This window comes from Rhineura floridana, chromosome 1, assembly GCF_030035675.1.
Source record: "Rhineura floridana isolate rRhiFlo1 chromosome 1, rRhiFlo1.hap2, whole genome shotgun sequence".
In the NCBI taxonomy this organism is placed as follows: Eukaryota; Metazoa; Chordata; class Lepidosauria; order Squamata; family Rhineuridae; genus Rhineura; species Rhineura floridana.
In genome coordinates, this window is record NC_084480.1 from 149,080,066 (window position 1) to 149,222,087 (window position 142,022).

At 44.6% G+C, this 142,022-nt stretch overlaps 5 protein-coding genes, 1 long non-coding RNA gene and 1 other non-coding gene across 12 annotated transcripts; 2 read left to right on the top strand and 5 right to left on the bottom strand.

The window, feature by feature from the left end:
- Positions 1 to 11,264: 11,264 nt before the first annotated feature.
- Positions 11,265 to 37,890, bottom strand: USP5 (ubiquitin specific peptidase 5). 3 transcript variants are annotated; one of them, XM_061636918.1, is made up of 20 exons: positions 37,690 to 37,890; positions 27,023 to 27,148; positions 26,813 to 26,879; positions 26,421 to 26,554; positions 26,067 to 26,212; positions 25,563 to 25,747; positions 23,830 to 23,924; positions 23,242 to 23,435; positions 22,483 to 22,554; positions 20,843 to 20,924; positions 20,603 to 20,728; positions 18,993 to 19,146; positions 18,319 to 18,493; positions 16,341 to 16,429; positions 15,740 to 15,931; positions 14,219 to 14,362; positions 13,944 to 14,089; positions 13,653 to 13,806; positions 12,765 to 12,849; positions 11,265 to 11,873 (listed from the first exon to the last, which is right to left on the bottom strand). In XM_061636918.1, the coding sequence occupies exons 1-20, from the start codon at positions 37,795 to 37,797 to the stop codon at positions 11,780 to 11,782; spliced, it is 2,568 nt and encodes an 855-aa protein (XP_061492902.1). In that variant the 5' UTR covers positions 37,798 to 37,890; the 3' UTR covers positions 11,265 to 11,779. The 3 variants fall into 3 exon arrangements, with proteins under 3 accessions (XP_061492902.1, XP_061492911.1, XP_061492919.1); XM_061636927.1 differs by having other exon boundaries at positions 15,809 to 15,931; positions 37,690 to 37,888; XM_061636935.1 differs by lacking the exon at positions 37,690 to 37,890 and adding an exon at positions 35,547 to 35,639.
- Positions 37,891 to 38,233: 343 nt separating this feature from the next.
- Positions 38,234 to 47,409, top strand: CDCA3 (cell division cycle associated 3). 2 transcript variants are annotated; one of them, XM_061636949.1, is made up of 6 exons: positions 38,234 to 38,442; positions 40,122 to 40,299; positions 40,466 to 40,604; positions 44,477 to 44,746; positions 45,274 to 45,395; positions 46,983 to 47,409. In XM_061636949.1, the coding sequence occupies exons 2-6, from the start codon at positions 40,180 to 40,182 to the stop codon at positions 47,124 to 47,126; spliced, it is 795 nt and encodes a 264-aa protein (XP_061492933.1). In that variant the 5' UTR covers positions 38,234 to 38,442; positions 40,122 to 40,179; the 3' UTR covers positions 47,127 to 47,409. The 2 variants fall into 2 exon arrangements, with proteins under 2 accessions (XP_061492933.1, XP_061492943.1); XM_061636959.1 differs by lacking the exon at positions 38,234 to 38,442 and adding an exon at positions 38,449 to 38,533.
- A 3,292-nt stretch (positions 47,410 to 50,701) lies between these two features.
- LOC133383712 (uncharacterized) lies at positions 50,702 to 58,805 on the top strand. Its single transcript, XR_009762400.1, has 4 exons — positions 50,702 to 50,813; positions 53,245 to 53,354; positions 57,184 to 57,259; positions 57,557 to 58,805. It is a non-coding gene; the product is annotated as an uncharacterized LOC133383712 (long non-coding RNA).
- On the bottom strand, positions 52,377 to 64,401 carry GNB3 (G protein subunit beta 3). The gene is made up of 10 exons (XM_061624841.1): positions 64,354 to 64,401; positions 63,980 to 64,081; positions 62,345 to 62,383; positions 61,723 to 61,829; positions 60,205 to 60,268; positions 59,829 to 59,991; positions 58,927 to 58,993; positions 57,597 to 57,798; positions 57,165 to 57,381; positions 52,377 to 53,347 (listed from the first exon to the last, which is right to left on the bottom strand). The coding sequence occupies exons 2-10, from the start codon at positions 64,034 to 64,036 to the stop codon at positions 53,241 to 53,243; spliced, it is 1,023 nt and encodes a 340-aa protein (XP_061480825.1). The 5' UTR covers positions 64,037 to 64,081; positions 64,354 to 64,401; the 3' UTR covers positions 52,377 to 53,240.
- Positions 64,402 to 77,932: 13,531 nt separating this feature from the next.
- On the bottom strand, positions 77,933 to 78,003 carry TRNAT-UGU (transfer RNA threonine (anticodon UGU)). The gene has a single exon. It is a non-coding gene; the product is annotated as a tRNA-Thr (tRNA).
- A 6,155-nt stretch (positions 78,004 to 84,158) lies between these two features.
- On the bottom strand, positions 84,159 to 108,094 carry P3H3 (prolyl 3-hydroxylase 3). Its single transcript, XM_061637026.1, has 15 exons — positions 107,437 to 108,094; positions 106,237 to 106,389; positions 101,930 to 102,116; positions 100,129 to 100,260; positions 99,861 to 99,994; positions 98,457 to 98,546; positions 97,904 to 97,956; positions 97,604 to 97,662; positions 93,110 to 93,234; positions 92,887 to 92,982; positions 89,958 to 90,108; positions 86,688 to 86,805; positions 85,619 to 85,694; positions 85,066 to 85,206; positions 84,159 to 84,739 (listed from the first exon to the last, which is right to left on the bottom strand). Exons 1-15 carry the CDS (start codon positions 107,914 to 107,916, stop codon positions 84,521 to 84,523), a joined length of 2,214 nt encoding a protein of 737 aa, XP_061493010.1. The 5' UTR covers positions 107,917 to 108,094; the 3' UTR covers positions 84,159 to 84,520.
- Positions 108,095 to 113,772: 5,678 nt separating this feature from the next.
- Positions 113,773 to 133,682, bottom strand: GPR162 (G protein-coupled receptor 162). Of its 3 annotated transcripts, XM_061636990.1 has the most exons (6): positions 133,360 to 133,447; positions 130,212 to 130,431; positions 128,313 to 129,267; positions 120,778 to 120,967; positions 117,838 to 117,989; positions 113,773 to 114,703 (listed from the first exon to the last, which is right to left on the bottom strand). In XM_061636990.1, exons 3-6 carry the CDS (start codon positions 129,222 to 129,224, stop codon positions 114,167 to 114,169), a joined length of 1,791 nt encoding a protein of 596 aa, XP_061492974.1. In that variant the 5' UTR covers positions 129,225 to 129,267; positions 130,212 to 130,431; positions 133,360 to 133,447; the 3' UTR covers positions 113,773 to 114,166. The 3 variants fall into 3 exon arrangements, with proteins under 3 accessions (XP_061492974.1, XP_061492956.1, XP_061492965.1); XM_061636972.1 differs by lacking the exon at positions 130,212 to 130,431 and having other exon boundaries at positions 128,313 to 129,201; positions 133,360 to 133,682; XM_061636981.1 differs by having other exon boundaries at positions 128,313 to 130,431.
- Positions 133,683 to 142,022: the final 8,340 nt, after the last annotated feature.

Here is a 142,022-nt window from a genome sequence, read left to right on the forward strand (position 1 = left end):
TTTTGAGGACATATTTGAAACTGAAACGGTGGCAGTAGCTCGGTGCTGGGTTTGTTTGTTTATTATTTATTTATATGCCGCCCCATAGCCGAAGCTCTCTGGGCGGTTTACAGTAACCCGCCCTTCCTCCCGCAGGAGCCCAGGGCAGCAAACAAAAGCACTAAAAATACTTTAAAACATCATAAAAAGACATTAAAATACATTAAAACAAAACATCTTTAAAAACATTTTTAAAAACTTTCACGACATCTTTTTTAAAAGGTTAATATATATATATTAAAAGGTTTAAAAACATATCAAAAAGCGATTCCAGCACAGACACAGACTGGGATAAGGTTTCAACTTAAAAGGCTTGTTGAAAGAGGAAGGTGTTCAATAGTCGCTGAAAAGATAACTGATGGCGCCTGTCTAATATTTAAGGGGAGGGAATTCCACAGGTTAGGTGCTGTCACACTAAAGGTCCATTTCCTGTGTTGTGCAGAACGGACCTCCTGATAAGATGGTATCTGCAGGAAGCCCTTGTGACGCCCTTCCCTGGCTCTCCCTGTCAGGTTCCTACCTGCTCGTGGTTACTGCCTGTCTCTAGGCACCACCAGGGACTCCACCAGTCCGGACTGTCCTTTTTTATGGTTTCTCTCCCCGCTCTAGCACAGATCTCAACAGATCCCCCTGCTAGGCAGCACCACCAGTCACGTCCTATAACCAGTAGTCCCAGAGACTCTGCCTGAGTCTCTCTATCTGGTTACCTCTGTGACTGAGTGCTAAAGCTGTCCCCAATCCCTTTGTATCAATGCAGATAATCCTGGTTTGCTCTGAATACTTGTGGTGTTATTCTCTTCACCGCTGCCACCATTTGTTTCCCTTCAGCCTTGGTATTTACCTTACCCTCCCTTCTGGTCTGTGAAACCCCAGCCAAGGATCAGGCCTTTGGTAAACCAAATATATTTATTAAATAACAAAGATAACAAGATTTCTTTATAAAGGCACTTAAGCATATGGTTTCATCTATCCCTGAGGTACTGGTCTTAATATTAATCCAAACTCCACACTCTCCTCACATCCACCAACTCTCCACACAATCTCCTCTCTTAAACCCACCAAAACAACCCACTAACATCCACCCAGATTTAACTGTCATCCTTCCATTTATACTCTCCTTCCTTCTCCACCCTCAGCCAATCATCCAGCATTCTACTGCCCATTCACTCCCCCCTCCTCTTTCACTCCACTTACCATGTATCTTCTATTCAAACAGCACTTACCATATATACACTAATACAGGAACATCACAGCCCTCAACTGCAGAGTGCAGTGATTGACTGGGCATATAAAGAATAACATAGTTTCTCATAATAAGACGGGTTCCAATGCCTAGCCGAGGCAAGACTTCGAAAAGACCCCTGAGACACTATTAGTCAGTAGGCAATACTGAACTGGATGGACCAACAGCCTGACTTGGCAGGTAAAATTATGTCCTTAAGGAATGGAGCAAGGATGGATGAGGAATTAGTAATTCTGCAAAATATCTACTCCTCCCCCACTTTTCTTTTACCAAGCAACTCTAGAAGCAACACATGTAGTTAAGGGTACAGATGAGGTCTGACAACTGTTCAAAAAGCTACCATACAAAAGCCTGGGCCACACCAACTTAGAGCTTTGGTAAACCAGTATGGGCTTATTTGAACACTTCCCCCTTTGGCAGCTATAGCCAGCACCCCTTGCCCCCTCCCAAGCTTTCTGGCTTTAATTTGCCCCTTCTTCTACACTAGGGTAATGCACTGCGGCACAATCTTTTCCTGTCTTAACATCCTACATAAACCTGTGGCTTCTGTGCATGGCAGTTTTTGGAACAGGGCCCAGTACGTAAACTGTTTTGTATGTTCACCCAGGGCAGACTTGCCAAAAAACCTGGAATACCGGTAGCCAGCCATCACCCAACTGCTCAACAAATGACAGCACAATTAAGATTAACACACGCTGCCCAAAACTAAATCTCCTCTTGCCCCATGCAGAGTCATGAAAATATTCCATACAGCCTGTTGTTCTAGCTGCACAATAAAATAAATTTCCAGAAGGAAAGCTTTCCTAGATGAGATCAATTACCTCCCTAAACATCCCAATCTCTAACATAAAAACAGGGGAAATGTTGGTCAGTGACGCAGGTTATGAGACTTACAGATAAGGTTTTTAGCAGAGAGAGGGAAACCTGAAGCAGAAGGGTTAAACTGTGAGAACAGAGTTCCAGACAATCAAGGTCAGTCTGGCTAGCTGAGGGTGTGATAAGCTGGGAACTGGCAGGAACTCGAGTGTGGGGGAAGAATTGTCAATGGAGGAAGATGTCTCTAATGTCTTTGCCTAGTAAAGACTCTTACATGAAACTTGCCTGGCCTGTCTTATTCCTGTTCTAAACGGCTCTTGGATCCATACCACGTCTCACCTACACACGCAGTGCGCTACAGGGGTTATGGGCCCAGATTATGAGGCGTTGTAGCGGGTTCGAGAACTGGTGAAGTGGCGTTGTTGCAGAGAGAAACAAAGCGCAAGTGAGAGGCAAGTAAGAGTGAGCAACATGGCTGTAAATCTGTCTTCCGGGATGCCGATGGAGAGACTGAATGCTGTAAATTACTCCAGCTGGAAGTGGAGAATGAAAGCTGTTCTAATTAAAGAGGATTTAAATGATGTCGTGGAAAACCCCCCTCCAGCAGCTCCTTCAGCAGCGTGGCTGAAGAAAGACGAGAAAGCGAAGGCTTTTATTACTCTGGGGCTATCAGATTCACAACTGTTGCTGGTGAGTAATGAGCCGACGGCTAATCAGATGTGGGAAAAGTTAAGAGCTGCACATGTACAGCAAACTGCGGGAAGCAGGCTGTGTTTGGCACGGAAGCTTTATCAGATGCGTTTTACAGATGATGTGACTATGGAAGAGCATTTGGCTGAATTTCGTAGATTAAATGCTGAGCTCCAAGATCGAGGCGTGCATCATAATGATTTGCAGATGGTTTATCTCCTGTTATCTTCATTTGATCAAAAATGGGACATGCTGGTTGCTGGTCTTGAAAGTCAACCAGATGGGACTCTATCTTTGGACTTTGTGGAGCAGAAACTTCAACAAGAGTGGTGTAGGAGACAAGAAAACAAGAAAATGGACTTAAAAGAGGCTGAGACTGTGTCTGTACAACAATGGAATCAAAGAAGCAGGGAAGAGACTAAAACATGTTATTTTTGCGGGTCACGTGGGCATATACAGAGACATTGTTTAAAGAAGAGGAATTACAGAGACTTTGAAAGTCAGAGGGCAAGCGTGAACTTTGTTTCTAAGGAGAGCAATAAACTCATTAACTCTAAGTGGCTTCTTGACAGTGGAGCGTCTAATTGCCTAATCACAGACTCTAGTTTATTTTACACTTCAAAGCCGACGCAGGAGAAGCTTTATCTGGCTGACGGATCAACTCAGAACGCGACAGCAAGAGGAACGCTGAAGATGGGTAATTTGGGAATTTTAACAGATGTATTATTGATTTCTGGTTTAAAATATTACATTCTATCAGTGAGAAAATTGGCTCAAATAGGTTGTAAAGTTACATTTGAAGGGGATAGATGTTTTGTGAGAAAAGATGGTGAAATATGCATGCAAGGGAAATTACAGAACAACATGTTTATAGTTGAATGCAAGATTGATAAAGACATGTGTGCTTGGATAGCAGTAAATAAAGAGAAACATGAGAATTGTGTCCATGAATGGCACAGAAAATTAGCACACGGACATTTTCAAAAGATACAAAACACCCCAAAATATAGTCAAGATTTGCAGTTAACACACTGTGAGCATGTGGATGAGTGTGAGGTATGTTATAAAACAAAAATGACTGTGAAGCCAGTAAATAAGAGCTGTGAAAGCACGACTTCAGAACCCTATCAGCTTATACATGTGGATTTAGCTGGTCCTTTTCAGTGCTCAAAAGGTGGAGCAAGGTTTTATTTAGTGATTGTGGATGATTTTTCCAGATTTACACATGTGTTCTTATTGAAAAAGAAAAGTGATGCAGAAGAGAAATTAAAGGCATTCATACAGAAAACAGAGACACAACATGGGGCTGTTATCAAAAATATCAGATCAGATAGAGGAGGAGAATTTACCAGTAATTCATTTCAAACATATTTGGAAAAGAAGGGAATAACTCATAGTCTCACCGCTCCCTTCAGCCCTTCCTCCAACGGCACGGCAGAAAGGAGGAACCGGTCTTTGCAGGATTCATTGACAGCAATGCTAGCAGATGCAGACATGAATCAATCTTATTGGGGTGAATGTATTCTGTACACTGTTTATATTCAGAACCGCCTAATGCACAGAACAATAGGCATGTCTCCCTATGAGAAACTGACTGGGAGAAAACATAGAACGTTTTGGGGCAAAATGCTGGGTACATGTTGCAGAACACTCAAGAGCACAAGCAGGACGCATTTTGGGATTTCAGAATTCATATTACAGAGTTTGGTTACCTGAGAAACAACAAGTAGTGTTAAGCAGAAACATAAAAGTGATAGATAAACCTTGGAGACACAGCCAAACAGTGATCTTAGAGAGTGAAAACAAACAGGAAGCTGCAGATGTTCCTTTCGGGCAGCAAATTCCATTAAAACCTGCATTAACAGATTTAATTCAGAGTGGCAAACGTACTGTTAAAAGGCTGAGAAGTGAAGACATAACAACACATGATACAGAAATGCCAAGTACAAGTGCTGGTCCAACTAAAGTTGAAAGTGAGGAAGAAATGGAAATAGAAAATGTCAGGAGATCAGAGAGAAAAACGAAAGGTCAACCTCCTCAGAGATTTGCATTTAATGTTACACAACAGAATAATGAAACAGATGAAATTCCAGAGGAATGGGAAAAAGAGGGGCCTATAGATAAAGAAACAATGGATCTAATGTGGAAATATTGTGTTGAAGAATGAAATGTATTGTATCATCAAATAAAAGCAAACTTGAATCTGTGAAACTTGTGTAAATAAAGAATAAAGAGAAACTGAACTGAACTGAAACTGTAAATAGAAACTGTAAGAATCCATGTACTGAAATGTATTTGTAATGAAAAGTTAATGTAGTAGAAATGTAATAATTGTAACTTGATGTTTTGAAATCTGCAAGTCTCAGGTGGGGGCTGTTGGTCAGTGACGCAGGTTATGAGACTTACAGATAAGGTTTTTAGCAGAGAGAGGGAAACCTGAAGCAGAAGGGTTAAACTGTGAGAACAGAGTTCCAGACAATCAAGGTCAGTCTGGCTAGCTGAGGGTGTGATAAGCTGGGAACTGGCAGGAACTCGAGTGTGGGGGAAGAATTGTCAATGGAGGAAGATGTCTCTAATGTCTTTGCCTAGTAAAGACTCTTACATGAAACTTGCCTGGCCTGTCTTATTCCTGTTCTAAACGGCTCTTGGATCCATACCACGTCTCACCTACACACGCAGTGCGCTACAGGAAATGCCTAGTTACATAATAAATCCCCATCTATAAATGAGTTGGCAGATGGCTTGACATTTAGAAATGGATTCAGGTTGCATGTCTGAAGCATTTTGGTGACCAGCCCAAACTGTTTCTCTCTCCTTAATCTGGGTAGTATGGTTTTCTTAAACAAAGTTACTAGTATAACAATCATAAGCAGGGCAGTTCTGGGAAAGCACATTTCTAGGGGCTTATATGTCTGTGAAGCCTAGATGTGTTGCAATGCCTGCTCAAACCTCAGAAGAGTGGCTGGCTACATAAATTTCTCAAGACTGGAAGGTGGTCCTAGTCCTGAATAGTTCAGCACCCCTGGTTTTGCTGGTCAAAAAGATTATGCAAAACAGAACTTGAGAAAACTAAAAAGAATAAACAAGTTTGTTATATTTGCATAACTAATACAGGTTGTTGCAGGTTTTACTGAGAGGGAGTTTAGATTGTGAAGTAAAATTCTGCACAGAGACAGACTACAAACAGTTCTGCTTTTAGGAATTTCATGTACCACTAGCTCCTATAGTATCTGATCTGTGGGGGAAATAACTGATTGTTTTATACATAGGTGCTATTTATAATCACAACAGTGTTAAATTACACAATAGAGAAAATGGATGGAAAGCATCCCCAATTGCTTCTCCCAACCCCGGTTTTGCTGGTCAGACACCCAAACGTAATGCTTCCAACTATTTTAAGACTCGAATAGCTTCTTAATAGTAGCTGCACAATTGGAAATTGCAAAACACTGGTGCTACAATTCTTTCACTGTTCAGAGATGGTGGTCAAAGGTATGGGAGTTGGCTTTGATTGAAAAATTGAGTGAAGCAAATAGATATGGAGAGGTACAAAATCAAATGACAGTTTCACAAACACCTGGTATCCTCTCACAACATTTGCATCCAGACAACAGGAGACTGAAACTGCCAGATGTCTATAAATAATTTTGATATGATCTCCTACTGAAGTGTTGTGGTTTTCATGTATCTGAGTATTGTTACCTAAACTCCACCCACTGTTTTAATGGAGTATTTTCTAAAGTATACTGAGAATTAAGAAGTTTGTATAGTACACTGTTAAGGTGTTTAAATTGTCTTATTTCTGAAGTCAAGAATTTTTTTTTGAAAACTCAATTAAAAGTCATTCAAAAAAGAGATTTTTTGTCCTATCAAACCTCTGCCTTTCAGGCAGAGTGAGTGTCTGTAATACTATATAATCTGTCTTCTGAACCAAAAAAAATTAAGACAATGGAAAGGCACCAGAAAGACTGTAGATGAAGGCCTCCGCGTGCCACTACAGAAACATTACCCCTCATCCCCAGGACAGTCTCTGCTCTGCACTTGTATTGATCCACTGGTAGCTCATGCAACAGAGGGGAACAAGGCCCTGGAAGCGAGACAAGTACTTTAGATACCAGGCCAGCATGACATCAATAGGTAACAAATAGCACCTGCCACAGAAACAATGGATGGCTTTTGCCGCTTCCTCCAAGGATGCTGGAAAAGAACAAGGAGCAGGAAACAGCTGAGGGCATCGTGGGGCCTGCTGGCACTTGACACTTAAATCATTAATATATATCATGAACTGCACATTTTGATCACCAATAGGTTACACTGATGCTTAAAAATGCATATTCTTCCCAGATTTTTCCTGTCATTTTTTCCATATGCTTCCAGGCTAGGGCAATTCATCTATGTTTCTACCTGCTGATCATCTCATTCTCCAACACCACATTTATTTCCAAGATATTTTTTTAAAATGAAGTTTCTACTCTTTGCAACATCAAGCAATATTTCAAGCATCCTTCTGTTCCTGAGTGTCTCCCTATCCATATACTTAAGACTACAATCTTAGGCATGCTTCCTGCAGAGTAATTTCTACTGAATACAGTGGGCCTCTTTCTACTGTGATTGTGTTTGAAAGTAAAATTCATTTGTATAAGCGCAAGGACAAAATGAACAACTGCGACCTGTTGTTCAGTAAAGCTAGCTATGAGACTCACAGACAGGGTTTTTTAGTGAGAGAAGGAAACCTGCAATAAACGGTTTAAGCAGAGCAGAACAGAGCGCCAGGTTTGCCAAGGTCAGCAGCTGGTGGGCAAGTAGATAAGAAGGAACTTGCAGAAGCTCTGGTGTGGGGGAAAGTAGTTTGGAGAGAGAGAACTGTGTTTAGTAATTTTGTCAGTAAAGACTCTTACAAGAAACTTGCCTGGCCTGGCTTATTTACTGTTCTATGCGACACTAGAATTTCTTCTTTGTATGATCTCTATATGCACACACCGACAGGGGTTATGGGCCCAGCTTATCATACAAAGTAAGGGGTTCGAGTGCTGTTGCTGCAGAGAAAAGAAAGTGCGAGAAAGAGGCAGGTAAGAGTGGACAACATGGCTGTAAACCTGTCATCCGGGATGCCGATGGAGAGACTGAATGCTGTAAACTACTCCAGCTGGAAATGGAGAATGAGAGCAGTTCTGATTAAAGAAGATTTGAATGATGTCGTAGAAAACCTCCCTCTGGCAGCTCCTTCAGCAGCGTGGATGAAGAAAGATGAGAAAGCGAAGGCTTTTATTACTCTGGGGCTGTCTGATTCTCAACTGTTGCTGGTGAGTAATGAGCCAACAGCTAATCAAATGTGGGAGAAGCTAAGGGCTGCTCATGTGCAGCAAACCGCAGGGAGCCGGCTGTGTTTAGCACGGAAACTTTATCAGATGCGTTTTACAGATGAAGTGACTATGACAGTGCATCTGACTGAATTTCGTAGATTGTTTGCTGAACTTCAAGAAAGAGGAGTGCATCATAGTGACATTCAGATGGTCTATATACTGTTATCTTCATTTGATCGAAGATGGGATGTAATGGTCTCGAGCTTAGAAACTTTACCAGACGGAACTTTAAATTTGGACTTTGTAGAACAAAAACTTCAACAAGAATGGAATAGGAGACAAGAGAGTAAGAAGACTGAATTAAAAGAGACTGAGGCTGTACAACAACATCAATATCAAAGAAACAGGCAAGAGAATAAAATATGTTATTTTTGTGGGTCCCGAGGACATACACAGAGACATTGTTTAAGTAGGAAGAGACATAACAGGGACTTCGGACGTCAGAGAACAAGCGTGAACTTTATCACTAAGGAGGACAATAAACTAATTAACTCTAAATGGCTGTTAGACAGCGGAGCGTCTAATTTCCTAATCACAGACTCTAGTTTATTTTACACATCAAAGCCAGTGCAGGAGAAGATTTATCTGGCTGACGGATCGACTCAGGATGCAATTGCAAGAGGCACGCTCAGGTTAAGTAATTTGGGAACTATATTGACAGATGTGTTATTAGTTTCTGGTTTAAAATATAACATTCTATCTGTACGAAAACTAGCTCAAATAGGTTGTAAAATTACATTTGAAGGGGATAGATGTTTTGTGAGAAAAGATGATGAAATCTGTATGCAAGGGAAATTACAGAACCAAATGTTTATGGTAGAGAGCAAGCTTGATAAACCCTCGTGTGCCTGGATAGGAGTAAATAAAAACAAACACGAAAACTGCATGCATGAATGGCACAGAAAATTAGGGCACGCACATTTTGAGAAAGTGAAAAATACTCCAAAGCATAGTCAAGATTTGGAACTAACGCATTGTGAGCATGTGGATGAATGTGAGGTATGCTATAAAACAAAAATGACTGTGACTCCTGTAAATAAGAGCTGTGAAAGTACTACCACTAAACCCTATCAGCTCATACATGTGGATTTGGCTGGACCTTTCCAGTGCTCAAAAGGTGGGGCAAGATTCTATTTAGTGATTGTAGATGATTCTTCCAGATTTACACATGTATTCTTATTGAAAAAGAAAAGTGAAGCAGAAGATAAATTAAAGGCATTCATACAGAGGACAGAGACACAATATGGGGTTGTTATCAAAAATATCAAATCAGATCAAGGTGGGGAAGTTACCAGTAATTCATTTAAAACATATTTGGAAAAGAAGGGAATAATACAAAGTCTCACTGCTCCCTTCAGTCCATCCTCCAACGGAACTGCAGAGAGGAGGAACCGGTCACTGCAGGATTCAATGAGAGCCATGCTGGCTGATGCAGATATGAATAACACCTATTGGGGTGAATGTATTCTGTACACTGCTTACATTCAGAACCGCCTTGTGCACAGAGTAATAGGCATGTCTCCATATGAGAAATTGACTGGAAGAAAACCCAGGGTAAAACACATAGAGCGTTTTGGAGCAAAATGCTGGGTGCATGTGTCAAAGCAGAAAAGACATGGTAAATTAGCTTCAAGAGCTCAGGCAGGTCGTATTTTGGGATTTCAGAATTCATATTATAGAATTTGGTTGCCTGAGAAACACAAGTAGTGTTAAGCAGAAGCATAAAGGTAATAGACAAACCTTGGAGAGACAGTCAAACAGTAATACTTGATGGTGCAAGCAAGCAGGAAGCAGCAGATGTTCCTTTTGGGCATCAAATACCATTAAGAACCGCATTGACAGACTTAATTCAAAGTGGCAAACGTACTGTGAAAAGACTGAGGAGTGAAGACATAGCAATGCAAGATAAAGAGGTGCCAGGTACTAGTGCAGGAACAAGTGCAGACACAGGTGCAGGACCAAGTAAAACTGAAAGTGAGGAAGAAATGGAAATAGATACTGTTAGACGGTCAGAAAGAAAAACGAAAGGTAAACCACCTCATAGATTCACATTTAACGTTGCACAAAAGAATGATGAGTCAGATGAATATCCTGTAGAATGGGAAAAAGAAGGGCCAATAGACAAAGAAACAATGGATCTCATGTGGAAATACTGTATTGAAGAATGAAATATAAATGAGTGTTATCAAATAAAAGTGAACAAAAACTCTGTAAAACTTGTATGAATAAAGAACAAAAACTGAAATGTAAATGTAAATAAATGCTGTAAGGAAACATGTACTGAAATGTATTGAAATGACAAGTTAAGATTGTATAAAGGTAACAATGACATGTAGTTTTGTAATCTGTGAGTCTCAGGTGGGGGCTGTTGTTCAGTAAAGCTAGCTATGAGACTCACAGACAGGGTTTTTTAGTGAGAGAAGGAAACCTGCAATAAACGGGTTAAGCAGAGCAGAACAGAGCGCCAGGTTTGCCAAGGTCAGCAGCTGGTGGGCAAGTAGATAAGAAGGAACTTGCAGAAGCTCTGGTGTGGGGGAAAGTAGTTTGGAGAGAGAGAACTGTGTTTAGTAATTTTGTCAGTAAAGACTCTTACAAGAAACTTGCCTGGCCCGGCTTATTTACTGTTCTATGCGACACTAGAATTTCTTCTTTGTATGATCTCTATACGCACACACCGTATAAGTCTCTCTCCTATAATGCTCCTTTAGCATAGCAGGGAGGAAAAATGTCAGCATCAGGAAGACCTAACAGAAGCAGAAGACACAGGCAACTGGATGAGAAGGCAAACAACTCAATGGCCAAAATTTTCCCCATATCATAATGATAGGACAACAAGCCGGCTTGCACTCTTAACTGACTGGCTCACTGAGCAGGTAGAAAAAAAGGCAAAGCTACAAGGGCAAAATCTGAGTAGATTCTGTTGAGTTTCTCCCAGAAGCAGAAGAAAACGTGCTCATTTCCATTAACCCCCCAAAGAACAAGATGCCTCTTGTTACATTAGATCCAGAGCTTAAGACCCGTTTGTGGACCAAGAATATTACCTACTGTGACCAATAAACACAGATCAGCTTGTAACATACAGTGAAAAGCATTAGAAAAATATGAACAGGCCATTGTGGAAGGGGGTACAAGGTTTTTATTTGATCCTTTGTGTTCTGGCATTTAAGGGGCACATGAAAAACAGGTGCTGCTTTATGATCCAGGTTATTTCCTGCACAATTGCCAGAAGGTGGGAGAAGCCCACTCTATATGGTACATAAAGGCAGACATAACCCAAGTGCTCCCTGCTGTCCCCACCCTTTTCTAAATTGTCCAAGAGTGTTATAGTTACATCAAGAAGGGACATATTGTGCATGGATGTCCCTTGGGTGACTGGATCAGTGAGATCTTTTTCCTTCTTTTTTTTACACAGAGGTTCAAATCCACCCCCCACCCCCACCCATCAGTGTCCATCAGAGGGGCACCAGACTCCAGCTTCCATATGGAGGAATTCTGCTTCTGGGGCAGCAGCAGTAGCACGCAGACACATAAGGGTTGAGAGTTGGCACTCTCCTTTGCATTCATCGCTGCCATCCCCCCTCTTCCTGCCATCAGCTGGCTCCTGCTTCACAATCAGCAGGAGAGGGTCCTAACTGGGGATCCGCTGGTAGAAGTAGATGTAGCCAAGATCCTTGGGAGGCTTCTCAGACGCACAGACTTTCTGGTCATTATAGATCACCCATCTGGGGGGGGGGAGGAGGAAGGGAGAAAGGAGTACAAAAGAAGAGCCACAGTGAGAGAGACCACTGCTATGCATGCAGGAATACTGCAGATGAGTGCGGAAGAAACAAGTACAAAATGGCACTAAATTCAGCTTCTTGAATGTATTTCTTTCCATTTTTTGAAAGCAAGTTTCTAGTCTTTATGGTTGAAAAATTATATGCTTGGAAGGGAACAAATAAATCTCTGCTGAAATCTCAGCAGCCAGAGGGTGGGCTGAATAAAATATTCAACATAGCTACTTCCCACCCTACAAATAAAAGTGAAACAAACAACATTTCAGTATGGCACAATTATTCAAAAAATTATGCTGGTTTGCATAATGCACATCATAGAATTTGGATTACCATGGTGCAGAATGTTGTTTATAAAACAGAGTTCACATAGCCCTGCTTATTGCTAGTTCTAATAGCCAACTTGTCCCTCCCCAATGCCAGATCAAGACAATTGCAGCACTACTTCCCTGACTACGAAGTTCAAAGACTTATTCTACTGCAGACCTACGGATTGTAACTGCTGCTAAGTGGCTTCCTCCATGGGCTGATGTAAACAAGTTAGTAACTATAGGGTAGCTTTATATGCACTAGCAGCAAGAAAATTATGGACTACTTTTTTGACGCAAAACAGGATTGATAAAATTATATAAAATAAGTGATATGGGGAACTTTACAATTTTAAGTTTTGTCAACTTGTATTTCTGAAAATTTATGTTTTTAACTTTTTCATGTATTGTCTTGCTCAGTTATAGATTGTAATGGCCACTGGCTATAAACAATAAAAATCCAACTGGCTGCCTTCCTTCAGGATCCTTCCCTGCCCCCCTCCTCTCTTAAAGTACCCGTTCTCCCCCTTACCTGTTCTCCTTCTTGATATGACAAACATAATGGCCACACATAGTGGATGTGCCCATATGGCTGATGAAGGCAAAAAGCTGGTATTCTGAAAAGAGGGAAATAAAGGGTCAAATATGCTTCTTACCCTTTCTGCAGAGATTTCCTTCTTAGCCTTTGGGGAAAGACAGCCCAGATCTAGTTCTATGGCTTTCTGGAAAGAAAAACCATCAGAAGATCTGGTGCACCTGATGACTTATGAGGCAACATGAATTGTACTGGAGAACAGACCAGAGGCAGAAGGGGTGTGTGCATGCACACTCACACACACAACGTGCGACAATCTGAAGCAGGATCCAGTCTGTCTCAAATACCCCCAAGGCTCCCATCTCCTGAAAATAGGTGCCTAAGGACACATGACTAGCTAACAGGCATCCTAAAACCCCTACTGGATCTGGCCATCTAGTTCCCAAGCACAACCATTCAGTTGCTTCCAAGAAATGAAGACAATAACCTTCACTCCATTGTTTGTTGGCCAGCATAGGTGCCCTTCCTAATATGGCTAAAAGCGTTTGATAGATCTAGCCTCCATAGTTTGTCTAATCCCAGTTTTAAAGCCAATGGCTATCATCATATCTTATGGAAGCCAATTCTATAATTACATGATGTGTCATAGGTAAGAATATCATTTGTTCTGCTTATTAATCTATGGTTCCTCCCTGTGGCTCATCTCCGTCCAGCAGGCCACCAAGCTCCAACCTTGAGTGGGGAAATAAATAAATAAATGCTTCAGGCTTGGGGGCACTCTTGGCTCAGACAATTGCAGCACAGAGCGAACAGTTCTTAAGGACTGGGGAACCAAAGCTATTCAACCCTCAAAAGCCAAGACTCCCCCCTGAGTTCCGAACTCACTTCCAGATCCATCACGCACTTTTGGCCCTGCAGGGACAGATTCAGAGATGGATTCTGCTGCTGAACGCCCCTCCGAAATGTCCATGGCAGCTTCAGCATCCAGATCGTCAATATGACTGAAGATCCAGTCCACAGCCCGTTCAAGGCTGTTATTCTGCAGACGAGAGGATAGAAACAGTCAAAGCTAGGAGCCCAACACCTCTTTTTCCAACGGCTACAATTCCAAGCACAACGATACCAGGTGGATATTTATAGAGCAGAACATTCTGATAGCCTTTCACCCCGACCCACCGTAGCTCTTAGTGCTTTCATAGCCTGATCCCGAGAAAAGCCCATGGAGACTATGGTTGCCACGCTATCTTCAGATGGGGGATCTGGACAGGTGATAGTGGAACCTGGCCCACTGGATCCTGGAAGCACCAGAGGATTGGCAAAATCTAGAGAAGAGAGGAACAATGCTGTGAGCCTTTGACATTTTTGCATTCACGATACTGCCACTGTGGCCTAATCCCAACAAGAGGTAGCGCCCAGTGCCCTGAGAATGGGGCTCCACGTTGCTGACATACCTGGATCATCCATGTGTGACATGACCCAATTCATTGCAGCCTCAGCCCCACTGTTTCCAGTGTAATACACAGCTTTGCGGCAAGCATCCGTTGGAAAGCCCATCTCCACTAGTTGAGTAATCACAGACTCGTCCAACATGGGAGCTGCAGTGGAAGGAAAAGGGGTTAGATGTTCTCATAAAGTGGCACTTCTGGCCAAATCACTTGTCCAGCCGTGTCCCCACCTTCCATCCATTCTGCCAGTCCTCCCCTTCACTATGCATCTGCCAAGGCTAATACCATGCCTGCATCCAGGGGTCTCAAAGCACGGAAGTGCCCATTTCTATGGAGGCAACAAGCAGCTGCTGGGAGAGGTACAACCACCTCCCCAATTCTGTGTACATTTCTTATGTGAGTCAAAGACAGGCCAAATCTTCTTCTCATCTATATCATCCTAGCAGGGCTGTACAACTAGTGGCCCTCCAAGTCAAAGTGCAGCCCACTGAACCCATATGGTGGCCCACTAACAGCTCAATCAGCCTCCTGTTTTTGCCATTTCCAAAATGATACAATTCCCACAAGAGCATTTTAGGAACAGGAGACGGGGTTCATCCCACTAGGTAGGTACCACCCTTGACCTACTACAGTTCTTTGAGCTGTCATAATCTGATTTTGAGAGACTATGGTTGCTACACCACCTTCAGCCTGTCCCACTGGATACTGAAGGAACCAGAGGATTTGCAAAGCCTGGAAGGGCTGTCAAGCTCTCAGCAGACTACAATTCATAGCTGGTGGGCTGAGTTCAGTTTGGTGGGTCAAAGTTGTGTAGGTCTTCTGTAAAGGATATGTAACTGTTATATGATATTATTACTGGTTATGCATGGACAAGTGTCCTTTGACAGGGAACCAACTTTGCCAAGGACTTTGGAGGGGTGTTTCTCTGGGACACTTCCCTTGAATAAGGCTATGACCAATCAGTTTTCCTTTTCATCTGTCTGGATCAATCCTTGGAAATAAGTTTGTTCTGCCCGCTAAATCAGTACTAGTTATGCTTTTGGATACTCAAACTGCACATTTCTTGACTTGGAAGGCTCACTGGGACAGCATTTGATGAAGAGGAGGATGGGGGGGGGTTATGCTGTAGCTAGGTTATATTGTGCCAGGCACTGGAATAGTTCTTTGTAACTCTGGCCATAATATTTCACTCCACTGATTTCATCCAAGTCTCCTTAGATGGCACCCAGCTGGGAAAAGTGTGACAACACGTAGTAGTGATTCTCTAGAAACCCACTATACAAGCTTCCACTTTAGGCCCATCACTGAAGCCCCCTTGATTCAACAATGATTCTGGTAAGAACATCCTCAGATGTGATGGAGAGTGGGGAGAGACGGCCAGCAATTCAGGAGAAAAGGTGACAGGAAGACAGTCCAAGTAAGGAAGAGAGAAGGCACTAATACAGGCAACAGGACACAAGGAGAGAGAAGAAAGGGAAGTGAGTCAGTAAGGCTCAAGAAAGAGAGGAAAGGAGAAGAGTCACTAACATGTTGGAGAGGAGAAGTGAGGGGAGCAGAAGGAGTCGTCGTCCTCGTTGCCATAGAAACCCAGGCTACCTTTGGGCTCATCTGGTGTCACCAGTGGGGGTGCTATATCAGGCATCTCCTCCTCCTCAGGCTGCAGGCCTGTCCCCTGAAGCGCAGAGATGTCCAACTCATCTGGCATTTCAATGGAGACATCTGATAAGACAAGCAACACAAGTAGGATGACTAGCAACACATCAGGGATTGCATCCAAAACATGCTAACAGAACAAGAGCACTCAAAGGGGGAGGCTCCCAAGAGCCGCTGTTGTATAGTGGCTAAGAGCATGAACCAGGAAGTTCACCGTCACAAATCTACCAGCTAGCTTTATGCTAGTCATTATTTCACAGCTTTGGCTGCCCCCATTTGCAACTGCAGATAATATTGGCCTACCTCACAAGGAAGTTTTAAGGATTACCAGGCAGCGCTACATAAAATTACTAAGTGTTGTCATTACAATATGGAATCCGGTGTAGCAACAAGAGTCACCATGCTAGAATTAGGGGCAGTCACTCCCAACCCTGATGATCATGACTTCTCAATATCCATGTTTTCTCAATCTTACCAAGTTTTTTTGGCACCCAATCTAGGCCAAAAGTGAACTTCTTGATCTGGATCACTAGATAATCTGGGAAGGATGCAAACCTGGTTGTCCTAAAAAGGAGAGAAAAAGCCAGTGAAGCATCACATTTCAGAAGTTAGTAAGTAAGTAATTTTTTAATTTTGGTCAAAGACCAACAATTTCAAAAGTCAAGAACACCTAAGGGAGAGAAGGAAGACACCTCAGTATAGACTCCAACATGGGGCAGCAGTTGTAAGCTTATGGTTTCTGGCTTTCTCACAAGCTTCCCACCTCCTGCATACTATGATTCAGGGAATACGTGTACTTGCCTAAAGTAGAGGTTATTGCAACAGTAAGAACAGGAAGCTATTTGTATAGCAAATGGCAGGGGTAATATAAAAAAGCAAGATTTAGGTTCTATGGTCTCAGAAAAGTGTCCAGCCTCTAACTTGCATTCTTAAGCAAGGTCTTGGAGTGGGTGGTCTCTTGTCAAATCCAGGCAATTTTGGAGGACATCCATTATTTAGATCCATTACAATCTGGCTGCCAGCCATTATTTGGGTCAGACATTAACTTGCACTGGGAACAGGGGAAGGGCATCCTTATCGGTTCTCCTGGATCTTTCAGTGCTTTCGATACCATCAACCATTATTTCCTACTAGACTGGCTCTCTGGGATAGGACGCGGGGACATGGTATTGCAGTGGCTCTGGGCCTGTTTAGAGGGCAAGGTCCACAGGTTGGTGCTGAATCTTCTGTTCCATCTCATGGCCACTGGCTTTTGGGATGGCTCAAGCTCCCATGCTTTTCAATGTCTATATGAAACTGAAGCAAAGTCAGCCAGAGGTTTGGGCAAAGGCATCATCAGTATGTAAATAACCCACAGCTCAACCTCTTTTCTATCTTTAAATCCCAAGAACATGTTGGAAACTCTGAAACAGGTGCCCAGGGCAGTTTTTGGCGTGAACGAACTATGAGCCTATGATAGCCTATAAGCAAGGACTATCATGCTAGTGAATAGCAGAAGCAGGGCCTTTTCTGCGATGGCCTCACACTTCTGGAATACCCTCCCTAGGGGGATGCATATGACCCCTTCTTTGTTGGTTTTCAGGAAATGCTTAAATATGTTCTTGTTCTGGCCTGTATTTGGATAATTTTCTGGAACGCTTGTTGTAGCAAATATTTGCTGCTGCTGTTATGTTTAAGGTTGATGCTTTGTGCTATTTTAATCATTTTGAATTCTGTTGTAAGCAGCCTTGCAAGGATACGCGCCGACAGGCAGTGTAGAAATCTATAAAAATACATATAGCAGGTAGTCCCAATGAATGACATCACAAAAGAGAACCTTTTTACATGACTAATGTACAGAGCAGTGTAAAATTTTAAGTCTGGAATATTTAAAGAAGAGAATGTTAAAGGCTAAGTCATTTTTTAAAAAGCTGCAGACATATTTACAAGAAACATAGATGATACAAATGCATTATTTGCCAGAGGTAAATTAAGCCACTGACATCATTTGAATTCATCCTGGGCTGGTCCAAGAATTCCATTTCCAAAAATCAACAAAATGAAGCCATGTCTGCCTGCCTGGACTCTCCCATGCCATGCCAGTCTGCTGCAAAAGCCTGGCACCCAGCTAGTGCTCCTCTGCCATACTTATAGCTTTCCCCCCCTAATTAGGCTCCCTGAAACCTTATGTCTTTATGCCTTTGTAAGAATTGTCAATAAAATAGTGACTCTTTTTCTTGTCTGCCTGAAATTTGGTAGGGTCTAGCTCCTCTGGAAGATCACTGGAATGACACGAAAGTTGAATGGCAATATTACAAGTCCACAAAGTTACAGGTAAACAGATAGCCCATTGAAATCAAAGAGAAACAAGAATACAATGAAGCAAATGTGTTATCAACAAGAAGGCTTTTTTCCCCCTTGCACACCCCTCCTTTTCTAGGTAGCTAGCTTGGCCTCCCTGCTACCCCACTCACTTGAGTGCTACAGACTTGGCCTGCAAGGCTGTACTCCAGAAGTCATCTACTTGTTCTGGGGCTCCATAGGCCTCAAGGCAGGAGCTGAAAGGCACCTTGGCACGGACCAGCTCAGGCAGTGGCTGCTTTTCTTCTTCCGCCTGCCGCTTCTTTTCTTCATATTCTAGCAACTCATCTGGAGGAAAAAAACAAAAAGGAGCACTGTGAGAAATAAACTGGGTTGGTTATAGGATATGGGCAAGGCATAATTTTCACTATGATGTTCACTGCAGACAAATTCTGCACCTGTGTTGCCTGCCACGCTGATGGCAATATCTACTCGGGCTAGCCAACAGGAAAAGCTTAGTGTATCATGTACAACCAAGATGCCTGTGCACCCTTCTGACAGGACAGAGATAGGGAGAGACAGAGACCATGAATGGAATTTTAGTTTTGCCAGAATCTCAGAGCAAGGCTCAGCCATTTTTAGAGTGGAGAAAGGGAATTAGCTGCCTGATATCCTCATGTCAAACACAGGAACTTGATAGTCTAACTTTGCTCCAAAGAGGGCCAACGTTCTTGCGCATCCCATTCCCTCACGGTCCGAGCGTTTCCCAGTTCACACACATGACCACAGAAAAAGGGTACAAAAGGGGGGGGGTCCAGTTATTGCCCATGAGAGCCTCCCTCCCCACCTTTGTTCAGTGCTGCCTCCATGGGCACCGGCAGCTGCATGATGTAATCAACGCGCTGGGTGTATTTCACTTTCTCCGTGGCCAAGCACTTGAGCTTCTCCTCCACTAAGAAGCGGAAGACCTCATTTGGGTTCTCAGAGCTCCGGCAGTTCCTCTGGGGAAGGAAAACATTTGAAGAGGAAAAGGGAGCATCAGAGTCAGGGACAACACTGGATGCTGGAGGAACGAATTTAGCAACAAGGACATTTCAAAACAAATAAAAGCTACTCTGCCCACTTCTCCATTTAAAACCTGTACCAAAGGTTTTCAAGCTTCTGGTCTTCAGGGAAGCACTTGTTTTGGCTGTTGAGGAACTATCATTCATTGCAGACGATTTTGGGCCTAGCTAGTGCACTACATATTGGGCCTGGGCTGAGTGCACACTCAACGCTCCTTTGCAGCTGTATATTTCTTGCAAAAGATGAGCAGAGGACAAGCTATCTTTCAGGAAGAAAGACATTCTGCCCTTGTTGATCTTCTGACTGAGGAACCCCAGGGTTCCCTGAAACACTGTCTGGAAACTACTGACCTAAACTATGCCTCCTTTCTAAAGGTTTCATAACTCTAGCCCTGGGGTGAAGAACTGGTTCTGGCAGGCAGGCCAGATTCTTAAATCCTTCTGCCTCACAGACCAACTTTGGCAGGTGGGCAGGGCCACCAACTGCAAATTACCTAATGTCATAATGATGCCAGATGATTGACACCTGTCAAAGTTCAAAGGAGAGCACTGTAACCACCAAGTTAGAGCAACATCCTTTGAAGATGCACTTTCAGTGCCAATCAGCTGATTGGTGTTGGAAATGGACCTTGAAAGAGGATTGCTGTAACCATCAATCAGCTAATCAGCTGTTACTAGGAGTCCCTTTGAAGTATGGGCAAAAAGAAAAATGCTCCAGTTTTTAAACTGGACATTTCCCCCTCTGCAGAGGAAGTGATTTGGGTCCTCCAACAGTGCAACAGAGAAAATGCCCCTTTTTAAAATATGGAGCATTTCCCCCATCTCTTCAGAAGAAGTAATCCAAATGCAAATTGCTTCCTCAAGCCCCATCATCAGCAGTAGGGAGTTCCTCCCAGCAGTGAGTACTGCTGGGAGCCCCATTTACAAAGGAGGAATCAGAAGCTTCCAACTGTTCCTTTGTAGCCGTGTCTGCACCTACTGTCACGTAACGTGTGGGGCAGATGTGCGTGGAATGGCTTCATAGGCTACCCTGGGATCCATGCTGGGCCTAATCAGGCCCATGAGCTGGAGGTGCCCCACCCCTGCTTAGTGATCTACTCTGGAATAAAATACACAGCAGAATGAATGTGCTCTCTTCAGGTCTCCCACCATTCAAATAACTTTTCCTGAAACATTTTGAAAGGAAATCCTAAAGCAGGCACCCTTGCAGATTAATATTCCCAACAATGCCGTCAGCAGCCATGTCTCTCCAGTGCCAGTACTCAGTTAGTGCCCTGCAGTGTTGGCCTTCCATACAACTCCTGGTCACCAGTCCAAGTATCTTCCCACTTTTTCTATTCTGAAGACCAAAATAAAGAACAAACGTAATTTCCCAAGACCCAGGAATTATTACCTCCACCATGTTGATGAAGTGCAGGAAGAACTCCTGAGCATCTTGTTGTCGATTGGTAGAGAATTCTGGATGACCTTTACCAACAAGAGATTTAAACATACGTGGTGCAATGCCATCTTGAATGCCCTGCAAGGAGAGGAGACTGGAGTGAGCATTTGCTTCAATCAAGACAGCCCCATAATTGTTTTAGGAAGTATTTCCTTCCAACCTCAAGGATAACTGGAGGCCTCAGAACCCTACCTTCTGGTCCAGTTGCTGTTCTCCGTCTGAAGGAGCTGGTTTTGAATATTCCCCAGAGAGCAGCCCATGGCCCAGCTTGGCTCTGGAAAAGCAGATATATTTAATCAGCCCCGGGACAGAGAATAAAAATGTGACCTTGCAAGCCTTAACCTTGCAGCCATCCGAAATCTTGATGGGGGTCTCCTAGTTCACATTTTGGCTCTAACAGACTTTGACTAATTTAGGAGCCTCACAATGTCAACAGCTTTCAAGGAATTGTGCAAGTAATACAAAATATATTCTCCCAGCAACAGAGATCTCTGGATTAGTGGCATCCAGCTTTCCCTTTGATTGGAACTGCCCCCCTCCCCCCACTTTGAGTTAAGTTTCTAAGACCTCACAATTCTAAAAAAAAGTATCAGAACCCCAACCACAGCATGTCACTGAAAGTAAAGCTTTTCAAAATGGTCACTGCTCTGGCTCAATGAGTATGCTCTCCCAAACTATGATGGAGGAATGGGCCTGAACTGCAAAGGACAGCCCCACATAATCAAGCCTAGTGGAGTGAACAATGGGAAAAAGTAGAAGGGTCAGGGTGGTCCTGCTGGAGAAAGAGAGACACTGAACCAGCTGGAGGATAGTGGTGGAGGACACATTTAGAGGGGGTTTCAAGCAGGAAGAGAGCAAGGACAGAAGGAGTCGCAGGAAAAGAAAAGATTAAAGAGCAATAATTTTGAACTGGGCCCGGAAACAAACTGGCAACCAATGCAGCTGTTTTAAAACAGGTTATATGAGTTCTAAAGGGAACCAGTCTGCATCTCCGTTAGAATTGCTTTTAATATGTTTTCTTTAATAATATGTTTTTAACTCTTTTTTAAAAAGATTTTTTAAAGCTTTAAAAAAAAATGTTTTAAATGTTTTGTTTTAATGTATTTTAAGGTCTTTTAATGATGTTTCAGAGTGTTTTTAGCGTCTCTGTTTGCCGCCCTGGGTGCCTGCTGGGAGGAAGGGCGGGATATAAATCAAATAATAAATAAATAAATAAATAAAAAGAGGGTTAGAGAAACGGCAGCAAAGTAAAATTATGGAGAATTGGGGTGACCAGTTATCAGAAGAGCCTTCAGGGGTGCAGAAGCAGGAGTGGGTTTACTAGGGAACCTGAAAAAAGCATTAGGTAAGCATTCATGACAAGACATTTCATGTTAAGTCTGCTAATGTACTAGCCAGTGTTGCTTAGCAGTAACCAGTCTTTCCATGGGTACTCTGTTGGATTCAGATATCTGGGCCACACAAAACTCCTTAGCAGCAACCCTGTGCCAGGGCAACCCAGGAACATCTATTCCTTTAGAGCAGGGGTTGACACCCTCCAGCCCAAGGGCCACAAGGGTCTCTCCTAATCTCATGAGGGAGAGGGGAAAATGAAAAGGATGAAGCAATGGAGGGAGGAAGAACAGGGGAAAAAACCTTCTGCAATCAAATGTTGGCAAGAGAGATCCAATTATCACTTGAAAGCCCACTGGGTGGGGAGGGAGGGAGGGAGGGGAGAGAGAGAGAGAGAGTGAGAGAAACCTGCCCAAGAACAGCAAGCAGTCAGGGACAGAGACTGCTCTCCTAAGGGAATGTGACCCTTGACAGAAAGAGTGTTTTGCAACACTACATACACTTGGGTGTTGAAGTCTTGTGTAGGATCTGTGGGAGCACCTTGGAATATTTTGTCTATCTTGTCTACGTACCTAGAAAGCAAAAAAAAAAAAGTTTAGGGAACCAAGACTGCATAATTCAGAAGAGCAGAGCTGGCAAGTGTAGGGCTAGTATCTATTCAGGGTTTGGGGTCCAAACAATCTTAACTTCATTTTGTAAAAATTAAAACAAAAATATACATATCTAGGCCTCAGAGAAGTACAGAAACATCTCTGCTTGGGAGTCTCTCCTGCATGTTTTGACTGGGAATGCCCGCTTAACATACATTCAATGTCACAAATGAAGGATGCAGAGAAGGGGGGTTGCCCCTGAGCACTGGACCTTCCTTCCTCTGGAGGCTCCTGTTTGGCATGTCTTCTAGAAACAGCATGATGTGTCTTTATTCAAATTGGCTTTTGGTGACCAGGGACAACGCAAGGTGGGGTTTAATCAAAGCACTATAGCACAGGTATGTGGTTAATGTAATTCCGAGCACCTCAAGGCAGGGAATAAACTGAACAAAAGACATACAGGTCTGCTTGATTTACGAAGCTTTCGTTCAGGCACACAGTTTATTTTGACTTATTTAGAAGCAGAGAGGGCAAAATTGGGCTTTGCTCCCCACCTCCGAAGGTACTAAGATCGCTATGTTACACAAGACCCGTTTACAGTCTCAGAAGTGGCTTAATAGAATTCCCTGCAGCCCCACAGATAACAGAGGTTTCCTCTGGCTCACTTACTTCCGTTGGAAGTCTGGTATGCTAAACAGCACCTGTACTACTGAGTTGAGATAGCAGCTGTTTCCCAGGTTACGGATGCCTGTGTAGCCAGGGCCATAGAGGGGCTTGAGCTGAACCCCAGACTCCTGGATCAGTTCCCACTCGCCGATCCGCTGGTTCATATCAATCTCTAGCTCTGTCATTGTCTTGTCGGTCTGGGAAGGAAGAGCCACAGAAAATACTCAGGGGGACCTGAGGACTGGTGATCAGAGGGACGTTCACAGAGTAAGTCACAACATGGGCAGCAAGTAATGTCTTTATAAATCTGAAGGCACAAAGAACTCAAGGGCCACCTCCCCACTCTTTCCCTGGCTACTTAGAATTTACCTTCCTAAAAAAGGAAGAACCTAAAACACTGAATGAAAGACAGAAGGAGCATTCTGACTGAAGTCCAGCATTAGGGGTGGGAAATAGGCTCTCTCTACACTTGCTCAAAGGCCTTTGAGTCACTCCAATGGTGATTCCACATCCTATCTCAGTATCGTGCCAACATCTCAATCCAACAGTAGCTATGAAAATCCCAGAGTAAGAAGCAATTGCCCTCCTCACCTTCTGCATTTTCAGCATGTCTATCCCAAAATGAGCCAGGTGTTCAGCCAGGTTGGGATCCAAAACCATGTCGTCCTCATCGTAAGAATAGACATCTGCAGGGGAAAGGAAAGGGGGCAGGGAAGGAGGAACCAACAACGTTTGACCATATGCATCTTGGAGCTGTTCCAACCTATATTAATCCTGCCCTTTACCTCAGGAGTTGGAATGACCATCAGGTGCTTGCAGCTTGAACGCAGCTTGGCCATGCAAAGTAAATTCTATCTGGCCCTGAGCAGGAGTATCATATTTTAATATAGGAGAGAAACTGTGAGCAATTTTTGATTGCATCTTGTGTGTGTGTTTTGTTTTTTGCAGAATTTGTATACGGTACTCTTGGCCCATAACTACTCAAGCCATCTGTGGAATGGGTGGGTTGCATGACAAGATACACGTCTAGCTCCCTGTCAAGAGTAAGGACTACCAACTGGCAGCTGATGGGTCAGACCCAGTTGTTGAAACAATTCGACCTGTCCCCTGGAACTCTTGCCAAAACCAAGGCACAGTCAAAACGTCTTCTTATAGGATATGAGGGCAAAGAGACATGCCTTCCAGATGTGTGAGAGTAAAGCCATGTTACATCTCTCTTTTGCATGCAAGATGTAACCTACCTGAAGGTAGTGTGGGAACCCCATTAACTGTGAAGCAACAATGTTCAACAACAGCAGCTTTATTAAGAGATCAGCCTTAATAGAGGGTAGCAAAATTAATTTCTGATTTCCCTGACCCAAAAATAGATGGCCATTCCTGATAGAGCTAGGTAGGATCTATGATCTATGATACTGTCATGGCCCCGTCAGAGGACTCATCAGACGAGGATGACTCGGGAGTAACAGCAGCAGACCCAGAAGGAGAAACGGAGGAAACTCCTGAGAACCCAGCTCCTTCTCCCCCTCAGCTGCAGAGCACCCCAGACACAGCTGAAGCCCTTCAGCCAGATGCAGACAGTGAACAGGATACTCCCCCCTTACCTGCAGAACGTAGGCAACAGAAGGTCAGGCAGAAGAGGGGCAGGCCTGTCCACTTAAAGCCAAAACGCTGATGGCTCACACCTGCTGACAAGCCTGCTCCTTAAAAGTCAAACCTTGGCTTCAGCTTGTTGCTGACTACAACGTCAGGCGTGACCACTGTGTGTCTTCCTATCCCCTGAACCTTGACTTGGACTGATCTCTCGGCAAACTAGACCCGGACCTTCACTGACGTCTCTTCTGGATTTCTGGCTTGGCACATAAGCTTTGAACGGCCTCTGCCCTTATCTTGCTTCCTCCTTGCTAGCCTGGCAGATTTATAGCCAAGCTGCCGGCTGAGGACTTACGGCCTGGCAATTACCAAGGAATCTCCAGCCCTGCCTGCACCCCCAGTGAAGAGCAGACAGATACATAGCAATCCAGGTGCCCAGGCAAACCTTCCAATCCCAGGAGAACATAACCACATACTAAAATAGCAATGAGCCCTTCAAGATGGTGAGGAGGACAATAGCCAACTCTGACCTAACTCGGAAAGATTGTCCTTGAGCCTAGGCAGCAAAGCCCCTTTCCCGATCCCTATAACTGCAAGTGCTTTAAAGCCAAGCACAAAGGAATGAACCTCTCAGTGGCCACAGAGTCCAGGGCGGGAGACAAAGGATTCCAGCACCTATCTCGTCAGGACAGACGCTGGCTGTGGCTGCAGTCTCAATTAGATGCCTCTCTTACCAGCTCCGTCAGGAGTGATTGTTCCCAACTTCACAGCCAGAGGGTAGCCAGTTTCCCGGTAATGTTCTACTGCATGGTTGTTCCCTCCACTGCCGTCAAAGTAGCGTCGGCCACACAAGATGGAGCCATCGGTCATGTTGAGCCACAGATTCTCACGCATATCACATTTGCTGCACTTCCAGCCACTGGCAGTTAGGTGGGATAAGCAAGGAAACAGTTAGGTGGGATAAGCAACTTTTCTCAGCCACCAGCTTTACCCTACCAGGAATCAGGTATGCACACACACACCCCACAAAACCCCAAGCAATAGCAAGCCTGCCTCCTTCCTAGGGAGCTCACTGGCTTGTCTTGGACCCCCTAAATGAAAGTGAACATGGAAAAGGGGTGCAGATGTCTCAGGTTAACGGTAGAAAGGAAGCAAAAAAGGCGCTCCGCCCTTTCCTCCCGGTAAGCAACTCAACAGGAGAAAGGAGAAAAATGCAGAGAGAATGCAATCAGACTCACCAAGGAGGGATACGGACACCATTCTGGAGCTGCTGGAGGGAGAAGGCATGCCTTGACACACGCCGAACCTCTCCATCCCAAGCTTGCACCTCCTGCTTCCGTGAGGCAGAGTCTGCTGTCAGAATAGCTTCAATTGCACTAGAAATCTGAAAAGCCAAGAGGGGACAGAAAAGGGGTAGGGTTCTAGGGTCTGCTATGCCTTTACTGCCAACACAGACCTGGAGTCACACACAGTTCTGCCAAGGTACCTGCATACTTCCCCACCCTCCAACCCCAGCCCTAGGCCCTCTCCCTGCTCCCAACACAAGCATTCCAGACCACAGTAACTCTCCCCCAGATGGAACAGAAGCCTACCCTGTCCTTGACCATGTCTGGCAGACCCTCCAGTCCATCCCGAGGAATATCCAAGTGCTCTGGCAAAATGACTATTTTGATATGTTCATCATATTCATATTTCTCCTCTGGGATGTCAAACCCGCCTTCCACACCTACCAGAACAGAAACACAACAGCAGCAACTGAGAAACTGTTAAGAGACAACATTATAAAATCTGGGAGTGTAGAAGTCCGAACCAAAGAAAACACCAAATCTCACAACACCAGACCTCTATTTAGAACGTATATGAGCTGAAACAGAACGGGAAATATTTGGATCCAAACTTTCCTGCAAACTTTGCTGCTAGGAAAAACGTAGCTCATCTATGTGCAAAGACTCAGTGTAACAAACGATAAGGGCTAGTTGCTTACCAATAGCTAGACGAGTTGGTTTCTTCCTCGGAGGATCCCCAGCACTGGAGTTGGTATCTTCTTCTTTCTGGAGCAGAGCCAAGAGGGAGGTAGTTAGAAAGCCACCCATTCACAAAAGCCCAAAGACCTGGGCTTTCTTCCTCTGCACGGAAGTTTAAACAGAGAAATCCCACTTTCAGCTCAAGGAGCAAAGCTCATAATCATTCTTACCAATTTGCGTGTCTTCTTAAGATGCAGATAAACTCGCTGACCTGTTTTCTCATAATATTTCACCACATATTGCTTTCCAAAGCCCAGGAATGTGTTCATGCAAATATACAAACCTCCATCAGATTCCTGTGGAATAGAAGAGAAGTCCCGTTCAACAGATATGGGGTTGAGAGAGTTGCTGGGGGTCAGCAGAGCTGTGCTAAATCCATTAAATTGTTTTTTTTAAAAGATGTATTTTTAAATTGTATATGTTTTTAGTTGCTGTAAACCGCCCAGACAGCTTCGGCTATGGGGCGGTATACAAAGTATAATAAAATAAAAAAAATTTAAAACAAAACAAAAAACTAAGATCATGCAAAAGGAAAAAAAAGTTACAATTCTGTAGCCTGAGTAAGTTATCCAACTTTATTCAATTTGCAAATCTCTCATTTTTAATATTTTTTGGAGGGGTTGGATGTCACTGAGAAAGGCAGGGAGCTTTGCCAAGCACCGATGCCTCAGCCATGGAAATTGAACTCAGCCACACTTCCTGGTTTCTAAGATTTCAGGCCGATTGCCCACATGCCTGCAAGCAAGTCTGTCCAAGACTCAGGAAGCAGAGTTCCACACCCAATATTGCATTCTCTTTTTCTGCCCTCTTCAGAATTTGGGTATAAGGGCAGCCCAGATATACAGCCTCCCACCTCTAATACCTAGTCCAGTCTAACAGCCAGAGTTACATAGTCCACACCCATCTGTTGCTGGAGTAGACCAGACTCTGCAGGTAGGGAAGTCAAATGTCTGCATGTGCCTCAGGTTAAAAAAAATCAATCCCTGCAGATTCAAAGTTATCATGTCAGTGAGAAGGTTAGACTGGAACATTCTCTCCAATATTCTAGCTTTGTATATACACTGGTGTTTTTAAGTGGAGCATCATTCAAACACTGGAAATGATCCACACCAGTGGTCCACATCACCTGGAGCTGCTGTGTGTTTTATTTATTTAGCTGAAATTTGTTCTTGCCCTGCTACACCTCTCCTGCACATGGTAGGCCTAGATCCGTCCCCACTGTGTAGTCTACCTCAGTCCAAAGGTTGGTTCACCGATTTCCATGGCCAAGGAGCCTTTTTGTGCAGTGGAGAAACAGGTGCATAAACCCTAACCGTCTACAACATTCAGAAGGTCACACGATCCGGACTTCCGGGAAGGATGACTTCGCTTGTGCCTGCTTTTTGAGACGAGCTCTCGTCTCAGAAGAAGCTTTTTCAGCAAAAATCAGTCAGAACGTTCTTTTTGACTGGTGATGATTTTCTCCCGGGCAGGGAGAAACGCAGAGATTAACCATAAAAGCCTGTTTTTGTTTGGGAGGACTGGATCTCATTAATTTATGAGAGAAAATTCAGCCAGCAATGCCGGAGGACGTCCATCAAGCTCTAACTGATAAAGCGACACATTTATCTTTTCTTTAAAGAAAACGGAATTAAACAAGCAAGCATCCTTCTTTCTATCTTTTTTTTCATTTGGTTTAAATCGTTGCAGCAAAAAAGAGATTTGTCAATGATTCAGCTATAAAGATCTGCTGGGTGAGTTAAAAATTTTCTCTTTTATTCACGAAACTAAGGAGGAAAGAAACTGATAAAGCCTATCTTAGTTTTTATTGCAAAAAGCTGGCCGGGAAGTGCATTCTAAAGATATAAACAGAAGAGGGATTTCTATTTCGAGGAGGGGAAAAAAATTTTTTTTTTGATTTATGAACTTTGGAGCATTACAAGTCTGGGACTATTTTTTTTTGGTCTATTTCATTTTGACGAATCTGCTTGTTTACGACGCCACTAACTCTTTTGAAGCTGGGAACTAAATCTGTTTTGTATTCCTGAACATATAATGAGATAAGGAAGGCTGTACTGTCTACACTGTGACTTCATCAAGCCTGGAATATTAACCCAATTGTGACTGAAATAATTTTTGTTTTTGTGGTTTTAAGAATGGCAATCAGGAAAGTGGCTGAGACCATGGAAGAAATTATGTTTCAGAAAATAATGGATGAGATTGAGATAACGAAACAAACCCTGAGACAGGGAAGACAGGAGATGAAAAATGAATTTAGCAAAATGACGCAGGAGTTTAAAGAAATAGTTGATGAGATTAGAGATGAGAAAAGAAAAATTAAAGGGAAGATACAAGCTCTGGAGATTGGAACAAATGTGAAATTGGAAAAAGATCTGGAGTTTATGGATACTAGAAATAAAGTTTACTGTTTGGAATTCAACGTTATCTCTGAAGAAATTAATGAAGATAATAGAGATAAAGTTATCAATGTCTTGGATAATTTTTTGGACTGGAATGATGTGATGGAGATTGACATAGAAAAAATCTATGGAATTGACTACAGATATGTGACAATGGAAAAATTCTTAAGAGATGAGCCAGTGCATTCTGTAAAAAAGAAGAACAGAGATATGACTTTACAACAATATTTCAGTAACATATTCAGAATTGATGGTAAGAAAATATTTGTGATAAAGGAAATTCCCATCAGACTCTTATTATAAGACTATGGCTATGACAGCGAGATTAATATGGGATACTGATAATGGAAGAATGGATACTGAAATTACTGGACTGAACAGGACTATTGAAGATGGAAGATGGAATTAATATTGATAATGGAAGAATGGCTATTGAAATTATTGGATCAAACTGGTTTGTCGAGATGGATTAATCTATATGTTTATTTGGACTATGGCGATGATAACATTATTATGGGATACTGATAATGGAAGAACGGTTACTGAAATTATTGGACTTAACAGGATTATTGAAGATGGAAGATGGAATTAACATTGATAATGGAAGAATGGCTATTGAAATTATTGGACCTAATAGATTTGAATGAGATGGATTAATCGACATGTTTATTTGGAGAAAAATTGAAAGATATATCTCTCAAGGAACTGAAACCTCTCTTTGACTTTTTGTGGGAAGAATAAAGTAATGTTTATGAGATTTGATGATTAATTAAGATAACTACTGGAGGAAAGTGATTTTATAATATAATTTAGGAGACAGGATTGTTATATATTGTAGACTTATAACTGATCTGCGATAAATCAGAAGTCAACATTTTATTTTATTGTTTAATTATTTTTGTTTTGTTTTGTTTTTTGTCTTTGAAAATTTGAATAAAAATTAATGATAAAAAAAGGTCACATGATCCACATGCACTCAGTTTACCAGATCCATCCCCCTATGTCAAAAAAAAGGGAGACAAGAATGGTCAACCCTACATATTGAGTACTTGTGTCGTGTGCTGCCTGCCCCATAAGTGAATGGGTGAACCAGCCTTTGTGCTTCAAGCAGAATTACAAAGAGACAGGTTACTAATAAGAAACATGGGCTAACATGCATTGCCTAGAAAACCTCAGCTATTGCTTGTGTTCATGTCATTTGTATCCAACGCTTCAGAAGCAGAGATTTCATTTTTTAAAAACATGCTTGTTAGCAGTTAACACCCCCCCCAAATAAGAATATGCAAAACTGAAAAGTCCCTGACCTCAAAGGCCAGCATGGTCTAGGACAGTACCGAATTATCAACAGTAATAGAAAGCATTTCTACTCATAGAATACTGTTTCAGCATGTCATGCCAAGGGAACATTCTGGCTAGTTCTAACAGCTGAACTGTTGGTGATGGGCAGAGCAATCCAACTCATGGGAAGCTGGCGGAAGGGGTGCCGGCGGAGGAAGAACCAGAGGAGGAGCCAAGAGCTGGACTGGAAAGTAAAAGCCAGGTCTCAGGAACACCCCTTCCAGGCAGCACTCTCCATAGACTTCCATTGTAATTATTTTCTTAGACTGACCTTTTTCACAGCGTAACTTTGGTCTAGATCCTAGTATTTTAATTAAACAGTGAAACACTTGAGGTGAGAACCTCAAACTATTAAAGTATTAAGGCCATAAGAAGAGCCTGCTGGATCAGGCCAATGGCCCATCTAATCCAGCATCCTGTTATCGCAATGGCCTACTAGATGCCCATGGGAAGCAGTGCTTGCTAAATTAGAAGAAGGATCTAACTGGTCTAGCCCACTGTATCCAGTAGCAGCCAGCCCCCTGGAAGCTCATAAACTGAAAATGATAAATGGCAGGTGACTATTTCTGTTTCCAGCAATGGGTACTCAAGAGATATACCACTTCTGTTTGTGAAGGTTAGATTAGATTTATTCAGTTCAAGTATCACTTCATACAAAAGGAGTCCAGATGCAATTAACGGGGACACTGTACAATAAAAACTAAACAAATATACTGAAAGCCTTCATCCACTAAACATCACACAGCCTGCCCATGTAAGTATGAACACAAGAACATAACAACCAAACACCAGACTTTATTAGCGCTGTGCACATGCCAAGGAGAAGAAAAACGGCTTTGCCTGGTGCCAGAAGGATGTCAATTTTGGCACCAGGCAAGTATCCCTAGGGAAGGCATTTCACAACTTTTTAATTGTCTTGAACTTGCTACCAGTCAATTTCAAGGCGTGCCACGGAGTTTGTGATACTAGCGAAATATTTATCTGACGCTTTTCTTCAAACCATTTGTAATGTTATAATCCCATATGTTTCCCCTTTAGTTCCCCACTCCCAGAAATGAAGAAGCCCCAAACCTGGAAGCCTTTCTTCATACTAAGGACTCCAACCCCCCGATCTGTTTTTCAGTTATCATTTTTGCAGCCTTTCCAGCCAATAATATTATTTTTGGACAGGGCAATCAGAACCAGACCATTCATATGTAACAAAAAACCAAACCATGGCCTGAGCGTGTTCACAGCAAAAATACCAGCTGCTTCACTCCTCCCCTGGTCTGGCTGCCGCCATGCTGCCTGGAGCTAAGCCATGGTTTGGCTTAGGGGGTTTGTGATTTGTCTCCCCTGGACAAACTACAAGCAGTAAGCCAAGAACAAACCATGGCTACAGCTGGTGATTTGTGTGGATCAAGACAAATCACAAGCCTGGGTTCACACATAATGCTAAGCCAAACCATGGCTTCAAGTTGGGTAGCGCAGCAGCAGGATGACCGGGGGGGGGGGGAGAGAGCAAAGCAGCTATGATTTTTGCAGTGAGTACCCACATGCTCATGAGTTTATGCTTAGCTTAGTGTCACATGCAAACTGGATCCAAGTGTAACCATAGGCATGCTACAGATTCATGTAGTGATTTAATATTTGCTATTTGTAAAAAAAACACCTCATGTAACATGAAAGCTTTTGAGTAAACCTTAAACTATGAAGGCTGCGAAACAAACAGGTCAGTTACTGATCTGTTTTTCTTTCAGCCCCACAAAAGCCCAGCGGAAACAGACACTCTCCCAAGATGAACCAGCCTCCTAGTCATCCTTGCTTCAGGGATCTGCCAGGCAGATAAAGAGCAACAGAGGAGGCAGGAAAGATGGAGCTGATCTTTGGACAAGCAGTCTTCATTGTGCTGTCACAATCGTTCTAAGCCAGTGCTGGAGAGGAAGCTGGCAATCCACTCCCATGTTCTTGCTTTCTGCCTGCTGAGTAATACTTGCCATCTGGCTCCTTATGCAGCCTCGCCCCACCCTCAAGCATCTGACCTGCTGCTAGAAATCACCCTCTTTAGGCAGATACTGTACTGCAAATCTCCCTTCCTCCTGTGGTCTGGTCTGGTTTTACTGCGCACGAAGCAGTTTTCCTCTCAGAGAACCACCAGTTGCCAGGTGCTCTCCCTTCTTATCCCACCTGACTGGGGGTGGGTGGGGGTGTTTGCATCCTCTTTTAAACCAGCCACAGCATATGCTTTTGAGGAAATCCTAAGAAATCCTAATCCGTGGGTGAGGCTGAACCTAGGAAATGACTTCTGTTGCTTAGAAAGTTACATTTACATAGAATTCTTCGCAATTTCTAACAGAAAATTTTAAATTAACTGGATAATTTAGAAAATTAGAACAGTGAACCAGGTAACAGGTGCAGCCTTATAGTCTTAAATCTAACATTCTGTTTCTATTAACTGTTAAATCAGATTAGTCTTTTTATTAGAGGATCTTTGATTCCAAACCAACTTACAGGCAGAACAGTAACATATCGTTTTTAGGAAATTTGGGTGTGAGCGGAAGGTTTTAGTGGGCAACAATAGAAAACAGCATATAATAAGGCATGCAAGTCCTTTCCAGAACAGAGACTAAGATGCTGCTAAACTCAAACATAACACACAATAGCATCAGCTAAAAATCCACATGATTGTTTCTGCAAGAATATAGTTCTTTTTATTTACATAACACAACCAAAATACATGGTGCCTTAAAACAGTGCAGGATGTGTTTACTACTGTTACCTGGACCTATAAAGCCTTACACGGCTTGGGACCACAATACCTGATGGAACGCCTCTCCCGATACGAACCTACCAGTACACTAAGTTCAAGATCAAAGGCCCTCCTCCGGGTGCCTACTCCGAGGGAAGCTCGGAGAATAGCAACAACGGAGAGGGCCTTCTCAGTGGTGGCCCCCAAATTATGGAATGATTTTTCTGACGAGGTGCACCTGGCGCCAACACTGTTGTCTTTTCGGCGCCAGGTCAAGACTTTCCTCTTCTCCCAGGCATTTTAGCATGTGTTCTATATTGTTTTAAATTTTTAAATTGCGTTTTAAATTGTTTTTAAAAGATGTATTTTAAATTGTATTTGTTTTTACCGCCCAGAGAGCTTTGGCTATGAGGCGGTATACAAGTTTGTTTAATTAATTAATTTAATTGGGGATTAGTTGGGGAATGTTGTGTCTGAGCAGGATCGTGCGGGAGGGGGACAGCCTGCTCTCCAGCCAGTTCCCACGAGTAACGCCCTTTCCAAGGAGCCGAGCGCACCACCCCCAGTTGATGCAGAGGACTTGTGGGGGGAAGCTTCAGAGTCAGTGCCAGCTCCTCCTTTACCAAGCAGTACCCAGGAGGATTCCAGTGTGGCACCGCCCCCTGACCTCGAGCCCGTTGCTCGGGAGCAGGTGTCTTCAGATGAGCTGTTGGATGCGCGTCCCCTGTCTCCTCGTTCCCGTCGCCGCGAGAAACGGACAGGGCAAAGACAGGAATTACGAAGGAGTCAGAGATTACGTTCGAAAACATTTCCTATATAAGCCTGCCGCTCCCAGTGGGGGGTCGTTGAGTCAACTTCCTTCACACGCTGCAGAGCATGTCTAGAGTATAGTTAGGGACTCTAGAGAGTTATCGTAGGGTTTCCTATGAAGCGCAATGCCTTTGATGTATCCATTACTCTAATAAAATGAGATTTACTTGCACACACACTCCAGCCTCATTCTTTCGGTTCTGGACGGGACACTTATGGCCTTTCCTAATGAGTATCTGCTAGTCTCCAATGCACATTTGCTGATCTCATTTGTTGTGAGGGATTCATCATGTCTCCCCAGTACTTCTGTTGCAGGAAGGCTGTGTTTTCACAGGGCTCGAAATGCAACACATTGCTGCTAGAAAACTGATATTCTTTCCGCAGCTTATAGAGCCATTTCTGTTTGGAGAGGCCTGGAATATGTGAATATACAAATATCATGAGAACCTGTCAGATAGTGTCTCCAAAACTGCTGATTACTGCAACATAACAGCCCCTGCACCATCCATTGTCAAGTGCCTCACAAATCCCCTCCCTAGCCATTTGTACTGAGGTTTAGGGAAAAAGCGGGATGCTCTCCTATTATTTGGAAGAGATTTATTTTTATTTCATTTCTAGACCGCCCATAGCTAATAGCTCTCTGGGCGGTGTACAAAACGAGATTAAAATACAATATAGAATAAAATCAGTAACAAAGAGCTCCTTTCTTCATAAGAATGTAAGGAGAGTCCTGCTGGATCAGGCCAAGGGTACATCTAGTCCAGCATTCTCTTCTCACAGTGGCCAACCAGATGCCCCTGGGAAGCCCAAAAGCAGGACCTGAGGGCAACAGTACTCTCCCCATCTGCGATTCCCAGCAACTGGTATTAAGCTTCAATATTGCCTCCAATAGTGGAGGTAGAACATAGTCATTTGTACCCCAGCAGTAATGAAATGAGAGCCCATATATCTCCAAACCCCCAATGAGGGTCAGAGGACTTGAGAAGGAGGATGGTGACAAGCAGAAATGGATCCAGGGTGTGGTAAATGCTTTGCTGACTGACGGGGTGCTCCCCACTGTCTCAAAAGAGGTGATAGTAGTGCAACCACTCCCGGGGAAAAAAACCCACTCTGGACCCAGAGGTTTATGTCAACTACTGCCCAATCACCAATATGCCTTTGTTGGGCAAGATGATAAAGAGGGTGGTGGCAACTCAGCTGCAGATAAAACCAGTTATCTTAACCCATTCCAGTCTGGTTCAGGCCTTGTTTTGGGACACAATGAATGGGTGATCTTTGTTGGGAAATGGGCAGTGAGAGAGTGATGCTATTGACTCTTCTGGATCTCTCACTGGCTATTGAAACAGTTGAACACAATATCCTCCTGAACCATCTTTGCGAGTTAGGGGCACCGTTTATGGTAGTTTCTCTCGTACTTACAGAGTCAGTTCCAGAGAGTACTTCTGGGTGACTGTGCCTTGATCTCCACACACTTGAACTGCAGGATATGACTTTGTCCCCAATGCTTTTTCATATCTATATGAAGCCAGTGGGGGCAGAAGTAAGATGATTCTGGACAAGATATCACCAGTACCTTGCTGATGAAAATGGACTGCCTTCTACTCAGCTCTATTTCTCTGTAACATTTGAGTCAGGTGAGGTCACACATGTCCTAAAATGGTGTCTGGATGCAGTTATAGCCTGGATGAGAGCTAATAAACTGCAACTGAATCCTGACAAGATGGAGGTCCTATGAATGGGCAGTTTCCAGGTCTGGGAATTGGACTGCATACTAGTTCTAAATGGGGTTACACTCCTTCTGAACATGCAGATGTGCAGCTCAGGGGTTCTGCTTCATCTATTGCTTTCATAGGGTCGCCATAAGTTGCAGTCGATTTGGAGACACATAACAACAACAAAAGAGGCCTAGGTGACCTCAATGGCTTGGAACACCCATTACCAACTTCTGTTGGTGCATCAACTACAACAGTTCTTGGACAGAGATAGCCTTTGGTGAGCCACACATTGGTAACCTCATGATTTGACTACTGTAATACAATGTATGTGGGGCTATGCTTGTGGCTGGTTCAGATGCTGCAGCTAGCAATGCTTTGAGGTTAGCAAGACACTCCGTTGTACACATATCTTTTAATCAATGTTAAACATCTGCATTGGTTGCCTATTAGCTACTGAACCACGTTCAAGGTTTTGTTATTGATATTGAAAGCCGCAAATAGCTTAGGACCAAGACAGCCAGCAAATTGCAGGACAGACCCAGTTGATCCTTAAGATCTTCCAGGAGACTCTCCAGTAGCTTCACAGCCAGTAGGTTGTCACTAGGTGACAATGTGGAGGTGGGACATCTTGGTGATAGAACCCACCCTTGGAATGCCCTCCTTGGGTAATTCATGAGGAAGACAGTAATGACCTCTAAATACCAAAGTTATGTATTTTCCCAAGCTTTCTTGGACTGTGGACTATTTTTGTTTTGTGCACTGCTTAGTTTTATTTGTGATATACAGTTGCACTTGTTTTTATCTAGCTTTTAGGAAACGTTATTGAACGTTGTAGTATTTTATTATTTTTATGTAAACTGCTTAGATTTTTTTTTATTAAGCAGCATATAGTTGTTTTTAAATAAATAAGCAAGCCAAGCAAACATTTGTGGACCTCTGGCCTTGAAGCTAGAACTCCTGAAGTCTAAGCAAAGCTCAGGACTTTTTTGCATCATCCCAAGGAGAAAGGTGTGGTTGCAGAGGGTGCTCTCCCTCAGCCACAGGCACCAAGCAGCAGACACAAAGGGAGCGACTCCCCATATACACATTAACAGGGATCTGGTGGGGGAGAAGATGACCCAAAATTAAAAGGAAAGCAGCCATCGGATGATGGACAGGGAGGCATCGCAGTGATGCAGCACATGTGCGAGTCGGAACTGAGAGGCCTGAGACGGCCCTCCTGTCCCTCAAAGGACTTTGGGATTCGCAGTCCCCGAGAGCGAGCGCTACTACCAGACACACAGGGGAGAGGGACTTCGCTTCCCAACATGCTCCGCGAGGCAAGCCTCGATAGTTCCAGACACTTCAGTAGCCCGGCGAGGCGCAGCCCCTCATCGCATCCGAGCACGAAAACTACACCACCCGGCATGCTACGCGTCCCTAGACTTATACGGCCGGCCCTGCCCTCGTTACAGCTACTGTGTCGGCCGACACGGGATAGGGAAGTTACCACAGCCAGGAGGACCCACGGCGAGGCACACAGACAAGGGCCTAAGTCAAGGAAAGCGTGACAGATCCCATCTGGCCTGTCCTTTCATAAACCTCCGATGCGACCCCGCAGAACTACAATCCCCAACAAGCCAAGCGGTTTTTTAAAAAGCGTTTGGGCCACTGAACTGGGATTTGTAGTGCTCCTGTGGTTCTTTACCGGTGGGTTCTAAGGGGAAGGTGCACCCTGGGAAGAATACAAATCCCATGGTGCCTTGCGCAGGCTGCGCTACCCTCCCCCTCCCGAAGCCCGGGCGGTCCGAGTCTGCGGCGACAACGGAGTCGCCTCTGGCGCCTGGCTGTCTCACATGGGAGCTTACCGGGGTATCGAAGGAAAAGGCGCACTCATCTTTATGAACTCGGTCCCCGGCTTTTGGCACCCGGATGGACGGCAGTACAGAGAGTAGCGCCTCGCTCAGCTCCGCCATGACAGCTGCTTTTTCCGACTCCGCCCACAGCTAATCCCCACCAATCATAGAACGACATACCCTAGGCTTGACTAGCCAATGAGTGCAGCACAATGACAAGTGAAGGAGTCTAATCCTCAAACCCCTGGGACGCGCGGTACTTTGTTTGGTTCACCCTCCCCGCCTATCTTTCCCCGCCTATTCAGCCGTGTAAGTCTAAACAGACATCCTTCTTACCCAATCAAGGCTCTAGGTGTACGTTCCGACAAATGAAACATTCGATGTTTGTTTTTGACTCCGCCCCAATATTTTTGGACTTAGAAAATGTGCTATTGGGCGATGGGTGTTTGTATTTGCCTAAATTAGCCAATAAGATAGCGACAGTTGTTTGGAGAGGGGCTCCAATTGATTGGCTAAACTCTAAGCCAGTAGTTGACTATATAGCTTTTACTTTCCGGTCAAACAGAAAGAGGATGGGGGAGGGAGAAAACGGGATTCGGTGTTCTCAAATTGACGTAAAATAAGAGGTCTGAGGAATGCTGTGAGTGAGTGAGTGACAGAAACCTGATCCAATCAGAACCACAGTGTAAGGGCTGGTTAGGCTGAAGGCGGGAGATTCAAATTGCAGTCACCCTCCCTTAGTACGAGTGGGGCGTTTGAATGAAGGTAAGTGATGGAGCTCGGTCGGGAGGGAGCGAATACTGGATACCTGGCGAGGAACGAGGCCCTGTGGGGAAGACTGGCATGGATGCTGCAGGTGTCTTCCCAATCTTGCTTCTGCCCTTGATCTTGTGTCTTCTCTCCTGGTTGGAAAGTCTGTGTCTGGGTTGTACCACTTCAGGGTGTAGATGGAGCTCACATGACCGTGAATTTCTCCACACAAATAACAGATTCCTGCACAAAGAAAGCTGGTTTGTAAAGTGAAAGCTAGGCCACGCGCCTTCTTCCTGGCAACTAGCTTTCTGCGGGTAATGCAGGAGATATACACATAACTTTGTATGAAGGAATAGTCATACTCTGAAGTGGTGAGACCCAGGTCTTCCACTTCAGTAAGAACTAGGGCCCCAAAGTGCTGCTATGAGTGATAGTACTATGTTAGCTCTATCTCCATCAAATCCACACTCAGCCATGACCCTTGCTGGGTGACTTTGAGCCAATCACAGTCTCTCAGCCTAATCTACCTCACAGGGTTGTGTTGTGAGAATAAAATGGAGAGAGAGAAGAGACCTCTATGTCACCTTGAGCTCTTTGGATGACCGTTTGGATATAAATGTAGTAATAAATAAACAAATCTCAAGTTGTAGACTGCAGTCCAGTGCACATTTATCTGGGCATAAGTCCTGTTGGATGAACACAGCGAGGCTTACTTCTGAATAATCATACACAGGATTTCCCTGCAAATGTTAGCTTGGACCTTGTGACTTCTGCTAGTCATGTTACCAATTTAGATAAATGGCAAGCACAGAACTTATATGTTGGTCTTGCTGAGCTTCCTTGTTTGTATGAATGTGTGTCCAAGGGAGGAAGGTTATTATGGTATATACTGGCTTCTTTAACTCCCCTATGTCTGCCAAACTTGACCATTTTGCTAGTACAACAGACTAAAATCTGAGTTTAGCCTTTGAAGCCCTGTCAGTATCTTTAATCAAGCTACTGAAATGTCATGAACATTTCTAAGTTTTCTAACTGGTTAGGGTGAAGATGCCAAGAGCTGAAAGGATGATGGACAGCTCATCAAGCTGTATACAGTTAGACAAACGACATTGCTACTACCGTACACTGAAGTTGACTGCAGTTCAGTGCAATAAAAAACACTGCAAAAAACACACCCCGTTATCACTTAGCAAAGAATGAATAGGTTGTTGTATGCAAGGTTTCAAATTGCTTTTCTCCATTGCCTCATGGACCATACCTGGCAGCCAGTGCTGGGATACTTTTATGCATTGGGTAGAACTGTATGGAATCAAAGGACTTTGCACTGGTAGAACTGTTAGTCGGAGTGGCAAGGGAATACTAATATCCTCTTCCATGTTTTTTTTTCTAATTGGTAATCAAGAAACCCCTGAAGGGAGACAGCACTAGGATTGCATTGTGGTTTCTCCTACACGTTCTTAATCTTGCAGTGCTTTAAGGCATCAAGCTCTGCTAAGGTGCATTGTAAGTGATCATAACTACAATGGCAGATCAGAATAGGATAAGTACTAAGTTGAGGGTAAGCTTTGTCCAGCAACAGTGGTGGAGGGGAGGCAGTTCTGTTCTGCGCTTGTTTGGAATACTGTGCTATTGAGTCCTGGTGCCTCTTTTCTTGGCTTGTAAGTCTACATGTAGGCTCATTCTTTCTGCAGAGCTCCTTGTCAGTGGACGAATTGCTTTGAGAAGTTGCTGTGTTTGCTATCTGCTGACATGGGGGCTTCCGAGAGCTCCCCAACAACACCCACCTGCAAGCCTTTGCTTAATAAGCACCTGGCACATGTCAGTGACCCACGATCACCTACAGCTGGGATCTTAAGAACTCCTATAGAGGTACATGGAGATCTCTATGCCTGTCCTTCAAACCAAAATACTTGCCTGTCCCTGTAGTGGTGTGGCTTGGCACTATGTCTCTTTCCTTTTCTCCACCCCATTCCCATTATTCTGTTCTAACTTTGTTCACACAGATTGAGCCATGCTTATATTAATTCTTTCTCAGGTAGAAAGTTCCCCCCAAATGAGTCCCCTGTCTGATCCAAAGGAAGATAATTTGGTAGCCAACAACCAGAGTCTTAGCTGGGACCCTCGCTCCCCAACACCTGGTATCTCACGTACTCCCATGAAAGCTGTGGGGACTGGTAAGTGGGAATTGTTGGAAGTGTGGCAAGAGCAACTCCTGTTTGGTTCTTTTTGCATGCCTAAGGGGAGACAGAGAGGGGGTCCTCCAGCTGGTTAGACTGCCTGTCCTTACCTGTGTTCCTCTGCCTGCCTGCCTTCCACTGTAAACTGCAGGAACATGATAAGGTCTCCTGTGACGAGTTTGCTAAACACTTTGCGGATAAAATCGATTGTATTAAAAGCGATATTCCGTACACTGTGGACACAGGGAGTGAGCCAGAGGTGATCAGTGTTGCTTCGATGGTGTGGGATCGGTTTCAGCCTCTTCCTTCTGAGGAAGTGGACAAGGTGCTTTCAACGTTAAAGCCGACCACCTGCCTACTTGATCCTTGCCCTTCGTGGCTCATCATGAGCTGCAAAGATAGACTGGGAGAAAGAATCAAGCTGATGGTAAATGCATCGCTTGAAGAGGGAGTAATGCCATCAGTGCTCAAGGAGGCGATAATAAAACCAATCTTAAAAAAGCCCTCCTTGAACCCCCAAGATCTGAACAACTTTCGCCCAGTCTCAAATGTGCCATTCTTAAGCAAGGCAGTTGAGAGGGTGGTGGCTAAACAGCTGCAAGCACACTTGGAAGAAACGGATTATCTAGATCCATTTCAATCGGGCTTCAGACCGGGACATGGGACAGAAACAGTCTTGGTCGCCTTGGTAGATGATATGAGAAGGGCGTGGGACAGAGGCGAATGCACCTTCCTTGTCCTTCTCAATCTCTCAGCGGCTTTTGATACTGTTGACCACGGTATCCTCTTGGACCGCCTGTAGAGGTTAGGTATTGGGGGCACTGTATTACAGTGGTTCCATTCCTTCCTCTCTGGGAGGTACCAAAGAGTAGCACTGGAGGAGGAGGTTTCAGATCCCTGGCCCCTCACTTGTGGGGTACCACAGGGATCTATCCTTTCTCCAATGCTTTTTAACATCTATATAAAGCTGCTGACAGCAATCATCAGGAAATTTGGGCTGCAGTGTCATCAGTATGCGGATGACACGCAGCTCTATCTCTCATTTAAATCTTCACCAAGGTTGGCTGTGGAAACCCTGTCCAAATGTCTGGACTTGGTCAGTGGCTGGATGGGAAAGAATAAGCTGAAGCTGAACCCTAACAAAACCGAAGTGCTGTTTGTGGGAGACAAGGGAAGGCTGGGAGATATAGACCTGGTGCTTAACGGGGTATGACTGCCCCTGAAAGATCAGGTTCGTAGCCTGGGGGTCGTTCTTGACTCCCAGCTGTCCATGGAGGCTCAAGTTTCGGCTGTGAGCCGGGCAGTTCTGTATCAACTCCATCTGATACAGAGGCTACGCCCCTACCTTCCCAATCATCTGCTCCCACCGGTGGTACATGCCCTGATCACCACTCGCTTAGTCTACTGTAATGCACTCTACGTGGGGTTACCCTTGAAAACGGTTTGGAAGTTACAGCTGGTACAAAATGCAGCGGCGCGTCTGATTACAGGCGGCCGCCGTAGAGATCACATCACTCCTGTGTTGAAGGAGTTACATTGGTTACCGGTTGTGTACCGAGCCCAATTCAAGGTGTTGGTCTTAACCTTTAAAACCCTATACGGTTGTGGCCCAGCTTATCTGAAGGAGCGCCTCCAGCATCGACAGGGATGCCGCTCAACAAGATCAGCCTCAGAAGACCTTCTCTGGATCCCACCAGTCAAAACAGCTAGACTGGTGAGGACTCGAAAGAGGGCCTTCTCAATTGTGGCCCCCACCCTATGGAATTCTCTCCCAAATGATCTACGCCATGCCCCATCTATAATGAGCTTCCACCGGACCCTGAAGACTTGGTTTTTTAAGAAGGCTTTTGGAACGGGCTAGTTTTACTGTGTTCTTAAACTTTTAACTGTTTTATATACTGTTTTAACGTGTACGTCGCCCAGAGTGGCTGGTCAACCAGCCAGATGGGCGACTAACAAATCTCATAATAAATAAATAAATAAACTGATATACTCAGGGAGCTGACCTCGCTTCCATCCTCTCCTTCCTTCTTTTTGGGCCAGCCAAGGCAGAGCAGACATCTTCCCTTTGTCCCTCTCCCTGAAGCATGAGAGCAATGTCCAAGCCTGGGCATTGTGCCTCTGACTTAGTTAGCTAGAACTAGAGCCTTTCCTATCAAGCATGTTTCTATTAATAAAGTAGTCCTTTCTTATTTTGCTAAGTCTAAAGTCAGAGGGAGGCAATGGTAAACCACCTCTGAATACGCTTACCATGAAAACCCCATTCGTAGGGTTGCCATAAGTCAGAATCGACTTGAAGGCAGTCCACTTCCTCCCAAAGTCTCAGTGATTCAGAGCAAGGGAAAAGCTTGCTTTCTGTCAGGTAAACCACTCGCACTCACTCTGCACAGAACACTCATCTAAGCTCTGCTAATCTTACCAGTATTTCAACAGGGATACAATACCCAATGCTAACTCTGAGGACCACAGTGCAATGAAAAACTAAACCTTTGATTTTCCAGATTTGAAAACTGCATCTGTGCAAAATGATTCCCAGGATCCCTGATGAACTACATTGGTTGCTCTTTCATCTCCTTGAGCCAATGATTTGCTGAGCTGAGTGGACTCAAAATCTTCATCTTGCCAAATGCTCTGATGGGTCTGCTCTTGAATTGCCTCCCTCTGAGTTTTCAAACTTTGCTGACCTCTTCTAAACTTATTCATCCTTCTGGGCCTCCTCCGTCCCCCTGCGCCACCCATTATATTTGCTTGGTTTGTACTCTGCTTTTCCAACCCAGAAGGTTTTCTAGGATAGCTTGCATAAAATACCATTAAATGGATCTGAGGTCACCAACCTTTTTTGGAGCCCATAGGTACATTTGCAAACTAAAGGAACTATTGTGGACACCACACACACATTGCAACCAACCATTCCCACAACCTATTCTATTGACTACAATGTAATTTCAAACCTAACTTAAGCCTAATTTTATCAGGGGGTGGTGGACCCTGCGGGCATCAGGCAAAACCTATACACTTGCAGGTGCCACATTGGCAACCCCTGAAATAGCGGCTACTTGCATTCTCTTGGATAGATAGCATAACTGTACAGTACAGTACCTCCACACCAAAACCTGAATACTTGTTAAGTTGCTACAGTAGTTCCTTTCACTCCATCTTGTTCCCCTGTTAATAGGAGTTGGACAATTAGTTTTCTGGCTCATGCATGCCTCTTATTCCTTCTCATGCAGGCCACCCTGGACTGCAGGTCATCCTACTTTCTCAACAGAGAGGGAGGAGCTAGGTGCAGCAGCTGTGCTTCAAGTGAGCTGCTGAGTGTTGGTGGCACTTTGCTGTGTCTAAGAAGATTCATCCAACTAAACTCTGTGTGTGAGAATCTGTGGTTCAAGGCAAAGGGGTTTATTTAAGTAGAGCTGCTTACCTCCTTCCTATTGGTCATCTATCTCCTGCTGAGCCCACCTGACACCTCCAGGTTTTGCCCTAAGGGGCAGGAGCTCAGCAACTCCTTCCTCCAGCTGCCTGCACCGGAAGAGATTGGGGGAAGAATCCCCAAAATGTTTCCAGCAGCAGGAAATCACTCCTGAAGTCCTCTAACAGACACAATCCTCCTGCATATAACATCCCTGAAAATTCCTGACTGTATTTTGAGATATTATCTTGCAATAGAATGTGGAGATAAAAAAAAACATGTGGTTCTTGCTGGATGTTCATTAAAGAGGCTACTTCTGGTGTGAGGTTTCACATTTATTTATATTCAATTTATGAGTCTTCTAATAAGTATTATGTGGCAAGAAGCACAATAAAATAGGCAACATTAAAACAAGCCATACAACTCAAATCCTCAGCTCTAGGGTTTGCCTACCTTCCAGATACCATAAACTGTCTAGCGAAGCAGCTCAGCGAAGCCTTTGTGTCGGAGAGTGTGGAGGGGGAAGTTCTAGAGGAATCTCACCACCAGAGCCAGAAGTCTGAAGTTGCCTTTGTGGCAGAGGAGGTTCCAAGGGAGAAAGCGGCTTCTGTGGAAGCATCCCTGGAGAGTCCCCAGTGGGCAGAGGAGAGAAATGAGCAGCAGCCCTCCAGCACTTCGGTTGCAGCTGCAACAAGACCAGCTCATGCTGTTGGAGTTCTTCATCCAACAGGTGAGGCTTTGATTGCCCCAAGTAGTGCCTCTTGCCAATTGTTGCTTAGAGAGAAGTGAAGGAAGAAAGAGTTGAGCAAGCTCTGTGTGTAAACGTGTGTTTTTGGGTGCATTTGTAGCGGCATAGGCTGGCGGCTACTGTGAAAGGAGGTATAGGGAAAAACTGGTGCAGACACCCAGTCCTGTTAAACACTGTTTGCCATGCATGCTATTCACAGACCAAGAAATGGAGATCTGGCTTGGCTCTATATTTGTAACAGACTAACTAAGCAGCAGGTGCAAGGCGAGTGATCTGTCTCTGCCAGCTCCCTGGTGGGAGGTCTATGTCCAAGGGGAGGGGAAATGGAGGAACTAAGTGCGGGCTGCAGGTTGACTTGTGAAGTACAATGTGCCCTACCCCTCTGCTTCTGTGTGTCAGACCACATGGGGTGTGTGTGGAGGGGTGCACTGAAGCTCTTGCATCTCCATTTTCAGAGGTGCTGTACATTAAGTTGTGACTGATTTGTGCTCTGCCCTTTTCTTTTCAAGGGAGCAAAACGACGAGGTACAGGGCCAACAGCAAAGCACTGGTGATGTCAGCAAATTCTGGACGTTCTCCCCTTAGCATCTTGCAGGATGACAATTCCCCAAATTCCCTTGCTTCTCATCAGGTGACGTATGGGAAGGGAGTCTCTACAGGTCCACTGACCAGAAAGCTAAGGGCTCCCCCATGCCTCTGCTTTGTTTCTGGGACTCTTAGCATGTTAACCTTTCTGCTTGAAACACTTTCTCTTGGAAAGGTTGCGTAACCAGTTTCACCAGCAGGAGCAGTGCTGATTGCTTGGTGCCCTCCTACCCTTTCCCCCCTTTCATCCCCTTCATCTTCAAGCGTTTAGGTCCACTTTGTTTGCCATCACCTTTCAAAGGACTCTGGAAAGCCATATTTCTAGCTTACACTCTTCAACGGGGGCAGCTCAGTTTTTGGGCTGCTCTTGTAGCCGAAGAGGCTGCATTTGTTACTCTCCTCCTATGGCCTTCCTCTACTCAAGAGCACCGTGTAAGAGTTACTGCTGCCAGAGAGGTGAGGAAGAGAAGGGGAGGCAGAAGTAATGGCAGAGGGTAAAGGCTTCTCCCCATGGTGCTGACTGGCATTCCTGATTCAGTTTGTACTTTTATCCCATAGAAGTGAATGGAGCCAACTTTTTTGTGGGACAGCTGCCAAAGAGAGTGAAATCTGGTCCTGCTTCTGATGGGCAAGGCACAGCCTTTAATATATGAGAACGCTCTCCAAGTGCAGTGGTAGTTTTCTGCCATGCAAGCCGCTGATTACTTCTGTTGGGGAACCTGCCCCCTACTGTCACTGGGGTCAGTTGAGCCATGTGGCTGATTCCCCCCCCCCTTCCAAACAAAGCCTTTTGCTTTCCCCCCAAAACTCAAGTTAGTTCTAAGGTCCAAAATACCAGACCACCACTCCAGCAGCCTAGACCCTGGGACGCTTGGCCTCTTCTGAAAGGAACCAAAGCAGTGGAGTTGGAAACAGCTACAAAGCCAATGGTTGTGTGCCTCTGCACAGATACACTCTGTGTTCTTGACCTTTCCCTCATTGCTTGACATATTTCTGGTAAGAATATTAAAACGTGTAAATGCCTTCCTCCTCATTTGCATCTGGTTGTTCCTGTCCAAGGGCCTCCCAGATTGTGCAGTTGAGTGCTTACTCTGGCCAGATTCAATGCTTTGCCATCTGCCCTGCTCGATGGTAGGTATAATAGAGTGCCCTATCAAGATCGAGTTTGTCCATGCGAAGCATGGGAGGTGGAGACTACTGGACATGTTCTTCTGAACTGTCCTTTTTACCGAGACCTCCGGCACGTTCTTATTACTCCTATCTTACACGAGCTTTCTGTAAAGTCTGAAGCTGACTACCTCCATCTTTTGTTAGCGGATACTAGCCCAATGGTGACACCCAGGGTAGCTAAATTTTGTGCAGCGGCCACCTCCTGCAGACAGAAGACCTTAGATATGAATCAATTATTTTAATTATTGGTTCCTTTTATATATTTTAGTATTGCTAATTTTATACATTTTATGCCTTCGAACGGTTTTATTGTAAGATGTAAATCGTATATTGTGTAATTTGTGTATTGTGTTCATACTATGTTGGCTGGTCCATGACCGAAATAAATTAATTTAGTTCAGTGCAGTTGAGTGCCTTAGTTTTTTCGCATCCCAACATGGCAACTTCTTGTTCTTCTCTTCAGAGTAAGAGACGACCATCGGTGGCAGATAATCAAGGAGAGCGCAAAGAGGGAGTGTTACACTCTGGACGAATCCTCAAAGCAGGCTTCTGTAGCTGGGATTCTCTCAATAAAGAGAACCAGCAGGGTTGTTTGACTGAAAACTAGACTCCTTCAGATGTTCCATGGATTCATGGCTGCTGACAGCTGGGCAGGGGAAGATGTCAAAGGCTCATGGAGTGGGAAGGTATGGTGGGGATTTGGTCTCTGTCCCCCCAGCAGTTCATTCCCTCTTGCTGTTCTGTCCTTGGTAGAGAAGGAGTTGACTTTTATATATTTCTCATCTCTAGTTTCATATTTGCTTTATCATGTACAGATTCTCCTCTATAGTCTTCTTCTGAAATGTCTGTGATTTTTGTCTGTGTGGAAAATAAACTTCACTTTAGATTGAGACAGTGGCTCCTTGTGGTATTTTGCAGGCCTTCAGAAGACTAATGAACTGTGGTGTTGCTTCTTGGAGGTGATGATTTCAAATTCTGGGATCCATAGTCCTTTTGAATAAGGTAATACTGGACTTGGAAGTCCAACGGGAGAAAGGATTTTGTGGGAACAAAGGCTGAAATCCTCCTATGCATGCTTACCTGTGAGCATGCCCCAGTGGTTTGAAGGGGAATTTGCTTCTGTTGGACTACGATCTGGGAGACCACGGTTCGAATCCTCACATAGCCATGAAGCTCACAGGGTGACCTTGGGCCAGTCACTGCCTCTCAGCCTCATGAAAACCCTATTCGTAGGGTCGCCATTAGTCGGAATCGACTTGAAGGCAGTACATTTACATTTATTTAGGGCTGGAAGGGACAGATGGATCGTAATGATGAACCAAGGCACATAGAGGGAGAATGGTTCAGTTCCTTCAGTTAAAAGGATCTTAGATAGCAAGAAATCTGTGCCTGAGGCTTTGGGCCGGCCTTTGCCTATCTAGCGCCATCTAGCTGTTTTGGAGTACAGTTCCCATCAGGGAGCTTGATGGGAGTAGTCCAAAATATCTGGAGGGTACCAGGTTGGTGAAGGCTGCTTTGGGCATCCTGTCAGTCAGCGTAAATAGTTCTGGGCTAAAGTAACTAGCACTCTCAGTCCTGCTATACCCTGTGGGCCTCTTCAGGCAATAGAATAAATAATACTTTTCGGATAGTTATTGTGGGTACCAGCACTTGTGTTATCTGCAATATCTATTGTTGCATCATGTAAGATGATGGAGAAAGTCATGTGAGTTGAGGTAGAGGTAACATTTTTTGTTAAAGAGTAATGCACTTCAGCACATACAGAGTGGGCAAGGAACACACATTCTGCAAAAAAAAAATTAAACTGATTAGTAAAAAACGGAACTTTGTATACAGAAAGGATGCTGCAGTCCCACCCCGCACATTCTTAACTCGCTTCTTGAGACAGTTCTCTCACTCTTGCTGTGAACAAAAGAACTGAAGTAAATTGCTCCTGGCCACAAAGGAACTGGCGGAACAATTTTGCCCTCCCCAATTTGCGCTGTTTTGGTCACTGCTGAGAAGTGTTGATGCCCTCATGTTGTGTAGCTCTTTGCTGTATCAAAGCAAAAATTCAGTCCCAATGCCGAGTCTTCTGTCCTTGGTGCATTTTGCAAAGCAGTGTCCCCCTCTCCTCTGTAGGGTGGAAAGGGGCAACAAGGGGACTCCTTTCCTACAAAGTTCTGAAATGGATGATAATAGCAGTGAAAGTGGGATTCTCTGAGGTAGCATGTGGGCTGTTCACATTCCTAAGAGACTGGGCTGTGAACCAGGAAGTAACCATTCAAATCTCTCCTAGGCCACACACTAAATGGTGACCTCAAGCAAGTCATTATCTCTTAGCTTCAACCCCATCTCATGTCTATCATGACACTGAAATAAAATTGACCAACTGTACATGCTTATAAAGATTGCTTAAATAGTGGCTCAAGTGACAGACTGTGCAAAACTGGAAGGGCGGGGCTGTCTCTCTCCAGCTACAAAAGCAGCAGCTGCTGAAGGGGCCAGAGACCATCTACCTGTGTGAGTTTCTGCAAGACCTGCTCCCTGCATTTCTGGCTGATTTCCACCTGGCCTGGAAGGGCGGGGCCCTGTCTCTCTCCAGCTGCAAAAGCAGCAGCTGCTGAAGGGGCCAGAGACCATCTACCTGTGTGAGTTTCTGCAAGACCTGCTCCCTGCATTTCTGGCTGATTTCCACCTGGCCTGGAAGGGTGGGGCCCTGTCTCTCTCCAGCTGCAAAAGCAGCAGCTGCTGAAGGGGCCAGAGACCATCTACCTGTGTGAGTTTCTGCAAGACCTGCTCCCTGCATTTCTGGCTGATTTCCACCTGGCCTGGAAGGGTGGGGCCCTGTCTCTCTCCAGCTGCAAAAGCAGCAACTGCTGAAGGGGCCAGAGACCATCTATCTGTGTGAGTTTCTGCAAGACCTGCTCCCTGCATTTCTGGCTGATTTCCACCTGGCCTGGAAGGGCGGGGCCCTGTCTCTCTCCAGCTACAAAAGCAGCAGCTGTTGAAGGGGCCAGAGACCATCTACCTGTGTGAGTTTCTGCAAGACCTGCTCCCTGCATTTCTGGCTGATTTCCACCTGGCCTGGAAGGGTGGGGCCCTGTCTCTCTCCAGCTGCAAAAGCAGCAACTGCTGAAGGGGCCAGAGACCATCTACCTGTGTAAGTTTCTGCAAGACCTGCTCCCTGCATTTCTGGCTGATTTCCACCTGGCCTGGAAGGGCGGGGCCCTGTCTCTCTCCAGCTGCAAAAGCAGCAGCTGCTGAAGGGGCCAGAGACCATCTACCTGTGTGAGTTTCTGCAAGACCTGCTCCCTGCATTTCTGGCTGATTTCCACCTGGCCTGGAAGGGCGGGGCCCTGTCTCTCTCCAGCTGCAAAGGCAGCAGCTGCTGAAGGGGCCAGAGACCATCTACCTGTGTGAGTTTCTGCAAGACCTGCTCCCTGCATTTCTGGCTGATTTCCACCTGGCCTGGAAGGGTGGGGCCCTGTCTCTCTCTAGCTACAAAAGCAGCAGCTGCTGAAGGGGCCAGAGACCATCTACCTGTGTGAGTTTCTGCAAGACCTGCTCCCTGCATTTCTGGCTGATTTCCACCTGGCCTGGAAGGGTGGGGCCCTGTCTCTCTCCAGCTGCAAAAGCAGCAGCTGCTGAAGGGGCCAGAGACCATCTACCTGTGTGAGTTTCTGCAAGACCTGCTCCCTGCATTTCTGGCTGATTTCCACCTGGCCTGGAAGGGTGGGGCCCTGTCTCTCTCCAGCTGCAAAAGCAGCAACTGCTGAAGGGGCCAGAGACCATCTATCTGTGTGAGTTTCTGCAAGACCTGCTCCCTGCATTTCTGGCTGATTTCCACCTGGCCTGGAAGGGCGGGGCCCTGTCTCTCTCTAGCTACAAAAGCAGCAGCTGCTGAAGGGGCCAGAGACCATCTACCTGTGTGATTTTCTGCAAGACCTGCTCCCTGCATTTCTGGCTGATTTCCACCTGGCCTGGAAGGGTGGGGCCCTGTCTCTCTCCAGCTGCAAAAGCAGCAGCTGCTGAAGGGGCCAGAGACCATCTACCTGTGTGAGTTTCTGCAAGACCTGCTCCCTGCATTTCTGGCTGATTTCCACCTGGCCTGGAAGGGCGGGGCCCTGTCTCTCTCCAGCTGCAAAAGCAGCAACTGCTGAAGGGGCCAGAGACCATCTACCTGTGTGAGTTTCTGCAAGACCTGCTCCCTGCATTTCTGGCTGATTTCCACCTGGCCTGGAAGGGCGGGGCCCTGTCTCTCTCTAGCTACAAAAGCAGCAGCTGCTGAAGGGGCCAGAGACCATCTACCTGTGTGAGTTTCTGCAAGACCTGCTCCCTGCATTTCTGGCTGATTTCCACCTGGCCTGGAAGGTGGGGCCCTGTCTCTCTCCAGCTACAAAAGCAGCAACTGCTGAAGGGGCCAGAGACCGTGTGTGTGTGTATGTGCGCGTGAACCTGCTGCTCGGGATGTCTATAGACTACTGGGGTTTTGTTTAGTATTATATGTTATATTTTACTCTATGTTATATTTTAGTCTATGTACGCCGCCTAGAGTGGCCGTTAATTCGGCCAGATAGGCGGCCTAGAAATAAAATTTTATTATTATTATTATTGTTAAGGAAACAGCCATATTTTTGGTGTGTGAATTGATAAACCGCTATAGGAAATAAAACAGGCAAACCAACATCTAACTGGTTTGGTGTAATATCTGAATTTATAAATCACTTAATAGCTATTGCTCTGTCTCCAGAGACTGATCCACAATGGAGGAGGAGTGGATTTATGAAGCTGAGAACATTAAACAAGTAGTTTTCTAAATAATGGTTAATGTAAATGGCTTCATATGATACCTGAACAGAGCCAGAGTATGCAAAGTGTTGTGAGCTCTCTAAGGTGCTAATGTATTTATGAACAGTGATGTAAAGCTGAATCCTGATAATCAAGAGCTCTTGGATCATATGACTTTTGGCTACTCTATTATTCAAAAAGTGTTCCATCACTTGAGATCTACATTTATGTATTTTTCTCTTAGAATTCTATACTCCTTCATGGCAAATTATCATTGAGGGGAAAATCAACCACTGACATTCCTTCAGAAACTGGCGAGCGTTATTCTTGAACAATGGCTCCCACTAGTTACTATGCTCTAATTCAGCCTTTCCCAACCAGTGTGCCTCCAGATGTTGTTGGACCACAACTCCCATCAGCCTCAGCCAGCATTGCCAATGGTCAGGAAGATGGGAGTTCTGGAGGCACACTCAGTGGTTGGTTGACTGACTTAGTGGCAGCTTTAAAGACCATTGTTTGAAAAGCCGATTGCTTGCTAATAATCTGTGGCAATCGATTGCTGTTTTATTGGTGGGAGTTCATAACAAGAGAGAGGTATCTGTCAACTGGGAATCACTCTCTAGCTTTTGGAATGTGGGAACTACTACAGGCTAGAGAAGGTGACACTGCCTTCCAACTGAAGGTAGAGCATGTAGAGGAAACAGGAAAAGGTAGTGGGGGGGGCTAGGCAGTTGCCAGTTTGCATGGGAAAGAACAGAGTTCCTAGCTGGATACTCAGGTGTAGCCTTACTTCAGTGTTGCTCCCTGAGAATCTGACGCAGGCTAAGCTGTCTGCTCAAAGGATTATATCTGCCTTTCTATATCAAACAAATATGATGAAGCCACCGTATGTTTCTAGTGCCCCATGATCCAAGGGAAGCAAGTTTATATTACGCCCCCTGTAGCTTCTTGCCAATTGGGGAAGTGAAGAATGCATAGCTGCTCTTAAAATGAACAAGTTCTTTGATGTCTAATAATAATAATAATAATGTTTCAGAATCTCCTGGGCTCCTGGGAATATGCTTTTCCAGCCCCATTTTGTCCCTTGTCAGCCTGACCCAGGGTGTTGGTCTCAAATGATGCAGCTTGAGCCGGTGCTTCTGCTATGTCACTTTTATTTTGCCTGGGCTCTAAAACTCCTATATGGTACAGTTACATTTCAAAGCAGTGGCTAAGGGGAATCTAATGGATGCTGGAGCAGGAAGAGTATACCATACACAATAGGTAAGGAACTGTAGGGTGTTATGACTGCAGGGCTGCATTAAATATTCCCTGGCTCCGGTGCCCAAGAGGGAGGCAGTAAGCCCCCCGTACAAATGCATAGATTAAAGCCATGAGCAAATATACTCTTCGTTCCTTATTTGAGATAAAAGCGAATAAAGATAAGTATAGAACCCTTGGTTTGAAACCTCTTTTCACAGAGGGAGGAGTGATCCTGAGATCGGTTACTGGGGTGATGGTTGTGATAGCTGAGGGCCCCATGGTTTGACAAGCGTGATAAAAGCAGAGAAGGAATTTAAAAAATGGAGGGTAGCAAGGAAAGTGTGTGTGTTCTACTTGTGTGCTTCTGATTTAGGGGACTTAGAAATGGGTTAGGATCCCATACGGGTGTTCTGTAGCTTCAAGTGAAGTGAGCTGGCAGAGTTACTTAAGGGGGGCTGCCTCTCACTGGAGTGTATCCTTGAAGCAGTCGCACTAATGGGGGATCCCTGAGCTTGTGGGGAGGGCAAGAAAGAATGTTGGGGAAATGGGCCGGGTTAGACCTTTTCCCTGAGCTTCTCCTTCAGGTAGGAAAGTGTCATGGATCAATAAGTCTGCCTGAACAAGCAGAAATACCAGTAGTAGTGGTACTCAGTAAATTATATGTCTGGGGAGCATTCCCCACAATCTCCCTCCTCTTTTCGTTTTGTCTTCAGTTCCAGATTTTCAGGAAGCTGTCCCAAGAGCCGGTAGCCACAGCCATACCATCTGCAGTTACTCCCAAGCAGCTCACCCGGTTGTCATGTCCAGACAGGATTCCTGAAGGGTAATGAATGGAAACCCATTATTAGCTCTTTAAAATGCTTGTATCCTGCCTTTTATACCATACTGACTGCGGCAGCTAACACAATTAAAGCATAAAACTCAACATAAACCAAACACATAAATACAGTAGCAGTGACAAAATGAGAAACTTCATAAAGATGGTATCTCAAAAGCTTGACTGAATAAAAATAATTTAGCTTGAAAAGGTAAAAGTAAGTGAAAAGGAACCATCTCTTTAGAGAGGAAATTTTAAAGTCTGGGCATCACTACCACTGTGGAAAAGGTCTGGCCTCTGGTTGCCATTTATCTATCTTCTGATGGCATGGAGACCCACAGCAAGGCTTCCAGTCGGACAGATTGATGTGCAACGAAGTGGCTCTTCATTAATGACTCAACCTACATTTGCTATATTGTAGGGTAGCCAGAGAGAAAAAACCACCAGGCACCTTCCATAGTTCTGTGGAAGAGAGAATTTTAGCAGGTGTATCATAGGCTAGTAGAGTTGGAAGGGGCCCATAAGGCCATAGAGTCCAACGCGGTGCTCAATGCAGAAATACAAGCTGAAGCATGTTCTTTGGACACTTAGCCCACACCAGTACTCCCCCTTTGTTCCATCTACCACAAAGAGGTAACCCCGTTTGTGTTCTCAGGTGATGGGGTTGAGCTGATGCTGTTGACAGGTGTTCTCAATTCCCATCCTCACTTTAGAGGGACTGGAACACAAGCTGAAAATAACATCATTGTGTTTCTATTTCAAGGCACTTTAGAGGGAGAACTTTTGGAGAGAGTGGCGGCATAAGTGGCTTTCCCCATAAGCGTGTTTGTTCTGTTTCACTGACTATGGCTTAGGTGCAGATAAACAGCAAGGCGCGTCGGGCTTTTGACACAGTTGCCCCTGAGCGCCCTCTCCGGCATTGTGGAGCCCGGCTTGCACCTTGGTACACCAGTGAGCTAAGGGCAATGAAACAGGCTAGACGACGGCTACAGCGCAAGTGGCGAAAGACGTGCTGTGAGGCTTTTCGGGCACGAGTAAAACATCATAACCATGCCTACTGTGTGGCAGTGAGGGCGGCAAAGAAGGCCCACTTCTCTGCCTCCATCGCATCCTCAACTACCTGTCCGATAGAGCTTTTCCGTATTGTCAGGAGTCTGTTGACATCAACTCCAGGAAATGGAATTTTAGACCCTTTGGAGGCCCACTGTGAATTGTTTGCAAGGCACTTTGAGGGTAAAGTTGCTCGCCTCCATAGCAGTCTTGATGCCCCCTCCACATCTACTGTAGTCCCCAATGAGGTGTCCAGTGCAACGTCTGCTACAACTTCTTGGGAACGGTTTCAGTTGATGCGACCTGATGACATGGACAAGGTGCTTGCGATGATGCGGCCTGCAACGTGTCCTCTCGATCCTTGCCCTTTTTGGCTTATTAACGCTTGCTGAGGGGGTCTGACCGAGTGGATCCAGGGTGTGGTCAACGCATCATTGCAGGAGGGAGTGGTTCCAGCCGCCTTGAAAGAGATGGTGATCCGACCCTCCTGAAAAAGCCCACCCTGGACCCATTGGTTTGTGACAACTACCACCGGTTGCAAATACCCCCTTTTTAGGGAAGGTGATTAAGAAGGTTGTGGTGCAGCAATTGCAAGTACTCTTGGATGAAACAGATTATCTTGACCTGTTCCAGTCTGGGTTCAGGCCTGGTTATGGGACTGAATCAGCCTTGGTTGCCCTGATGGATGACCCTTATCGGGAGAAGGACAGGGGGAGTGCAACCCTGTTATTCTTACTTGATCTCTCAGCTGCTTTTGATACCATTGACCATGGTATCCTTCTGGGCCGACTTGGTGAGATGGGTATTGGAGGCACTGTTTTACAATGGTTCTGATCCTATCTCCAGGGTCGCTCTCAGAATAGCATTGGGTGACTGTCTTTCAGCCCCCTGGCAGTTGTGCTGTAGGGTGCCACAGGGTACCATCTTGTCCTGCATCCTGTTTAATATCTATATGAAGCCCTTGGGAGCGGTCATCAGGAGATCTGGGGCGAGGTGTCGGCAGTATGCTGATGATACCCAGCTCTGTTTCTCCATAACATCTGAATCAGGAGAGGCCGTGCAAGCCCTGGATCACTGCCTGGATTCGGTGGTGGGCTGGATGAGGGCCAATAAACTGAATCCTAGCAAGACGGAGGCACTGTGGGTTGGTGGTTCCCGAGTTCAGATAATTGGTCAGCTGCCTGCTTTGGATGGGATTATACTTCCTCTGAAAGAGCAGGTCTGTAGTCTGGGGGTGCTCCTGGATCCATTTTTGTCGCTAGAGGCCCAGGTGAGCTCAGTGGCTAGGAGTGCCTTTTACCAGCTGTGGCTGGTAAGATAGCTGCGGCCGTTTCTGGACTGGGATAGCCTGACCACTGTTGTCCATGCACTGGTAACCTCCAGGCTGGAGTACTGTAATGCGCTCTATGTGGGGCTGCCCTTGAGGTTGGTCCGGAAGTTGCAGCTGGTGCAAAATGCGGCGGCTAGATTGCTCACTGGTTTCAACCCTTGCTTTAAAAGATTTTTTAAAGCTTTTTAAAAATTTTTTTTAATGTCGTCGTGTTTTAAGGTCTGTTTTTATGATGTTTTAAAGTGTTTTTAGCGTTTCTGTTTGCCGCCCTGGGCTCCTGCTGGGAGAAAGGGCGGAATATAAATCAAATAATAAATAAATAAACTTGTTGGCCACAAGCAGCAAGAAGTGGCTTGTCAGCCCCAACAGATTTATCTCCTGATCAGATTGGGAGATAAAGTAAGCAAAGGTGTAGCTTATCATGCAACTATCAAAGGGGCAGGAGCCTTGCCCTATTTTGCATCTGACCATCCGAGATGGTCTACATGCATTGTGGTCCTATAATATGCAAAAAAGTTTACATCTTAACTCCAGTGTGTGTATTCCCAAGCCTCAGTATCATTCTGTACAAACAGCAGGTCCAGTAAAACTGTGTTGTACCACTTTAGACTGAAGGACAGGGAACTGCATGTTTGGCCTTCATAGAAAATAAATGTTGCATAATTGACATATTGAAGAGAAAGTGCGTGAGGTTACCAACCTGATGCCTGACATCTAGTTTTCTATGTGTGGAGAGCTTTCTACATGAGGTAATGTTTAGTCATGGGCCACATCCACACCATACATTTATTCCACTGTTACTCAACTTTAAACATTCGTGGCTTCCCCCAAAGAATCTTGGGAAGCGTAGTTTGTGAAGGGTGCTGAGAGTTGTTAGGAGACCCCTATTCCACTCACAAAGCTACGATTCTCAGAGTTCTCTGGGAAGAGGGACTGATCGTTAAACCACTCTGAAACTGGCTCTGTGAGGAGGATACCACCCTTCATGAACTACCCATGGACACACATACTCTCATGCTGTGGCACAGTCCACAAACAATTTAACCACATGATATGATTGTCTGGACAACCTTCCAGCCAGATGACCTTCTGTCCACCTTGGAAAAGAGTAGCTTTTCCCGGTACATTTGGAGAGCAAAACCTTTCAGTTCTGAACCAGAATTCAACTGGCTTCTGTGGGTGGAAATTCATGGAATATTAATATGATCACTATTTTTATTGGGGTTTAACTGTATTTATGTAATTGATTATGTAATTGATTATGTAATTAATTTATTCTGAACCACCCTGGGATTAGAGTGATGAAGGGCAGCACAGAAATGTTTTATATAAAATAAAATTAATAAACTTGCTCTCCTGGGAAAGAGAAGGCTTTGTTCCTGTAAGCGAAGTAGCCTGCTTAGAGGAAAGCCAACAGCAGGGGTCAGGCTACTCACCAACACGCTCTGCTTTTAGAGAGTCCCAGATGTTGCAGTTGAAGTCATCATATCCAGCCAGTAGGAGGCGCCCACTGCGGGAGAATGCAACTGAGGTAATACCACAGATGATGGTTTCATGTGAGTAGACAATGAGCTCCTGGTCTGCCCGAAGGTCAAAGAGGCGACAGGTGGCATCATCAGAACCAGTGCAGATGGCTTCACCACTGGGGAAGAACTGGGCAGGAATGGACACAAAAAACATAATAAAAATCTCATTCCCTTCTGTCCTATCTTGCATCCCCCTTCAATTATTTCAGACCTATTCTTCCCCCATAAGTTGGTGTCCTTTATTCCTGCCCTGCCACCCTCCTCATCTCTCAGCTTTTGAGTCCGCTTCTCTCCACCCTCAGCTCTGGTGATGATGGTCTTGGCCACTTGAGGAAAACATACATTGATGGCATTGATATCGGACTCATGTCCTGAGAACGTCTGGCGGCAGGTGCCCTCACGGACATCCCACAGCTTGGCAGTGGCATCGCAAGCTCCAGAGATGAAGAGATTGAAGTCTGGGGAAACGGCCAGGCTCATGCAATCCCCAGTGTGACCCAAGAACACGGTCTTCTGCTGTCCTGTCTCAATGTCCCAGAGGGCGCTGTAGTGAGAGAAGAGAGAGGAATGCAGCGCTGTCACTGTCCTTCTGATCACAGGCTCACTTAGTCTCCAGGAACTTTCCATTGGGGTCCCAATTTAGCCCCCAACTTAAACTCCTCTCTTACTGTGTCCCTCACCCACTTTGATATAACTTTATAGGAAACCTGTAATTGCAAATCAATGGACTAGGAACCTTAAAGATCGGCTGGTTCACACTGACCCACATATTTAGGTCTCAGTTCAACAGCCTCCTTTGTCTGGACTCGAGCATTGGCCCTCATGGGCACCATCTGTGTGGTGGCCATTGGATCTACAGCAAATACACCGACAGGATGCATTCGTTCAACAATTCTGTCAACTACAGGGTGTATATATAGTTTTTCTAAAAAAACCTTTTACCACTTGCAGCAGCAGTCATCTGCCCTATGCCATCAAATGCTTATATGGAAAAAAAGATGAAGGGTTTGTCCATACTGGAGTTTAATATGGATTTGAAACTGCGTGTTTCTGTAGCGCGTGCGTGTGTGTGTGTGAGAGAGAGATGTCTACATTATGTCCAAGTGGCAGCCTCCCCACACACTAAATTTGGCATGTTACCTGACTGTGCACACTGAAATGCATTATGTTGCTGGGCTTTTGTTTTACTTGCGTGGTGACATTTTGCTGGGTGCTGACTATTGCCACACCCCCTACCTCCATCTTGTTTGCATCCACTCAGAAGAAAGGATGCAGCCTGCCCTTTTCCACTGCTTGTTGCTGAAGGCATGTTCACAGTATTTTTATCTTTATTTCATATTTATTTAGTATGAGATTATGAGACATAATGTTATTCCATTTCCTGTGTATATACGTATTTCATATATTTATAGCGCTCCTGAAGGAGGATTATTCTGAAACACATTCGGCTTGAAATAATTTTTTCTTCAGGCGCCTGCAGTTCCTGCCTTTCTCCCACGGATGGATAGATACAGTGAAGACTGTTGGCTCTGATGTCAGCGGGGCAGCCAATCCGCTCCAGGTCTTAGTCCAAACTTTCAAGGAGCTGTCCAAGGTGCTTTCTAAAACCCAGAGCAGAGCCACTGCCCACTGACATCAGAGCCACCAGTCTCCGTTAGATAGATACACTCACCATGTGGTGTCCCCAGAGCTGGTCACAATGTTATTGTCATCCAGGAATCGACAGCAGGAAAGGTAGCCTGCAGGGAAGGGACAGCAGACGATGAATATGTTTGAGGGGAAGAGCGAGATTAATACTAGCACTGTCAGTACTCTCAGCTAGTTTTTTTTTTTAATCAACATTTTTGCCAAGAAAAGCTGAATTCTGGAACCTATATAAATAATGCAGATGAGGAAAATATGGCAAAACAAGAAAAATGCATTATGCTGCAACATGTAATTTAGTAGCTATCATTTATCGTAACTCTTAATGAGAAACAAGGATCTACACACGGCCATGGTGGAAATCACATTCAGCTAATTCTCTGGCTTCTGAGGTTTTACCACATGTGACCCACACACTTGCAAGCATATCTTCACAATCACATCAAGTGCTGGAAACTTGCCTTTTGTTTTAAATGGGGTGGCGGCGGCTGTAAGCTCAGTGGTAGAGCACCTGCTTTGTATGCAAAAGGGGCCAGGTTCAATCCCATGCCGGCTGGGAAGGACTCCTGCCTGAAGCCTTGGAGTAGTGATGGCTGGTAGTTCCATGTCAGTGGGGCAGTGGAATCTACTTCAGGTTTTGGTCTGAACTTTCAAGGAGCGGTCCAAGCATCTTAGACAGCTCCTTGAAAGTTCAGACTAAATCTCAGAGCGGATTCCACGGGCCCTCTGACATACAGCCACCCCTGCCTTAGAAAGCCATCGCCAGTCACAATGCTGCACTAAATGAACCAACGGTCTAACTTGGAACAAAGCATCCTCTGTTTCTGTGTAAAACTGGGAGTCCCAGGAAGATGAATTCACCACCTGTTTTCTGTGCGCTTTTTGTGCTTCCGAGGGAGGATAAAAGATGCACAGCCCTGGCAAAATCACCTGTATGGGCCGAGAGCTCCCGGCTCACTTTCACATTCCCTTCACGGCTCTTCAGGCTGTAGATGGAGCACATGTTGTCCAGACCTCCACAGGCCACAAAATTCCCTGACGGGGCATAGGCACAGGTCATGACCCAGGAGGAGCGGAGAGGGATGGCATGAACCTGGTACCACAGGACAGGGTGGAAATCCAAAGTGAGTTTGGGATTCAGTCAGAAGAGACATGAAGAAAAACATTGCCTGTAGCAGAAGGGACTTACAAGAAGCAAAACAGACACAGAAATGAACCGCTTGCAGCTGCTGGGGAAATTTGCATCTTTTCATCATTTCTGATCTTGCTGACTGTTGCTATTTGTACCTGTTGATATGTCCCTTACCTTGTTGGTTGTATACGTGTCCCACACAATGAGTTTCCCATCTTGTGAGGCACTGACCATGAGCCTACGGGAGAGAACCAGATATGTGTTAGCATGGTTGGTGGCATTGGCTGAGAAGGCCCGGAAGGCCCCATCCTTCAGAATATAGCTACCCCATTGCCTTTCTCCCTGTACTGGGGTGATCAAACCTTTCTGGTTCAGCCTGTGTACTCAAGGGCAATGATCCCTTAGTACCTTTCTACCACACTGAGTGCTTCCAGAAAGGGGTTTTATTTGCAAATGGGACATTGAGATATTGCAAATAGGTTGCCGGCACCAAGGTTTGTTTTCCTTATCGGATATCCTCTGGAAAGGGTATATCTGGATTCATTTTTGGGGGGGAGGGGGATATAGGCTGGCATTGTGATGTTAATGATGTCATATAGACATGGCAAAAAAACCTGCATGCATGAGGAGCCCCCATCCCACAGTAGCACCCACTGTCAGTATTCATGGTTGAATGAAGGGTGTGCTTCTCTTTTTGTACCCCCAATGCAATCTTATACTTTAGAATGCTGGCTTCACTCACTTAATATCATCATTATCATTGTCATTAATACAACATCAGCACCTTAGTTCATGCTTTACAGCAGCTTTTCCCAACTTATTTATTTATTAAATGTATATCCTGCCCTTCCTCCCAGTGGGAACAACTGTTGTCCAGTTGTTCTAGACTATAGCTCCCATCATCCCTGACCATTGGCCATGCTGGATGTGGGTGATGAAAGATGTGCTGTACAACACATATAAAAAGGACTTATCCCTGCACCAAGAATCATACAATTTACAACCTGTAAACAGGTGGAGAGAAGCTGTTGTGACCTTGAGCCAGTCACGTTCTCTCAGCCTACCTTGCAGGGTTGTTGTGAGGCTAACATGGGAGGCCATAGTTGAGCTTTATTAACTACTTGAGCTTTGAGCACCTTGAGCTTTATTAATTAAATGTAATTAATAAAAAGTTGAGGATAAGGATTAAGGAGTGAAGCCAAAAGCTTTATGGATAATACGAGTTGGCCCAAAGTTTATTACTGAAAATTAAAAGTTCCACCCCATTTTTCATAAGTCAAGCAGCATAGCAACAGCAGATTTAATGGCCAAACGCTGCCCAGGATACTATTTTCTTATTTTAATTTTTAATTCAACTCTCACTGAATTAGTTCAACTGGAGTAAATGTGTAGGCACCATCACAAATAGATCAGAACTCCCATTTCACCCAAGAGCATGCTTTGAAAAAGTGGGAAACCGCAAAGAACAGGCAGCTGCTCTTTCTCTCCAAGACCTCTACATAGCAGAGGTCACAGGAGTCCCTGGTATTGTCTCTCTAGGTGTTTGCCTCCATGGTTGGGCTGGCCCTGCTAAGGAAGGATTTGAAGAAAGGGAGAGAAATGACATAATTATGGTATGCTGGGAAGGAGTTTTTGGCACAGGACACAGGGAGGGAAAATAGACATGATCCCTTCGCAAGGGACACCACTTACTTGGAATCTGTGGCCCAGTGACAAGCATAGATCTTGGCCAGGTGTCCACGCAGGGTTCGACGTGTACGCATCTGTATGCGCCCGACCGCTTCTATCCCAGACGCAAGCTGTATGGAAAGGGGGAGTTTTAGCCCCTGCCATCAAAGGTATATGAGGAAGGTGGGACACTGCAGGTATGCACACTCATGCACACACTGTCATAGGCCAGGGTGGCTCAAGACATTTTGCTGCCTGAGACAATGGACAATATATCACCTCTTCTCTTTGCACGTACAGAAGCCACCTGGACTGGAAGTAGATTTTTACTTAAACACTGGTGGCAGGACAGTGTCCTCCACTGCACTTGAGGGCATCAGACTACTTTGGGATGCACATCTGTGTAACTCTATACTCCAAAAGCAGGTTGCCACGCTTTGCGCACGTGCACATGCATGGAAGCACACCCACCCACCCACCGCATCTGCTGCCTAAGGTGATTGCCTCATTCTGCCTAATGGTTGGGCCGGCCCTAGTCACAGGTGATTTGGGAAACTCCACTCCTCTCTTCTAAGTCATGCTAGATCCCTCCTGTCAGACAAAGGCTGTCCAGACACAGTAATTTAGTATCAGCCCTTCCTCCTACCTGAGCAAGTGTAGTGTCAGCGCAAGCTTTTCGAGCATCCTGCAACAAAAGAAAGAGAAATTGAGTGGAACTGCAGGAAGAAGGAGGCAGGCAGCAGAGACGGAGATCTTATTTGGTGAAGCTGGCCCTCAGATGCCCTGGCCTTGTACCAGAATTTAAATTGCCGGGTACCTTTGACCCCTTGAAAGATAAGCCAACCAGATAATTGTATTTCTTTATGACTTTTGCAACCTGTCCTTTCTTCAGGGAGTTTACAGGTTCTTATACTTGCAATGGCCCCGAGAAGTAGATTAGACTGAGAGTGCATATCTGGCCCAAAATCCCCAGTGAACTGCAGGATTGGGTGAAAAACCTAGTTCCTTGGACATTCATTGTTCACACTTTTCCAGCTGTTTTTGTGGTCGTGGCTTTAAAGGTACACAAAAGGTAGCAAAGCAAGGCAACATAAAAGTATATGTAGTTTAATGTTTAAGTTAAAAATTATTATATTAATTACACAATCTTAATATTATTTATAACGTATTAAAATAAGTGTGAAGTGGCTGGTTGCTTTTCAGTCACCCCAGTGCCCGCCTGCGCACTGACTGCCCACAGCAAGACAAGATGGGGACAGGTGAACTTCTTACAGAACCATTGGGTAGAAATACTGCCTGCACATTTTCCCTTCTGTCCCCAGAAGTAAAAGGACAACTTTTCCCAATTCAAAGATGACGATTCAGAGAAGGAGCCTGGTATAGCTGCAAGGGAGCTAGGTCTGCACAGCCCCCCTCAGTGGTTACCACTGTGCCCAGGGCGATATTTATTTATTTCTCACATAGATCACACAACTCTCACAATGCCAACTGAAATGGGAGCAAATGGTTTCTAAGCCTAACAGACTTCTCCACACCCTCAACAAACCATAATTCTCAGACTTATTTGGGGGAATGCATCACATGCCTATTCAATGGCTTTAAAATGAACATAGGTTTGTAGCAGAGATGTACCCCTGACAATTCTGTTCTAAACCAAGGACTATTTAACTATGAGCTTTCAAGGTTCAGTTAGAGGGGCAGAGGAGAAAGATAACTGCAGTAAGGCAGGAGTTGACAGAGCCCAAGACTCTATTGCAGCCTTTGCCAAACTGGGTGCTGTCCAGATGTTTTGGACTACAACCCCCATCAGCCTCAGCCAGCATGACCAAAAGGCTGCTCTCAACTCCTGCTTTATTTCCTATTTGCATTTCTTATTTATAAACGTAAATACTAAATATAAATAAAAAAACACCTATAAGTGTTCAGAGCACTTCACATGCATTATCCAGTTGTAATTCTTATAATACCCTTTTTAGGTAAGTTAGTAGTATTGTCCTCCATGATGCAGATGGGGGGGGGGGGCTGAGGCTGCAAGAGAGTGGCTTGCCTGAAACCTCCGAATGTGTTCTTGGCAAAGTGAGTTTATGACCAGGGACTTCCTGATTCATAGCTCAGCCCTCAGACCAGGGGTGGGGAACCTGTTATCCTCCTAACGTTGCTGTACTTCCACTCCCATCATCCCTGACCATTGGCCATGCCAACTGGGGCTGATGGGAGCTGGAGTCCAAGAACATCTAGAGGGCTATAGGTTCCACATCCTGGCTTGCGCTCTCAGCATTACCTCAATCTTCTTCTTCAGCTCCTCAGCCTCTTGCTTCATCTGCTCTATTTCACCCATCTTGGCAGGCTAGTCTGGGGCCTCCCACTCGGGGTCACCTGGGTCCTGCCGAGATGAAAAGAGAGAAAAAGAGAGATTGAGGCAAATCCCCACTCTTCTGTGTCTCCAGGTATCTCCTGTTCTTTCAGATCTTAGGAGTCAGTTTAATGCTATTATAGGTGGCAGCCCCAGTACTGATAGCAGAGATGTAACCGTGTGCTACACTACAGATTGCCTTACGCGACACAGCAAAACATTCTGCAAATCTTGGTCCAGGCCAAACCAACCTAGTGACCTCCACCGTACCACCCTACCACAAATCCATGGGGAAAGCTCACTAGGCAAAATCCAAAGCAGGGGCTCCAGTGAATGCTCCTGTCTCTTTCATTGCTTCTTCTTATTAATAATGCATGTTGGATGGGCAAGAAAGCCAGGTGGCTCAGATGCTGCATCATGTAAGTGGACCAGCTGTAAGGCTGTGAGCTTCTGAGTAGCACAGAACTCTATGGGCAAGAAAGAAGAGATGGAGACTATCATGAAGCCCAACTGATATCACTTGGTTTCTTTGATGGGCTTCCCATCTGGAGGAAAGAAAATGATTTTTTTCTTTATATCATTGCTCCCTATATATGGTATCCAAAGCCTACATTCCTTCTAACACCACTCATTAGGGAAACTCCCAGTCAGTAATTCACGGGTCAACCAAGATTTGCAGAATGTGAGCAGCTGGTGACCTGCAGCATCTATAATTTTTCACTTTTACCCACCTTCCACAAACATCGCTAGAGATTAACTTTCTTCTGACAAACTGTGTACCAAATATTGGCAAATGAACCAGTCACCTCCCCGGCTTTTTTGCAGGCTTAACTGGATGAAAAGAGCCTTCTAACTGCTTAGAGCAGCCTTTCCCAACCAGTGTGCCTCCAGATGTTGTTGGAGCACAACTCCCATCTTTCCTGACCATTGGCAATGCTGGCTGAGGCTGATGGGAGTTGTGGTCCAACAACATCTGGAGGCACACTGGTTGGGAAAGGCTGGCTTAGAGCACAGCTGCTCCCTCCCCTGGCATTTAAGAAATATTGCTCAAAGAAGATACTTTCTTTTTTACATCACAGCAATTATTAGTTAGTCTTTGTTGCTTCCGTTTTTGTAACAAATCAGAGTGTCAACTATGTTATTAGTGCACAGATATCAGTGCAAATTCCTCGTTGCTTTGCCATGGTATTTCAGACATGTATTGCATATAAGACAGCATTCTAGAGTGGATGAAGATCTTCCAGTTAACAAGGAGATTGCAGCACTTCTGAAACCTGAAAAACATGTCCACTGACGGACCTGATAGTCTTCTGGTACTGCTCCTAGTGTCAAATCAGTAAACCAAGTAGGGAAACTGACCTGGCAGACCAGGATGTTCAGAAACAGAAGGGAGGCGAGGAGGAGGAGGAGTACAGAAATAAATCATGCTGAAGACAGGGGCTTGGAGAACTTTTGCAGGTATTGGTCAGAGTTCAATGTTAAGTGTGAATCATGGCTGTATGAAACCCTGTTTCTTTCAACTTCATTTTGGGCCTTGCATTTAAACTATTCTAGCCCAGATGGGTGGAGCACTCCCAGACAGAATACTAACATCCTGTTTCCTCAATAAGCTCCTCTGCTTGCCCACCCCACTAAACTCTTTTTTTAATCAGTGATGCATCTAATTCCCTTCCACCCCTTCCAGCCAAATATTATCTCATGGATTTCTACCCAGTCCTTTAGGGTATATATCCTCCTAAGGTGAAGTACAACAGATCAGTGAAATACAACATTTCAATTCCAAGATTTAAAATAGCAGTAAAAACCATTAACAACATTAAATTAGCAACAGCAGCGGATAAAGCATGGTTCCTTCCACGTAAGCCCAGCCATCCTAATTTCTGCTGTGCTGTTACTAAGCAGTAGCAGCAGGTGGCAGCACTGAGAGAGGAATGCGATCTGCAGGTCTAGGTTGCCGCTGACACTTGCCTAATAGCAACGTGGACACGTTCAGGGTGCATCTCAGAGCTTGGAAAAGTTACTTTTTTGAACTACAACTCCCATCAGCCCAATCCAGTGGCCATGCTGGCTGGGGCTGATGGGAGTTGTAGTTTTAAAAAAGTAACTTTTCCAAGCTCTGCATCTCCCGCCACCAGGTCAGTCCAGGCATCTCTGGGTGTGGATCATTCCACTATGTTGACCATCTGGGGATGTCACCCAGCTAAAAGAAATCTTAACTGAGTAATCAACTGATGAATGGATTGATTCAACCAGATGTTTAGGTTGGTTTTATCCAGGTCTGTCTTGTGAGTGTTATACTCCTATATCAGTATATAATTGAACTTTTACTTTATGTTGAATTTGTGTCATTGTTGTAAGCTGCCTTGGGAGCCTTTTTAGGTTGAAATGTGGGATTGAAGAGTTTTAAATACCTACCTTCATTTGCACATGACTAAATAGTTTTTATTTTTTAAAAAGCCATCCGTTCCTTGTTTTTAGATAGTGCATGTATGTATGTTACAGCAGGTGCCGTCTTAGAAGAGGCATTCCCTCCCTGATGAGAGTGAAAGGGGAATTCCCTCTTCTAAGGTAACAGAGGCCACCTGCAACTCTAAGTGTTTATATTAAGAATCATTAACCTTTAAAAAAAAGGATTGCCCAACTAATCTGGTGTGCCTTTTTAGTCATTTTAAAGGTTTTTAAATAAGCAAATCTCACTGGGTAATAGATTAAAGGCTGAAGGCCTGTACACAGCATTTAAAACAACAGTGGGAGTGAAGGAAGGGACTGGAACCTCAACACAGAAAGAACAAGATAGTTAAGATGTGCTTAAGAGGCCAGGAGAGTGTCATGTGCAAATTGTCTGAATACATGGCAATAGGGACTTAGAGGAGAATCATTCAACATTCATTGTGGTCTGTGGACTCCCCTGCCCCCATTCCATACACATCCATCCAACTTCAGACTTGCTCACACCTGTTCTGGGATGGTCCATGGTGAGTGTCAGGTTTCAGGATGTTCTCTGAGTGTTTTGCATCTTGCCTGATGATCCCAGGTAAGGCTGTTTGGTGGTAGGAATATATTATTTGAGTCAGGGAGGGGCTGGGTCAGGGACAACGGCACAGAGACCCTTTGCCTTTCCAGAAAAGTCTGTGGATTTTCTGCCTGTGTTGCCTCCTTCCTTTCCCCCACCCCTGCTTGGGATGTTTTTCCCATCTGTTCTCCCCACTTCCCCAATCAGTGAGAGGTTGAAGGGGAAGTGCTACAGAGGCTGAGTTTTCTTTGGATGAGAGACGGCACTGGAGCCTTATAGTGTTTCTGCAATATTTACTTTATTTGCACATTTACAAGCACAACAGAAAGAAATAGGCAGCAGATCCCTGGCATAAAGAGTTGCACCCCTTGTCCCAACTTCCTGTCAGAAACTTATCTGTTCCCTACCCAGCAGTAGTAATACAATACCCTGCGGAGCCCTTGTCTAAACCTCGCCTTGGTAGATCAGTTGTTTCATCCAGGACACCATCCATATAGTTGTTAAAGGAATATTACAATTATTTAAAGGCCTGACCATTCCTTTGATTTTAATTTTAAGAAACTTTTTGTGAAAAAGGTTAATTCCCTTTCTATTAGCACCTTGGTCCTGATCCAGCTGTCTCCCCACCCCAAGTACTTTACATTTTTAAATTCCCAAAGGAAATCCCTATTCACAGATCTACTGCATCACCTATAGTTTGGCCGTGAGTGATCAAGCCAATTGAACACAGAGTAAATCTACATGTTATGTGATAGATCCACAATTAGATCTCATTAAAATTTTTTTTAAAGAAACTGAAAAGCAGCTGCAGGGTATCCAAACCAGATCAGGGCAGGGGAGTGATATTTTATCTCTTCCCACCCATGCTGTTTCCCTGATTTAATCCTGCCCTTCTTTCAAAGTTGCTTTATGGTCCCACTGGGGGGTGGAGGTGAGAGACAGGTATCCATATTGTACCTGGCTTTTTTCTGCAGAAGCTATGGGATGAGGGAATAATTTCAACCAAGAAAGTGGTGTGAGCATCTCCAGGCACTGCTGTCCCCATCCAATCCGGCCTTTCTCTGGCTGATTCTGATGTTTTTTAAAGACACTGGGAGATCCATTGTCCATGTCACTTGGCCATTACAGCAACACTATGCTTTGGGTCTTCAGCCAGCACAAAATGTTCCCAAGCTTCATCTTCACGTCTCACCTCTGCCTTCAAGATTTGTTCATGTCAGGCAGATGGATTTGTCTTGGTTCTTGCCTCCATGGAACACAGTGGAGACCCAAGGCAGATACTTACCCTTGCTTGATTGTCACCACCACTCTACCACTAAATCTTGCATATTATTCTGGAGTTATCAGTCTGAAAGAAATTACCTCATGCTTTTGTACTTGCCTTGAATAGGGCCAATCAGAAATGTCTATACTTCAACAAGCTTTGAAAAAGATATCCTCACTTCGCTTCTGCTTGGCACCTTTTCCAGCTCCCCTGGTTGATTGGACTTGGAACTTGTGCTTAGTTCTCTCTCTCTGTCTTTTACACCCTTCCTTCAAACACAGTCACCCTTTCCAAGAGGAGGGGAGATCAGATACGTTTACCTGAGATGTTGTAAAATGACAAGCCCCCCCCCCGTTTAAAAACTGTTCAGTTCCTCTCCTGTTGTTGTTTGTGGAGAGCCTTGACAATGCGAGAAGAAAAAATGGCTACTGTGGAAGGACCCTTTTTTCCATGAGGTTCCAGAGGACTGTTTTGGTCCACAGAAGCTATAGCCACATTGGATACTCACGAGCCAATTGTGGCTGCTGTAAGGGCCAGAATCTCTCATCAACCACCTCCTAGTCCAGCCTTTCCCAACTAGTGGGCCACCAGATGTTGTTGGACCACAACTCCCATCAGCCTCAGCCAGCATTGCCAATGGTCAGGAAAGATGGGAATTGTGGTCCAACAACATCTGGTGGCCCACTAGTTGGGAAATGCTGTCCTAGTCCTTACTTTCAGGTTCTGGGTTTCACTGACAAGCAACTCATTAGCTGGGCCACTGCACAAACAGACTATAATCCCAGTCCCAAATGAGTGTTCTTTGGGCAGGTCCTTTCCATCTTCACTGTGTCTCACCATTTTCTGCAACTTAACAGGTATGATGTAAGCTGATCACTTCCTATCCTAAGAAGGGAGTATCACATTGTGATGCCAGGATACTTGAAGGACTGTCTGTCTCCAGGTCTGCCATCTGATGTGAGGCAAATGGCTACCAGGGATTGGTCTTTCTTGCTTGTGTCACCCCAGTCATGGAACACTCTTGCCAAAGAGGTCAGCCTTAGTGCCTACTTCTTTGTTGTACTTTTAAGCATCAAGGAAGGACCTTTTAGGCTTAACTTTAGCCTTGCTGATTGTTTTTATATGGCTTTTAAAATTGTCTTCCTTTTTAGAGTCTGTGTTTTATTATAGTTAACTGTACTTTTATTTTTAAAATTATTTTATGCAAAACACCCTGGGAAAGTCAACTGAAGACTGGTATAGAAATTTTGATGAGTGTGACGATGGACAATCATTTTCCTGGACAAATTCTCCAGGAAAGCCTCCATTTCATTCCATACCAACTCTATCCTCTTCCTTATGAGTTGCATCTGTGAGTTTTTCCATTTATATTATTTCACTTCATTGAATCTTCCTGTAGCTATATCAGTAGCGGAAAGACCAGCAAATCTACCTGTGTATGTATATTGTTTCCAACTTTGATGTTTTTGGAATTTTTCCATAGAGAGGCACACACTGTCAAACACCCTAGTCTCATGCTGATCCAGAGGGGGGGGGGGGAAACCAGGTTCCTGTTGTTTGAAGCTGGTCCTGGCTTGGGGCATTCAGTCAGGTGTATCAGCAGAATCTTCCTTATTAATTAATTACTTTAATTTTACATAGAAATATATCTCACCATAGTAGGGAAGGCTGGTGCCAGGTAACCCTAGGGCCTGCTCAGGCCTGGTGCTGGATGCTAACTGGTGCTGGGCAACTTCCAGGCCCCCCCCTCCTGCTATCCCTTCTTAGGGTTCTTGCTCTTTTTCAGCTGGACATAGACCAGACAGCCCTTCCAATTGAAGACTCCTTAAAAATTGAGATCTGTCCTCTGACTGCCCTTTAAACAGGATACCCGGCCACCTTAGGCGAAAGATATTTTGAAGGCTGCAATTTAAGATCCAAATGGCACCCCCTCCTCTTAATGAAAATGTTGCACGCACAACCCAGCGGGAAGTTCTCTTGCACACTGCTCTGCAGAAAAGTGCTGCTATGCTTGTGTGGCTCCCACTCATTTTCAATGAGGTTTGCACAGGAGACCTCCCCACTGGATTGTGCCCCTTCGTGCCTCCGAAGATGACTGCCTCGCCTTGTCTTATTTTAGGGCCACTTGTGTCTAACTGTGCCACCAACTGCTTGTGTGGCTGATAATGCCAGTGCTGGGCCCACCAATATACCAGCTCTACATCTACCTCCGTGGCGCAGAGTGGTAAGCGGCGGTAATGCAGCCGAAGCTCTGCTCACGGCCGGAGTTCGATTCCAACGGAAGGAGGAAGTCGAATCTCCGGTAAAAGGGGTCGAGGTCCACTCAGCCTTCCATCCATCCGTGGTCAGTAAAATGAGTACCTGGCATATGCTGGGGGGGTAAAGAAAGGCTGGGGAAGGAACTGGCAATCCCACCCCATATATACGGTCTGCCTAGTAAACGCCGCAAGACGTCACCCTAAGAGTCGGAAACGACTCGCACTACAAGTGCGGGGACACCTTTACATCTACCAAGCTGGATTTGTTCCTCCTAGCCTTGTCACCCCTCTCCCCAGTCGCGTACAAGGCTGACTCACTAGTCTCCTTCAGCCAGTTCGTATAGCTGCTCTGCATGTGACTGGGTGTCTCCTCCTCCCTTCACTTGATTTGCATATAGTAATGGTGAGCATTGCCTCTTCAGAATAGCTTGCTATGGGAAAGGTCTGTCGCTCGGTGGTAGAGCTTATGCAGAAGGTGCCAGGTTCAATCGCCAAAGTCTGCAGGTAAGGCAAGGAGAGACCCCTGTCTGAAACCCTGAGAGCCATTGCCGGTCAGTGTAGACATTTATTCGATTTATTAATCACCCATCTGGCTGGATTTACCAGCCACTCTGAGCGATGTACATAACAAAACATATAAAACAACAGAACATTATCGAGCTAGATGGACAAATGGCCTGACTCAGTGTAAAGTAGCTTGCTGCGTTCCTAAGTGATTTGGCTGCATACCACTGCAAACCTTCCGAACACGGATTGCGTTGTGGGATGTAATATTTGAGTTGTGCTCAGGTGCTCTATTCCCCAATCCCCGTGAGTACAGGCAATTCCCTGGGAGAAAAACAAAACAGCTAGCCAAGCAAAGTAGTGTGATTGAATGTTAAGGGGGATGGTCAGCAGAGCTCCCATACTTTTTAACGGCAGCAGAAGCAGTTTACCATGAAAGCGTGAGAAGAGGCTCTGCCTGTTGAAATTCTGTCTGTTAAAAGTACAAGAGTCATGTTGTCCTATGCATTGAATGCACACTGGTTGTTTTAGTCTGCCAGACTTTGCCAACCTGGTGCCCTCCAGGTATTTTGGACTGCAACTCCCATCAGCGCCAGCACACACAGGTTTGTTAGCTGGGCCTGATGGGAACTAGTTTTTAACAGCTGGAGAGCACCAGGTTGGTGAAGGCTGGAATCAGCCTTTGAGTGTGCCAGTGCCAGGCTTGCTGTCTCCCTTTTCTGTTCCCTCTCGTTTTCTTTGTCTTGTCTAAGACCTGAACTGAATCCTGGCCCAAGTTGGCCCAAGATCTCTGCTCTGCTCCAGATGTCAGCAACCACTTGCTTCCACGTTGCTGAAGCCTGCCTTTACTCTTTGGCAATTCACAGTCCCAGAGGATTATGGGAAAGCATGTCCTGTTTCCCTGCTCCTGTGGAGCTAATGGAAAATGAAACTGTAGCAGCAAACACCATACTGGAGGAGGAGGGAGAGAGGGCCAGTTGGTAGGACGCTTTAATTTTTCTCCAAAGAATTCAGAGCTTGGAAAAGTTACTTTTTTGAACTACAACTCCCATCAGCCCCAGCCAGCATGGCCACTGGATTGGGCTGATGGGAGTTGTAGTTCAAAAAAGTAACTTTGCCAAGCTCTGTAATAGTGGCTAAAAGTGGTAGTTATGACTGGAAAGTACCTGGTTCACAATTCATCATGGCTGTGACTTCACTATGTGGCCTTATTGCAAGTCACCTTCAGCCCTCTAGATACAGTTACAAGAGACTTTTACATTTCTAGGATTAAAAAAAGACATGTGGCACTTTAAAGATTAAAACTACTGTACAGTGTTAAACACACTTCCTTTGGAGTAAGCTCCATTATATACTGAAAGGGAATTACTTCCAAGTAAACATCCATAGGATCGGTCTGCACCAGATGTATTGTGGCATAAGCATAATTATCCTTGGCAGACTACCTCCCTCCCTCCCCCCCCATCCATCCATCCTCCATCGAAGGGTACAGAGGGGGTGAGGGAGGGACCCCTCTAAACCAGGAGATCAAAAAGCCATACAATGCAAGAGGTCTAGCAGATCTGTGACACTACTATGCAAAGCCCAAATGTATTTAAATATTAAATGAGGTATTAAAATTTGGTAAGTGATGATGTGACCACCAGGGCCAACACTATGTCTATCACAGGTATACCGAGTGTGGCCACTTAGGCATTGCCAAAGAGGAGGAAATGCTTCACGAAAAAGAGGACAAAAGAAGACATTCATTTGCATGAAATTTGCATACCCTAATTTGTGTGTATAGATGCACATTTAAACATAATTGCTAGAATTTAAATGGAAATACGTCTCCCCTTAGTGGTGAAGACTGTGACCTGTGTGCCTGCTCAGTCCAGGTGTGAACTCTTGATGGGCCACTGAGGCCCGCTTGCTCTCCCTTTTTGTGATTCTTTCTCTAAACTAGACATGGGCAGAGCAGCCCTTCACACATAGAGGACAGCTTCAGATAGACTCTGCAAATACAGAGGCATATAGGGCACGTAGCCACCCCTCGAGGAATATTCATGGGGTCACTGTACACAACAGCTCTGTGAGGTTAAGAGTGAGAAAAAGTGACTTGCCTGAGGCTGTCCACAGAGTGGGGCTTTGAAATCTCTTTCCAATCTAAGGCTTTATCCACTACGTCAAATTGGCTCAATACCAGTTTCTCTGGCCACTATCCTGAAAATGGAAATGGACTGCCTTCGAGTCGATCCTGACTTATGGAATAGGATTTTCATGGTAAGCGGTATTCAGAGGGGGTTTACCATTGCCTCCCTCTGAGGCTAGTCCTCCCCAGCTGGTTAGGGCCTGCTCAGCTTGCCACAGCTGCACAAGCCAGCCCCTTCCTTGTCCGCAACTGCCAGCTGGGGGGCAACTGGGCTCCTTGGGACTATGCAGCTTGCTCACGGCTGCACAGGTGGCAGGGCATGTAACCCCTGAGCTATTCACTGTGGGGCTGATCTTCAGCTGGCCCTTGACACCCAGGAGACACGAGCGGGGATTTGAACTCACAGACTCTGGACTCCCAGCCAGGCGCTCCTCCCCACTGTGCTATACCTAGTACAGTAGTTTGTCTGCCACCAGTTCAGCCTAGCCACAAATGGCATGAGTGACCATTCCTCTTCTTCTAATGGGTGGCACCTTCCCGTTCCTAGCTCTCTTCTGGCCCAAATTTCAGTATGGCCTGCAATTTCTTCTGGCTATTGCTACCCTCAGCACCTTTGCAACTCCAAGACTGGCTCTGTTGCCTGTTCGATGGCTTCTCCATCTACTCATATTATCTTTGTCCTATTTCCAAATCATAGTTCTCGCCATCTCTCTATCATTCCCCACCCCATTGCCCCCTAACTTCTTTTTCTCCTTTGGCTGTCTATTTTTAAGCCTCAATGTTCATTTTGGGGAGGGAGCTGTGAAGTTGCACTGCCGAGGTGGAGGGGTTACTTAGCTGCCAGACATATCCTGCACTAGGGCAGAAGCTCACTTGTGAGGAAGGATAGGAAGAGCTAAAGACAGCAAAAGGGAGAGGTGGAACAGCTTAGGCTCAGGTCTCCTCGATCTCTCAAAGAGAACAATCTAAATGAAGGCAGGGAATTGTTCCCAACCTCAGAAGAACAAGAAGCCACACAGTTAGGGATAACAATAACTTCACCTTCCAATGAAGACTGCTCTACCCTACAGTAAATGGCAGAAAGTACATTTTAGCCTGGAAATACAGCTGCCTCTGCAGCGTAACTTGATGGATATACAGTAAGAACCCTGCCCGTCAAGCCGGGCCTGAAGCAGATCTGGCAGTAATTGCCCAGATTTTTATAAGAGGACAAAGTGGCCCAGGGCCGCGTAGAAAGGCCTCATATAAAATACACGAGCAGAGCTTGTAATGCCAGCACAAGGCAATCCATCTAAACTCAAAACAGGTAAACTAGTAAACTAACTTTATAGTATCACAGATTCTCAGGTTCAATGTTAACAAAAAGAAAAGAAAGTTGTGGCAGGGAGTATAGGCCATAGTAGAAGCCCCATTTCCAATATGTTCATTTTACAATGGTGATTCAGTAAGATGTTCTATTAGTAACATATTTTTCTCTATCCCTCCTTTTTAAAATTTATCAAGCCTGATAAGGAGTTTTGTGAAATTCAGAAGCTAGCACATTGCTTTGCAATTTTTACTTGGTCCTAGTAAAAGCAATATGAGAGTGTTCTTTGGATTTCCCCCCCTATGAGACCAGCATGTTTCTTTATCTACAGCTCTGGATGAAATCATGCACGGTAACAGACATACTTCAGAATAGTTCATGTTTCTCTGTTTTTAAGTTAACTTCTGAGGCTTTTATTTATCACATTTGTATCCTACCCTTTGCCCAAGCAGTTCAGGGATTCATACATACTTTTATCCCATTTTATTTTCACAACAACCCTGTTGGGTACATTAGACTGAAAAATAATGACTAGCCCAAAGTCATCTAAGGGACTTCATGGCTGAGTAGGGATGTGAACCCAGGTGGCCCCAATTAATCCAAGTGCAAAACATTATCCATAGTCTGTGACACTTAAAACAAACTAACCCCCAACCTGGTTTTCACTGCTCGTTCCATCCTGTCTGAAAAAAGCACTCTTCCATTAGCTGCTGGGGAAGCTTTTTGGCAATGTTCCTTTTCGATTGTCAATGAACCACAAAGAGGCCTGAACAGCCAGCAACAGTAAGCTTGCCTTCTCTAAATAAGGTGGTTCTCAATGGCTTCTAGATACCACAACTTTCTTCCTTTGGCAACTTGTTCCATCATTTGTTTTCAAAATTGGGAAGATACTTGCTTTGTTGCCACTTCCTCAACTATAATGGATAGTTTTGTCTGCCTTTCAGATGTTTGAAAAGCTCTTCTGTCCTATCGTATCATAATATCTTGGCTGAATATGCCTAGGTGCCTCAGCCTTACACACATTAAAAACTCTTTATTATTATCAGAATCCTTCCTTTTTATTCTTAAAATGTGTCACTGCAAGCATATGATACTTTTCTTAATGCAACCAGTGATGACATTTATCTCCTTTGCAACATCTTAATATCCCTCATCATGTCTGGCATGAGTCTTTATACAATTTAGGTCCTTCACAGCAGAACACAGACAGTGTTACAGTTATATATTTGGGTTTTATTTTTGTTGTTGCATGCAATTTTATTTCTTATAGACCTGTGTTTGAGCATTTTGATATTTTCTCACCCTCTAAAGTCTTTGATGTCCCTTTCAGTTTTATATCACCTGCAGTGCAATATATGAGGCTAGCCTACTGGATCCTTCACATTGGTAGAGTGCTGTTTTCTCTTCACCAACTCTCACATATCTGAAAAATGTGAACACCTGATAGGGCTCCCTTAAGGATTTTACAATAAAGTGAGGCCCCTAGATGAGCCTTTGCCAACCTGGTGCCCTCTAGATGTTTGGGGGTATAGCTCCCATCAGCCACAGCCAATGTAGCCAACGGTCAAGGATGATGGGAGTTGTAATCCAGCAACATCTAGCAGGTACTGCGCTGGCTAGCCCTGCTCTAGGGCAATGCACCTCACATAAAGGCCAATAGTTCACCAATAGAACCAAGCATTCTTTCTGGGAAGACCAAAGACAAATGAAGCCTTGCCATATGTTCACCCAATGTATGGAAAGTGAATCTTAACCCTGAGTGGAACAAGTATGTGAACAACAACCTGACTCCATAAAATAAACCAGCAAAAATGTTGTGTGGGTTGAAGAGCTTATTCCTGTTTAGCAGTTTGCCGAAAAAGAGTATTTGATTAATTTGTTATACTTTCTGTACACTTCACCGATATTATCAGGGCAAGCAGTTTGGGGTAGGATCTCTCCCTTTCTCAGTATTTTGTGTTTGTGGTGCATTGACCAAAACGAAGCCCCAGCTGTGCTTTTCTCAAGGGCTGGCCCAAGAAATCTTGCTGGCTGAGGCGAAGACCAAGATGGTGCCCCCATCTGATGTTCTGAAACCAACAGGACTGTTAGCTGAATCTTACTTCAGCAGTGGGGATGGGTCAGTATCTTCCACCACATCTGAGGGCAGCTGGCTACCTTAGGGGGTGCAGAGGCATGCTGTGTAGTACACATGGCTCCAACACTTCACCAAATCTTTTGCCTCCCTCTGCCCAATGGTAGGGCTGGCCCTGTAAGTATATGCACTGACCATTGTGCAAGCAGTAGGCCCAAATAATAACTCAGAGAGATGCACTCAGTACAGTCTGGCCCACACACAGTGGTGAGGGTTTTTTAAAACAAACTTAAAACAGCAAACATTACTACCTCCTGTATTCTAAGGAAATGGACCAGCCGGGTGTGGGGGAGGGGGAGGGAGAGCAGCCAATTTAGATTCCTTTGCCTTGAATTTCCATGATACCCCAGGTGCTCTCTTGAGGCAGTAACTGTATTACTGAGGGCTATGGCAAGGTGCTGTAAATAGAAAAGGGAAAGGCACAGAAGGATGTGGGATTAACAGATGTCTTGGGGTGCCATGTCATCCCTGGGCAGGGCGCAGGCAGGACGTGCTTGCCTCGTTGACCCTGAGCTCCTTCAGAACTGGATCCACCACCATTCTGACCCCCTTCTCCTTCCCGAAGAGACCAAAGGGCAGGATATAAATTACTGTGATTTCTTCTCCGCTGTTCCTGCAGCCCCTCTCTCGAGATTCTTTCTCCAAAGAGAATGCCAAAAGTTTGGTGCAAGGATAAGAATCTGAAGAGTGTGTCTGCCAGCTCCTTATATTAGGGGGTCCCCTTATGGGAGAAACAGGAGTCCAGCCAGGCTTATTGCCCACTCCTTCTCAATGAGTACAATTGACTTGTGCCACCAACCTGCCTGAGGTTCCATTTTGCGCAGGATGTGTAAGTCCTTCACGAAAGTGAAAAGTATGTGAGAAAGCACATACACCATTGCTTGCAAAGCGTAGTTTGTTTGGTTTGTAATGAGTTCCTGGGTTGGGCAGATGATCCATGATCAAGGTAGGACCCCTCATGTCGCATTTCCCAAGTGGCAATGTGCACACTTCTGCCTGCCTGCCCCCAGTGTCCAGGCTCTACACAGAGATAATGGGTTGGACAGCCTAGTGTGTGCAAGTATCTCTGAGAAAGTCATTCTTATGCAGTTTGCCTCTTCAATCGCCTTCTTAATTGGGTCTTTCCTTTCAAGGGGGCATCCTTGGGTAGGAACATAGGAAGCTGCCTTATACCGAGTCCGACCCATGGTCTCTCTATCTAGCCCAGTGTTGTCTACACTGACTGGTAGCATCTCTCCAGGGTTTGTCTCCCAGTCTCTCCCAGCCTTACCTGGGAATGCCAGGGATTGAACCCGGGACCTTCTGCATACAAGGCAGATGCTCTCCCACTGAGCTACGTCCCTTCCCCTAAAGCAGTCTCTTTCTTTATACTGGACAACAGGGACTTTGCATGCCACCCAGTCAAAAAGAAGAGCAAAGGATTCAGACACCAGATCCCAAGACAAGAGGGAGAGAGGAAGAAGCATAAGAAGGGGTACATCCTTACCGTTCTCTGTGGGCTGACCCCTTATGCTCAGGACCCCCTGGCTCCCTGGGCAGGGGAGTTGGCTCCCTTGGCCAGGTGATGCTGGCTACCCCACTAGCTTACTTCAGCTATCCTCTTCTAGCACCAGCAGCTCATCCACACACACTTTGTATCTATTGCTTGCTCAATGTCCTTGTCTCATCCTCTCCCGGGACAGATCTCCCTGTGGGGAGCTGGGATACTGTGGAGGAAGGGTGGGGGTTTGAGGGAGGGCCGATTCCAGGAGCAGCATCAGGCAAATTAAATCAGACACCAGCAAGTTGAGGAAATCGGATTGGGAGTTAATGCAAAGCAGGTGGATTGGGAGGGGACAGACAGGGAGAGTAATGTGCTTTTTCGAAAAGGAAAAAGAAAAACCTTACCAGTTACTTTTGATATAATTTATTTGTGCGTATTAGTATTGCATGAATATAACAAAAGTAATCCAGGAGGGAAAAATCTACATACTTCTTTACGTTTTGCTGGGAATGGATCTTGAATAGCAGATCTCTACATTGGGAAAGGGCAGCAATGGGGTCATACAATCTAGGGCAATAATTGAGGCAACACTGTTGTCTAGAAATAGGGAAAGAAGGTGCATGGTGGGCTGGCAAAGGCATTTGATCAAAGGCCTTTTGGCAGCTGTATGTTCTGGGATGCTGCTGTAGAAGGATTATCTTGGCCTCAATCTCTTTTAATCTCTCCTGCAGCTTTGGCCCAAGCCTGAGATAAATACCTTTTAACAGATCGCATCTGACGTCAGGAAGCCACCAATCTAATCAGCCAGGCCACTTCCGGGCCAGAGGTAGCCACCACCATGCTGCAAGGGCCAGGCTCCTCGCGTATATCTGTGTCTGACTCCTGACAGGCTAGTCATTTACCCTCCTCCTACATGACCATCAGCTACAACAACTGGATTTGAAATGAGCTCTGAATGTACAGAAAAAGGCAACTCGATGGGGAAGTAGTCATTGCAAGTAGAATAATACATTTAGTTTCCCCTTTTTCTCTCTGTTTTCCCTTTAGAGTAGGATCATAGTAATAATACTTAGCATTTATATCGTTCCATTTCAGGCATTCTTGGTGCTTAATACATATTGCTTCCACAATCCTTTCGACAGCCCTGTGTGGAAGGCCAGCTTCATCCCCATAATGCAGATGCGTAGCTAAGGCTAATATTGTGATTTGCCAATAGTTACCTAATGAGTCTCGTGGTTGAGAGGAACTTGAAACAAAGCACCTTAACTCATATACAGCAGCAACAGTGGTAACAAAACACCTATCAGTTTTTATCAAAATCACCTTGAAGCAAACATGCAGCATTGTAACACAAAAAGCACCTGCTTAGCCTTCCTATACTCCCAAACTCATTGGGAGTGGATTAGCACAGATTTGGTAGGAAACAGAGACTTACTCATTCAACTTGTATGTTCATCTAGGGCTCCTTGTATAACTGGCAGAGGCTGGTGGCTCTGATGTCAGTGGGTCAGTGAATCTGCACTGGGTTTTAGACTGACGTTTTGAGGAGCTGTCCAAGGTGCTATCACATTTGCTTGCCCCTCAATCCTGGAATGACATGGAAGAAAGTTAAATGTGCCTTCTCTCATGTTGTGGTCTGGATCCAGTCCAGTGGGGTTTGGCTGCTATAATAATAACAATAATAACAATAATAACAACAATAACAATAACAACAACAACAACAATAATAATAAAGTTGGCACTTATTGCCTGCCCTTCACCCAGATGGATCTCAGGGCGGGTTACAACAACTTTAAAACACAGAGTTAAAACAATTAAAAATAACCAGAATCACAAAATAGTGTGGGTCCTCAAAAATTATGTCTTAGACAAAGTTCGCTTCCAGACCATGTGTTTATTGAGCATTCATCCTGATTTGCTTGCACAAAATGATATGATGTTTATTCAGTCTGTTTGCAGTGGGTTAATAGGACGTTATGCCAAACAATTGTTATCTCACACTATCCTGCACAATTTTCTGTTACTTGCCTTACCACAGAGGCATATTTTTTAAATGGAAGCAGGTTTGTTGCACAAGAGCACCAAATCCACTTTAATCACACAACCTGAATTTTCTAGAATTTGATTGAGTCCCACCTGCAAAAAACAAAAGTCTGGAAGCAGCTAAAGTTTTCAGGAGATCCAAAAATGGCTGCCCCGTGTTATGTTTAGTTTGGCCTTTTGTCTCTCATCAACTCTGCTTCAGTCCTGTTGCCCCAGCCTAAGGATGATTCTGTACTAGGTGTCTAATCTGGAATAATTCCACCTTGTTCACTTACTTTTTATCAGGCATATATACGATCTTGCAATCAAATCATTATTTACTTGTGCTTTCGCCATTCTTCTGTTTTTCCCCAGATTGCAGAAAATCTGACTTTGGGGGGGGGGGAATCTCCACTGGTCTTGCTGTCCTTAGTGCTACTCTTCCATTGTTTTATACGTGGTTTTGATGTGTGTGACGGCATATTGGCTGGGTGAACCTGTGCCATGTACACATCTACTTTTCGGCACAGGTTCAGTATTTCCTTAACTGGAGGCACCTTTTTATCAACATGTTAATTCTTTAAAATTAAGACTTTTACTTTGCCTCTATTGCCCATAATTTAAACAAGCAAACATTCTGTGTTTTTTGTTCTTTCCGATTGGCATCATTTTCACTGTGTTCCCCCCTCCTCCATCTTCTAATTTGACCTAAAATGCTTCAAAATAAATAAAGTAATTGAAGTAATTGCACAAATAGTGCTTAAACAAAAAGTGCTTTATTTTTAAAAATACTTTAAAAAATAGGTCGCACAGGTGGCTTGCTCTTTCCCTGCCCATGTAACGCTAGGGCAGCCGGGATGTATACACACCAAAGTGGAAAGTCAGTTGTAATTCCCTGTGTAGCTCACAGTGGAAGCACAGTGATTGGGCAAGCACTAGGAACTACCAGCTTACAAGCACCCTCTGCCACCCAGGGCCTAGGCTCCTCCCAGGAATGGGGACATTGCCATCTTTGATACTCTTCTGGCTCAGCTTGTTTGACCCCCATGCAGGAACAACAGTGGATTGTGCTTATCCCAGGCTGGAAACCTGGAAACAATCCAGAAGTTCTTGTCTTCCCTGCCCTTTGGCTGTGTGATCCAGTAACCATGCACCTCTAAATAACTATGTACGTCTGAACACTGTAAGCCAAAGCTAGTTACCCATAACTCCCTTCCTGATGTCACCCACTTTGTATTTGCTGAGGGCAGAGCTATTCATCCGTTCTCCCTTTCTCCCGGCCTCTGCTTCCCACAATCATTTGTTAATTAAATTTTTGCTTCCAACAGCAACTCAGATGCCACACAGTGCTCCCTCTTTCTGTGTTTTTTTTTCAGTTGTGAGAAACTCCCAAGAGTGATAGTAACACACAAGTTGGACCTCTTGGTTTTCGGCAGACCGCAGTAGGATTGCTGTTTTCTTAGTGCCCCATCTAGCAGCAAGCCTGTAGTTTCCTATTTTCTGCTCAAAACTTCAAAATGCCACAAGTGGAATGTAGGTTATTCAGGCAGGATTAGTTGTGAGGTGCGAGGGTGTGGCATGTTGCTTGCACGGGCAACACATTGTGAGGATGATAGTGTGTTTGTTCAAGGCAATGATATGTGGTGATCAAGCGTTTTGTCATTTTCCTTTGTCTCAGAAACAATTCAAGCAACCACGTCTAGAGTTTCTTATCCAGTCTTTGCTGTCCTTTTTAGGGGAAGGGGGTTAGTCCAAAAAGGCAGTTACCTCATTCAGTTTAGCTGTATTCTGTCTTGGTCTGGGGGGGGGGGAGCAGGAAACAATGGGATACGGAGTTCCAAATGCAGAAGTTCAATCTCTTGTTACGCTGTCTCCTCTGTCCTACTGTAGAAAGACTTTTTCTCCTGCCCCATTGCTTCCTAAAGGTAAAGGTGTCCCTGCACTCGTAGTGTGAGTCGTTTCTGACTCTTAGGGTGACATCTTCCAACGTTTACTAGGCAGACCGTATATATGGGGTGGGATTGCCAGTTCCGTCCCTGGCCTTTCTTTACCCCCCAGCATATGCCGGGTACTCATTTTACCGACCACGGATGGATGGAAGGCTGAGTGGACCTCGACCCCTTTTACCGGAGATTCGACTTCCTCCTTCTGTTGGAATCGAACTCCAGCCGTGAGCAGAGCTTCAGCTGCGTTACCGCCGCTTACCACTCTGTGCCATGGAGGGTCATCATTGCTTCCTACCCCCCCACCCCAATTTGCCTGAGGTTTTCCCTTTTGCTGCACATAGTCTTGGGGAAAAACTTTGCCTGTGCTGTACATGCGTATCAGAATTTCCCCAGGCAGCAGGAACCTCTTGATAAGGCTTTATATATCTATACTGCTAGAGACTATCATAGTTTTCCAGGAAGATTTCATAAATGAAAGATCGATATTGTCATTCCTCTTTTGCCTGGGTTGGAAATGTTTCAGAAACAGTGGGACAAAAGAAATGTGTGGGCTCACTGTGGGAAGAGATCCATAGAAACAATTGTCTATCTCCATTTTGTGTCATCTTCACCGTAGCTCACAAAAATCCCCATGATCAGCAGAGCAAAAACGTTTAAGGAAAAAATTATAATAATTTGCAGTTCCTAGCAACTTGCTGTCAAGTTTGCCACAGGAAATCTTGAGCATCTATGTGGTTCTTATAGAAGTACCTGAAGTTAAAGGTTTAAACTGTTTTGAGATCCAGAGGTAGCAATGGTAGGTGTTGGTGAAATGACCTTTTCTGACTGTATCAGACTGGCTCTATGCCAGGATCTTCTGGTCATACCACATCCTTATCTGTTATGGTATCAGACTGAGAGCAAGTTTTTCATGCTTTTGCAGAGTGGTCCCCATATAACTTCATGTCCCTTGGCCATGACTGTTTCTCAGTGTTCCTGCCCTATGGCTGACTACCTTCCCAAATGACATGCTGTTCTCTCCCTTCCTGCTTTTGGTCCCATAGATATTATTCCTTTATTCCTATGAATCTTACGCTTTATTATTATGCTTATTCAGAAATAAGGATCTGGGAACAAGATCACCATCAAAGAGCTACAAAATAACAGCTTATGGGTGATTTGCAGCAGAGAAGTGGGGACAGAGTGGGGTTCTTAACCCTCCATGGCCTGCCTTTTGCCCCCTGCAGACTCCTATTCCTGCTGAAGGGCCAGACATGCTTACTGCATCACAGGGAAAAGTTACTACAGAGAGGGAGATTTGAGGGGGAAAGGACCCCCCCATGCCACTTGCCCCTTCTTCAGAGACACTGCAACTATTTCACAGCGACCCAGGTTCCAAAAAGTGGGTCTGCTGCCAAACAACTAGATTCTAGTTGTATTGAACAGAGCTTACTTCATAATATAGAAACTTTGGGTTGCGGCTTTAGTTCTTGCATATATATAAATAAATCTTATATTCTTTGAAAAAACCCTTTCAAAGCCAAAAATGTGCACTGCAAATACATAGAGATTTATGTATTGTGTGACATTGATTGTTAACTATTATATTTTCTGCAAATCTGTGCAAATGCAGAAAAAGGGAAGTACTGGGTACAGCTTTCAATACCTTCAGAAATAAAGCATTTATGTTTTATAAGAAGAATGCTATTAGGCCCTATGGGAAAAACAACCTAGAAGCAGAACACTGGTGTATCCAGGATTTGATAGAAAGCATGAGTTGTTCCTGGGACATATCGCAGAAAATGAATTGATACAAACACATCTTTAGCATTTCTGTCTCTGATCTTGTCACTCTAATTTTTCTCAGGACAGGGATAGATACGTTCAGGCCTTCCATTTGTTCATTTCTTAACTTGCCCACACAGATTCCTTCTTTGGTCTGTCTGGTTCTACAGGGATGTGTTTCCATAACAACAAAAAATTCTCAAACCCATCCAGAGAAATGAAGGTGCCCCTTTCCTGTTTTTAATCCCTTTGTATGACTGTGTGAAAAAAAGCGCTGGTGGAAGAATGGTATTTAATATTTATATAGCACTTGGAAATGTTCAAAGCACTTTTCATATTATCTCAGTCATCCTTACAACAGTCCAGTAAGGTAGGTTAGTATTACCACTCCCATATTTAGATGAGAGACTACAGCTGAGATGAGAGAGTGGCAGCTTGTGAGTACATCCTAGCTGGGACAAAACGATTCACAGGCTAACATGGCCCAAAGTCACCTTCTGACGTAATTTCTTGTGATGTCATGAAGAAGCAAGGCAGACTTCCTTAGCACATTGCAGAAAGGCTAACAGTGACAAACATTCCCAAAGTCATTAACTTGTGGGAGCTACTACAATTGCTGCAAGGCTAGTATGTGTCCCACGTGCTCAGAACTCATCTCTGACTCGCAGCCCTATGGCCTGCACCCCAGCCTTGGAGTTTGATCTGGTCCTTTGGCTAGTGGATCTGGCTCTTCCCTTAGAAGCAGGGGGCTCTGGTGAATCTGCACTGTTGCGTTCAGTGCCTGTATCCTCCTCATCATCTGAATATGGCTGTTCCTGTTCCTTCTCCTTCTGTCTCATTAACTCTTCTGCATGGGCCCGCTCCTACAACAAGAAAGGGAGAGAGCATGTGTGTAGGAAAGGAGTCTTGTAGAACAGCACAATGGGATGGTCTCCTTCAGGACAAAACCATACATGTATGTTGTTTCCCAACATAATTTCAAGCCTTTCTTATAGGAATAAGCTACTTTCCCTTCTCTGGAAATTCACACGGTGCTTTTGCACTAAATTCTATCAATTGTTGCCGGGCTGCTCCATGCAGGCCACTGCGCCACCCCCACCCCATTTTACATAAGTAAGTATACGCCTTTAGACAACGTTCGTGGGCTCCCACATCCCTCCATTCCCCAGCGCCTCCCTTGGCTTGTTACCTGCTCTGCATGCTCTGGAGAGAGGGTGTACCAGAGAGCAATGGCACAACGCTTCCCCCGGGTCACTGCCCACACACCATGGGGGTTCTCCCCACCAGAGCTGAAAGCTACCAGCCTTCCACATTTAGGACGCACCTGGGCCTGTCACACACAGAGAGAGGGAGAGAGGTGTACACCAACAGATTTCACATAACCTATCCCCTCCTCCAGCTTGTCTTCTGCTGGGGCCTCAAGATGAATGTCAGCTCTATGAACAATTGATGTGACATTGTTCCACTGCTCTGGAGCAAAGAGTACCATGCAGGGCTGGAGAGGGACGCTCCCCCCAAAAGGAAAAGGGAATGCAGCGAGTGGCAGACAGCTGGGCATACTAGTAAAGAAGGAGTTAATGCCTGTATGGGTATGAAATTTGGCTGAATTTGCCTTTGACTGCCCGGTTTGCATCTGCTGTGTTGCCAGGGACAGCTCCTGTTGGATGGGAAGGGCAGAATCTCAGCCCCAGCTGTCCTTCCTTCTCCCCCATTCCTGCACCCAAGCAGCGACCCAGACTCACTGTAACAGTCACAGCATCTGTCTCAGTGAAAAAGAGGTTTCCCCCCTGGAATTCATCATTCAGGTACAGGATTGCACTGTAGAAAAATGGGAGACAAGTTAGGGTTATGGACAGCTGCAATCTGTTCAGGATTCCTCACTCATCTTTAAGAGCCAGGTGACACCTTAATATTTCCACACAGATTGCATCCCTTGGGGTGAATTTGCTACATATGCACGCTTGAGTGAGGAGCTATGGATGGGCATTTGCAATGTCTAGAAAACTCCAGAGCATGTTTTTTAATTCTTTCCAAAATGTTTGCAGGGTTGTTGTTTTAAACCAAGGCAAAGGATGAACATATAAACAAACACGAAATGTAAAAAGGTAGCCTATAAGAAAAAAAATCAAAATCTCTATTAGGACAATACTTTGATTAGGCCATCCAAAATGTCACAAAATACTGTGTGGGCTTTTGAGTTTGGTAGGTTCTCATTTGAACATCAGCTACTACTTCCCACATTTCATCTTGACACTCTTACAAGATAGACTCATAACTTTACCACCAGCCAACTTTTTTTTCTTCCCCCTTTTGCTTTGTTTACCATCTAGCCCAGTGGTTCCCAAACTTTTTTCCCCATGAACCACTTGAGAATTGCTGAGGGTCTTGGCAGACCACTTCATGAGTCTTCTGCCTGTTGTAACCATTGCAATTCCATATAATTCAAAGGGCAATACAATAAAATATAAAATAAGAAATAAGAAAGCAATACAAAATACAATAAAAATCGATATAAATACTCGGGGTGATGGATGTACCATCTCCTATCTTCAATCACAAATCCACAGACATGTCATGGACCACTTGAATGAAGCTCGCAGACCACTGGTGGTCCACAGACCATAGTTTGGGAACCCCTGATCTAGCCTGGTGAAGAGTTCTGGAGAACTCAAAAGCTTCCCCACTATTTTGTGAAATTCTGATTGGCCAAACATATTGCTGTAATATGCATTTTGTATAAATGAACATAAACATGGCTCTTTACAAAAAATGATGTATATCATATATCAACCTTCATCTTCAGTGCCTCACCTATAGTCTCTGTACATGTAGGCAGGGGGCTCCCTCCAACATGTGTTCCCCTCTGGATCCAAGAGGCAATTATCAGCATGGACTGGGTGGCTGAGGTCCATACGACCTTCCTGGTCTCCTAAAGGACACCAATGAAACCCATAAGCTGCCCTGTTCCCAACACCAGCCTTTCATCACTCAAAACCCACAAGAAAAGCACACGCTCACATCTCATTTTCTTTTCCAGCTGGTATGAGCCAGCTGAATCACATTCCACCATTAGAAGTTGGGGTGGGGGGAGGAGGTTCTACAGCTTATAGTTAGAAAATGGTTCAATGAATTAAGAAACGTGGCAGTGTAGGGGAAGGTTAAGGATGGTCCATGCTGAATTTGGGGTAGAAAGGATAGAAAATGATTTATTTTGAATGATGAGAGAATTTGGTATGTTGACAGATGAGGTGTTTTTTTCTTCTATAGACTTTGCTGGGATGTTTTTTGGAGAAAGATTTTGGGAAATGGTTTGTTATGTCAAGGAGTATGTCTATTATGTGCCATTACCTTTGAGATGTGTAACATATTTGTAGTTTTTCTGCTTTTAAAAAGGGCATTTTTGTAGCCAATGTGAGTCCATGCGATTTCATAAAGGTGTCCCCCCCACATGCTCAGTACAAACCTGTTGTGGAAGACTTTTCGGAGGGGGGGAGTTGAATGGAATGTTGTGGGAGAGAGTTAGAGTTGTGGCTCTATTAAATACGACAGACCAGATGTCAGCCTTGAAGAGTTTATACTTCAGGTTGGCCAAGTGGTTAGAAGTTAGGTGTGAAAAGAGACTGGAGAAAAGAAATCACAGGATATCAGTAAAATTAGTTTTAGAGGAATGAGGGAGAGGAAATAAACCTGAGGTGTACATAGCTGGATCTCTGACAGGCAGCTGTTGAGGGCACAGGAGAGCCTTCAGAAAAAAGGAGAAAGATTTAGGGGGCAACTGTGTGGTATGGGACCTTTTTGTAAAGAGTAGGTAATAAATTTAATTATCATCATCATTGGGACATCTGTGGTACAATTCTTTTCTTCTTTTTAAATTTTTATATTTTTAGATATAACAAAATGACCAAAACAGTGGGGTACAAAAACAGGACATCAAAAATATCTTGACTGTGTATTGAGAATCAGCAAAAGTATATAAAAAATACCATTTTTTCTGCACCTAGATACAAAGAAAAAGGATATAGCACAAAAAGGAATTATTCACCTTTACAAAATCCATAGATTATGGAAAACCTTGGAACCCTTTATATTTGCTATCTGCCTCATTAGTGCAGGAAATAAAACTCCACCATTCTGCAACAAATGTGTCTTTTTGTTTTCTGCCTTTTGCAATACTCGTCTTTTGTGGAAGTTTTTCTATTAATGCTAACTGCCAAACTTTATTGTACTGTGGCACAATTCTATGAGGCATAAGTTTGGCCCAAGACATTTTGGCTAGAAAACCCAAATCAGACAACTCACAAACCTGACAACTCACACACACTAATCGACACGGGGCATTCTCCTCTTCTTCCCACTCATTTCGAGGGGAATTTCACAGGCTAAGTATCTTGAACAGTGACCCAGACACTGAATCAAAAGAGGTGTCAGAAAGTCCTGGGGATATATATACATCCTAATAATGCACCGCCTCTCAGCCTCAGAGGGAGGCAATGGTAAACCCCCCCTGATAATACCCCTTACCATGAAAACCCTATTCATAGGGTCGTCATAAGTTGGAATCGACTTGAAGGCAGTCCATTTTCCATTTTCAATAATGCAGGAAAGGCCAAAACTGATCTAACCATCACTCATAGCATCTCATCTCATGTTAGGGACTTCTCAAACTGCTGGATTTGTGTTTTAAGGCTAAAATGAATGCGCAGGAAACAATAACCCCAAAAAACCAAAGGTACCAGTGTTACCTTTGTTTTTTTGTAGAGCTGAAAGAAATCTCCTGAAACAACTTTTCCAATTCCCATCTTTGAATTTGAATATTCATAGAATATTCCCTGAACATCCTAATCTTTATCAAATGTCAAGAGCCGGTGTAGTGGATTGGGATTAGACCAGGGTTTGAGACCTGTTGCTAATGTAGTTAGCAAGTTGTTGCATCTCAGTTACTAAATACAGTTGTTTCAATCTTCTTACCTCTACTACTGTTTCCTGACCTAATGGGAATATTACACAGAGAGACCCATATCCAATCCCTGCTCAGTCATGAAACGCACCACATGGCTCAGGTAGACTATCTCACAAGTTGTTGCAAGGAAAAAAGTTGGAGTGGGAGGAAGGATAGAAACAAACACCATTTATGCTGTCTGGAAAAACAGGATAAAAATGTAATATCTGCATCTGTGTTGGAATTGCTTTTTAATACATTTTTAAACCTTTTTTTTAATGTTTTTAAAGATGTTCTGTTTTAATATGTTTTTAACGGTTGCTGTGTTTTAATATATTTTGAAGTCTGTTTTTATGACGTTTTTGTTTTTAGTGCTTTTGGTTGCTGCCCTGGGCTCCTGCTGGGAGAAAGGGCGGGATATAAATTAATTAAATAAATAAATAATGAAATATATCCACAGAATATGTAATATCTGTATTTGATATCCAATTTTTTCAGTATTTTAATATTTTATAGTTAGCATGCATTGATTTTTCAGCCATGATCCAATTATACTCACGGACAGCTAGTCGCACACAACAATGGGGCTCCTAGATGGGAAAGTGGATGGCCATGGGGATAGGGATGCACATCCAGATCAACACTGAAAATGCTTTTGGATTATGAATGCACATTGCTGGACTGGGGCAGGTGTATTTGACAGCTGTCAGCTTATGCAATGTCATATTTGATATATCTTCTTGATTGTTTTGATTTGGGTGCATGTAAGTCCGGGACCTTTGAATATTGGTGTAAATTTGACACCCAAAATTTGAGTTCAAAGTTAAAATTTCACAACAAATTCACAAAAATTGGAAACTGTGGCTAATTTTGGATATTCAGCTCTGATGTTCACCCCTTATTAGATGATTGTACACTCATCAGTATGATGTGCTATGCTCTTACTCTGCCTTCCATATGAATTGTTTGCATCACTTTCCTCCAATTAATAGTTCATTTTGCAGCAGTCAATATATCAGCAGTATTGTATTTCAGACTCAGACTGATGATGTAGCATAATAAATGCTCTTGATCCGTGTGGAACATTATGTTGCCTAGAAAAGCCCCCGAGGGTGTAAGGAGAGGAGTCAAAAGTGCCTTACCCTCTGCAGCTGTGCGACACACAAGATGCGTGAATGAAAAATAGAGGTCTTTCCCAGGAGTGAAATAGGATTCCACAATTTTCCGAGATTTCTCACTGGCTTTCAGAAGAAGTTTAGCATCCCTCCAGTTCACAGCATTCTCCTCAGCCAGCTAGAAGACAAAACACATTGGTGAAAAGCCTTACTTATGGAATTGTGCTTAATTTGTAGGAAGCTCCAGGCACACGTGAATATGTGAAAGAGGAAAATGATATTGGCAACAATACAGTAGTTCTCTGGAAAGGAAGAGATGGCTTCTATAACTATAACCACTAGCTCCCAATTTGTTTCCAGGCCCAATTCAAAGTGCTGGTTCTGACCTTTAAAGCCCCAAACGGCCTTGGACCAATGTACCTGAGGGACCACTCTTTCCCAACCAGTGTGCCTCCAGATGTTGTTGGACCACAACTCCCATCTTTCCTGACCATTGGCAATGCTGGCTGAGGCTGATGGGAGTTGTGGTCCAACAACATCTGGAGGCACACTGGTTGGGAAAGGCTGGCTTACACCCATATGTGCCTGCCTGGGATTTAAGATCATCTGCCTCTGGTTTCCTCTGCGTGCCTGGAGTGAAATATGTTAGACTGACAGGCACGCGGGGGAGAGCTTTTTCAGCTGTGGCCCCCAAGCTTTGGAATACTCTACCCCAAGAAGTTCGCTCTGCGCCCTCCCTGTTGGTTTTCCGGAGACTTCTGAAAAAGATCTTGTTCCGGAGAACCTTTGGGATTGAAGGTAGAACCCGACACTGATTTTATGCCTTCTGCATTAATTTTTACCTTTGTAGTCCCTTTAGTATATGTGTGTGTGTGTATTGTATTTTATGTATTTTAATTGTATTTTATGTATTTTAAATTTATTTTAATGTTTTTGTGATTTTACTGTCTACAATTTTATTATGTACATGTTTGATTTTATTTTTGTAAGCCGCGCTGAGTGCCCTATTATAGGGTAGAAGGGCAGGATAGAAATATTTTAAATACATAAATAAACTATTGGGTGGAAGAGGGAATTTCAGTAGGCTTATCTGTTTATCTTTCAAGGCCTCAATGAAACGAGAGAAGAAAGTACTGTGGCTGCTTCTCCCCTCCTCCCTGGCTGATTCCCATGGCTGCCTTCTGCCTGCCTGCCACAAGATTGTCGCATGACAAGCTGCACCTGCCAAAATTACTTTGTCTGCACAATAGTTAATGGCGCAAGAGCCTTGACCTTCTCCATTGCAACTGGCCACCTTCCAAGACTGCAGAGAGGGTCCTAAAGACAAAGCAGAGTGGGAGGGATCTCTCACTGGTGGGTTTCAAGAAATGGGATCTGAAGCAGAAATGCTCGTAAAGACACAGGACACAAACAAGCAAGGGTGGGAGAAAGGAAGCATGCCAGACCATCTCATTGGCATGAGGTAGTCACATCCATGCCACGCGAACGAACGCCTACAAGCCTAACAATTAAATACATCTTAAGTAATATCTTGCCTTGGAAAAGAAATGTGTCTCATACCACCCACTACCAACACCAGCCTGGAGCCTGGGCTCTTGGCAGGCCTCCTCGTATGCTCTCATATGTGGCCTATACAATTCTTTTGTATTCCATCCCTTTGTCCCCTTCCTGTTTTTTTCTCAGGGCTTCTGTTACCCTTACACCTCTCATTCCTGATGATGTGTTTACACACAATCCAGCAGTGAAAACCTTCAGCTTTTGGTTGGTATGATTAAGGCTTTGTTTGGCAAGCCAGTCATGTGCAAAAGATTTTCTGATTGTAGGGGAAAGCGCGTAGAGCATGAGGTGCGTTCTACAGAAGCTGGGGACAGACAATAGTTTTCTCACAAAACTGAAGATGGTATGACAGCCACCATTGCCCACAGAGTAGATTCATTTTTTCTGTCTCATCCCACTTTGAATGATGGGCAAGAAGACTGATGAAGCTGGTACCACATACATAAATTTAGAAAACATGTTAATTTATTGACCTATAATCCGATTTGGAGGCATGTGGGAATTTTATGATCCTCAGTGGGGCAAAACTAATAATGAGAGAGTTCTTGGGTGGTGGGAAGACGGAGAGGTAGAAGGATGACAAAATTTGGTGATCCAAGCCTGGGGTGTGATGCTGTATGTAATAATGTTTGTAAATTCTTTGTTGTTGAGTAAATTAAAAAGAAAAGTTATTGCTGTGTTTAAAAACCCTGCAAACCCTGCAAGATCTGTTGGGCTAGGGATGTTAGTGGAGGGGAAGGAATACATACATCACAGGTCATGGTGGCTACGTAACAGTGAAACTATGCATTATGTGCCAATGTATTTAAGAGAACCCCAATAGCTTATGTTTTAAAAAGAAAAGCAGCTTCAAGAAGGGGCCACTTAGAATGAAGAAACATATTGTGTGTGCTTAACCCTCCCTAGCCACCCCTTCTCTGCTCAAAACCACACCCCCAAGCAGTTTGTCTCATGTGGGGCTTTAAATGCATATTTATCCTTCTATGTATGCAGCTGGAACACTGTGAGGGGAAAGAATCTTTAGAGGAGTGTTGATTCGGAGCAGAGAAGCAACGGAGAAGAAAAAGGTTAAGCACCCCCTTGCCACTTCTCAGCTGAAAACATCTTCCTCCTGAAGTTTCTTTTCCCTACAGAAGAAGCAACTGGAATGTTTTACATTCATTCCCACCCACAGTGGGAGAATCCCCCCCCAGGTAACATTGTCTCACATATTGTCTTCAGCTGTCTTTAAAATATATCTGTCTCCCACTTAATTGCCTTTTTCACTTGACAGTGTGCTCTGCCATATAGTTCCCATAGCCCAGCTCTAGGCTCTCTGTAGCTTTGGAGAAGATCCAAAGAAAAAGCTAGCACCCTAGGACTAGGATCTTACCCATTCTCAAGTCGCCAAGACATTTACCTGCAAAGCCTTTAACACTGTTAATCCTTCAAATCTCTCATGTGGGGTGTGAGGGGAACGCCTGCCACGATAGCCGCTTTCGGTTCCTCCAGCTGCCTGAAACATATATAGACCATGTGAAGGACCCAGTGTCCCTCTTGGCACCCTTTCCTCTTAGCCAGTGTCAAACCTCTCCTTCTGTTGGACGGGGTGATATAGAATAGATGCTGGGACCTGTCCTCACCTTGGCCAGGCGGAGGATGTCTTTGCATTCAGATTCAGTCAGGACTCTGTCCAAAACGACCCTCTGGGTTCCATTGAGTTGTTGGGAATCCATGGTGATAGTGATGCCCTCAAAGGCCAGTGGTTCTGGAAAAATGAGATTAGCAAGATGGTGCAGAAGTGCACACATGAAGAGATCCTATAAAGCATTACTGCCAGGGCTGGCACAAGGCATGCCAGGGACCTTGGGCACCAGCCTATCCCAGGCCCCGGCACCTGCCCCACCTACCTTTTCCCTGAAGTGAATGCTGGCTGCGCTGTACGTGCACGCCTGCCATCAACCAAGATGGCAGCCGAAGCTTCCCTAAGGGCCTGAAGCCTCGGCTGCCATCTTGGTTGATGGCAGGCATGCACCTGCAGCACAGCCAGCATTTACTTCAAGGAAAAGGTAGGTGGGGCATGCAGGTGAGCATCACGGGCCTGTACGGTAGGGGTGTGTGTGCCTGGGAGCTCTCTCTGCAATCTCCAGCAGGGTCAGGAGCCAACACTGCTGTGGATCGTGGAAAAGGGCGCTACCCACCCACCCTAAGAAGGGGCTCTTCAGGGGCCCTTGACCAGTACCTGACCTGGCCGCCCTCTGGTACCAGCCCTGATTAGTGCTGTGCCCAAGGAGTGTAAATAAACAGGGAGGAAATTGCTCTCCTACAGTCCCAGGTCACTTATCTGTTATTACCCTAACCTCTATGGAGCATATCTGTAAGATTCTGTAAAAAGGCTTTAAGACCACTCAAGTTAGCTCCACCTACAAGTTGTTGTCGGAATGCTGATAGCTTAACTCCATTTCAGAGCTGTACAATTTGGTCCACTGTTGCCAATTTAGCTCAGAATTTAGAACCAAAGGCTTTCCCCATTGCTACTTAGCAATCAATCTGGTTTAATCCAAGGCTTGCAAAGTCTTCTGTTACATTAAAGCAGCTGAGTTAATGGTAGCCAGAGGGACCATGATACCTGGGACCTACATTATTTTACTTTATTACTCATTCAAAACTTTTAAACCCTGTTTCTTCACGGCTCAAGTTGGCTTCCAACAGAAAAAAACCCTTACATTAAAAACAATAATAAAGATAGAATACAGTCAACAGCAGTAGCTACCCAAGGCCACACTTAATACCCACAAGGCATTTTGCGGGGGTGCTTTTTACATTCTCTCCAAAAATCTGCAAGAAGAAATCCTGATCTCTTTGGTGATGTCATTCCAAAGCCTTGGAACAACTGAGGTAAAACCCCTGCTCCTCATCTTCACCTCAGCTGGTGTAGGCAGACAGAGGGGTGAACATCCCACATAATGTAAAGCCTTTTGATACCACAAAACATGCAAACCAAACCCAGGGCCAGGCTATTAAGCCACGTGCAAAAGCAAAATGGCCCGCTATGACATCAAAATAGGTCAGGCAAGGCATCAAAGGGGTGGGAAAGAAGAGAATGCAAGACCACTAGGACGTTCAACAACATTCAGAACCTGAACTTACAAGATCTGAACAGGGTGGTTTATAACAGATGCTACTGGAGGTCGCTGATTCATACAGTCACCATGTCAAAATCAACTTGAAGTAACATAACAATTTTTTAGTCACGTTGAGTAGTCTTAAACAGTGTAAGTTTTGTAATCCTATTATCTTTAATTCTGAGCTTGGCTGAACCGCCAGTGTAAGAACCAACTATATTCACAATACCTGCCATCTTCACTGATGAAGTGGGCTACTACTTATGGGCACACATGGTACATTACACCAGTCAGACACTTCTCCCATTCTGACTTAATGGTTTAACACCGAATTGAAAGCAGAAGAACTGTCCAAAAAGGAGACATGGCATGGGGCTCAAAAACTCCTCTCCCCCAGCATCTTTCCCTGGGTCATGCAGCACTTTCATTCCTGTCTGCTACACAGATGGGCAAAGGACCAAACCCAATTAGACAAGTGTGTGTGTCGGTATGGTTGGTGGGAATCAAATGCCTTAAAAAAGCTCTGTATTAATGCACCCTGGATCTCTAAGACAACATGGCAGTTTTGGTCTAATTATAACATATAAGCAACTTCTCATGGGATTGGAAATGGAAATAGTCACTGTTGAGTGGATTGTACCGAGATGGAACCCTGGAATGGATTGTAGATGCAGAGGGCATCGCTCCCTGTAAGCAAGTTGTGCAGAAAGGGGACAAAATGCTCCTGTTAGACCTTGATGAATTTTTTCAGGAACATAACATTGCCACTGCAACACATACCTAACCAAACACTGCCACCGCAAGGGTGCTGCCTGAACCTGCAGAAGAATCTGAGAGCCCAAAGCAAGCTTGCATGGATGATAAGGTTATCATGGCGCTTTATCCTCCATGATGGCTGTATTACCTCCAGAATCAGGCAATATGCCTCTGAATACCAGCTGCCAGAAATCACAAGCAGGAGAGGGCTATTGTGGTTGTGTCTTGCTTGCATGCCTCCCAAAGGCATCTGGTTGACCACTGTGAGAACAGAATGCTGGACTAGAGAGGCCTTTAGTCTGATCCAAAAAGCAAGAAAAAAAGGGGGAAAACCCAAAATGCTTGAAAAAATATATTAAAAGCCCAACACGTTTCGGCCACTCTGTGGTTTGGCCTTCATCAGGGGATAAATGGGTCTAAAACATTCTTCTCCAGCAAAACTACTCACACTGATAATGACCACCAAGACTGATCCACCAGGGTTACTCTCATGTTTTCAAGTATGGCGAATAAGCTCCTAATTCCCTATCTTTGTCTTTGTTTTGTCAGCATACACCTGTCTCAGAAACAACCCTAGAGTCCATCTGATTTAACATTATTTGAAAGCATCAGCACTGGTTCCCAGCCATTTATATGTTTAAAAGAAAGAATCCCTGAACAAGAGGATGTTCAAACATCTAGAAAATTCTTTTTTAAAAAAAATCAAAACTAGCCACTTAAAACAAAGAAAAAGCTAGCTACTTACAAGAGTCAATTTAATCTAGATTCAACTTAATTTAAGCTTTAAAAAAAAAAAAACACCACTCCATGCTGCAGCTCTTTGACTGTTGGCTTCAGATAAAGTGGCCGATATGTTTTAAAGTTGTTTTTCACTGAGAAATATGTGATTTTTAAAATAAAACCAGTAGGTTCTTTTTTTAAAAAAAAAGTGCTATGCCAAAGGCCACAGTGATTGCGCTCAAGCAAATCCTCCTAAAATCTGAACAGATATTAATAGATTTTGGCTAGCCTTACTAGCAAACCAAAATGTTATTGTTTGGAGGAACCCCCTGTCTCCATGATGTTAGGCAAGGGAGAGGAACGCAGGCCCAAGGGCCAAATGTGACCCTCTAGGCCTCTCTAGCTGCTCCTCCGTGGCGCAGAGTGGTAAGTGGCGGTAACGCAGCCGAAGCTCTGCTCACGGCAGGAGTTCGATTCCAACGGAAGGAGGAAGTCAAATCTCCAGTAAAAGGGGTCGAGGTCCACTCAGCCTTCCATCCATCCATGGTCGGTAAAATGAGTACCTGGCATATGCTGGGGGGTAAAGAAAGGCCGGGGATGGAACTGGAAAGCCCACCCCATATATATGGTCTGCCTAGTAAACGTCGCAAGACGTCACCCTAAGAGTCGGAAACGACTCACACTACAAGTGCGGGGACACCTTTTCCCCCCCTTTTTTTTAGGCCTCTCTGTTTGGTCCTTAGGATTCTCCCAAGGCTACACCTGCTCCCCAGCTTACACCAGTCCTTCTCCACATCCTCCTCAAATGCTTCTGACTAGCTGTAACATGTCCTTGAACTGTGATAACATCTCTTGCTTGTTTCAATGGAATCTCTTGCTTGTGTGAAGAAACTTGATCTTTCTGTGGGTAGAATGTAGCTTATTGTACACAGTTAAGAGTAACATATGTTGCCCTGCACATTTTTGCCTTTGGCCTCACCCACCCACCACTGGCATGAATCCCTGGAAGACTGTCCACAAAGGAAAGTGGCCTTTGGGCTGAAAAAGGCTCCCCGCCCTTTGTGTCCAAGGGTCTTGTCTCTGACCTCGTGCTAGGTCTCCGAAGTGCAGCGTGTGCAATCAGGGGAGGAGCATCTGTTCTTTTCCAGCTCTAAGCTCTAAACGTGGAGCTGGGCGCAGGAGGAAACAAGGGCCCACTCCAGCAGACTGGAACAGGAGTCGGGGAGAGGCTTGCTCCAAACCAGGCACCTCCGTCTATAGCTCCCAAAAAGGAGGAGGTGGCTTGCTGTGCTCCCAAAACAACTCCGAGGTGTCAATCAAACTTGGGAGCTATAGAGGGGGCAGAGTTCATTCCCTCTCCTCTGTAGCTCAAGCTAAGGAGGAAGCCTTGGGCTCATCTCACTCACCAGTGCCTGGCTCCCTTCAAGTCACAGTGGTGAGCGGGGGCGAGGTTGATCAAGATTATGAAACCCTTGAAAAGTTTTGCTGACTTCAGCCTTTCCCCCCTTTCATATCTATTCTTTTTCTGCTACTCACCACTCCGCTCCTGCTGTCCCAGATCTGGGGCTTTCAGCCTTTGCTTCTCCTGATCTTCTCTTGGGATTAATGAACAAACACAGAAACAGCTATCAATGGCAGGATTGTTGGACATTAGACTCTCGCCCCAGTTAGAAAGCCCAGCAAAAAGCAAAAGCTACAACCTCTATTGTATTCTGTGTAATTTGCTCACCCTTTTAAGTATCAGCCAATCCTCTCTACACAGATTTTGAAGCACTGCCTTTTCTCATGCCATCCCAGAATCCAACCTCTATCCTATGTTGCTGCTTTGGAGCTTACTTGCGTTTTTCCTTCATGTTTTCAGGAATCAGTTCCTCAGGAGTCCACGAATCCTAAGAAACAAACCCACAGACTTAGTTTCACAAGAAGACTTTTCCACACTGTGGCAGAACCCCTGCCACCTTCTGTATGTCACAGTATAGGGTGCATACTCCCTCACCACAGGACACGCATATGCCCTGCCTGCCAGCTAGCCTGTACTACAGGGATCTTTGTGGAACCACAGCAGGGCGAGAAGTTTCATCGGGTGGCTCCCTTTGGTCGCCCATGAGGGACCTCGTATCAGAGAGGTGAGCAGTATATTTCTCTCTCTAATAAATCCTCAGACTCCTGGCTTTGGGAATTCACTTGTGCTCAGCTGGAAGCAGCTATCTGGAAGGACCCTTACCTTGGCATTATTTTCTTAAAAACAGGAGTTCTTCCTGTTCATCACTTATCTCAGGCAGCAGAACAAGAGGTAAGAGGAAGGTCCCCCACATAACAATTTGTCAGGTCAAGGTCCATAGATAAATAAAATGAACAGACCACACCAAAACAGACTATAGCTACTTACAGGGTCATTAAAAGTTTCCCCAAGGTGTTCCACTGCATAGTAAATGAGTTTCTTCTCCATAAGAGACCTCTGAATATAACGGTGGATAATCTGTGAATGAAATGAAGATGTTAAAACCACACACACAAACTATTACTGCAAAATCATCCCAGCTTTGCTTGCTGAATAAAACAAACTGCCAGTAAATCTGCACAGCCCTCTCCAATGTGGGCAACGGAGGTGCCTTAAGGACAAACTATATCAAAAGTGTGACTCACACTGTGTCCTTTTACACAATATAAGAAAGAGGAGGGAACATGGCAGGAGATGGGGGAAATCAGTATCTCACTGAGGGTGAAGAGGGAGTTTAACTCTTTCCCCCCATGCTGTATCCTAACCCCAAACCTGCTATTTGCCCCTTGAGGGAAACTTCAAAACAATAGCGGCTTCCCTCTTGGGGCAAAGAGCAACTTCCTAATTTTCATTGGGATCACAGCACTGGGAGGAAGACCTCTCCTCACTCCCAATTCAGATTATGCTCCCCATCCAAGTGTAAATCATGCATTTAATGTAACATGTACTTTGGCTCTTGTTTTGCACAGTGTAGCAGAAGAAGCCATCTTCATGAACTACACACAAACATTTCTGTATATTACTTTACCTGTGTCTTTCTCCCCTCACAATTGAGATTATGGTTTGGCTTAGCATGTCGTCTGAACTAGGCTCGTGGTTTAGCTTTCCCAGACAAACCACAAGTCATAAACCATAAAACAAACCTTAGTTACTGCTCGTGGCTTGCCTGGACCAAGCTAAACCACAAGTCTGGATTCAGACGACACACTAAGGCAAACTATGGCTTAGCTTACAGCAGCACAGCAGCAGCAGGACCAGAGGAGGAACAAAGTGGCTGCAATCTCCTCCCTCCATTCATGCTAACCCATGGTTTGGCTTAGTGGTATGTATAAATGAGGTCAAGCTCTCTCTCATTCTCTCATAGCAAATGTCAAAAACTTGTTTTCTGGCAATTCTTCAGATTTTAGATGGCAAGCAAACAATTCTCATACCTAGTAAACGGCCAACCAAATTACCTTAGCAAGTGACCAAATTTCACCCTTCATTTCCTTCTCCTGCTTCTCTCCTTGCCCAGACTCTTGGGAGAGGTAAATGGGACTCATTTTAATTATAGCAGATCTGTACTGGCTGAGAGAATTACTCTGGTGTAACTCTGGGGAATAATGTGACGCACCAGTGAAAGTAAGTGTCTGACATGCAAGACCAGTAGTCTTAACGCATTAGGAGTTAGACACTTCACTTATTTTCATCAGGGAGATAGGTGTCCCTAATTCTCTTTGGATTGTCCCCAATGTGAAACAGATTATTCCCATTTATGTAATGCAGCTTCCAGATGGAATATGTTACTGGTACCTCTCTGGCTGCAACAGGAATTTCTTCTCCTAGCTCTGCTTGATATTGCGTCAACTTCTCCAGCATCACCTCATCTGATGGATAGAACAGCAAGTAGGTGGCTGCACATTCAGCAGCAATGGCCTGATTCCCAGCTGGAAATGAGAAAATTGACTGAGTCACAGCGGACCCGTCTGCCATTTCAGCAATGCTGTATCCCATCAATCCCACAGGTGGGGCAGAGGCAGTCATCTTCACATTCTCTCTCAGGAGAACAGTCCCAGCTTACCTCTTCTATAGGCAAACTGTAGCAAATCAAAATGAGATGGGATGAAGTCTTCTGTGGAAGACACCCTCCCTGGCTTGGTGGCAATGTCAAGGACACACTTCTGTCTGCACTTCAGGACCTGGATGTAGTGAGCTGGAAAAAGGCAGAGAGAGAGAGAGAGAGAGAGAGAGAGAGAGATTTGGTGGCAATGTCAAGGACACACTTCTGTCTGCACTTCAGGACCTGGATGTAGTGAGCTGGAAAAAGGCAGAGAGAGAGAGGGAGGGGGAGAGAGAGAGAGAGAGAGAGAGAGAGAGAGAATACGTGGGCCCCCAGAATCACAGCTGGACCGTCTGCTTCTACAAAGTGAGGCACTTCAAAAGCAGAAGGTGCTTCTTCAAGGGCTATGAGATGTTTCCTGTTCCGAGAGAAACCCTTTTCTCTCAAGATAACCCCACAGACATCACGAGCTGAAAAAAATATTGCCAACATTCCAAATTTTCCAACATTTTTATTTCACCATTCAAATTTGTATTTTGAATGGGAAATTCCACCTCAGCATTTGAAATTTGGATGTTTTAGACTTGTTGGCATCTCTTAATTTTTTGGATTTGGGGAAGTATCAGATATGCTACTTAAGGTGTAAACTGCCATACAAGTAATATTATAGAACAGTGTAATGCAAAACATTTTTAAAAAGTAAGAGTGTGGATATGGGGTGCCACTGCGCAGAAGTCCAACCTGCATACAAGCAGGCAATAGTCCTCCTGCTGTTGGTAACCAGTGTAAAGCCTCCCTTACTTGAGAGTAAGTAACAGTGAACTTAGTGGGACTTGCTTCCAAATAAACCTGCCCTAAGATTAGGTTCCATGTATATTTTATATCCAACCATGGTAATAAAACAATCAAACAACAATATGCTTTGTTATTTACTGTAGATCAAGCTTAAGACATTTAATGTCCATGGAAGGAGTGATACACAAAAATTGTTGGCAAGAATCACATGGAAAAATGTTTCAGAAGATGGAACACATACTGCTTATACTGTTTTTAGTAAACTGACAAGATGTGTGAGATGTAATGAGCAACTCCAGAGGGTTTGGAGGAAAAAAGGGAAAGTATGGCGATGGGGGTATTTGTGGACTTGATGGATGAGAGGAATAAATCTAAATATGTTTGCTACGAAACATAAGAGATGTCCTATTTCAATCAGCATTCTTTCAGGTACTTAAAAGCCCAGCAGAAGCTAAAGAAGACACGAACAGTTACATGAACAAGATAGTTAACATTAATTACTGTTTCATGTGTATGCATTTATTAATTTTTAAAAAAGTTAACGTGGTTTGACATAGTTTGAGCCCACACAAATTTAGTAAAAGTTTTACTATAGTGCAGGAAAACACACCTAAATGCAAACACATCTACATGTTTTCTCTTACGAGGCAAAATAGATGTGGGGGGGCATTTAAATTGGGAAAACAGCACAGGGAAATGGCTACACCTTAGCTTTCTACTGCCAGACCCCAACCCAATAAGCCCCTAATTGCTCTTAAATTTTAGAACAACACAACAGATCTTATTCAAGGCTCTCCCATATCACATCTAGTTAAGCCCTCCGACAGCCAGTTTTGGTGACTGTTTTAAGCAAACATATCGATATTCAGTGAGTATTCTGGAGAACGACCAACATTAAAATATGCAAAGGAGTAAGCACATGCATGTTCTTTGAGACGTTCCTTACTTTAAAACCTTTTCGGCACCACAAACCACATGCATTTCCCAGCTCATAATATTTAGTGCCCCCTCAGACGTCTGTTGCTACCTGCGATGGCTTCATAGAGGCCAAGCTGCATCTCCTCCTCTTTTTCCTCATCCTCTTGGGGCCTTTCACAAAGGGCTCTGCAGTCCTCCAGTGCCAGCAGCCCTTCTTTGAGCGATTCCTCCAGCCTCGTCACCACCTGCTCATAGTTATCCATACTGTAATGATGAATTCCTGCTTCATATGCCACCTGCAGGGTCACAAAGCCAAGCCACTTCATTCATCTCTCAGGAAAGCCCAGGTTTTGGCTCTCTCACAGGGCAGTGATGTCCTCTGGGGGGCTACTGCAGCATTCATTGCAATCAGAGGCTAAGTTCTCACATGTGGCACGGGAAATCTGTGCCTAGATGTCCCAATGCATGTTTAAAACCTAAAAGCAGCCATGTGAGGGTGGTGAGAATGGCTAGGGGGTATTGAACCCTTTCCTTTGTATTTCAACTGTGAACATGCCCTCTGGAGCCACAATTAACTCTGTGGTGGGGTAGCTAAAATAGGTATCTATATGCATTGTGCCTGCCTTCTTTCCCCAATGAAGCTATTAGCAGCTTCTGGGGTGGGCACGTTAAATGAAAAAATGCCACAGGAGTAAGGGTTAAGCCCCTCTTCCCCGAATCAATTTACTTTCCCTTGGCTGCTTTATTCCCCCCCCCTTAAAAAGAGCATCAGGGTATTTGATCACAGACTTCCTACATCACATGAAGCTTCCCTCTCCACTGAAGTGGTAAATTTGTGTCTAGACTATATAACCTTAAGCTGCAGCTGGGGACTTCTGTGATATAAAGCTTCTTTATTTAAAAAAATGCTTGCTCATAGCAAACTAGCATGTCAAGGAAAAGGCTAAGTTAGCACCCATCTTCATGGCAGGTCAGTACTTTCCTTAGAGGGTTGTTGGGTTACTTTGTATAGCAAAACTTCCCATCATGTGAGCCACCCCCTGCTGTCTGTACAGTTCAGACACAGGTTTTCTTATCTCAGTGAGGTCTGAGTTTTGCTCCCCTTATAGACACTTCAGGGCAGCAATCCCCAAACTGTGTGCTAGGGCACACTAATGTGCTGCAACGAATGAATTAAAAAAAATTAAGGTCTCCCATGACTGTAAGGTACCCCCCACCAGTAAAGAAGGTTGCTTGCTGTGTCTTCTACATCCTTTATTGTTTGGGCCTTGCCTGCTTTGACTCAGACTCTGTTCGCAGCAGGAATAATTCTGCTGTATCAGGTGGGACTGATGCAGGAGAATTACCTGTTCTCTGAGAAGGCATGCCTAGATCACTGATTCATGCAGAAATACAAGGGGCTGGTTCCTCTGAATGAAAATTGTTCTTGTGCTGCCAGATGTGTATTGATTGTCGGTTGATGGGTACTCCTCATGCATATAAGTTTTTTCTAGCATCCACACAACATTGCTGACATCAAAATGCCAGCCTATATTTTCCCCTATTTAATTTGGATTTGAATTTCCCCCGTGGTGTAGAGTGGTAAGCGGCGGTAACGCAGCCGAAGCTCTGCTCATGGCTGGAAGTCGAATCTCCGGTAAAAGGGGTCGAGGTTCACTCAGCCTTCCATCCATCCGTGGTTGGTAAAATGAGTACCTGGCATTTGCTGGGGGGTAAAGAAAGGCCGGGGAAGGAACTGGCAATCCCACCCCATATATACGGTCTGCCTAGTAAACGCCGCAAGACGTCACCCTAAGAGTCGGAAATGACTCGCACTATAAGTGCGGGGACACCTTTACCTTTTTTAATTTGGATCTACCTTTCCTGGGGAAAATCTAGTTATTTTTTTAAAAAAACTGTTGCCAATGACCTGTTTGTAACACCCGCATTCTAAAAGCAAGCCTCTTTGACTTCAGGTATAAGAATGACATGTGCATCTGATTCTTTTTGGGGGGGGCGGGGGAGGAGAGGAAGGTTCCAGCTGTCAGAAGTTTGGAAAACTTTGTTTTGGGGACTGCAAGCCCAAGATACTAATAAAGTGACATACTTAGTCCCAGCAACTGGGACTGTAGTATGTCTTTCTCTGTGGAGAAAGTCATCACACTGTCACCTGTCACAGATTCGTGCTGGATTTACATTATTTTGAAAATGTTAATCCCCATACCCCTGTAAAAAAGCTGGGGTTTCTTCCCTTTCTCCCCCTCCACAGGAAACGCTTTCACCCTTGCAATGTTTTATTATGCTTGCCTCTAACATTTTTGTTTGTTACAAACTATCCCCCACCACCTACTGGGACAGAAAAAGCACTGAAGATTGCTATCACTACTATAGTACTAATCATTTGTGTCGTTATTGCTATAGGAGATAATCTCCCATCTGGAAGCACCCAAGCCCTGGATCTGCATTGTAGAGATGCAGAGCAGATGAAGCAGCTCCACACTGGAGAATTTATGGGGAAGAGGATAATTTCAGAGACCATGTATGCTATTTCAGAACGTTTGATCCTCATAGTCCAGATGCATAGTTGCTTCAACCCTTGCTGCCCCCTGCCATGGACCATTTCCCAGCCCTTCCTTGCTTTGTCTTGCAACTCACTCAGGCTCACCTGAGGCCGTGTGAGCTTCTCGGACTTGAGACTCACAGCAGCCCCTCTCAAAGAAAGCAGAAAGAGGTTGCTGGCAAGCTGGTCAACAACTCCAGTATCAGCCAGTGGGGTGTCGGGGTGTCCGTTGCTGTCCTTGCTTCCCAACACCATGGGTCACTGCTGCAGACCAAGAGGGACAGGGGTGAGGCGTGGGGAGCTCGGTGTGGTGGAACCAATCCAATACTCCTGCTGCCACATACCTCACTGTGCAGACCTCATCATGGGGAGCTCGCCATGGCTTGCCTCTCCCTCTCGGTTAGCAATAGGCTGCAGCCACCTTTGTTGGGAAGCCGGGACAGCGACAGAGCCCCACCCGCACTGCGCCACTGGCCGCTACTGGAGCTCTCTGGCTGTACCTCAAATGTATTGTGCCTTCTGCGGCCTCTTCCTGAACCAGTAGTGCTTGATCTGTTTGCCTCTTTGAATCAGGAGGACCATGGCATACACCCAGTGGAGTGAGGGGGGGGGGCAACCTTTTTCTCTTTACAGCTGCAGGTTATACTTGTTTCCCTCAGCTTCAAGCTATCATGAGGAAGGGCAGAAGAAAGTTATACCCGCCCCCAGCACCACAGTCCTGATCCAATCCCATCCTCCTGTGGGTGGTTTGAAGTAGAAGAAGAAAAAGTAAATGTCATGAGATTTAGTCACTGATCTCAGGCATCTCATGTAGTTTATGTCCAAGTAAGAGTTCTTTTAAATGTTCCTAGGCTCCTGCTGGGAGGAAGGGCGGGATATAAATCAAATAATAAATAAATAAATAAATAAAACTATGTTTTTCTTTTTTTTTGTTTTAGGGTAACAACATTTGAATGAAAACACTAGAAAAACAGAGCATATTTCCCATATGTCGTTTGCCATCCCTCAAGGTGATTAAAATAATATGCGGGGAGGAAGGAAATATTTACTATCCTGAACCCCATGATGGATTTATTATTACAAGCTTCTGTTTTAGCTGGAATTGGCCCATTAGAAGCTCTATCACCAGAGGGTGTTTTCAGACTGGTGAAACTTAGAGCTATCCAATCATCGTTCTTTTGCTCTTTTCCATCCATGCTAATGGATGTGACACAGCAGTGTGAAAAGGGAAGGGGCAATTTTCCTCAGCATGCCATTTTAAAAATCAGTTTTCCTGGTTTTTTAACATATGGTTTTTTAACTTGTGCTAAATTACTTTTGCAATTTAAGTGCTATTGAACGATTACCTCAACAATTTTCTAAGTATTTTAACAAAGAAAAAGAAAAAAATACAGCTAACATAGCATGGACTGGAAAGGTAGTGCATCTATTTTATTAAATCAGTTGTTAAACTTGTTCTATTAAAACATCATTTTTAAAAAACTGGGCTCAAACGGCATCAGCTAGAAAGGTAACAGTGAAAGTGTGCCAAGGTATGCATATGCGACAACAGGCTTGACTGCCAGATATGTCACCACACACATCAAAGTCACACTCCTTAAAAATGACAGAAGAGTAGCTCTAAGGTAATCTACACTTATAGAAATAGTGCTACTGTCCTGTTTCCCCCCAAAAAAGTCAGATTTACTATGGTCTGAGAAAATAGGAGAAAAACACTAAAGGATTATTTGATGATGAAATTGTATAGATTCCCCATAAAAATGTAAGTGAGCAAAGCATGTCTATTGCACAGTAAACGCCGAGTTTGGAAGCACCCTGAACTGCTAGAGTCTTTACTCCCATGGGCCCTAGCATCCAGTTTTCCAAAAGCATCTTACCCAGTGTGGCATGGCCTCAAGATCCCGAAAGCTTTCCGATTTCACCCCTGACATGCGCCGGTATTTCTCCATGTCCTCACGCATTTGTAGGTGCTGTGGATTGGCCATGAAGAATGTGTAAGCTGAGGAAACTGCTTCATCGAGTTTCTTTAGCTGCAGAAATAAGACAGTGCCATTTAGAAGCAAATGAGGACCATTCAGACTAAGTGGGGGGAGATCTTAGCAAGCCCCTCGTGGGAGTCAGTTGCACACACATACACAACATTAGATTATGTTAGGAGCATCTGTTACAGAACTTTTATATATCTCTCTCATAATATGAGGTTATGTTACTGGCAGAGGTCAAACAGCAACCTTTTCTCACCAAAAGGAAGTTATGCCTTTGACATGCATGCCATAGGCTCACTACATTTAAAAATATATATTCAGCATGTAGAATATGGAAATATATAGGTAGTCCTGTGGAATAAATGCATGCACTCTGAAACACTGGATGTGTTTACTTTAAAGGTATGGTTTGTATGCAGAGCTAGTTTTAAAACTCTCATCAGCACATCACCAGAGAGTTGCAATTCAATAACTATTTGGACAAAGGGAAAATATAAGCAGAACAAGCCCAAGACATTTTGCTACATGAGGTGAAGTATAAGATGGTGCTTCCCCCTCCCCCCACTTTCCATATACAGAAGCCAGATGTGCTAGCAGCTGAATTACAGTGCTGGCAACTGGACAGCACCCTTCATCATTCTTCATCACACCTTAGGAAGCAAGGCTAGTACAGGGGGTAAAGACAGCTGTTGGGCTCAGGAGCATCTGCTGCCTGAGACCATCTTCTCACCATGGCTAATGGTAGGGCGGCCTTGAATGTAAGAGACACCCACCGCAAAGTATGTTGTGAGGGGAGGTGTTATTATAATCCGTTTTCTGCTAATAGCGCGGTTTTGGAAATGTCTGTGGCCACTATTCTGCTCCGCTCTGCTGTAAGTCAAACAGAATGGGAGGACAGGAGCGGGCGGCAGCCACATCAGCAGCAAGGGGGAAGGATCCCGCCCCCAGAGCTTGGGAAAGTTACTTTTTTTTTGAACTACAACTCCCATCAGCCCCAAGCAGCATGGCCACTGGATTGAGTTGATGCGAGTTGTAGTTCAAAAAAAGTAACTTTTCCCAGCTCTGCCCGCCCCTTCCCCGTCTGCCCTTCACCTTGAAGAAGGCAACTTGCAAGTAGTTGTAGGGTTCCCTTTCCTGGAAGTCCTGCTGGATCTCTCTGGTGGCTCTGTGACGGGACGGCTGCCCACCCAGCCTGCGTTCCAGGCACTCCTCCAGACACTCTGCCCGCTGCAGTACCCGGTCAAAGAAGCCGGTTTCCCAAGGGTCGGAAGGCGGCCGACCCCCAAAGCTGGCCTCGCCCTGGCATCTGCCCTGGCACGCTCGGCGAGCGTCCAGCAGCTGAGAGTAACTGTGCAGGGAGCGCTGCAGGAGTTCTGCAGCCCGAGGCCAGTCCTGAGCAAAATACGCCCGCGCCCCGTCAGCATAGAGCAAGTCATAAGGGGTCAGCTGGCTTGACCCTGGAGAGAAGAGGCAGCTGCCCAGGCTTAGGACGGGGAGAAGGAGGAAAGAGAAGGAGGACATGCCCGAAGTGAAGGGAGAGAGAGAGAAGGGAGGCCGGCAACGGAGAGTCATTGAAGAAGCAGAAGCCAGGGAAAGAGCCGTCAGTAAAAGCTCCAAACGTAGGCTGAAGAGATCGTGGAAGAGGGCAAAGAGGCGGGAGAAAAGCAAAGAGACGCCTCTGCCGCCGCTTTCCTGTCTTATGTTTGGCTGGAATAGAAATGGGGCCTGCGCCGCTGGAGGAGGGGAAGAGGGAGGCGGAGACCAGCAAAAGAAAGTGCGGCGGGGGGGAGAGACTGGAAATTCCTCCAAAGGGTAGAGCAGGAACTGAGACATAAAGGAGGTCCAAGAAAGCCGGTGATGACGATGAGATGATGGAGAAAGAGTCTCTGAAGCAGGACCCATAGTGTTGGATGGACACGCACACTGTCCCGCGGGCGGCCTGCTTTAAACAGCAGCCTGAAAAGCCTTTCCTGGCCTGGAGGTACTGACGTATGTTCGCCTGCTTAATTCCTATGTCTTAGGGCTGTTTCACACTTTTCGTTTTTTGGTAGATCGTAAACTAATGCCCATGAATTAATGCAATCAGCAGGCAGTGTTATGGTACGGGTAAGCTGTCAACCAGGCATAACTGGCTGTAGCTCCTTGTTCACTCTTGCGTATAGTTCGTTGTTGCTACATACGCTGGTTTGTTGCTGAGCATTGTGTGACACAGTCCTCTGGTGGTGGTAAGACTAATGTTGTGATAAGAGTGGCTGCCAGCGCTCTGCAGATTGTAGTCTTAAGCTTTTTTTTTCACACTGCACAAGCAGCCAGCTCTCTGCCCATCTGCAAACTGGTCAAGTAATTAGTCCTATCATATCCTATTAGCAGGGCTTTTTTGTGACTGTACTCACCAGTACAGAATACCAGCACCTCTTTTGTTTTGCTGCCTATGAGAGCCATTTTGTTATGGCACCCACAGGAGGTGTGGATCATATCAAGATATGAGTACCTGCAACTCACTTTTTAAAACCAAAAAAGCACTGACTAGTAGTATAAGGTTATGAAGATTTGGAAGGAACTAATATTTATCTAAATTTTCTATTTCTTTTTATCGTTTCTCATCTATTTCTTTTTTAAAAACTAGCTTGCTCCTTCTTATATCCCATACACTCAGCTGCACAATCACTTATTTCTCACTGCACAACATTTTTTTTTACACTGCTCAAAATGTGCCTAGCTGCATGTTAAAATAAACCCTGCTGCTCTGAGATATGATCTTCAACATTTATTTTCCTGGGCCGGCTGCTCCTTTGCATGTGTGAATTGGTTAGGGTGTTTGGGGAACCATAGGTAGAGTGAGGTTGCCGCCTTAGGCAGCAAATTTTGGGTGTCCTGAAAGGTCAGAAAATTGTTAGCTATTTAATTGTTGGAAAGAGAAGTACTTGTGGGATTTTTTTTGTCTCAAGAGCCGTATGCACCTTGGTTTTGGAGCAGCAAACTGTCTTGGGCTGGCACTGTTGAAGAGGCAGCCTGGGACTATGAGGGGGAAAGACCCAAGTTTGTTTAATTTATATCTTGCCCTTGCCCCCAGAAGGAGTCCAGGGTTTAAATCCAAATTCAACCACTAAGGTCACTAGGTGACTTCAGGCCGGTTTTTTTTTCAGCATAGCCTAGCCTACCTCATAGGGTTATTGTGAGAATAAAATGGGGGATGTATACTGCCTTGAGCTCCTTGGAAGAAATATATATATATTAAAAAGCTCAGTCACTAACTCCATATTATTATGGATGTTTATTTATTTATTTAAAGTAAGACAGTCCCTGCCCTCAAACTTATAAGCTAAAAGACATTACACACAGTGCCTGACCTGGAAAAAATGCTAGTGTCAAGCCTGGGAGGATGAATGTCATGATGAGGTTAAAAAAATATTTTTTACCCTATACTATAAATGAATGCCTTAGTCTCTACAACTGCATCTCCCTCTCCTGTCCAACTGTCTAGCTATATGCTCTGCTTTGGGGCTGGTAGTCCTCTTGCACTATTAAGCACAGCAGGAGAAGGCCTTGGGAGGGGATTCCTGCCCTACTTCTAAATACACAAACCCCTTGTGAGAGGCTTGAACGGTATTACAAGGCTTCTCTCAGATTGCATGGAGCCCTGGAGTATGTATGTATATGTTTGAAATAACTGATTTTCCACTCTTCCTCCCTTTGGAGATTGGATAAGTCATACATTAAAAATAGTAAATGGTATGAATAAACTTCTCTTTCATTAGTATTTTCCATATGGTATGGAACTGCGCTGTAACAATGTGTTGCAGGTCCAATTTATTAACATACGTTACCCACTTGAACTCTTGAGATGTAGGTAGACAGGATGTCCAATGAAATAGATGCATTTTGTGATGTAGTTATGGGTAGATATTTTTTGTTTATGGGTAGAAACACACTCACTGTTCTGCTGGTTCTAGTGTGTTTCCACCTCTCTCTTCTGAAAACAGGAGCACATGACATTAGTCAAACCCGTCCCTTTTTACTGTAAAACCTGGTGGGAGCAGCTTGAGTGCATTTTTAAAAAAAATCAGCTTCAAAGAGATTTTGCAATTGATCAGCAGATCAACCCGTTCCCCCTCCAGGTGTGGCTATGGCTTTGATCTGGCGACTAGTGTCTTTACAGCTGAAAGAAATGTATGAGACCTTTTTCAAACTCAAAATACTGGGAAAAGAAATGAAGTTTCCAGGAATGGACATTAACTTCAAATAACTGGACTGGGGTCTTAAAGGATTCTATGGCTCATACCTTTATAAAATATGTGCTTTTAGAGTTTTAATTCCACCCAGAATTCTGGCTTTTATTATATGAATGGCTGATTGAATTTCTGTGGTCAGGATTGTATACTGCATCAGACTAATGGTTCCCTCTGGCTTTAAAATCAATGTGAACAGGACATTACTAGCACAAAATAATCTGATAATGTTACATTAAGGATTAAAAAAGGGCTTTAGCTCTCATATGTTTTAAGGTGTTTGAATGAAAGTACAGCTTGTCTTATTTCAATTAAGTTTAGACTGAGGTTATAGCCATTTCAGGCAAAAGTGAGTATGGGGATAGCAATAAACAACGTAAACTCTGATCCAGAAACCCCCCAGTTCAAATTAACACAGCAGCTATGAATACACTGGGTATCCTGAGGAACACCACCGTCTGTCAGTTGCAGGCACTGCTCCACCATGATAAAAAGTAACAGACTACCAGGCCTAGATGTATGCACCCCAATGTTCTCAGAGCAGTCAAATTCTAAGTGGCAGAAAAATATGAATTTATCTTTAAAATCACCTACTTAACGGTGGTCTGGAAAATGGACAATGGAACACCCATCTCTAATTAAACTTTCAGAAAGTTTCATATGTGAAAGTTATTGTGTTCAGGGTTTTAGCACTACAAAAAGGGTATCAGTTGAAAATGTCCTCCCTCTCCAAGCTAGCAAAGGTCATTACTGTATTTGTGACTGTATTTTATGTATTCTTATCTATTTTAGTGTTTTGGTGTTTCTGTTGTGTGTGATTTTATTGTGATCCACTCTGAGGGCCCTATTTTAGGGTATAAGTGTGGGACAGAAATATTTAACGTAAAAATAAATAAATAGCTAAAGCTGTGAGGCTGACTGTTATGACCAAGTCCTAGCTCTGACTGGGGGGAGAGGCTCACATGATTGATGCTTCTCCATGCACAAAAAGAGAATTCCCTCCACACAGAAAACTACCATGTCAGGGGGAAGGCTAGTTAGAACACTGTTCCTTAACAGATTGTTCATTCCCCTTGTTCTATTGCTGTCCCTGGTGAAACAGGTTTCGCAGGTTTATCAAGGGCTATAAAAACCTTCAGAAAGAGAATAGTGGGATGAGTTGCACATGACATGCAGTGGTGCTTCTTCATACTATCTTTAACAGTCTCAAAAGATACAATCTATCTTCCATGTCAAATCATTGGTCCTTCATAATGCATTCCTTTCAAATTAACATTCATTTGAAGTCCTCTTCTATTGGTGCATATTGCCAAACCTATAAATGTGGGAAGAGATATTGGAGCAAGTTTTATAACGTTTTAGATCAGCCTTCACCAACCTGGTGTTCTCCAGATATTTTAGACTACAATCCCCACCAGGCTATAACCCTACAGCCTCATAGGGGTTGTAATCCAAAACATCTGGTGGGTATCAAGCTGGTAAAGACTTTTAGACTGTAAGGTACTTGGGAGCAGGGACCTCTCTTTTTGCTTAGAAAACTCTGTCAAACATTACCTATACAGCAGCAACTAATTCTGTGGTGTGACATATCCTTAGACTTGGAGCATGCCCTCAGATTCACCTCTTCCTCATGGTGGCTCCAGGAGGAGGGAAAGAAGCCATCCTTGCTCTGGTGGTGGGAAACGCTGGAGAGTAAGGGATCTCGCCCTCCCATAGCAGATATAGGCTGTGTGCACACCAGTCGCCCACAGCAAAGCGTTTCTATTGGCCACACTTGGAGGGGAAAGTGATTGATCTGCCAATCAGGTGCAAATTCTCTTATACTTACCTCAAATCTCTTTGAAGCTATTTTTTTTAAAAAGCACTCAAGCTGATCCCACCAGGTTATAGAGTAAAAAGGGGCAGGATTTAACTAGCATCATGTGCCTCCGTTTTCAGAAAAGAGGTGGAGATGCACTGGCAGAATAGTGAGTGTGTGTCTACCCATATCCTCAAGAAAAAAGTGGGATATAGCATCCTTATACCCCACTTGACATCCACTGCTCCATACAAAGAGGCTAATGGCTCAACTCATCATTAGCTGCACTTCTCACTAACAACGCTAGATTTCTATATTGTGTACTTTCCCCATATTTACTGCTGCATTTCTCTGTTTTTAGCAGAGTTTCTCCACATCTCCATCTTCTCCAGGGTCCTAAAACCCACTTGTATTTCTTGCTACACAATCTCATTAAGCACCTAAATCTGTCAACTACACAAGGAGGTATGGCTGCCAATTAATTTGGGTTACACAAATTCTGATGATAATTTTAAAAGATCCCGAGTTCATGGGCACAAAGCCAAGAAGAAGAGAACCAGGTAAAGGCATGAAGCTGAGCTCTCTAGGCCAGAAAAAACTTGAGAAATATTCCTGCACCAAGCCTGTAGGAAGCGTGCCTAACTCTCCAGATAGTCACCGGTGTCTCAGAATAAACGCATTCCAAGAATGTTTCAGATTATAAGCCTGTGAGCAGGGTTTGTGATTTTAAAAAAAAATTATACAGTGATGTGTGTGAACTGAGAGAAATTGAAGTCTATAAAAGAAGGGGGAAATGGATTACCAAACTAACATGGTTGAAATGCTGCTTGAGTTGTTAAGGCTTAACCATGCCTCAACACACCTGGGCTCTTCCCTTTTCCACTTTCCACAGAATTAACTGATGTTCTAGGGCTGCACTAGTAATACTGGTGACAGAATAGCTGCCAAAGGCCTCATGGAGAAATCATGCTTTCATTGTTATCTGGGCTAGTGGTGGACAAATGTCCCCTTGTTTCTTGAAAACCTCTCTTGAGATAGCCCTACTCATCTGTAATATAGGGATAATATTACTGGCCTTCCTTAACAGGTCTCTTGTATGGATGATTGAGAAAATGTGTGTGAAGCAGTTTGAAATGCAGTACACGTTCATTGTTACTACATATGAGTATCTTTCCTCTATTAACACTGTCTCAGAATTCTTATGTTCTCTCTTCTCAGTTGGTTATTAAGTCTCATTAAGCACTTGTTGCCAGCACAATCATGTCTACTCAGAAGTAAGTCCCATTGTTTTCAGTGGGGCTTATTCCTAGATATATGTTACAGCCTGAAACACTTAGTGACACAAAAACATAATTAACACACTCAAAAAGAAAGAATGTTGTGCACATGTGACACTCCAAAGATAGATTTTTTAATACCTTCCTGTCCCACACTTGGCAACCGATTAACGTTTCTCATAATAGGTGGAGCTAAGAAAGGGGAGGGATGGGTGGCACTAACAAGGCTACCAAGAGGATGGAGCTGGAAAGTGCCCTCAATGAACTGTGGTGGCCTGTGCTGTCCTTTGTCATCTGATAGCAGGGCACTGTGGTTCCTTCAGACAACACCAATTCTCCCTCCCCACATACTTCTTTCTTCCCCACCACATCAGGACCCACAATGGGCACCATTCCCCTCCTCTGCCAAGATGGTGAAAAACATGAGGACCTAAAATATCCCTTGGGTCCTGGGATTGGGGAGACATGTCGAGTTTTGCTTAAAAAGCCAAAGCACAGCAAATGCTTTTGATGCCATTTCATAGGCTGAGCTGGAAGGTCTGCACTTCCTGAGCTGCCATGGTCCGATTTCCGGGCTCCTGCTCTCCACTGCAGAGGCATAGGTTTCCATCACCAGTCAGTGAACACTGCCAATCCCTCTCGGGACCATCTTCTTGCTCAGCCCCACTCGGGGAGCGGTGCCTCTCATGCTGCACTGTGAATGGGAGGCGTGAATGGCGTGGACTGCTGAGTGGAGAGGGCATTGGTGTTTCATCAATGAAGGTGGTAATCTCATCACGGAAGAAGCAGGCATTAGAACCAGGGCCAGGTCCACGGGCAGCCAGTCCAGCTTCCAGGAACTGACGAAGCGTGGTGAAATCATCTTCAGGAGGCCGTCGGCGGTGATGGTAGCTGCGAAATTCTGGAGGCAGGAAGCTAGGGACACCTCCATGTTTGTGAGGGGTAGGCACACGGATGTCATCGGATGAGGACCACTTGTGAAGGAAGGAGGGTGAGGAGCGGTGGGAGGAGAAGATGTTGGTTTCATCATGGGACATCCTCCGGGAGATAGGGACCTAAAAGGAAAGAAGGTGGTGAGCGATAGGGCACTAGGAAGTTGGAAGGGCTATAGTGGTAGAGCCTTGCATACAGAAGGTTACTGCTTCTATTCCCAGCATCTAGAAGTTGGACTGGGAGAGTACTCTGCTGAAACCCTAGGTGAGCCACTGCTAGTCAGTGTAGAGAATACTGAGCTACAGGGACCAATGGAATGGCTCAATAAAAGGCAGCTTCCTATGTCCCTATGGATGGTATACCACATATAGGTGGGTCCAATAACACAGAGAAAAAGAGAGAAAACACTTGCCTGAATAGCTCAAGCCAGGAGTAGACTGGCTTACTAGGATATCAGTGTTTTCCCAACACTCAAAAGATAATTCCAGATTGCTGGGAAAATGCAGCTCTCTCTTCAGATAGTGCCATCATTTCTGATACATTTGCACTGAGTTCTGTGGCTATGCAAATTTCACAGGAACAATTTGCTTATGTGAGTCTAAGGAGCAGCACACCACCCCACAAACCTCAACCCCACCTTTTTGACTCTTTGTGCCTTGTTGGGTTATAAATCCTGCAAAACAGAAAAAGAAAACTAGCTGTTCTAAAAACACAGTTTAGGACTGCTAATTATGTCTAATAAGGAGGGGGAATCTGAAGTATCTTAGCTGCTCAGTTCTGCCCCTCCTCTATTTTACAAAGGACAGTAGGAACAAACAAGGCTGCCCTCACACTCCTAAAGCAGCCTTTCCCAACCTCTGGGTCCCCAGATGTTGCTGGACTGCTACTCCCATCAGCCCCAGCCAGCATGGCCAATGGCCAGAAATGATGGAAACTGTAATCCAGCAACATCTAGCGACCCAAAGGTGGGGAAGGCAGTCCTAAAGCAAAGCTATCTCTCGCAGCTCTGCCCTCCAATGCTCACCCCTAGATAAAACTCCATATGGGTTTTCCCCCTATGGCGCTCCCACCAATAATGGTATCCCTAGCATACACATGTAAATACATAGGGCAGAGAATGAGTGATGGCACATTAGAAATATGAGACAGTTGTACCTTTATTATGACCTCCCCCCCGATCATAGTGAAGAAAAGCCCATAATTACACAAACAGCAGTTTGACTTCATCTTGGGAATACACTGCTAATTTTGTTAGTCACTCATGTGTCCTTATAAAAACAACCAAACTATTATTTTGCTCATCTTAGCTAACCAACACAAATGGCTTGAAGATAGTTAAGACTTGTATGCACAACTGTATTCTCAGAGGTAGAACACATCCAGTTGGCCTTTAGCAGACACACGGGTTACTTGCATGCCTGCAACTATGTAATGGATTGCAGAATATGTCACCACGTACACAGTACAGTGTTGGGTTTAGAGCCAATGTTGTGCATTAACTAGTATGTGAGACTCAGAACAAAGAGGACCAGGTTCAAATCCACAGTCAGCCAAAAAGCTTACTGGGTGACACTGGCTCAGTTTTTCTCCCTCAGCCTAACTTGCCTCACAGGGTTGTTGAGAAGATATAATGGGATGATCCCATGTATGTCACCCTCAATTCCGAAGAAGCAGAGTTTGATACAAATATAATTGATTAATGTAACTATTCTGCAAAGTCTCAAATTCTGTAGGCAGCATGTATTCACTTAGGCCCCGAAGAGATGCTGCTACCAACCCATATCTCTTTCCACCATTTCCTTGGTAGCCTCTAGTGCAGGCATTGGGAACCTCAGGCCCAGGGACCAGATGTGGCCCTCCAGACCTCTCTGTCTGGCCCTCCAAACTCGCTCCAGGATATACCCCCCCCAGCCACACCCCTCTCCAGACTACACTTTTCATTGGCCCTGCTCCACACCCTGCTTGACTGTTTTTGCTTGGCTGGAAAGTGTTTTCGGGCTTCAATAATGCTTTTTGCTTGCCTGGATGGAGGATAAAGAAGGGTGTGTGTAGAAACTAGTCTACTGTACAAAGCTGACATTCATGTTCATTCCTCTGCCCACTTTTGTCCCTGGCCCTGCCCACCACTGGCATGCCACCCCCAGAAGGTTGCACAGAAGGGCATGCAGCCCTCAGTCTGTAAAACTTTCCTCACCCCTGCTCTTGGGTAAGAACTACGTGTGAAAGCAGTCAATGAAGCAGAGCAAGGGTAGGAAAACTGAAGCATCATGTGGGGAGGAGTGACATGGGCTGGCAGCCCATGACATTTAGTTTGGGCCTTTTTACTTTGGCAAGCCCTAACTTTCTCTCTTTTCAGTTTGTAGAGGCAGCACATGCTTTACATTCAGAAGATCCCAAGTCAAGTCCCCGGGCATCTCCAGTTGAGGATCAGGGAGCTTGATTATTTGCCGCTGAGAACGTAGAAATATGCAAGTCCCCAGGAACCAACCTGTATCATATATTGATGGGTTCTGAGATGTGTACTGCTCTTGATAATACTTATGAAACTCCTCACAAATTGCCTTCCTATCAGTCTTTACTTGTCCCACTACTGTCTGTATCATAGGTGTCAGGCCTTGTTTTTGCTTTGCAAGCTGCCGTGCAAGAAGCTTATGCTGTTCAGCCCCTTTGCCAAAATACTTTTGTGTTGTCATTGCCAGAGCTTTCTCTGCAGCCATCGTGTTGCTTTTTGCTACAACCAAGCTCCTCTATATGTCATCTGAACGCTTTTGCTTATGCCTCTTTTCCAGTTCCTGTAACTCCTGTTTCACGTCTTCTGACTTTAGACTGTCTTTTCTTCTCCACATCAGTATTAATCAGGGCCCCTCTTCTAACAGCTTTAAAGGCATCCCAGAGAGTCGCTATCAAATTTACAGAGCCCCTATTAAGTCTAAAATACTCAATAATAGCTATTGAGACTCGCTCACATGCTTCCATATTTTTCGACTGTCAGACTTAGGGAGCAACAGGAGGGAGTGGAATTGAGCAATGCTCCTCCCCCTTTTCCAACCACCTGTGTGTGTGCGCACCCTGCTGCCCTCTTACGGAAGACTCAGAGACTCCCAACTAATCAGCCATCTTTGGAGGCAGGGCCGAGGAACATCCCTAATATAGGACATTAGAATTAAACTGCGAAATCCTGCCTCTGCTCTTTAGTCACACCTCAGGCCAGTAACCAAACCTTCTCAGAACAGACTATAGGAACGGGGCTGCCTACCTGCAGATAATGCACCCTGTCATGGGGCAACAGCATGTGGTGCACCGGCAGCAACTTAGCATCCCTGGGATCCCGTTTCATAGATGCAGCACCATTGGCATCGAATCGCACTTTGCAGATCCTCCCATCACTGTAATCATCACCTGTGCCATCTAGAGGGTAACAAGGAGTTTAGCATCTCTCTCTCTCTCTCTCTCTCTCGTCCCCTCCTCACATAAAGAGCAGACCTGTGCTGGCATTGAAGCGTCTGGATTCTTAGTACTTTTATGAGGTTACTGTGTTTATTTGTGGTGAACTGGTTTTTAAACTGGTTCATCACAACTTGGCACATATTGCTGCAAGCCTTTAATGTGCTGGTCCTGCATGTCAGCTTTCCCACAGTGCAGGCTTGCTTGTAATCTGTGCTTATGGTGAATAGTTTGCAATTTCTACATCACTTTGAACACAAGGAAAACCATCAGCACAGCCATGCAGATTTGACCATCACAATGATTGTGTGAATCTTGGTGCTTTTAAAGATAGCAGTAAACAGGTTTTGCTCAGTGATGTGTGACAGCATTTGATGAAGCAGAGCAGGGGCAGGGCAACACTGAGCACCATGTGGGGAGGAGAGATGGGGTATGTTACACCAGGAGCATGGGGATGGGCAACCTAGTGTACTGCGTTCCTTCTAACTCTATGATTCACTGCTTAAGTAAGAGGAAATTGACACAATCAGGGTGAAGGCAGATTCAATATTTTTATGCAGTAGGGGAAGTTTGAAAGTGTCCTTATCACATTCAGTTGAAATGTACACCTTTCTCTACAGAATGAGCTCTGAAACTCCTGTTCTAGAAGCGTACAATATTAGTGTGGATGGAGGAAGATCCAGCTGTGGAGGCTAACACCATGAAATCTCCAGTCTATAAATGCAATCTAATGGTTTTACAATTGTGAGGTTTTTTTATTTGTGATTTAATTTGTGTGTGCGAGAGAGAGGTGACAGATGGAGGTTATAAATGAATGAATGTGTATGTACTACTTTAAAAAAAAACCTGATGCATGAGAGTTGGATCCAACATGCAACTTGTATGTCTAATGAAAAATGAGAAAGCAGGCTTGCATCTGTGACTGCTATTCGAATCTTGCATGAGTCTTCACCTGTATGTTCATTTTAGGTAATGAAGACATGTCCACAGCCTTTATCTCCCAGATGATCCACTGAGTGGTCAACTGATATCACGTAGCCCTCTTCAGGTGTTCTTTGCTTCTGTGCTGAACAACATGGGAGCCAGCAGTGGACCTGTACCATGCAGCCCTGCACCTGAAATTGTGTGGTCTTCCCTTAACATCTGCATGTACAGCATGAATGTCTACAGTGAAGGGGCCTTTGCATATATAGTTATATGTTTGAAGCCTTCCCTGGAATTTGCAGCCCTGATCATTCATGGTTGCAGATTCCAGGGAAACCTTGACTTGTCCAACTATAGACTTGAAGGCCTCTTCACTATAGATGTCCGTGCTGTACCTGCAGATGTCAAGGCATGAGCATGCAATATCAGGGATGGGGCTGTTCAGCTCAGACCTGTTCCTTGCTCCCATGTTGTTCAAATGCCCAAACAGGACTAGTGACTGCCTACTATTTGATTTTTAAAAAAGGTTGTAACATATCTTAGCAAGCTAGGAACGCCATATATAAGACAACTGGCTTTTTAATTGCATTTTGGTGCAAGTGCAGAAATATGGTGGCTGTGTACCTGCCTCTAGCCTTGCCAGAATCGAGACTCAAGTCATACCAGTTACTAACTTGTGTATGTGTGTGTATATTCATACACACACACACAAAATTTTCTGGGAAGCGCTTCTGTGCAAGCTCCATTTAAAGAAATGGTAGCTGCACAAAAACTCAGTTATGCTCTTGCAAATTTCCATGTATTTAAATGGCTCTTGTGCAGAAGAACTTCCTAGAATAAGATTGGGTGGCTCATCTATTATGCAGAGAATATTGAAGGGAGTTCTCTAATTGAAGGGCTATCTGGTCCAAGTCTGGTTTCAAGGTAATGAACTCTCAGAAAGGAGAGCAGGGGGCTTAGACTTGCCCATCAGTAGTTAGCACCTGGGCAGCAAACACAGCAAGGCACTCAGCTCACCTGGTCAGTCTTCCCCACTATGGTCTGATGCACTGTATTTCTAATTAACTAATAGTAAGTGTTTATAAATTTGCATCAATACCTATAAATTAGTACACAATTTTTATGCAAATCTGTTGCCTCTTTTTGTGACGCATTTCTTTTTTGTTGATATGGAAGTAGCCACTCTAGAAGAAAATGCCTGCAAAAACAGTTTTTCTTTACCTGGATATGTACAGTTTCATCTGCCTGCTTCTTTCAGTGTTATTTAAACTACTTGCTGTTTTTAATGCAATTTTTAATGCTATTGATGCAATCACTATGAATGAACACAAATTAAATACAATTCTGGCTAGTCTGAAAGAGGAACTCATTTTGTTCCAACCTTCCTTCATTAGCTAAGGTCTAGATTACATGTGACATTGGGAGATCTGTGATCAGATCTCCTGTGCTGTTTTGAAAAGGTAAATGCAGCTGGGGAAGGGGACATTATTATACCTGTAAATGGGAATAATAGTGCAGGGGGAAAGGATTAAGCTTCCACGCTCAGTTCTGCAGCCCCACTTTGATACACAAATCATCAGGCCTCATTTATCTTTTCAAAATACAAACAAATATGAGAGATTCAATCATGGATCTCCTGACATCATGACATCATGGTTTGACCCTAATTCTGGTAGCAAAGTGTTACCCTTTGTTCTTACTGCAAGGCTGGTGCCATCCCTACCCCTTCTGCAGTTTTGTTGCATCCTCTGGGTATAGAGAGACCATTCAGAGAGAGAACACAGAACATCCCCTTGCACAAAGAGAACATGGCATTGGAGCAGCTCACCATCATCCCCATCTTCTTCTGACATTATTGCCACACATTGTTCCCACACAGTACGGACATCAGCTCGGTAACGTTCGCAGGACCAGATGAAAGATGGGAGTAGTAACGTTTGCACCATGGAGCACCAGAGCACAGCCAGCACCATCCAGGTGGGAGCAGTGTCATAGCGTAGACTGAAGAAGCTCACCACCTAAAAGCAGGGAGACAATGAAGATGGGAACAGTGTAAATTCCACAATCTGGCTCCCTGCTCACAGCTCATTCGGGAGACAAATGATAGCTTTTTCAAAAAGCTGAATGAGCGATTGCAGCTCATGAGGTTTACATTTACCCAGCTAGTAAATCGGCTTTGCAAGTTTTATATTCTCAAAATCTGTCAAACCTGTTTAATCAGCAGGAACAGTGCAACAACAGAAATACTTAAATGCATCATAGGACATGAATCCTCCATCAAGCTACTTTAAACTCTCTAAAAACTTGTCTGTTTCCAGCCCAAGAGCTACCAGTTCTTGTAACGTGTGTTTTATGATTACTAGGGAGGAAGGAGACTGTGATTTCTATCCCTCTGCTCCGTCAGAAAACTGAACGTGTTCTTCACTAAGGATTATTAGATATCTAGGATTGACTTGTGTAATAATTTTAAAAATGGCTGTTTTAGAATGGAAGAATACAATAGTTTGCAAAGCTGTAGCTTACAGGCTCTTAATTCTCCCTTTTAGTTTATTGCAGAGATGGAGAACAGTGGGGGGGGAGTTCTGTCTATGGGCTTGGCCTCATTGGAGCAGTATTTAGCAGTTAATCCACTTTTTCACCATTCAAATTAGACCAGAGTAGTCCACACCTGCACATATTTGAATTTGTATCTGAGGAGCAACTTTGGTGTTTTCTGTTAATACCAGTAGACATTTCCCTTTGTTTCTGTCCCGGCCTTCTAATTTGTTGATTCTATTATGCCAATTAAGTACTAACAGGTCAGGCATGCAGATAGCTGCATGCACACCTTGTTTTTAAAAAAAATTTCCTGCCCCAGAAATTCATGAAAGCACACAATTTGGCAACTGGAAATTCTCAGTACACTTCAGATTAATGTTGCTACACAATATCTGGTGTAGAATTTTTTTATGTGGTTTGCTCGTGCAGTTTTCTGGTTTCATGCAAATCTGAGGGAGGAAAAAAAGAAAAACAAATATATAAGGCTACTTTCCTCTGTTCATGAACACGTCAGAAATAATTACAAGGATGGCCAGAAAAGAAATTAAAGTACTGATGAAGTAGTTGCCATGGAAAGGGGAGTAGCAGAAAGTGACATTGATCCACCAGCCCCAAAACACTGAAACAATTGTTTCCAACCCTGAGTGGAACGGTTTGGAGTCCAATTTCCCTCAATTTATCGGATTATACCTGTATCAAGTAAACCCAAATTTACTGGGGAGGATTGAGACTGATGTTTGAAGGTAATGTCTCGTGAACTACACAGATTCAATAGGAATGCAAACAGCCGCAAAAGCACAGTAAACTCTGGTGTGGACAAGCCCGGTGCCTATTAGTTCTCTAGTGCTTTCTTTGGTCCTTACCTCTCATCTGAAAGGACACCAGAGGTGGGATATCTAAGGACAGAGTCTCATGTCTTACATTGTCCAAGTATTTTTGCAGACCATGCAGGAGCTTTATTCAAAATATATTTTGCTTCTGGCTACCACCTTCACAGTACAGATGGAAGTTGTATGCATATGGAAGTTTGCAGATCACTGGGGAAGGCACTTTCTCATGCATCCCAGGTGAGGCACATGGAACACTTTCCAAATCAGCCCTCAAACATGAATGTAGAACCTCTCCAGGAGGCCATAGCAAGTGAATGTTAATTGTTCTATGATGGCTTATTTTGCTTTTATTGTTCTTGCATACTGCCCTGGGATCTGTTAGACTGAAAGGCAGTGTAGAAAAATGTATAAATACATAGAATTAATGCTGCACTGTAGGACCAAATGCCCAACCCTCTCTAGCCACAAGTGGTCCAATAACCCTCTATATGGATTTTTTTCAAAGTCAGCTTACCATATAGAATTTTTAATATATGTCCCAAAAGGGCTAAAAATGTTACATCACCCTAAACAATGCAGCATAGAGTGCAATGTCACGCTATTTAACCACTCTTCCACACAACCATCAAATAACTCAGGTTCATATGTGCATTAGGCTCATGTGATATGTTCTTTGCTATGGTTCACATAATCAGTTCACAGTATATCACATAATGACTTGACATTATTTCACCCAATTTTATATTATGAATATAACATGAATAAATGAGTAAAAATATTCCTCTCAATAGTCAAATTATTTTTCACCCTCCTAGTGAAGACCAATTCTGCAGCCAACAACTGGAAAAGAAGTGTCCAGCACCTACAAGACACAGTAATAAATATATATATATAGGCTTCCAGAACTTGGCTGGTTTTAATTCCACCAGGTAGTTATGTTTTAGTTCTCCCCTGGGTTATCAGCTCTGTTCTTTTTATCTGTATTGATTTTAATGCTGCATTTAAAAAAATTGTTGTATACTGCCTCAAGGCAGTATAGAAATATTTCAGATACATAGATAAAAACTTCAAGTGAAGATGATAGTATCACTAACATTATCAGATCCACAGCTTCTGATAGGCCAAGACTTGCTATGAAAAATGACCACAAGAAACATACAATTGAAACAGTGGATTTGGATGTTCTAGCACTGTTTGGGCTTTGGCACGTTCCAAACCAGAAGAATTATGGTCCAAGTATCAAGACACTGAATACTGAGATACCTTCTATGCCTACCTATTCATGTTACATTTGCAGCTTCTTGCTAGTAAAGCCCTCCTCTTCGGATGCACACCTTAACGTGGTGAGGGGGTTTGAGTGTGTTGAAGAAGCTGAGAGCAATGCCGTCAGGAGTCTAGACCAAGAGGCTAGACTCCTAACAGGGGCATCCAAGGCAGAATGGTCAAAGCTGAAACACCAGACTAAGATGCATCCAAACTCAGAGGAAGGCAATGGTAAACCACCTCTGAATACCTCTTACCATGAAAACCCTATGAACAGAGTATCCAAAATGCAACACGAGATAATGCTGGAACATGAGACCAGAAGGCACTTGCCGAGCTACTGGGGAAGAACAAAGGACAAGTACGAGTAGGGCTGTGACTGACGCAGCTGGGTCAAAGCCAAAAGGAAGCCCAGAGGCTGATGCACACAGATGCGAAAGGAGAGTCCAGAGTTGTACGACGCACATAATAGGAACATGGAATGTGAGAAGCATGAACCAGGGAAAGTTAGAAATTGTCAAGCAAGAAATGGAATGCATCAACATTACAATACTTGGCGTGAGCGAACTAAAATGGACGGGAATGGGACATTTCCAATCAGGCAACTACAAATATTTTATGCAGGAAATGAGAAATTAAGAAGAAATGGGGTTGCTTTAATAGCGAGAAGCGATGTAGCAAGAGCAATTAGGAGCTACACCGCAAGGTCTGAGCGAGTGATATCAGTGAGATTAAATGGGAAACCTATTAACATAACCATCATCCAAGTCTATGCTCCAATGGCAAACATAGAAGAAGAGGAATTGGAGAGATTTTACGAAGAAGTACAGGAGGAAATTGATTACACACCAAAACAAGATGTGCTGATAATCATGGGGGATTGGAATGCAAAAGTAGGGAACGGAGAAGAACTAGGAATTGTGGGGAAATGGGGCTTAGGAGACAGAAACGAAGCAGGAGACAGACTTACTGAATTCTGTGAAGCCAATAATTTGTTTCTTGTGAACACATTTTTTCAGCAACTGAAAAGATGACTGTACACGTGGACATCACCAATGGTCAATATAGGAATAAAATTGATTATATAATTGGTAGCAGAAGATGGAGAAGTTCCATACTTTCTGCAAAAACAAAACCAGGAGCAGACTGCGGTACAGATCATTCACTGGTCGTATCAAAAATCAGAGTAAAGCTAAAGAAGACCAACAAAGCAATCATAACGCCAAAGTACAATTTAAATAACATCCCAGAAGCATATAAAGATCAAATAAGGAACAGGTTTGAGGCTTTCAACTTAGTTGACAGAGAACCAGAAGAACTATAGAATGAAGTCAGAAATGTTATCAGAGAAGAATGCAAAAAGACAATACCTCTACTTAAAAAGAAAGACCACAATGGATGACTGAAGAAACTCTTCAAATGGTTAAAGAGAAAAGGAAAGCAAAAGCAAAAAGAGATAGAAACACAGTCAGAACCCTAAATGCAACAATACAGCGACTAGTATGTAGGGACAAAGAGAACTATTACAATAGTTACTGTATAGAAACAGAAGAGGACAACAAAAAGGGTAGAACAAGAGCCCTGTTCCAAAAGATTAGAGAAATGAAAGGGAAATTTAAACCACGAGTAGGGATGTTGAATAATCAACAGGGGAACACACTGACTGACCGAGATGAAATAAAAGAAAGATGGAAGCAATACACTGAAGAACTCTATAAAAGAGATGCAAGGATGACAGATTCATTCACGGAGGAACCGTATGATGAAGAACCAGAAATTTTAGAATGCGAGGTGAAAGCTGCTCTTAAAATACTTGGAAGAAACAAATCACCAGGAATAGGTGGCATACCAATAGAGTTGCTACAAGCTACTGAGACTGAATCTGTCCAAATTTTGACAAAAATCTGTCAAGAAATATGGAAAACTAAATAATGGCCCACAGATTGGAAGTGTTCCATATACATCCCAATTCCAAAGAAAGGGGATCCCAGGGAATGCAGTAATTATCAAACTATTGCCTTAATATCCCATGCAAGTAAAGTAATGCTCAAGATTCTACAACAAAAGCTCTTGCCATATGTGGAGCGAGAAATGCCAGACGTCCAAGCTGGGTTTAGAAAGGGAAGAGGTACCAGAGATCATATTGCAAACATACATTGGATAACCATGCCCACCTGCCTACCAGCTGATGTCGCTAGTGATGTCAGCTGATGAATGGGACAAGGTTTGATTCTGCTTTGGCTGCATGATCTTGTTCCCAGCAGCGAACAAGATCTCACAGCCAAGGCAGCAGGATTTAATCCCTGCTCATCATCTGAGTTGGGATTAAAACTCTGTCTGTGTGTTCCAGAGAGTTCCCTGCGGGAGCTCTTCCACACCCGAACTCAGTGCTAAGCATGATCCCATCCCCCCAGCATCAACTGATGCAAAGTTAGAGCAATTCAAGTAAGCACTGTTTGAAGCAGTCTAAAGAGGTGGGAGAGACTGCATCCAACAGGGCTGCAAAATGCTTTAAAACAGTCCTTGTGTGGAAGCTGTCTTAACGCAAGTGATCTTTGAGGCAGTCTCTCCCCCCCCCTTTAAAAATCATGATCAGTGCTGGGCAGGTAGTGCTGCCACTTTTGAATAGAAGCTCCAATCTATGCTGGTAGCCCACCATGTTTAATTACCAGAAATGCAGTACCTCAGCCTATAGTTTATAGCTGTATGTGATGTCCTTATATGTTAAAAACTGTAAATATGGTAAGTGCGGGTTTATCTAGGGATATATGGTAAGTGAATTGAGTAAGAGGGGGGGAGTACATGGGCTGGAATGCTGGAGAATGTTGGATGATGATTGGCTGAGTGTTTGAATGGCTGAAGGTATAAATGAGAGGATGACAGTTGAGTTGGGAAGGTTGTTGGGGGGAGTTGAGAGGAGAGTGATTGGAAAGGAGTTGAAGTGGGAGGCAGTTGGGATTGAGTTGACAGAGTTCTGAGGGAGGTTTGGATTCTATTAGGCAGATATCTGGACAGAATATATATAACTGGAAACATAAGAGTGACACTATATGAAACCATACGCTTGTTGAACATTCCTAAAGTAATCTTGTTATTTCCTAGTGTTATCAAATAAATACTTTTATTGGTTTACCAAAAGCCTGATCCTTGGCTGGGAATACACAGACCAGAAGGGAGGGCAGGGTGATTACCAAGGCTGAAGGGAAACTGTATCTAATGGTGGCAGCGGTGAAGGAAAAAATTGTAACATCGTCAAGTATCCAGAGCAACCCAGGATTGTATGCTTTATAGACAAAGATACAGGGGGGCTGTGGACAGCAAGGGCACCCAGACACAAAGTAACAAGCCATAGGGAGACTAAGGCGAAGTCTCTAGCAGTATTGTTTACAGGGAGTGGCTGGTGGTGCTGCCTAGCAGTGGGATCTTGAGAGATCTGTGCTAGAGCAGAGTGAGAAAAAATAAAAATGGCGATCCTGACTGGTGGTGTCCTGAGGTGGTGCCTAGTGAAAGGTGGTAGCCACAAACAGGTGGGAACCTGACAGGTGGAGCAGAAGGTGGGATCATCACACTGTACAGTCCCAGTAGGACCAAGACTTGATAGAGCCTGCTCTGGCTGGGAGGCCCACTGGCAGCACTGTACCCAAAGCCCCCTAAAGTATGGCATCAGCTCTGCATTTTGCTAATATATGGCAGAGTCCTTTTGAACTGGCACATGATACCAGCTTGGAACACTCTGCAGGTCCAGTAGATGGGCCTGGGACAGAGTATACATGATGGTGTGTGTAGTCACTGAAGCATGTAAGTTAATTTGTCAAGGTGCGCCAAAAGAGATGGGCATCAAAGCTTAAAGAAGCTGAACGGGTGGAAAAAATTGTTTATGTACCTATGATATAATCCACAAGGCTTTTAGGCTGCCTGTTATTTTAACATAACTTTATTTCAAAATATCAAAGGTCCACATTTCAGATAATAACATCTCTTTATCACAGGTGTCTGCATACGTATTCCTTTCTTAAAGTTCTTTTGATCTGCCTGTCCTAACAGGAACTGAGGATCCAGGACAGAGATTATGCCTCTAGAGGCCATTCAGGGGAGTATGTCAATGCAGCCTTAAAGGTGGTATGATACATGCATTGTGGTTTGTGCCGTGCACACCTCGCTCTTGTCTTTTGTAAACAGCTTTTGTAAAATTCTGCAGTTCTTCAAAATCCCAAAAAACATGTTTGATCAGAGGGACAAAACGGGGGGGGGACTGTATATGTACATGAAGGGCAATGATGTCTCTGTCGTACTACCCTCAACTCTCTCTCTAAAAGGGGGGCTTTGTTGACAGAGGTTTTCAGACTTTGTTTCAGGGAATCCTGGTGTTACTTGGAAGCTTATTGGGGATTCCTCAGTGGGATGATCAGTAATGGCAAGCAGAGTTCCCTGAAATCACCTTGACCATCAATTCTGATCTTCTCCTGCAATGTTCACATACAGCAGAGTGTTTTGGAGGTATATTCTAGTGAGCACAGTGGTCTCATACATTGCAAAAAAAAAAGAAAAAAAGAGGGCTAACAGACTGGAATAGATGGCTTACAAGAATAAAATCTGCAAATGCTGGGATTCCATGTTAGACTCTCAGACTCTTACCTGCAAATGTGTCAATGTAGAAAATGTTTACTGAAGGTTCAAAGTCTGGAAACCACTGTTCTAGGATAATGGAAGAGGACAAGGAGATATTTCTTACCAAAATGGGCACCCCAGTCAGTGTGTCATACAGGAAAACGATGGCACTGATGAGGTTGGTCATCTGCATGGAAGTCTTGGCAGATTCAGATCCATCTAGTGATGATCGTCTTTTGCCTCTGACATCCTCTACCACGATAGTTGGTACGTTGAAAGTGTTATGAGCCAAAGAAGGACAAGAAGAGGCGGCTTCTTCTGCTCTCTGGTGATGGCATCTGTGTTGCCTTCGGTGTGCCCACAAGGTCTGGTAGAAAGTGATTCCCACACACACCAATCCCATAGCTATGCCTCCAAGGAGAAGCAGGCTGAAGCATACACCAAAACCCAAGCCTATCTTGCTGACAATGAACTGACAGCCACTGGCATAGTAACGCTCCCCATTGTTGTGCCAGCCAATGGAAGGTAACGTGGAGAGAATGAAGGACACCATCCAGATGCCCATCACGGCATGCAGGGCCTGCTTCTTGGCATTGCTCAAGCGGTAGTTAACAGGCCATCTAACCATCCACATCCGGTGATAAGACAAGGAGGCCACAGTGAAGCATGTGGCCAGGGCCAAGGTATAATAGGTGGAGACAAAGACCTTGCAAATGCTCTCGTTCCAGTCATAGTCAGAGGATTCACGACGCAACTGTACCACTGCATAGGTGGTAAGTGGCACAGCAGCCATAAGAATGTGTGTTCCTGCCAGAAAGCACAGCAGCAACTCCAGTGGTTTGTGCTTCTGCTGCTTGGCTGTGATGCTCAGGATTATCCAGGAGTTGGCTAGCAGGGCAAGGAGCCCACAAGCCAGCCACCACAGTGAGTTATTGTGCAGGGTAGCCTTTGACAGTTCCTCCATGGGGCTGCTGCCTCCCCCACGATTCATTGTGCCTCCTCCACTTTGGGATCTGGAAACAGCACAGAGGATCATGCACAGGGTCGTTGCAGAGGAGCCAGCGTGGTTCCTCTCTCATCTACCTCCAAAAGGAAATAGGAGAGAGATGTAGAAAAAACTCTGGGAGGTACTGCCATGAGGAGGATCCACTATCTTAATCCTATTCCTCGTTATTCCTTCCACCTTTGCTCTTTCTATTTTCTGCATTTTCACTCTCAATCCATACCCCCTCTTCTTTATTGTTTTTGTCTCCCTCTTTCTCTTATATTTTTAAATTTATATTTTATTCCAGAAAGAAAAAATAGCACAGAACATATAAAAACTAGGGAAACAAGACAGAAGGCTATACTTCTGCAACCTGTATGAACTCCCCTCCTGTCTTTTAAAATCATGTACTAAGGTCCTGCTTTGCTTTATAGAAAATTACTACATATATACCTTCCATAAAGGATCATTACAACTCTTTATAGCTGTAAGCCAGATAATATTGTTTATGTACATCCCTCCTGAATTTTGTAATAAAATGCGACACACATTTTTAGAGGCTTTGTAGGTAAATGTTGATTTGCTGAATTGCTGGGCTACGCAATTACTAATTTACTGGTGGTTTTAAATATAGATGTTGGGGGTTTTTTTGTATATTTTTGCTGTTATTTTTGAGGGGTTTGGTATATTTGCACTACTGGTTTTCTTGTTGTGTTTTACATTATTGTTGTAATTAGCCTTTTTAAAATGTTTACACTGCATCAAGTACATAGAGGCAGGGGACATATGTTTAAAATAAATAATAAAATTTAAGGAAACAAGATAAGGAAGAAGTATCTTTCTTTACTGTTACCACTTCTCCTGTTGCTCCCTTCATCTCTCTCTCTCTCTCTCTCAAAAATTACCTTCTCTTAACAGAACCCCACTCTGCTTTGACTGTCCTGGATGAATAAAGGATAAATGAAGAGTTTTCATGGGTGGAGTGAAAAGTGGAATGGGGAAGAGAATTAAAGCCCTGGTTCTCACAGGGAATAATACCAGGCTTCTGTCATCAAACACTTGAGCTGCAGATCAGTGAACAGGTCTTTTTTTTTCTCTTCAGTGCCTACATGACACCGACATCCTCTGCTTTTCTGTTGGGCCCCTGAGCTTACTGTCCCCCAGAACCTTCTCTTCTGGTTTGGAAGGCAATCAATAACTGCAGGAGGGATTAATCATTTTCCCAGAGTTCCTTGGCAACTTTAGAGAACCCTTCTTACTGTAGAAAGAAGAAGGAAAGTGTAAGAAAACAGTTCCATCTCCCCCCACTCATTGAAATCATTCCAGTTCACCAACCCACACAATGAACAGTTAAGGGAGTGTGTGGCCTGAAATATATATGCCAGCCACATGTCCCTCTTGTTACCTGCTCTTCTGCACCCCGGGAGAGCCCAGGCAGGGATAATTTTGTGAAAGATGAAAGTATCAGCTGGGATGTATGAGGAGGAGCCTAGTTTCTTCCCTACTTATTATGTGTATCTCTAGCACTTTTCTAACAATGCCCCTCTTCTCTGCATTAGGCATGGTAAGCCAGTGCCTCAGGCAGCAGATTTTATGCACTGTTAAAGGTGGCAGTTTAGGAGCCAGACAGATCTGGCTCATGGGATGCAATTCACTGGGAACGTTCTCCTGTGCAAACCTCACTGACACAAACAGGAGCATAGCTCCCACTCTTGAGGCTTAGGCAGGAGAGCTGCCCTGGTGAATTGTGTCCCATGTTAATTAGCATGTAAGTGGATGGGTAGGTGGGTAAGAGGTGCCGTTTGGATTTTCTGCCTGGGGCGTCAAGATGTCTTAGACTGTACCTGCATGTCTACTTCCTGTTCCAGTATTGAAATAGTTTACAACAGGGGTTCTCAGACTACTGTTCAGCAGGTCCTCCTTTCCTGTACTTATGCTGTTCGCAACCCTGGTAATGTACATGGCTTGCAGTTCTGGCAGCCCACAACCCTGCCTACTCACATCTCCTGAATAACAGGAGTCCATGCTGGTACAGTCTAAGGGTTTCCTTTCATCAGCCCTCAGTCCCTGCAGCCTGTTCTAGTCCTGAGCTCCCACTATGGGTCTGCTGGAGCTCCTCAATCCTGCTGCACATCCCCTCTCTGCTCTGGCCATCATTAATTCCTCACAACACTGTGTCAGTAACCCTCTGCCTGCACAATCATCACCCACTGCAGGCCTGTCTCAGCACATGCAGCTCAGCTGATAAACCTCAATCCATCCTGACCTGTGTCTCCTCATTCTGGCCAGAGTCATGCATTTGGCCTATTGTTCTTTCTACATGACTGGCAGTGAAATATTCTTCCACTGTACATCCCCTCTCTACCAGGAGGTTTCTTGCTGCACATGCAGCCTGTTGGAATAGTTCCAGAGCAAAAGACCACCCAGGAGACTGGAGACTGGCAGTGGGAAGTGGGGAGAATATTCCGAGTGATATCACCTAAACTCACTGTTTTTTTTTAAAAAAAACCTTCGGTACCATTTTGTTTCCTCTGAGAATAGGTGGCAATTCTATTAACAAGTTAGCTATGCAAATTCACAAATTCTGGGAATCACATCACAAACACCTCATGATCAACAGTATGAGAGGCTGATGAAAGATTTGCTACCTTATATCTGTCTTGCTGACTCTGCTTTTCAGTCCTGCCTGGAATCCTGTTTGCCCACTAATGGTGGGCTTTCTATACAGACAATGCTCTTTCAAAGCTTCTGGGTGATGTGAGAGAGTCATTACTGCCATCATAAAGCCGTTGTTTTTTCTGTCATGCTAGCTTTTGTAGGTTTTTATGATGCTTCAGCATCATACCATATTCAGGCATCTACAAAAATAGTCTGTACCCAGCATGTGTCAGGTGTGTTGATTCACTTTGCCTGTCTCCCACAGCCCACACTGAGCCATGCTGGGTGCAGTGCTGGTCCCTGCTAGTCTAAATGGCACACTGAGGTCTAGCTGGATCAGCACAGTGCAGAAGGTCAGTGGTAGCACTACATGCAACACTAGTAACAGAACACTTTCTCATGTACCTTTCCCATAACTTCTGGTCAAGCCCCACAACACTAAAACAGCTGTGGGTGAGCTGCCATCTGGACAAGCCCTAATTCTACCTCCAACTCCTGCCTTTTATACCCTGGGGTGTGGGCCTGCATGGTATGCCTGCTTCTCAGCAAGCCTTATGCTGGCAGATTCCCACCCCAGCACCCTGCTTCCTGTTAAATGCCACCTCCCACCATCCTAGCTGCCTTTCCAGATGGGAAGTTCTGCCAGACTATGGAAACAAGTTAACTCACAAGCTCGTGACTGAAGGGAAAGAGACAGGAAAAGAGGAACAGGAGGGAGAACAATATGACCCAGAACTGAAAGGAAATAAAATAAAATAAAATGTGAGCCTGACATAAAGGAAACCTGACAGAGATTTGGCCAGAAGCCCTGCTGCTGCTCCCAGCTCTAAAGGGAAAAGAAGGAACAATAACATAATTGGCGTGTGTGTGTCTGTGTGTGTGTCTCCCAATAACATATTACCTACCAGCAGTGTTTTATCTTCAGCCTTCAGCTTAGGCAAAGGACAGCTGGCACTGGCCTCAATGAAGTTACCATGGTTATTGCTGATGGGGGTAGGCCTGGGGCAGGAAAGGTGGGGAGGGGAGATAGGGAAGAGGGAAGAGGAGAGCGCAGCACAGGCCTCTCTTGCCCTTCCCTGCTGAGGTGAGGACAGAGGGCAGGTGGGAGGGGGCGGGAGGTGTCACCCAGCCAAGGCTGATCTGTGACCACGGCCATGTTAATGGCACGCCTATGATAAGAAGGAAGACCTGGGGAGGTCGGGGCCAAGTCCTTGCGGCAGGCAGGTTCCTCCGTGGCGGCTCCGGTCTGAAGGAAAGGGAGAGCAGTCCGTCTCAGCCAGGCCAAGAGCTGCCCGCCCCGCTCTGCAACGAAGGCAGACAGGTAGCATAGCCAGTGGGCAGGAAAAGGGAGAAGCCAGCAGACCGCCGCCTAAAGGCGCGAAAGAACGCCAAGGCGAGCAGGGGCAGACCGAGGCGGCGAGGACGCCTGTGCCAGCCAAGGCCACCACCGCCACCATCAGCAACCCCTTCCCGCGCTTGGCCTCGGTCCCTGGAGGGTGGGAGCCGAGCGAGGAGACCCATCTCTTACCTGCTGCTGCTGCCATGGCGACTGGAGCATCTTTTGCTGCTGCTGCCGCGCCGCCGCCGGCTGCGTGCGTGTGTGCCCGCGGGAGCGGCGCCCTCGCTTGCCATCCACGCCACTTGCTCCTGCCCACATCCCACCCCAAAGCGACGGCGACCGCCAAGGCAGGGTTGGCGAGAGAAAGAGAGGGTGGGGGAGGCAGGGGGGCAGAGAGCGGGCCGGCGGGGAATCTCCTCTGGCGAAAGACGAGGGAAATGGCAGCCACCCACCGGCGCCGGCAGCTGCTTACTTTAATGGCTGCGGCCCGGCCGCCTCTGCTGGTGCGCGCGTGTCTGTCCCCTCCGTGTCTCCCTCTCCCTCCCCCGCTCCTGTCCCCGAGGGAGGTGGCACCAGTATTATCACGGCTCAGGGCTTCTCGGGGATTTGCGTCCCTCCCGGGGGAAAGAGCTGGAGGAGGAGAAAGAGGAGGAGACGCGCCGTCTATGCATGGAATTGGAGAGCGTTGCGTGGCTCCCCTTCCATCTCTTGAGGGAATCAAAGGAGATTGCAGCCTGTTGGAGACGGGGCCGGGTAACAGGTGTGGCCGCCTCAAAGGGGCTGCGGGGGTGGCAGAGACAGGGCCAGTGGGACGCGTGTAGTGCCTGAGCGACAGCGTAAGGGGAAATGTGGGGTAAGGTGGATATTGTGGCTGAAGAAGAATCGGACAGGTGAGAAAGGGCGGGTGTGGCACCAGCAGCATGGGACTGAAATTAAGGGCGTGCGCTATCGAGCTGGGGTGAATCTGGTAACGCGTGATGTACTGCTTCGCACATTACGCCTTCTCGGCATGCAGCCGAGGACGTAGCAACTGTGCACTAATATTATGAAATGAAATGTGGCCCTTTAGGGGTTTACCCTCAGGAGAGAAAAGCACTTTAGGCGGGGAGGCAGGGCAATTTGGAAGGGGAAAACTGCCTGGCACCTTGCTTGATGTAATTTTGGTGCCAATAGAAGATCTTCTTCCTCCCAGGACTTTTAATCTGCTTTAATCTCTTTATCGCTGCCATATAGATTTTATGCTCCTTCATGTTTTCCTTTCTTTTATTGCATTACTTTTTAGTATGTTCTTAACTTTATTATTAGCCTCCCTGAGAACCCACTTGTAGGGTGGCCTATAAATATTGTAAATAAATGAATAAACAAACAACATGTGGACATCATGGTGCCTCTCCATACTACTTCCTCTTCTCTTCTGTTCCTTTTCTGCGTAAAAAACCAAACACCAAAGCAAAAACCAAACACCTTAACCCTGTTTTCCAGCCCTCCAGACAGAGTCAATGACGGAGCACACTAGTCGCCTAGAGCAAAATGTTTCCATTGGCTGCACCTGGAGGGCAACAGGTTGATCTGCTGATCATTTCCAAATTCTATTTGAAGCTGAATTTTTAAAAAATGCACTCAGGTTGATCCTACCAAGTTTTACAATAAAAAGGGGCAGGGTTTTACTAGCGTAGTGTGCCCCCGTTTTCAGAAGAGAGAGGTGGAGATGCACTGCAGCCGGCACAATAGTGAGTGCATTGCTACCCAAACTTGCTACAGAATCATATTCTGTTACCTTGCATCAGTTGCCCCAAAACCCAGGACTGACAGGATCAAATTAGGTATTCCTTTTTTCTTTTTCTTTTTTTGGTGAGCACTGGGGTTCCACCAGAGCTGACTGTTGAATGTTGCTGCCAGGCCAGCATCCTTCACTGCATCTGAGGGAAACACCATAGGACAGGGGATGTGTCCACAGAGTTCTGTCCTGCAACATCTCTCTGCCATTCCCCACTTCCCAGCCACTTGAGGCAGCCATCCCACTCTTTGCTGTAGTAGGTCTGACCCTGATGCCATCATCAAAAAGCCCCTTTCCCCCACAGTAGCCACCTGTCTCACCTCGCCCATTGGGGGCACACAGACAAGGGCCTCTGGAGGAAGATCTTAAGGCCCTTGCAGTTGCATTTGGAGAGAGGTGGTCCTTGAGGTAACCTGGTCCTGAAGGGCTTTAAAAATTAAAACCAGCACTTTAATTTCAGCCTGGAAATGGACTAGGAGCCAGCAAAGAATTGGTATAATATGCTCATGCCACCAAGTTAGCAATCTTGCAGCCATATTCTGAACTAATATGGGTGCAACATTGCTAACTAGAACTGAGCAGTATGTCAGTTTCTGAGCTGTCTTCAGAGACAGCTCCATGAATAATGCATTGCAGTAGTCACAGCAAGAAGTTACTAGGGCATGGGTAACTGATTCTAGCCTATCCCTGTCCAGGTAGGACTGTGCCTGGTATACCAGCCAAAGCAGGTAAAGGTGTTTCAGATCATGGAGTCCACCTGTGCCTCCAGTAACAAGCAAACTATTAATCTGCCCTTTCAGTGGGAATATAGGCTAAACATCACTCCCTGGAGCAGACAAACCAACTACCACTAGTTCCTCCATCTTGTTTGAACTGAGTTTCAGTTTATTGGCCCTCATCCAGTTCATTTCTATGCCCAGGCACTGATTTAGCATCACCATCATCTCACTTGCATCTGACACAAAGGAGAAGTAGAGTTTGATGATTTCCTACTGTCTCTTTTTTGGCAAAGGAGGTGGGTGGCAAAGGCAGCTTCTGTGCCAAAACTAAGCTTGAAACCCAACTGAAATGGATCTAGAAAAAACAGTTTTATCCAAGGTTGTAGGTTACTGAGCCAGACCTGAGGGATTCCAGACAAGGTGGACTCAGGATGGGTGTTGAGGTCACCCAGGACAACCAGCATTGGAGTCCCCACACCAAGTCTGAGACCACCTCCATCAGCTAAGGCAGTGGTCCCCTTTCCCTGTTCCATCTTTAACCTGGTCCTCTGAATTGTCCAAGGGCAAAATATGGAGACTCCAAGGACTAGAAAAAAAAGACAGAAGTGGGACAAGTGCACTAAAAGGGAGGGCAAAACAGGAGTTCTTTACGACCCCAGGGATTCCTATTACCTGGTGTCCAAACAACTCACTTATCATTCACAGCTCTAACTTCACTCATTGGCTAAAAACACTGACAGGTGGGAGCACTGAAGTTGGCTTATTTCACAGAAATCGCTTAGATGATACCTGCACATTTTGCTTCATAACTTTCTTTCTAGGAGGGCTAGAGACATTTAAACGAAGAGGAAGAAAAAAAAGAGCTCAGGTTCTGGGCCATCTGCCAGGGGTGCCATTGAAGACACCAAGTTGGCAACTCCCAGTCTGGTTGTTTCAGCATTTCCTTTTACCACTGCTGGTGTCCATTGTACTTTTTGTTGCATCATTACTGACTGCCTTGTGTGCAATAGTTGTGGGTGTTTTCCCTCCAAGTCATAACATGCCATTTGTTTGATTTTCCCTTGCCTTATTTTATTTCAAATCTCTGTAGCTTTTTCTTTTTCTGCTATTAGATGCTTGTATGTTGGTGGTGATTGGTACCTGAGCCTTCTGCTGTGCAGGACAGGCTTTTCCTACTGTTCAAAGAACAGTACTTTTCTGTAGGTCAATAAGTTCAAGTAAACATCTTGATAACTCTGCTGTGCTTTTCTGTGCATGTATTTAATAATTTGTACATATTTTCAGCTAGTCAATTTACTTGTGAGAAGTATGGACTGATGTACGTGTGCTTGAATTCATAAGCAAAAGCTCTGAATGCTGCTGAGTTGTACTGAGGCCCATTTCTGAAACCAGATCCATGGCTCTCAAGTGATTTATGATTATACTTGCCATGGTGTCTGTTAATTGCAAGAGTTCTGGATATTTGCTATAGTGATCCACTGTGAGCAGATAATTTTTCTACCTAACCCCAGTGTGAACAAATCTGTTCCCAACTTTTGCCATGGTCTGTCTGGATGCTTACCTATTATCACTGGCTCCTCTGGATTTGATGTGTAGTGTTCCAAACTTATGGAGCACTTTGCAATCAGGTCCTCTGTTTGTGAACTCATGCTCAGGCAATACATCCCTGGCTCTCTTTTTGTACAACGCTATTCCCAAATGTCCCATATATATTTTCTGCAATGTGCTCTATCTTAATTTGGGTGTAATTACTAGTCTTTCTTCTTTCTCCTTTGAATACCACCCTATTTTCAGTAGTTATGTCTTCCTTGATGGTCCATTTCCTTAGGTACCTTTATTTTCTTCTTTGGCCATCCTCCTTTCATGATGTTTGTGAGTGTCTGTTTTTATCTCCTTAAATTTCTTCTCTGATTTCATTCTTGAATGCTGTCTGTAGCTGGAAGATTCTTCATCACCATGTGCACTTCTTCAAGATCTTTCCCTTTCATTCGAGTTGAGTGGTGTTATCCTAGATAAAGTACCAGCTACTGCTACATCCTTTCCCCATTTGCAATTGATCTTCAGACCGTACTTCTGTGACTGCATAATCAATCTTTGTAGCCTGGCTGGAGCTTGTGCTAATGGTTTTCTCATTATACTTTCCAGTGGTTTGTGACCAGTTTCTATAGTTACAGGTAAATCGATTATCGATGGAACATTTCACATCCCTCAACTATGACAAACAGTTTTTTTCTCTGTTTGTGCATAGTTCTTCTGTGTGGCTATCACTGAGTGTGATGCATATGCCATCAGCTTTCCTTCCCATAATCGGACTTCTTCCACTCCATGCTGAGATGCATTGACCTGCACTGTGACCTCCTTACTTTTATCAAAGTTCTGCAGTACTCTTGTTGTTATGAAGAGTTTTTTTACCTGCTGGTATACAGTCTCATAGCTGTCATCCCATATCCATGTTGCATTCTTTTTCAGCAGTGTGCTTGGTGGCACTGATGTTTGTGCTAAACCAAGTGAGAACTTTGCCAAATAATTAAAACATGCTCATCAATGTTTTGAACTCCACCTTATTGCAAGGACTTTCCATTCGCTGCACTGCTGCAATATTTTCTATAACTCATTTTAAGCCATCTTTGGTTAGTATGTGTCCAAGATATGACACACTGTCCACTCCAATTTGCATCCTGTGTGGGTTGAGCCTTAGGTTTCTCTCTTTGCATCTTTTCAGTAATGCTGTGAGTTTGTCATTATGCTCTGTTATCACTAACGCCAACTAGTGACACTAACTGTAACTGTACTTGCTTTACAACTACCAGATCCCATATACTACAGTTATATCATGATTGTAGGTTTTTGTGTGAAGGAAAAGTATATACCAGATTTTCACATCTGGACCTTCTAATAAATATATTAGGAAGCTTCAGGCTGGAAAAGCAAATCTGATATGCAACAGCTTGGAAGAGAAAACAGGGGTGGGACACGACTTTTTTTCTTTTAAAAACAAATGTTTAAACCAATTTAAAACTTTCAGTTACATACATATTATACAGTAAGGGTTTTTTGTGTGTGGGCAAGTTGTAATAAATAAAGATATTTCACAGTTTAATGTTAGCATCTCTTGGGGATTTTGAATGCAATATCTATATCCTATTAACTGTACATATCTGTATAGTTGCTCATAATTAGGATACTAATAAGAACATAAGAACATAAGAAGAGCCTGCTGGATCAGGCCAGTGGCCCATCTAGTCCAGCATCCTGTTCTCACAGTGGCCAACCAGGTGCCCTGGGGAAGCCCGCAAGCAGGACCCGAGTGCAAGAACACTCTCCCCTCCTGAGGCTTCCGGCAACTGGTTTTCAGAAGCATGCTGCCTCTGACTAGGGTGGCAGAGCACAGCCATCATGGCTAGTAGCCATTGATAGCCCTGTCCTACACACCATGTTGTGCACACCATGTTGTGCACACCATGTTGTGCAAAAGCTCTTCGGGGAGAGGGAGGCTGGGAAATCCCAGGGGGTGGCGCAGGGGGAGGGGATGATGTCATCCTACCTGCTTTGATTCCAGTGAGAGTTAAGAGTGGCTTCACACTGACTCTTTCGATATGCAATTAATCTTCTGTGGGATTTTTTGTCACCCTAAAACTACAGCGAGTGGGATTATTGGGTGGGTGTTGACTGTTAGGAATGGAAGCCATCCCAATGACCACTCACACATGCGCATGCACACCCACACCCCTTAAGTACACTCTGACACACATCCTTTCTGTGTTAGGCAGGAGTCTCCACCACCACCAGCACATGTGGGACCAGCTGGGCCAGAGAAGTGCGACTCGGAGGAAATCACCACTTACATCTCGGAAAACATGACAGTGACCTCGGCTGATGAAGAGAAGTTGCTCCTGCTCAGCAGGAACACAGATCTCCGGCAAATCAACAAGGAGGTGGCCATGTTGGGGGCAGCGGAATGGTTCTGGGGTGCCCGGGCGGGGGCAGACTGATAGGAGCCAACCTAGAGAGCCTTGGCAGCTGTGGGCCTAGATAAGACGCAGTCCAGAGGAAGAGCTGAGGACCAGAACGGCTGGATCCGGCTTACAGACCCTCCCAACCAGTGTTTTATGGCAGGAGTCTTGTGCAACATGTTCTTGACCCAAAAGCAGTGCATTCATGGTGGATTTATTCTGCCTTCATTTGTTCTGCGATGCTTTCACCAATGCGACCACATTATTTCTGTCTGCAACAAAAGCGGGTCAAAAATAAACCAGAATATAAAATGTTATGGGACTAGCAGGAAGTGACAGGATATGTGCTAACTGGGGATGAAGCAGCGTGACTGCCTCAGAACTTTTGCCAGCACAGACAGTATTGAAAGTGGGCCTGCGTGTGACACCCACACACCACACACACACACACACACACAGTAGCATCATGAGCACAAATCATTATGAATGTGCAATAAAAAGGATGTCTGGAGAGGCCCTGATGCAGGAGTCTAAACAAGGGCTTGGCGGACACTGTAGGCTACTATGTCCCTTTTGTTTCATATCCTCCCACTATTGTGCTCATCTCCTGCTTGTGGGCTTCCCATAATGGGCATCTGGCCACTGTGAGAACAGGAGGCCGGACCAGATGGGCCACTGGTCCGGTCCAGCAGCCAGTAGGCTCTTCTGATGTTCTATACATGAACTCACTTCACCTATGGATCTTTTTAAAGCGGGGAGGGGGGGAATAGCCCCACGATGACCAGAATGCAAAAAAAGCCCAGTTTTAATCCTCAGCCACTCCAGGTAAAGCAAGCATGGGGAATCCGGTGCCCCCCAGGTGTTGCTGGACTCCACCTCCCATCAGCCCCAGCCAGCATGGCCAGCGCTCAGAGATGATGAGATTTGGGAGCCTAGCAACACCTGGAGGGCACCAAGTGCCCCACCCCTGCTTTAAGAGTGAATCTGAGGCTATCTGTGAGCTTCTTCAGGGCCCTTTCAGAGGTAGTGCCCAAGTTGGAGAATGTTCTCCCCAACAAGGACTGCTGGGCTTCAGCTCTGTGCAGGATCCATCGGTTGGTCGGTCAGTCAACCTCTCCCCCCCCCGCAGTTTTTAAAAAAGCTTTCTGAGGCTGTAAACACACTAGTCACCAGATCAAAGCATTTCCTTGGCCACACCTGAACATAAGAACATAAGAAGAGCCTGCTGGATCAGGCCAGCGGCCCATCCAGTCCAGCATCCTGTTCTCACAGTGGCCAACCAGGTGCCTGGGGGAAGCCCGCAAACAGGACCCGAGTGCAAGGACACTCCCCTCCTGAGGCTTCCGGCAACTGGTTTTCAGAAGCATGCTGCCTCTGACTAGGGTGGCAGAGCACAGCCATCATGGCTAGTAGCCATTGATAGCCCTGTCCTCCATGAATTTGTCTAATCTTCTTTTAAAGCAGTCCAAGCTGGTGGCCATTACTGCATCTTGTGGGAGCAAATTCCATAGTTTAACTATGCGCTGAGTAAAGAAGTACTTCCTTTTGTCTGTCCTGAATCTTCCAACATTCAGCTTCTTTGAATGTCCACGAGTTCTAGTATTATGAGAGAGGGAGAAGAACTTTTCTCTATCCACTTTCTCAATGCCATGCATAATTTTATACACTTCTATCATGTCTCCTCTGACCCGCCTTTTCTCTAAACTAAAAAGCCCCAAATGCTGCAACCTTTCCTCGTAAGGGAGTCGCTCCATCCCCTTGATCATTCTGGTTGCCCTCTTCTGAACCTTTTCCAACTCTATAATATCCTTTCTGAGATGAGGCGACCAGAACTGTACACAGTATTCCAAATGCGGCCGCACCATAGATTTATACAACGGCATTATGATATCGGCTGTTTTATTTTCAATACCTTTCCTAATTATTGCTAGCATGGAATTTGCCTTTTTCACAGCTGCCGCACACTGGGTCGACATTTTCATCGTGCTGTCCACTACAACCCCGAGGTCTCTCTCCTGGTCGGTCACCGCCAGTTCAGACCCCATGAGCGTATATGTGAAATTCAGATTTTTTGCTCCAATATGCATAATTTTACACTTGTTTATATTGAATTGCATTTGCCATTTTTCCGCCCATTCACTCAGTTTGGAGAGGTCTTTTTGGAGCTCTTCGCAATCCCTTTTTGTTTTAACGACCCTGAACAATTTAGTGTCGTCAGCAAACTTGGCCACTTCACTGCTCACTCCTAATTTTAGGTCATTAATGAACAAGTTGAAAAGTACAGGTCCCAATACCGATCCTTGAGGGACTCCACTTTCTACAGCCCTCCATTGGGAGAACTGTCCGTTTATTCCTACTCTCTGCTTTCTGCTTCTTAACCAATTCCTTATCCACAAGAGGACC

Excerpts from the sequence above, each read along its gene's own strand:
- GNB3 (XM_061624841.1), bottom strand. The coding sequence starts at position 64,036 with ATGGGTGAAATAGAGCAGATGAAGCAAGAGGCTGAGGAGCTGAAGAAG. Across the intron at positions 58,994-59,828 it reads GGAGCTCTCGGCCCATACAG|GCTACCTTTCCTGCTGTCGA; the intron begins GTGATTTTGCCA and ends CCTTCCCTGCAG. Across the intron at positions 53,348-57,164 it reads TCTAAAAGCAGAGCGTGTTG|GAATCCTGTCTGGACATGAC; the intron begins GTGAGTAGCCTG and ends ATTACCCTTCAG.
- GPR162 (XM_061636972.1), bottom strand. The coding sequence starts at position 133,463 with ATGGCAAGCGAGGGCGCCGCTCCCGCGGGCACACACGCACGCAGCCGG. Across the intron at positions 129,202-133,359 it reads CGCCATGGCAGCAGCAGCAG|ATCCCAAAGTGGAGGAGGCA; the intron begins GTAAGAGATGGG and ends TGCTGTTTCCAG. Across the intron at positions 120,968-128,312 it reads TGACTGGGGTGCCCATTTTG|GTGGTGAGCTTCTTCAGTCT; the intron begins GTAAGAAATATC and ends CCCTGCTTTTAG.
- USP5 (XM_061636918.1), bottom strand. The coding sequence starts at position 37,797 with ATGGCGGAGCTGAGCGAGGCGCTACTCTCTGTACTGCCGTCCATCCGG. Across the intron at positions 26,555-26,812 it reads ACCAACTCGTCTAGCTATTG|GTGTGGAAGGCGGGTTTGAC; the intron begins GTAAGCAACTAG and ends CTGTTCTGGTAG. Across the intron at positions 19,147-20,602 it reads ACTTCATCAACATGGTGGAG|AGGAACTGCCGGAGCTCTGA; the intron begins GTAATAATTCCT and ends TTCCTTCCCCAG.
- P3H3 (XM_061637026.1), bottom strand. The coding sequence starts at position 107,916 with ATGACTCTCCGTTGCCGGCCTCCCTTCTCTCTCTCTCCCTTCACTTCG. Across the intron at positions 106,390-107,436 it reads TGCAAGTTGCCTTCTTCAAG|CTAAAGAAACTCGATGAAGC; the intron begins GTGAAGGGCAGA and ends TTATTTCTGCAG. Across the intron at positions 99,995-100,128 it reads ACAGTTTGCCTATAGAAGAG|CTGGGAATCAGGCCATTGCT; the intron begins GTAAGCTGGGAC and ends TCTCATTTCCAG.
- CDCA3 (XM_061636949.1), top strand. The coding sequence starts at position 40,180 with ATGGGGGCTTCCGAGAGCTCCCCAACAACACCCACCTGCAAGCCTTTG. Across the intron at positions 40,300-40,465 it reads TCTTAAGAACTCCTATAGAG|GTAGAAAGTTCCCCCCAAAT; the intron begins GTACATGGAGAT and ends ATTCTTTCTCAG. Across the intron at positions 45,396-46,982 it reads ATTCCCTTGCTTCTCATCAG|AGTAAGAGACGACCATCGGT; the intron begins GTGACGTATGGG and ends TCTTCTCTTCAG.